General features: G+C 33.4%; 1 long non-coding RNA gene across 1 annotated transcript; it reads right to left on the minus strand.

Moving 5' to 3' along the window:
- Nucleotides 1-34,064: 34,064 nt before the first annotated feature.
- On the minus strand, nucleotides 34,065-79,244 carry LOC118198039 (uncharacterized). Its single transcript, XR_004759689.1, has 3 exons — nucleotides 78,929-79,244; nucleotides 41,325-41,413; nucleotides 34,065-34,361 (listed from the first exon to the last, which is right to left on the minus strand). It is a non-coding gene; the product is annotated as an uncharacterized LOC118198039 (long non-coding RNA).
- Between the last annotated feature and the right edge of the window lie 64,935 nt (nucleotides 79,245-144,179).

Genomic DNA, 144,179 nt, shown 5'->3' on the forward strand with positions numbered 1-144,179 from the left:
TCTAATTAAAACATTTAATAATTTTATAGAATTATACATTTTTTCACTTTTTATATATACAGAAGATATATAACTTTTCCATGTTAGTCTAAATGCATATCCACCTAATGTTCTATAAAATATTTCGCTATTCCACCTTTGCCATGTCTATTGATAATATCGGAAGTTTACCGATAATAAACTTTGAAAGAGACCTTTTGTGTGATTGTTAAAATCACACAAAAGATTCTCAGAAAGATTCCCTCTTCTCAGTTTTTTTTTACCTTAGTGTTTTCTCAATGGAATTCTTGTTAACTGTTTTTATCCCAAATGGGCAATTTGCATAGAAGGCCTATTAATTTCTTTCTGGCGTTCTGGCGTCGTCCACTATAAAACGGCGTTTCACTTTTCAAATTCTTGCCACCAAATATTAAAGCCCTGCGTCATATTTAAAAAAATTAAATAATGAACAATCTGCATGAATGTATGCAAGTTTCTCGCATTGTGGGAAAACAGCGGTACCTAGAAACATGAAATTTGGACTAACGTAGTCCTCCATAAGAATATAATATCTGGAAGCCCAAATTCGGAATGTGGAATTTGTTTATTATCTGCTTCATATTTTGTTAATTTTTAACGAATTTTTATTAACAAGCTCAGTGATTTCAAAGCGAGCGATGGCAATACTGTGCGGAAATAAAACCATTTCTATCTCCAGCACGCGAGACTGTGTATCGGAAATTATAGAAATTATAAAGATATGCTCTTTCTAAATATTTTGAGATATTGTTGGTTGGTGTCGTTTCTTTTGAGAATACAAATGGACCTACGCGTGGAAATCGTAGCTTTTACCATTTCCACAATCTTTTCACTATACAGCTCTCCCTGGAAAGGGAATTCTCCCAAGCTTTGCAGCGTTGCAATTATTGTCGGACAGACAAAGGTGTGTTCTGGAGAAATCTCCGTTTCGGGGCAGTTTGTATAAGTTCTATATTATCTGGTGCCATCTTCATTAATTTTCATTCCTCTAAAATGGCAGGTTTCCAATCTAATAACGGTCTTTATAATTTCTCTGTTTGCATCAATCTCAAATATGTGATGGTCTTTCTTAATCGATTTATCTTTGAGCCTATATCTGAGGATGGCATTAGCATCTTCGAGAGGGACGGGGTTTGAGGTTTTGAGATTTCTTGCCTCTTTAGCCAGTTTACAGGCTCCCTCTTTTCCATAGTTTTCAACATGTACAGATATCCATTGCATAGTGCACGCCTTTTCCAGCTGTTTGGTTATGTTTCTAAGTGTTCGTATACATCCTGGGTGAGTCTTGAATGCCCTTGCAGTATTGCCTCTAGGGCAGCTTTAGAGTCACAGTAAATTGTTTAAGTCGATGTAAATTCTCCGGGCCTCCTGGATTGCTCTTAATTCGTATGTGAAATTGTAAGAGACGTTTGTTTGCTCCATCTCTTTGCAGTACAGTTTCCCCATTTGGTAGAGTGATATGAATACCGGCTCCACCCTGTGGCATAATCTCATCTGATGAATCATCTGCGTAAATGTTTACCAAATCAGCTCCCAAAACGGCCCATTTGTTCGAGTACATTTTGCCTTGATAACAGCTTCAATTTCCATTTTTTTAGAGTGTTCCACAAGATCGAGATTTATTTTTATGTTACTGGGGACATAAGAGCGAAGTTTAGGCTCTTGAAGGGCAATGTAGGTGTCATTTCTGTGTTTTGTGATATTGCTGTTGAAGTGAGTTTTATGGTTTAAGTGCGAAGAACATGATATTTAATAAATAAAGATAACACATAAAACGTTAAAAAATTACCCTTTGGGGGCAATATAAAATCTGAAATCTTTCATATTTATCTGAAGTACTACTTTTATTATTGTTATTATTATTTGCTTTCTAACTCGAATTAAATAATATCAGTTAAGTTATTCAACTAAAATTTCGTTTTCAACAATGAATAATCTCTCTTAATTTAAGATAAAATATAATCGTGATAAAATATGATATTTCTAAATTCAGAGAAAAGTTTAGGTATTTTTTCTGGGATTAAAGAGGCACTTATGACTTGCCAAGCAAGCGGCTAGTTTAAAAACGAGTTCTAGAAAATCTCGTAATTGATACTTTTTTATCATTCTTGTTTTAAAAGATGGTAAAGCATTTGTTTTGTAACCTGCGAGAATTTCAAATCTTTATGATATAAGTCTTCTGATTTAGAGTTTAAAGTCTTATAAAAATATCTAATATAACGTTTTGCAGCATAATCAAGGAAATCAGCATGTGAAATTCCACATGCTACATATATAAATCTAAAAATGGTATGGCAAATTTTAATGCAAATAGCTTTTTAAATTCTAATCAATCGCTAAATTATGTTGTGTTTGAGACTAATAAAAGACAATGTATGATAAATGCAAAATTTGCTTATAAAGACGGGGGAAGAAATAGCATTTATAAAATGGCAGAAAACTTCTATAGTAATTTAATTTTCCAGCAAGTAATTCTTTGATGACGTGCACCTTACACACGCACACACACAAAAAAAAAAATAAATAAATAAAAGGGAGGACAGTTGTATATCTCCTTTTCTACTGGGCCGATTGACGAAATTTTATGTGTGCGTTTTCATAGCTCAAAAGCGCAACTTAGAATTATACATTAGATTTATATATAGCATTGTTCTAACATAGGTATTTTAACAAAATATCGAACTTTTTTCGAAATGGCATGATGATTTTTTCCATATTTCGATTCTACAATTCATATTTGCAAAGTGTGAAATTTTGTACAATTTGTACACGTGTTATGTAGGAAAATGTTTGAATTTTTCTCATTGAGAAATATAATAAGCGTAACTGTATTTATTTAGAAAAACTAGAATTATTCTAATATATTTTGTTTCTTTACCCTTTGGGTTAATAGTGTTATTTATTATTTTTTCACTAAATTATTAATCTGAAAAACCAGCGCTTCAGTGCTAATTTTTGATTGCTAAATTTAATCGAAACATTTGTGAAATAGGGAAATAATTTATATCTTCAAAATCAGGAGGGCTAGCGAAGCGAAATTTTGCTGTATCATTCTACTTTCAAAGTACTGGAAGGCGTAGAATATTCTACAAGCTTTTTCCATTGTTTCTTAGGGGGCTGGAGTACGTAATGTCTTTAAGTTACGGTAAAGGGTTAATATGAGTTTATACGAAAGGTCAACAGGTTTGGAAATTGGTACTAGCCACCGTGGTTATTAGTTTTTCTGGTTGCGATTGCGCAAAGGGTTTCTTTCTGATTGGGCGAAAAAGTGAAAACACCCTTAAGGGGGTGGGATTCTTGAAAATTGTGGTGTCTGGGATTTCCTTCGGTGATCATGTGAGAGCATATGGAGTGCCACGCACTTTTGAAGGAACAGCGGTGCAAAGCGTAGGCATGCAATTTTTGATGAAGCAGATTTTTTTGTACCCTTGGGGTGGTTGAAATGTCGAGACAAATTTATCTTTAGAAGAATACTGTGGAAAAGATATGAATGAAATTTTATTAGCTGGTTGAAGCTGTGTCTGAATGTATTAAGTGAGCGCCCGTGAAAATTAGTATCGGTTTGCTGTATGTGTAGACTGACCCCATGAGATATGGACATAAGTTACATTTACACCGAGTTCCATACCTGGAAGCATCCATCTGAAATGCGCTAATTCATGTGAAAAATCGTGGCTTGTTTATTTCCCAGCAGCAGTGGTGATTAAATATTCTTCTAGCTTTACCAGAGTGATAATAACCGTTGCTCACGCGCTTCACCCGAAGTTTCTTGAGCTATCCATGGACTAGACGGCTAAAATCCTGGAGTGTTCTACTTCCAGTTTGCAGTCAGACGTCAGATTCTCGCGGCAGATTTTTGTACAGTCGAGCTACCAGTCTCGTCTCAGTCCCCGACCCACTGGCATACCTGTTCCCTTCCTAGCGCTCAGTGTTGTCGGCCATTTGGTTCGCTGTTGATAAGTTTCTATTTTTATATATTTTTGTTTAGTATAGTATTTTCTTAATTTACATATAATCTGAGTAAATTTAAAAGGGCTTCAAATGAATGGGCAGTTAAAATTTTCTTCTCTGTCTTTTCCTGATGTCGGTATTAACGAAAATAATAAGCGGATAGCCTGTTATTGTAAATATCAGTGATGTATGAGGGGATAATTATTGCGATGAAGTGATAATGCTATATAAAAATGTAACGGACTGTTCTGTGTCAGGATAAAACAATAGGTATATTTGGGGGTACCCTTTACGTATGTAAAAATATGATTTTTTTTTTCAATATTACATTACTTTTACTCATTTTTGTTACTTATTAATTAACCAGAATTAAAACCCGAAATTGAATAAAAGAGATTAATTGGTTAAACGCTCTGCTTATTATTTGTATTTCTTAACATGATCCTTCTCCAAGGTACGACCCCGGAAATGATAACAGGAAGCACTAATCTCATTAACTAAGGTCTTGAATTTGAACTTTGTGAAATAAATCTGAATATGGATTATAAAATTAAATTAGAAATAGGAAAAATTGTTTCTTTAAGTTTAGGCAATTTTCAAACACTTTGTTTTGTAACACACAGTTTGTTTTGTAAGTGAACCAAATATAAATATTGTGTCTGAAAAAGGCACAATATTACACTTACCGAGAAATTTTAAAATTTTTCTTGGCGCACTTTTTTGAGTGTGCGTCACACTGAATATGAGTCTGCAATAACATTAGCGGATACGAAAAACATCTCACCTGAGATCGCGGAGAAATGAATCATTTCACACGAAATTAGTTAGTCGTGTAAAGTGTGAGAAAAAGTAAAACATTTTGTACAAAAGCGCCACACGAAAAAAACTGCAGCAATGCGAAAGATCAGTCTGTCGAACCACAATGAATGTAAAATTTCAATGAATCTCCAAAAAACGGCAAAAGCTCCTGTCAATGAATACGTTTTCCCTAAAATAACACGCAAAGGAAAAGATTCCACTGAGTCAACAGTTAGCAATGTTTTCACTAGTAATCAAAGGTTCCTTTCAAAAGTAAAATGCGAATTAATTTGTTTATGTAATTTTATTTAATATTTCATACGAAAATTTGGTTGCCGTCGATTGAAGATTCCATCATTTTTTTTTGGGGGGGGGGAACTCGCTTTCATATAAGAAAATTTGGAATTCAGATCCCGTTTCCGGAATGCTCGCATACTGAGGTACGTTCAGTCGTTTCCGCTTACACAACAAATTCCGAAAATTTGCGGGTCTGTTAAAAAACGATTTTTCATTGAATATGGCCTATATCAGTGGTCAATTTGGCGTGAACCAAAAAGACTATTTCCTCATCATATACAGTCATTACTGGTAGCTGGTGTTCATAAGTTTTTTTTTTTTTTTTTTTTTTTTTTTTTCGTGCTTCATAATGATACGTCTCTCGAATTTGACGAATAATGAAACCGGAAACAATTCTTCAAAAATTGTGATAAACTGCTGATGAATTCGGAATGCGGAATCCCATATAATGATTATATTATATGGATTATAAAAGCTTGCTGCTAAGATTTAATATTGATGAGTGCACATAAATCATAAGAATAAAGAACTAGAAGTGGATTGTAGGCAACCGTAACACATATGGGGATTGCCGAACGATTTATTTCCCGCTGCTGCGGGTTTGTTTATACATGGCTGAAAAAGAAAGATATATATTTACTGACAAGTTATTGCAAATGCATCATGAAAATGGCAGATATAGGTTAAACGTCACATTCTTCATTATTTATAGAGTTTTCCTAAAAGACGTCATAGTAACAATCTGAGTGCTTATTTCTGTAGTTCGTGTCCGTACAATTTCAAAAAGGCAATATCAAATAGTATAAAAGAGATTAAATTACTAATTCGAGAATTCCCAAATGACAGGAAAGCTGAATAATCACGAAAATACACTGACTATTTAAACCGAATAAATAAAATAATGTAAGGAAAATATCGATTCCGTATTCATAATCTTGCCTTGTAATGAAAAAAGAAATAAATAACTGATTGAATACATTATTTCCATCCGTTTACACGACTATTATAGAATATATCTATATAATGTATATATAGATATATATATTTTTTTTACATTCCATGCGTATGGTTTCGTAATAGATTGAATGCACACATGTCTCATAATAGGTTAATAAAACTTAGTTTTTCAAAATAAACACTTCTAAATTCTGGAATTTTCCACAGTGCAATGCAAAGCACATCTAAAGGAGAAGGAAACTCGGAAATATCACTGGTTTCAGGCTAAACTAACAACTCTCAACAACAACAACTAAAGAACTAAAAGCAGATGCTCTCTCTCCGGGTTTATATAGTTGTCAGCTGGCCGACGAGATATTTCTAGTACGTTCTGCTTCTCGAAATACTGGAAAGGAACATGAGAGCCGAATTACGGTTGCAACTATTACATTCATCAATTACATTTATACATTTACAGTACCTATTAAGGTGATACAGAGATCAGATTAAAATGTTGCAAAGTTCAGCCAAATTTGGCGATTGTTTCCAAATTTGGGGCAAAATAAGTCGCCAAAATCGTAGTCAACTTGGCGATATCTCGCCAAATTACCGAGATACTCATTTACTCAATGTTAAATGGACTTGCCTCTGTGTTCTTACTTCTCCAGGACAGCTTCTGCCTTCAGATTTTTCGCAATACATTACACAGAAAAATACCATTTTTTACATATAGTTGCACTAAAATCATCTATCTATGTGCAACATTCGTGGCAATGAATATACACGCACATGCAAACAAGTATGATTAGAAGTACATTATTATTAATAGTACACTGGTGAAATAAATTAAGATAATTTGCATATTTTATCGAATTGCGTGAAAAGAACTGAACTGAAGGAAAAACCACTGCTTCTAGATCAAAATGCAAATCTTGTACGGCAAATACGTAAGCGTACATCTGTGTGTAAGCGGAGCCAGAATTAAACGCGTGGCGAGTAAGACGAATTGCATTCGCTAGCACACCTCGGCGAATTTCTCGGTGTTATCTTCCAGCAGTAGGTTAAATTCACATCGGGAACAGTAAAAATGAGTAACCACGAACGTTTAGATGATGGAACGAGCTAGTGAGTTGAGGTGAGGCTACAGGCAGGCCAATCGCAGGTCCAGATATGCATATAGTTTAATTTAACGCCCAGCGTCGTGTGTACCCTATGGAAACAGTTCCAGGATATTGGATCTATCGAGAAAAAGCCTGGGCTAGGTCGTCCAAGAGCCATGACGGCCAGAGAAGGTCGCTATTTGTCCATTTTAGCGAGGCGTAACAGAGGGGCTACAGCTTCGCAGCTCTCTCGGGACCTGCATGCAGCCACAGGAACCCGTGTAACAAGGGTGACTGTTTCGAAGAGACTGAATGAGAGAGGGCTGTTTGCCAGAAGACCGGCTGTTTGCGTCCCGCTCACGTCTACGGACAGGACAGTACGATTAGCATGGTGCACGCAGAATAGTGATTGGAGTACGGAACAACGGGCGATCGTTCTGTTCACCGACGAGTCCCGTTTTAGCCTAAACACCGGTTTCCGCCGTACTTTCGAATGGAGAGAACCAGGGACCCGCTACTTACCCTCCAATGTTCGCGAAATCAACAATTATAGCGGTGGCGGTGTAATGGTCTGGGCAGGCATCATGTTGAATGGCCGCACACCTCTCTAAGTCTCTGACTGAGGCTCTGTGATTGGTATGAGGCTTAGGGATGAGGTCTTGGAGCCCTATGTTCGCCTTTTCCGGGCTGCAATGGGCCCCGAGTTCTTTTTACAGGAAGGTAACGCGAGGCCAATTAGAGCTCTTCTGGTTGACGAATTTCTGGAGAGTAAGAATATTCGCCGAATGGATTGGCCAGCCAGATCTCCAGACCGCAACCCTATAGAGCATGTCTGAGGCGCTCTGGGGAGGTTAATTGCAACTCGCAACTCCCTCCGAGAACTATCCAGGAACTGAAAACAGAGTTGCTAAATGAGTGGGACTAATTGCCACAGGCAGTGATTAACTGCCACAGGCCCTTATTTCCAGTGTGACACCACGCTCCGAGTCCTGTATGGCTGTCAGAAGGGACCATACCCCTATTAACCCATTTCTTTTGTGTCTTCTGCATGCCCTGTTTCAGACCTTCAGACTCATGAGTGTTACACACAAACATGTGCGTCTATTATAACTCTTGAATGTTTATTTTGTTTGTATTATATCAACCTATGTTCACATCAAATTTTATAAAAATCTGTTTGATAGTTCTGGAGATCGTAGATCAAATACGAAAATTCTCTTAATTTCTTACACCAGTGTATGTTAAAACTAATCACATAGATACAAATTGGCAGCTTACGAAAAAATGAAATTAAAAATAGAATCATAATAACGACTCGTATATCTTAGTGACAACTGATTTAATTTAATCAAAGCAGTGTATTCAGAGCAGAATACATAGCCTTTTATTCATTACAAACAGATCAATTCAAAGTTACCAATGAATGAACTTAAATAAAGCCTTGACACTTTCTTTCAGTTGTTTCTCCCGATTTCAGAATACCTCTCTATTCCAACTCGTTTTAGAGATTGGAGTACAATTAAATCTCGATTTCTCCTATTCGTCTCTTTCTTCTCGCACTCAGTAGTGATACCATATACTCAGATTCAAATTTGCATAAGTTTAGCTTTCACTTGCTTCGGTGCTACTATTATTCCCTAGGGAAGATGGAGTTGAATTAGAATGGCGAAACTTTAAACTAAAAGTTCAAATTTCTTATTAAAAATGATACTAATAAACCAAATGTTGTATTAATTTTATGGCGAATAATAAGTAAACTGAAAATTATTTCAATGAGCCGGAATTTATTAAATTGAATTTTCCTTTCTTTCTAAATTAATAATTGAAATATTTTCTAATGCTTATGCTCGAAAACTCAGTTATACAGAAACTGATTAAGAATTTCTATAAAGTCTTTTACGATTGTTTATATTAAAATATTTTTCATGAATTAGAAATTATTTAAGGGCTTGATATTATATCCAATTTCCCCTGTGGTAAAGAATTCTTACCAAATTCTGCAAACGCAATGATTTCAGTAATTTAGTGTTCTTAAATATATCTACAAACACTATTGAAATACGGTTTAGTTTTAAATTTACAAAACAGATATTCTGTTTAAGAACTAGTTCAAAATTAACCTGAAAATTCTTCTTTTGAATTCCAGAAAATTTAAACATTATACTATAAGGTATTTCTCCCGCCTTTTAACCATGCCTTCCTAGTGTAGTGGTCAGCACACTGGGCGCATATTCCAGAGGTTCGTGGTTCGATTCCCGGCGAGGGCGTTGCTCATTTTTCATTATTCCTGTTTCCCCCCCCCAAAAAAAAATTCCTATTGACTCTACAATCGCGCCCAAACTAAAAGGGTCGTGGCTGATGCTTCCAAATAAATACCTAATGACTCTACAATCCTGGCAGGATTTCGCAACTTTTCTCCTTCACCCCAGCAGCTCTTTAATAGGCGGTGTATATAATTTATTTTCTTCGTTTATTCCGGGTGCCTTCGTGGTGTAATTGGAAAGCACGACCGGCTGGAATCCCGGCCAGGGCATTGTTCAGGGTTTTATGTTATTAAACTTCTCTCTGTGGCTCTGCACAGTCCACGAACAAAAGGTATTTAATTTAAAGGCTTTAGTTATGTAACCCGGAGGTACTGGGAGGCTACATGGCTAATGTGCTTAAATGTTAATACACAAGTATTTGTAACCAAATAAATACATATTATAACGACATAAAAGCATTATAATGAGTATTTGAATTTTGAAATTGCACAGCTGCTCCTGCTGGACAAAGAATTTACAAATGTGTTTTATATATTGTTATTAAAATTTATTTAGCTTATTTCTTGTAAATATCAGCTACTTTCTTTTTGCCTTTAGTTTAATGTCCGATTAAGAATGTGGTTTTTTAGAGAACATTTAGTTGTCAAACGATTATATTTATTTGTATTTGTAAGCTTTCTGTTCCATATATTCATTTCTGTTCTTTCTTGTTGTTTACATGAATTAAATTTGTAAAGAACATGACTTGGGGCAGAATGAAAACGATATTCTGCAAATTTCGGTGTAAAGTACGTACGTAAGCTAATGCTTAACATTTTATTCACAAATGTAATTAGTAGAAAATATAAATATCTTGTTGTCATAGAGGTATTACGTATACTTCATATGCTTTAGAATGATAAGGTGTAGATAGGAGACATTACCACATTTACACGAAACAAGCACAGGTGTTAAGACTTGTGTTTACTGAACAGGAGAATCTCAAAGAAAGTATAACTGAAGGGGGAGTATATAAGGTACTTTCTCCCACCCTTCCGCATGCTTTCCTGGCGAAAATGGAAGCGAGGGCACTAAACATTTTTCAAGTCGCCTGCTTAAAAAACAACCTAGTGGCTCTACACTGTATCGAATGCATTTTCAGAGGTTGTAATATGTTTTTACCCACTATAATATAGATGCATGATATGTCATATTTTGAAATCCTTCATTCATCTCATTTATGTATTTTTATGGCAGAAAGCTTCGGTTTGCAAAGAGCTAAATATAACTGTTTTAAAAGTATGCATATTTATTTCACAATAATCGAGCGTAATGTTGAATTTTTATCATTTAATTTTTCATACCACAGTATGTGAGACCATCTTGCATGCAAACACCAGTCTTCCATCTAAACAGCCGAGGAAAATTCAGATTAATTTCATAATAATTCCAAGCCAGTAAATTAATTTAAAGCTACATCAATTCGGATAAGAAAAGGAACCTTCGGTATAAAATTTATTTAGATGCGCAAAATATAAGATCGCGATTCAATTATTCGTTTAACTTCGTAACTGAGTCGACCGTTGCGTTTCTTTAAATCGATTCCTTTCCAGTGCATTATAAGCACACCATAATTAAGCTACCACTTAACTTCGAAGTAGCCGTGTAATTTCAATTCCATCTTCTTTCTGCTTTAGAGTATCACTTTATTCTATCGCAAACGCTACACGTTTTATATAAATGTCTAAAGGAAATAATATTAAATCTTAATCTGAAGGCTTTAGTTTTGCATTTTATTCAATCTAAAGTTATTTAAGTTTTTAGATTCAATTTGCAAGAAGTTCACTAAGTTTTTATGCCAATTACATTTACTGTCTCAGAGGAAATAATTTTACTTCTAATATGTTTTCAACCTATTAGAAATAAATTTTCGACATTAGAGTTAGGCATTTTAAACTTATCTAAGATTTACGATAAACAGACTTTTGTTTTACATTTAATACTTTTACAACATTTGTCTGTCTCAACCTTAATTATATATACATATATATGTAAAATAAAAATATGTAAATCAAAACTATAATTTAAACTAACGGTAAAACATTAATTCTCCCCTTCTATTCTAAAAATCGCAATACCTTCTCTGGATTGCTCCATTTTAGATCATTCTATGACCTGCGCAGCTCTGATGACGTAATAATTGGGAACTGAAACTACCATTGTAAACCAAAACTTTTCTCTTCGAGTGCTTTCATCTTTCATCTTTCTTTTCAGCTTCTGTCTGTGCTGTGCTTGGACGTAATTTCGTTACGCTGCTTCCTATTGCAATAATATCAATGTAAATGTCCTTGAAACAGGTACGAATAGGGTGCCAATTTATCTGTGGCCACATAATGTCAATTGGAAATAAAAATGGAATTAAAATCGCCTCGACTGCCAAGTTTTATTTACGAAGTCAACATATTAGCTTACGACGTAATCAAAATACTTCCTCTTCAATATAGGATAACTACTCATCAACAGTGCTCCATCTTTTCCCAGATATATATATATATATATATATATATATACTTTCTGGCCCAATGTATCCTGACATCCAGTGGTACAGACTCGCAGAGTCCTGAGGGATATATTACTGTGATGTTCGTTTCCGTTTTTCATCGATGACAGCTTCCACATGTCTGAGGACAATTTCCACCAGTCTTTGATAGGTGACTATAGGAATTGATTTCCGGGCGTCCATCACAGTTGAAGTGAGTGTTGGCAGTGAGGATGGTGGATTTGGCTGACTATGTAATATGCGTTCTCATTCGTCTCGAAGTTGTTCTATGGGATTAAGAAATGGGATCTGATAATACCAGCCCAGTTTTGGAACGCCCATTTCGTTAAACTATATGTGCGCAAGTCTCGATACGTGAATGGGGCAGATATCCTGATAGAAGAGAAATGCGCCTTTCCCGAAATGTTGCCATAGATTTGGGAGAACAGTGTTTTCCAGAATTCCCACATTACATATCAGGGCTCCTATTTCCAACCACAGTAACTAAGGGACCCAGACCAAACCATGAAAAACGCCCCCTAATCATGATATACCAAATACCAAACTTTACCATCGGCCCAATGCAGTCACTTAAGAAGCTCTCGCTTGGCATCCGTAAACCCATCGTTTCCAGATTGTAAAGCGAAATTCATCAAACAACATTTTCTTCATTGTCCAGAGTCCAATGGCGGTATACCTTGTACCATTTTGATCAACGTTTCATATTCTGGAGAGTAATTTTCATCTGTTTTGACAAACCCAGATTCATCCATCGGACAGCCAGATTGTAAAGCGAGATTAATCACTCCAAAGAACATCTTTCCCCTTGTCCACAGTCCAATGACGGTGAACTTTGCACTATTGTGATGAACGCTTTGTATTCTGGGAAGTAATTTTCGGTTTGTGACCGGTTGCAAAATCATGGAATCACGTGTTTTTTAACTTTCGACAAACAGATCTGCTGCTAGCACTAACGCTTGATGAACTTTGAAACTCTTCAACGATTTCAAGCAACAAGGACTTGCGATTTTGTTCATTACCCTTCTCAAAGTTCTACGGCTGCGTTTTCTCTAAAAAACGATCAGTCAGAAAAGACTGATCTTTTTTTTAATCAGTTACACTGTATGGGCGCTTCCACTTCCCAATTACATCACTCAGAGTAGATTTTGTTTTCTATAGAATGTGCAAAATATCACGAACCCACAAAGGTGACATGCCACTGTACTGCCACAATCAAAGTCTAAGCTCCTTTAACTTGCTCATTATATCACAAACGCATAAATATGACCTGACAAACCACTACCAACACTTATAGCTTTCTGTTGCGCATCAAATTACATCACCTGTCAGATGTCACTTCTTTGGATGGTGTCCAGATTCTTTTGGCCAGATAGAGATTAGATTCTAGAATAGGATTCTACCTCCATACCGTAACATTTTTCTCCCGAGGTATCTAATTTTTAACTGTTTACTGCACTAGTGAAATTGATGGAAATTCCGTCACTTTGTTTTATGAAAGTGAGATGAAAGATGTTATATTAAAAAGTTTTATATGTACTAATAGATTATCATTGTTGTATATGTATAAAAGCTAAAATGCTATGTATTAAGCAAATGTTGTAGATAAATATATACATGAATTATAAATTATTAATAAAAATGTTAGTAAATATATATTGTTACGAATTTGGTATTTAAAAAGCTAATGTTAGTTCAATTATAAATTAAATGGTTTTATTTCTCGCGCAGTGCAGCGCGTGACGAATATTAAAAGAAAGCTAAGCCGGAAAAATTAAAAATACAAGAGCGCGTGCGTTAAATAAATAAATATCTCTTTTTGATTTCGAGAAAGTACTGGAAAATTCTAGCGCGTGATTTTAAAAGCTTATAAAAGGAGGAAAACATCTCAGTTTGTAGTAGTTGCTTAGTTTGTTGTTGTTTAGAAAACTACTGTTGTTGATTGTAGCGAATTCGCGGATTAGCGTTCTTTAGCTGTTTTGAATTACGTTCTATTGGACATTTGAGTAGTTAAAAGAAAACTACTGTGAGATATTGTAATACTGCATGATAATTTGAGAAAATTTAAGCATTTTTGTTGTGATAATAATAAATTTTTGTTCATCTTTCATCGGACTTGTGCATTCATTTCATAACGAACCCGTACGCACGCAACAATTTTTGGTGTCAGGAGTGGGGTTTGAATGCCAATAACAAGAGCGATGGAAGAACAATTGAGACAGCTCATTAGTGCTTTTGCTGCATTCCAAGAAAAGATGGAAGCTGGCCAAGCATCATTTAAGGAAGAAATGAAATTGGGCCAGGAATCCATTAAGGAAGAAATGAAATTGGGCCAGGAATCCGTTAAGGACGAAATGAAAGCCGTTCAAGCTGGTCAAGAAGAAATGAAAAGAGAAATTACTTGCATAATAGAAAATAAATTTGAAGCTATGGAAGGCAGAATTGACGCAGTTGAAAATAAAGTTGGACATATTGAAGAAAGAGTTTCTTCGGTGAAAGAAGAAATAGAAGAAAGAGTTTCTTCTGTAAAAGAACAAATTGATGAGAGAGTTTCTGCAGTTGCCAAAGAAATGGATACTTTAAAGAAATTCGTAGCGTCGGCAGAGAGCAGGAGTGATGATTTTAAATTCTTACCAATGCCTGCTCGTCCACCTCTGAAGCTATCCACATATGATGGGAAGACCTCCTGGCAGGTGTATAAGACACAATTTTCTATCGTGGCGGATGCGAATGGATGGGATTCCCAAGCTAAGGCCTGTCATCTCGCCGCTTCTCTAAGAGCCGACGCAGCGGATATCCTTCAGACTCTTCCCGAAAACAAAAGGTTAGATTTCGAAGCTCTGTCCGGCGCCTTGGAGTTGCGCTTTGGGGAGAAGTGTTTAAAAGACTACAGCAGGCTCCAATTAAAATCTCGTCAACAGAAGCCTACCGAAACACTTCAGGAGCTCGCCGCGGATGTTGAAAGGCTGTCCCATCTCGCCTTTTCGGAATGCCCGACAGAAACAAGGGAAATCCTGTCCTTGCAATACTTTATCGACGGCATCCGAGATACTGAAATACAGAAAGCTCTACGAATGGCGGATGTAAAAGATTTAAAAAGTGCTCTAGTGTACGCCATGAAATTTGAGGCAGCCCAGCAAGCCACTCGTCGAGACCGCTACCCAGTTAGAGCTGTGCGAGTCCATGAGCCAGTGGATCAACTGATGGCTCGTTTAGATGATTTAGCCAGACAAGTCGAAGATTTGATACGGAGTAGGAGCGAGAAGAAAGTGGCTCTAAGGTGTTGGAGATGTGGTAGTGAAGGTCACCTAAGACGGAATTGCAGAACACCCCAGGGTACGGAATATAAGGCAGATGATTTTACCAGACAAGTCAGTGGCTTGAGACGGAACAGAAGTGAAAAGAAACTAATTCTAAAGTGCTGGAACTGCGGAGTTGAAGGCCACATACGAAGAAAGTGCAGACCCCGAGGTACGGAAAATAAGACCATTTCCCAGCAACAACGCAGTAAACAAATTAGTGACCATATCGAGGAACGGAGGTTGCCAGATAGTGAAAAACCTTGTTTTAAAGCTCTTAAAATTTATACAGTGAGTGGCAACAATAACGGACTGTCCATCAATGGGAATATCGATGGAGTTCCTTGCAGTATGATCATTGACACAGGAGCTAATGTTACCATCATTAGGAAAGATTTAGCTGAACAGTTTAAAGATAAACTTATTTGGACGCCATCCTGTGTTACCCTTCAGACTGCGTCTGGTGACAAGATCGACATAACTGGGAAGTTAAACGTAAACATCACGTTTGGAAGTGCCGCCTACCATCACACGGCATATGTGGCGGATATTACAGATCCATGCATACTCGGATTGGACTTTTTAAGGAAATACAATTTTTCCTTAGACTTGAAAAACAACAAACTGCTTTCAGGATCTGAAGACATGACTATCCATCCTAAGAAGGGATCCTCACCTGGAAATGCCGACGCTTTGTCCGAAAGAACCAGCTCGAGAAACAGTCGAAATCATGCTAGGGTCGAAAAGAAACACCAGACTACCAGCTATTCTCCATCTCAGATGCTCTTCGGTCGAGACCTTCGTCTGCCTTGTGACCGCCTGTTTCATCGCCGTACGGATGCGCCTTCATCGCCTGAGGAACACATCCAAGATGTCAAGGCCCGTTTTGAAGTGATGCACCGTTCCGCACGAAAGCGAGTGAACTTGGCGACGGAGAAAGTGAAGACCAGATACAACACGAGAGCTGCTGGACATAGATCCAACGAAGGAGACAAGGTGTGGTTGTGGAACCCGATTCGACGAAAAGGAGTCAGGCCTGATTTACAGTCACCTTGGGATGGTTCGCACACAATCCTAAACAGGCTAAATGACGTCATGGTTCGGATCCGTGAGTCTTCGAACTCTTACGACAGGTTAGCTCATTACTATGGCCGTAGTACGTAATGTAAATAATTGTAAATAGTATCAGACCATGGTCCTTTTTCTTTATAAATCTGTATTTAGTATTTGATTTGTATTTAGTATTTGTTTTGTATTTAGTATTTGATAGCATTTGATTTGTTTTATGTATTGCATTTATTGTTCATGTTGTTTATTATAGTAATGTAATGCTTATTAATGCATTTATGCCACAGTTGTAAGTTTAGCTTCCTGTCCAGGGATTGTACTGCCCGGGACGTGCAGTCCTTGGGAAGGGGGCAGTGTTACGAATTTGGTATTTAAAAAGCTAATGTTAGTTCAATTATAAATTAAATGGTTTTATTTCTCGCGCAGTGCAGCGCGTGACGAATATTAAAAGAAAGCTAAGCCGGAAAAATTAAAAATACAAGAGCGCGTGCGTTAAATAAATAAATATCTCTTTTTGATTTCGAGAAAGTACTGGAAAATTCTAGCGCGTGATTTTAAAAGCTTATAAAAGGAGGAAAACATCTCAGTTTGTAGTAGTTGCTTAGTTTGTTGTTGTTTAGAAAACTACTGTTGTTGATTGTAGCGAATTCGCGGATTAGCGTTCTTTAGCTGTTTTGAATTACGTTCTATTGACATTTGAGTAGTTAAAAGAAAACTACTGTGAGATATTGTAATACTGCATGATAATTTGAGAAAATTTAAGCATTTTTGTTGTGATAATAATAAATTTTTGTTCATTTTTCATCGGACTTGTGCATTCATTTCATAACGAACCTGTACGCACGCAACAATATATATATATATATATATATATACATAATTATCCTTCATATATACATAAATCGTTCGTAGTTTTTGGTAGTCAGATTTAAAATGAATGAAATTGTGTAGCCTGTAAGACCCACAAATATTTCCTCAGTGATATATGAATAGATATTAGTTTCAGCAACTCAAAGACAGGATTTTAAAGTACTAAAACATAAATTTTTTGTAAGAAATATTTTTCAACTTAAAGAAAACAGCAGTTAAAAAAATAAAGAAACCGATGAACGACTTTAATTCTTTTCTGAAACAGCTACCACTGACACTTTAAAAAGATAGACTTGAAGTTAAAGTTTCTTGGGGTACGATTTCTTCTTTTTTTATTATTATTATTTGAAAGATTTCATCGGAAGAGGAAAAAATACTCCGTTTACTATTCTCATCACTTTCAAATCTTCGATCGTTACTGCGTTTCCGGCTATTTTCAAGTTTTCGCCACATTGTCCAAGGTTTCTTGCTATAACCATTACAACAGTATCCGGAGATTTAGACGAAGCCAATCGCTTTAAAGTCGAATGACGAAGGACATTACGCTTTCGTTGGGTTGTATTGTTTCAAAGAAAGAACTTTTCAGTTTTTTTTAGAAATAAATTTGATCTTAAGTATGGCCAAGATAAATATAGACATATTTTCTGAAATAGTTGGAAACAGGACTATGCAATTTTACATTTAATAAAATACACATGATTATACAATATACTATACGTGTAACTTACCAATATACGTGTTTAATACAAAATATCATACGTATATGATTGCATATTCACTAGATGAAAAATATATTACAATTTTGGAATTACTTGCATATATTTTCCAAAAGATGCAATATTATATAGTATCAACTCTCAATAAAATTTTCTTTTATTCAAAGTAATTTTATCCTCAAGGAGCATTAGCCCAGAAGGGATAGTCTCAAAACAGGATTTTGCATTTAATCACTATAAAGGTCTGAACCACTTTCAAATTGTTGCCACCAAATTTTATCGCCCTTTATTATATTTAAAGAAATTAAATAACAAATAATCTGCATGAATGTATGCATGCTTTTTGCATTGTGAAAAAACAGCGGTACCTAGAGCCATCAGATTTTGGATAGCGTAGTCCTCCACTCGAATATGCACACCTGGAATCCCGAATTTTGAATGACGTAATCCTCCTACAAATAAGGGCATGTGGAAACCCGAATTTTAAATTTGGAATTTGTTTTATTGTGTATTTCATATTTTGTAAAACATTAACGAATATTTGATTAACGAACTCGACGATTTCAAAGCGAACAATGGCAACACTAAACGGAAAAAATATTTTTATTTCCAGTCTGCGAGACTGTCTATTGGAATTTCGAAAGATATGATGTTTTTAAATGTTTTATAGTGTGTTTTAAATTTCTTAAAAGTTTAACGAATTTTGATTAAAAGCTCGAAGATTTCAAAGCTAGCAACACTGTACAGAAAAAGAAAAAAAAAAAAAAAATGTCTCCAGCGTGCGAGATTCTCTATCAAAAATTCTGAAGATAGGCTGTTTTTAGCATTATGTCAAATGCTCTAGAAACGTGTATGTGTATACAAATAAAAACAATGCCTCTTTGAGAATAATATATAAACTCAATGCTTTCGGATTTTTTCGGATTTTATGCTAATTAATTGATTAAAATTATACATTTATTATCCTGATTGATTGATCCATATTTGAAAAGAAAAATCTCCTATCTTAGAGGTTAAGACAATGTGTCTGGTACTTTTATGGTTTACACAGTAGCAATAAATAGCTGTATCGTTTGAAAAAATTACTGGCTATAATTTTTATGGCAATGATTAGCATTTTAATGTCTCCGAGAAGAGTTAATAATTGAATCAATACAGGCATAGCGGTATGCATTTTTTTAGCTGAAGCAAAGTTAGAAGTATAAGCGGTATAAATCACGGCAAAATTCTTAAGAAACTTCATATGTTTTGTAAAATGTTAAAAGTTACAATGTTAGCAACATCGGAACACTATATTTTCTACTGATACTACTAGTATTTCTCCTGTCAATACTTGAATTTTTAAAATGTCCTGGAAACGTTTTTCCCCATAGTAGTAAATTTGATATATATTATTTTATTGGACATGAAATAATTAAATTTAAGCAGTTCTTCTTCAAACTTACACGCAGTAAACTATCTATATCTCATCATGGCATTTTCCATCAAAACCGTTTTGAGACGTGCAACATATTATGACGGAAACATAAGTGCCTTTTTGCAGTTCCATATATTTAGATTTTGATTAATATCCGCTTTATGTTTACATAGCATCTACCTCATATGATTTAAATAAATGGACTTGAAGTATATTTGATTAATTTCATTTAATCCATACAATATTTAGGTTTTACTTCCTTCACCTATCAAGAAGTTAATTCCTATCGTTAATATAACACAGGTTTTAAGCATAATAGGGCTTTACCATTCCCTCTAGTTAATATTAATAAGAGTAAATATGAAGTTACATGATTGATGAAGCTAAACTGGAGTTATAATTAAGCACTTAAAATTCCAAAACTTAAAAATAGCATATATATTTTCTAGAGCCACGGAATTTGGGAAAAAAAAAAAGTTATGTGACGATCAAGCATCACTAAGACGTTTAGATAGACGAAATCTTATTTGTGATATCATATTCGCCTATACAGGTATGACCTCCAAATGTTTCAATATGTGAATATACATAAACTGCAAGGAAAAGGAGTTAATGACCAGAATTTAAATAAGCAACGTCGCAGAAGCTTGATTTTTCTATTAGATTGTTCTGATCAGCGATTTTAGGTTGAATTTCTATTTTCGATACAAATGGGTTTGTCTTTTGTACTTCTAATTTTTTTTTACTTTTGAACAAATTTGGATACATTGATTCGTATCAAACACTCCCAAGTATACTAAAGAAAATTCGTTAATTTATGAATCAAAATTTCGTACTGTAACGGAATTTGAAATTAGTTCCTGAAAAAATAGTTTAACAATGCATAGATATTAGGTTATTTTGATACGGCAGACGAGAAAAATCAGCAATGTCCTCGCCGGGACTCGAACCTCTTGAATAGCGCCGAGCGTGCAGACCATTACACCTCGAAGGCATGTTGAGAAGGCAAGAGTAATACCTTATAACATGTCTGTATAGAAGCAAAATGTTTTAGACAACATAATCTAATAATTATGACACGTTTTACCTTAGCATTTTTCTGCTCCTAATATTGATGGCCGTCTGAATAATTCAGAGAGTGTCGTGTAACGCTTGGGATCACAAACTAAATATGAAGGAATTCAATAATTTGGGAAGATAACTATTTCAAAAACTGTCATAAAAAAGAAATAGTGTTGCTAGTTGCTTTCATGTTCAAACCATTCTACCTGACAGAATTTATGCTATTTTTTTACCATAAATATTATACGCGATTGTTGAAAAAGTGGCTAAATATTAAATGATTTTGATACATTCAATATTTATTTTATAGGGCAGATTTATATGTTTGAAATACGGCAATTAATATTGCAGAACATTTTGCACAAAAAGTACTAAATGGTTTCATCTAAATTTAAGATTTATGCAGTATCAAGAACTTATTTTAATACTTGCTGATTAGCTTGTAAAATTTATTAATACACAATAATTACTTACATAAAGACTAAAAAAAAACAGTGATAATGTGTAACTTTATATGTAATTATCCAGTTCCCCGTGCGTGTTGTTGCTGTGTACGTGTAGCTAGCGAATGGAATATACGCATTTCGAATCCCGACAAGATAACTTTCTCATGTTTTTGATTCCAAAATTTCTAATGGTCATTCTAGTGGTATTTATGTTGTCTTCTCCGCGACGCTTTTGTCCGCGATGTTTTCGGTGGACACAATTAAGTTCAGAGATTAGCTCGAGAACATTCGACCGAGTCGGAAGCTGTTCTTAGTGATTTGCCATGAAGCTATCTTCACCGTCAGAGCCCAATATCCTGAAGGCTGTTTTGCTGGTTGTTTCAGCGCGTTTGTCGTAGTTTTTCGTTTCGTAGTTTTTCGAAGACTGTAAATACGTCTTTGGAAATGTCCTGTGTAATACTGATGAATGAATTGTGTTTTGATTCTTCATCAAGTATTGTCATCAATCACCCCGAATCCATGAACCCGTATAATGCAACAATATTATCATTAGTAAAGCGTCATTTCTGCTCTCAAAAAATTTTTAAAATAATTCACATAAACGAAAGCTAATGCACAGCATATTTTTAAATAAATTGAAAATAATCTTTAAATAATTAAGTTATTTCTTTTTTCTCTAGACTATTTTAGAATTTAAATTATAAATTTAAATCTTTTTAACTCCAATTTAAGAATTAATCCACTTAACACATGCTTTTATATTGTGTCACAAATTTGTCTTCCTCTAACTTCCGTATCTGAATAAATAAATATAACCCGCCCCTAGTGATATACTATAAAGGTTTCATTATACTACTAAGAGTTTGCACATTTTTAGACGATTTTTCAGTGTAATTACAGAAATATTTGACCTAAATGTTTTATGTTTTAAAAGTTCTATTTGATACCGCTACTTCTTCACTATCTTTATACACCATAATTTTCAAGACGATAAAACCTTTTATAGTAACGAAAGAGGTATTTTATCCCATTCCTCTTGAACAATTTTTCGAAATCTAAGGAGGTTACAGGTCAAAGTTTGGACAACCCGCTTTTTAAAAGTCCAAAAGCGCAAAAATACATTGGTGATAGATCGGGAGATTTAGTAGGGATACAAGTGAAGGGTTATGACCTTGATACTCGTTTCTTGTTCCATATTTTTCAATAAATTAACAGTAGATTTTTGACGCGTCGCTGCTTGCTTTGTCTTGATACAGTTCTACTGATTGATCACATTGAGTGTAAGGAGTAGGTACGTCATATTTGAAAACTGGAATAAAAAATATACGAAATATGTTTTTGATAATATGTGAAGCTGATCTTAACATTATTCTCTAAGCTCTTTATTTTTAATTTGACGTTACATGAAAAACCAGCAACATGCATAAATTCCTTAGAAAAACTTTCTTAGATTTCTTGAATTATGGTTTAAGAATTTTTTCTTCTCTTTTTTGGTAATAAATGGATTTTTTTTAATCAGTTATTTAGGTACAATCACCATTCGTCTATTGTTATAACATTTTTCAATTTTTATCCGGATAAATGTTTCTCATAAAGAATTCTGTACCGAGTTCTGCGTTCAGCGATGAGAAAGACAATGCACGTTGTGTTTTTTCATCTTTCTAAGATTCAAATCAGCATTAATTGATCACCTTGTTTACAGCTGACACTGAGCATTTTAATGATTTTGCGATTGTCTTTTAACTTAACGTATTTTCTTTAAATATTAAAGATCTTACTTTTGCAACATTCGAAATATTCATATTTGGAATTCATATTTGGAATACTTTTTCTCCCTGAAGCGAAACTCTGTCGTTTTCTTACTCTCGTTTTGAAAATTTTAAATCTTGTCGATTTAGATATCGAAAAATCATGGTTTTCACAGCATTTTGTAATAACTAGACACGAATAAGTTTCTTCGGAAAGAACACAAACTGTCTTCATCCATTGCTTCTTTAAGAGCGACATTTTGCATCAAAATAAAACTGTAAAGTAGCAGACGATAATTTATACTTTCAAAAATATCACTGCAGTTACAAAATTCCAAGCAGAAAACTTTTTTTTTTTTTTTTTTCAGCAAAGCAAAATCGTCTAAAAAGGGCCGGATATAGCCTCTGTAATATCGCACTAGTACCCATTGTAAACACTCTAAGTACCTATTGTAAATATTCAACTGATATTTGTACTCTTTATGAATTCCTAGGTTTTATTCAGTACAATATGTACATGTTTGGAATTTTTTCCTTTCCCGTGCAATAAATGGTTATTTTTTTTTAATTCGACTTTAAAAATTTAAACTGTAAACTTCATGGCATATAATTAAAACATTTTACGACATACTATTTATCTTGTAGGAAAAGAAGAGTTTCTTTAAGAGGGTTAGAAAGTACTTTGTTGTTATGGCTCTAAAACGGTTTCTGTTACTTATGTGCTAGAGAATTCAGGTTAAGAATGTTCTCAAATAGAAGAAAAACGACTTTATTTAAAGATATATATAAATCTTAGTTATTTTAACATTTTGCCAGCTAAGCTATAAAATGGATGAGTTAATTCAGAGTGCGAGAGTTAAATTTATGAACCAGAAGAATATTACTCTGTTATCACAAAGTGCAGTGCTATAAACGTTCCAGTTTCACATATTAATGAAATACTCTTTTTTGATGAGCCATTAAAATTATTTCAAGAATCTTTGATCATTTGTGTTTTGGAATTCCTGATTTCATTGGTTTAAATTAAAAAAAAAAAAAAAAAAAAAAAAAAAAAAAAAAAAAAAAACTTTCTTGTGCATAGCAGCACAAATGCATTTCTGTCTATAATTTTTATGGTAGATTTCATTCTTCAGCTCTTCTTGTATGCAGAAGAAAGTACAAAGGCAGTCGATCGTTTAATTAAGACTTTATTAGGCAATGGACAATTTGCAGAAAAGTACCGAAGTGTGATTTGATTGCATGCGTGTATTAGAAGAATTATTTCAATTCTTATATTTTGAAAAATTAAACAAATTTACTTATGTTATTTTCAATTATGATTAACTATTCTATACACTTTGTCATCGAATACCTCAAGCAGATATGAAGAAAACTGGTGAATAAAGAAATTAATTTTACACAGAAGTTTATTCAAGATAGAAATGAATGCTATTCATCAAATATTTGCAATAATTTGTAGAGACATTAGGATTCCTGTAATGAGAAAGACGTGAAAAATGAGCAGGGCCTTCGCCGGGGTTCGAACCTGAACCTCTCGATTACGCGCCGAGAGTGCTACCGTTACACCACGAAGGCATGCAGAAAGAGCGAATGGGGGTTATGGGACCCAGTGTCAAATCTTGGTGATGAAGAATCATCATCCACCACAATTTTATTTCGGGTGCGATTTTAGAGTCATTAGGTTAATTTGAAACAGGAGAGATGAAAATGAGCGATGCCCTCGCCGGGACTCGAACCTGGACTTATCGAATACGCGCCGAGGGTGCTACCTTTACACCACGAAGGTATGCAGAAAGAAGGTAGAAAAGACCTCATAAGTTATTAAATGTGTGTTTTTCTTTCTGCAAAGAAACCCATTAATAGAAATGAAGGTAAACGAGTGAAACGAACCAGGGAACTCAAACTCCTGGGCCTCGTTATATAAGGTATTTCTCCCGCTTTTCTAGCATGCCTTATTTTTATGGTAGATTTTTAGTGGTTATTCAGGCTGGGTCGGTATTCCAGAGGTCCGTGGTTCGATTCCCGTCGAAGGCGTTTGCTAATTTTCAATTCTCCTGCTTCCAAAAATACCTAATTTTTCTACAGTGGCGCCCGAACTAAAAGAATTGTGGATGATGACTCTCCAAACCCAGGATTTGGCGACTAGGTTCCTTAAAACCCTAGTCACCCTTTAAAAAGGGGGTATATAAGGTATTTCTCCCGCTTTCCTAGTGTGCCTTCGTGGTTCTGCACGCTGGGCCGGTATTCCAGAGGTCCGTGGTTCAATTCCCGGCGAAGGATTTTGCTAATTTTTCAATTCTCCTGCTTCCAAAAAGTACCTAATATATCTACCTTTATAGATGAAGACTTAATTTGGATACCGCACCTGCGAGAACAGAGGACGAAAGCTTTGCGCATACCAAATAACTTTAAAAACATGCAATGTTCTGATTGGGGCCTAAAGCCTCATATTTTCAAAATAATTTACAATACGGTAGTGGAGAAAATTATTATTTACGGAGCGGCAATCTAGGCCAACCCCATGAATACGCGTAAAATCTAGATCTTAAGTAGCACACAACGCCCGTTCACCTTAGCCATTACCAAAGTATATTGCACTATAGCGACTGCATCTGCCATGGTTCTAGCAGGCCTAGTACCTTTCCAAATTAAAGCACTCATGGAGTCAGCAATAACAACCGTTACAATGCTTAAAAGAAAGGAAACTTACAGAGATCTTCACCCTTAAACTAGACGATTATGAGCAATAGAGGTCGCTGCTTAATGTACATCCAGCGCAACATGGAGCAGGTATTCATGCCCACCCATAAATACTCAATTGCCAAAATATTTCTGAAAATGCAATTTGTATATATACAGACGGTTCCAAACCCGATGGAGGAGTTGGATGAAGTTCTGTAAGAGTTGAAGGACTGTTCGTATCTCCTGGATAAAGGCACGTGCTGGATACCAGGGGAATGAAGAAGCCGATGAACTCGCCAAAGAAGCAACAAGAAACATAAATGCTCAGCCTGTACCCATTCTGCTGTCTAGATCTCATCTCAAGAGACTGATCTGGGACAAGGCATTAAAACAGTGGCAAGAGGAATGGGATGCAGCTAATAAAGGTAGAAGAACTCATGTATTTTATCATAAAGTTTCCACTCATCGACTTATCTTGGCTTATCTTTGTAACGAGATTTGTAACAGGCAACGGCCCCTTTCCAGAGTATTTCTGTAAAAGAGGATTTTCTCATCTAACTTCTGTGTGTGCGGTGAGACTGGGACTCCAGACCATTACATAACAGCATGCCCACTCACAGAGACGTTACACATGCGGCTACCAGTTTATGATGCACCATTCATGTGCTTCTTCATTAACCCATTAACCGCCAAAACTACAAGGAATGTTTCTTTTATCGTGAAAATAATAACAAATATTAAATTAAGCATTTATAACATAAATTTACATTGAAAATAAAATAAAATGCTCTTACCTGTGGAAAACGCGAGTGTTGCGTTCGCGCAACGTCAGCGGAATAAGACTACGGATTGTACTCGTGTTCTTTTGAGTGGAGCGCAGGATTACGTTTTAGCTGTATAACGTTTCATAAATTTACAAATCACTTTACGTGTAATTAATTTAATATTAAAATATACATTGTATTTCTTTTACAAATACAGATTATTTCAATTGAAAGATTCAAGCCTGAAAAGCTTGATTACAATCATGATGAAAAGCTCTATAAACAGTCTGGCTATGGTCCTCTTTACAACAAAGTCATTTGTTATCAACGGACTTTACGCTAAAATGTCTACCATCTCCATGCAATGGTTTTTGAATGCTGAATGTACTAAGTCTTCCTGATGCTGATCTATTTCTGGCTGATTCTACACTCTCAATAGGAGTTTGCAAAAGGAATAAAGCATTCTCGCGTCGGAAATCTAAAAGAGACTTTATATTTCCAGCAGTAAAAAGTGGTGATATTTAGTAAGTTTAGATACGGTCTCACCTCATACAATTTATCAGTATTGTCAATTTGACTATTGTCAAATGCAAATTCTCCTTCATATTCCTGTACTGCAAACGTGATATCGATTCTCGTACAACAGGAGCAGAAATGTCCTTATCAAAAGACCAATACATTTTTTCTTGAGGTAAAGAATGATATCCTGTAAAAAATAATATTCCAATTAATCTTCTCATATAGGTTTCAGATGAAATAAATTCCGGCCTTTTTTTTTTTTTTTTTTTGCTGAGCGTATATATTTGTCTGTTCAACGAGAAGAGAGTAAATGTCTAAACCAAAACGAAAATGTGTGCACTAGTTTTACCTTGTATTTTGTCTTTTATAATTTCTCTTCTCTCGCTTTCTTCATGTTCTTCCTGAGACATAACTAACAGTTCCTTTTTTATCCACTTCAGATTTCATTCTTCTGCTTTTTAAACTTTTTAGTATGACTATAAGTATTACTTTTTAGTATGACTATAAGTATTACTTTTTAGTATGACTATAAGTATAACTTTTAGTATGACATTTAGAAGGCTGAAACTTACTTCTTACGTGGATTTCAACTTCCCCAGCAGTATCATTTGGTAAAATATCATTATCATTATTTAAAACATTGCCATTCCTTTCTCCTTCGTCACAAGCTTCTGCAATTTGTGGGGGAACAACAACAATATCAGTTTCATTCTGGTCATTATTAACATTATCATCATCTGTTTCTTCATCAAATAATCTTTGAAGGGCTTCTTCTAATGTAAGATACCTCGTTCTAGGCATTTTTAAACAACCAGAACATGAAACAGAACATCGAATAGAATGAGCGGAAAAGGAGATTGACTACTCATTTCCTGCTGACGTTGCGTCAACGCAACACCTATTTTCCCTTCCTCCCCAACACAAATCTAAACATCTGACTGATGTAGTGTTCTGATAAATGGTGACCTTGACTAAAAATAGATCATTCATAAAGACGGCGATTCTTTCCTTAAATATTTTCAGCAAAAATACCCGGTCGAAAATTTTGCTTAAATGTTACTTAAAGCATGAGATTAATTATTATAAACAAAATGATTGTTGAAGGCAAATATTTTTTACAGAAATAATCTTCATAATATTCCCTACACAAAATCATCTGCTGGTATAAAATATCTTAGGTAGTTATATTTATATACGCATTTATTTTGACCGTTGCGTCAACGCAACACCAGCGGCTAATGAGTTAAGCAGCCTGGTCTGCTCAGAAAACTATAACTCATAATGGAAAAACTGCAGGCTTTGGGACAGGACCTTTTTCATGTCACCTAGTGCGCTTCAGATTCCTGTCCAGTCTTCAGTACTTAATGCCTTATTCCTGAGTGATTGTATGCTACAAATCCTTTTGTGCGGCATGTTAGTGTGATATTTATTGTGTATATGATAGAGCCCAGTACATGAACATTCTACAGTAATTAACCTATACACAGCTACTATATATTTAAAATGCACCAGGATAATTTATGTGTGTTTATTTATTTATTTATGTATACATTTATGTACTATATATATGTTTTTTAACTTGTGTTAAAATTTTTTACCGGAACCACAGTATCACAACGACTTTTAAGCAAAAGCATGAAGAATTTTCTTTTTACCTTGTTCCTTTACCTTGTTTATATGTAAGTATCATTGTAGAACTGACCTGAAACCAAGAATAAAATGTTTAATTATCGATATGCAATGTTTATGTACGTGCAACAACGTACGCATGTGCAAAACAAATATTATTGTAATAACTTACAATAATATTTGTTTAAACCTAGGTGAACTTAAAATGAATCACGGGAATGTTTAATTATTAATATATAACATTTATGTAACAGCTGCAGTGTGTACATGAGTATACAATTATTGTAAAATGTTTAACTATCAGTTTAAAATGCTCAAATCTCAATATATAGCACCAAAAAAAGTTTCTATTAAGCTCCTGACCCCGCGCGCCACTGGGGCGCCAAAGAATTACCGCGTTGTACAGTTGGGGATTCCGGACGATACCCGAATAGTCCTAGTAAGCCGCCTCGGGTGTCCAAATCCGCTCTCACCTGTCACCTGCAACCGTGTGAGCATCTGGCACCAACTACCAACACCACAGAATAGCTGTAAATTTAACACTGTATTAAGTAGAATAGAAGAGAAACACGCCAATGTGGCAACTAAAATTGCTGTAACAACCTTGTATTTAGCGTACGTATGTTAAAGTACTCAATCGATTTCGAGGGCAGCTAAAGGTCCCTCCTCATCAGGAGAACGAAATCACTAGAAAGGGGAAGAAGAAAAAAATAAAAATAAAGCATTGGCAAAAGAGTCTCAGAAACACGTGGTCGTTATCAGCACACACGTGGTCGTAACCGGATTTTGAATCAGATTCATACTGGCCGCCTACTTTTACTGAGCTAGGCTATCTGATCAAACATGTAACACATAGACTAAAACGCAAACAAATCAAGGAAGTCAAAAAATAGGGAGCGAGGGGCAACTGCATCTTCACGCACCAAGACTGAACCTCGAACAAAAGTGTTAAGTGCCAAATTTTTATGTATGTTTATGTCTTTATGCACAATGACTACGCATGGTTATCTATATAAAGGTGGACGTGGCGCTATACCGATTAACCGTATTGGTAGAGGGGTGGTGCCTACGTCCTCCGCATGTTGCATGCAACCGTATTTACCTTTCTTAATTTATCCAACCACACCCTCAAAGTTTTCACATAATATTTTAATGCATGGATTCGTTAAAAGCTTTAAGAAACTGTATTTTAATAGTAGACTAGAAACACGCCACTTAACGAACAAGGCCACTAAACGAACTGAGAGAGTGAATGACGGTTTCCTTTGAGTTTTCAATAATTTACAGTAATTCGATTTGATCAAAAACATCAAAAAGATGAAAGTCAGTATATTATTATTATATCCAAATATTATATATGCGTTATCCAAATATTATATATGCGTTACATATAATCAAACCTTATGATGCAGTAGCATTTGGTCTCAGTTAACTATTCCTGCCGGGCTAATCGTATAGTGTAACAAACGCGGCCACTGTTCCTGAATATGTTGTAATATGCACAAATTATATTATCCGTAAGGGCTTACATTTGACTTCTTGAAGGAAATATCCGTTTTCCCGTCACAACCGACTCAAGGTTACCTCATTCTAAGACGTGACAACCTTTGTATTACCTGGTGAACATTTAGAAAAATGCGTCTATTACATTGCCATTTAGTGTTATTACACAATAGCCGCAGTAATAATAGGCGTCAGAGATACATATCGATTTTGTTACAGATTTAACATCGCAGGTTGTAACGACAACATTAGAATTTTTCGCTCGACGCGACTTTTGCTCAACTATATATTCGGACAGCTCTACCTACTTTTACAAATTTTAAAAATCCTCAAGTACAAATTTTAAAAAGCAAATATTTCAGTAATTTAACTCCATTTGTATGCTTAAAATTACGGCAAGGGATAAATGTATGAAAGCAGTTGAATGTTACGTCTTAATTCAGGTTGCAATATAATAAGATTAAATATTTTTTGTTCCTTCCTTTGAAGATTTTAATTTATAAATTCCATATTTTGTTGAAATGAAATACTTTTAGATTAAGCGTTGCTTTTATTTTACTTATTTTTTATATTTTTTAGTTATTTTTATATTTATTAGTTATTTTAGTTATGCATAAACGATTCAAAAATATGTCAATAATTAAAGTAAAACTTAAGTGGAAAATCATAGCCCCACATTTTTAAAAATTTTTAGCATTATAAGGATTTTTTTATTCCTAATTGGAAATTAATACACTTTAATAAATGATGTAACTCCCCCTCTCTCTATTCCTGTTCTAAAATAAAGTATAATTAAAAAAAAGTCTAGTTTAAATTTAGCACCTTACTTTATACGTTCATTCGAAGCGTATATTTCAAATAAATTCAGGGTAAATCTGAAAAAGTGGGCAAAACTTTAGGAGTGATAGAAGCTATATGAGCAATATTCGCCGTAGAATGTATATTCGAAACTCTAACGGCAAGCCGCTAAGTGGCATTGTAAATGTTATAACAAGGGTGGTCCTCGCACCCAACAGCATTTTCTACCCTGGATGTCTGAGAGGATGTCTGGTTATACGCATTACGAAATTTCTAGGGCGAATGGATTGGCCGAGGTGGTTCCATAGCTTGGCCACCAAGCTCCCTGGATCTCTCGTTTTTGGACTTTTTCGTATGGTGCCATATGAAAAGCCTAATCTACGAAATGAATACAGATCTAGGTCAAGGTCGTCATCGCTGCCGGGGATACTCAGAAAATGCTTGATATCTTCGCAAATGTGCGTCAATCCCCTATCGCGCAAGTGTGAAGGTTTTTTGAACAGCTGGCGGAAGGTCTTTCGAACAATTTCTTTGAGTATGTACATCAATTACATTCCTGTTAATAAAATGTTTTCTGAAGTATCTTCTCTCATTCTTGTATTAATACTTGAAATGTGACAGTGGAAAACTACTCTTTAACTCCCCCCCGCTTGAGTTCCAACCCTATATTCTATGACGAATTTTACTCGTATAGCTTGCCTTCTATCATCCTAAAATTTTGCCCATTTGTTCAGATTCACCATGTATATTGTTAGAGAGGTCACAATTTAGAAATGTTTAACTTTACAATTAATTACTACTCCTACAGAAATGTACAAGACTTCTTGCATCTTAAACAAACTTAAAATTTTCGTTTTAAAATGGTCTGCAATATTAACTTTAATAAAATGGATCAAAATTGATTTTTTATTACATTGACTTGAAAGTGAATATATATTGTAGGGAATTTTAACACTTATGTTTGACAATACATTTACGTATTAAGTATAATAATTTTTAAGAAACATGTTATTTCAAACTCTATAACACATGTTTAAATATAGCGCATAAGTATTGCATAACTTCTTAACAATAATTCTCCAACGAAATTTTTCTATTCAAATTGATCAATCTCAGTCGTGTAACATGAATCAATTCATATCACATCTAATACTATGATATTTAAGGAAACAAATCCCCATACTCTATTTCGAATAATTTAACAAAGTATAGAATAAAATTACTAAATTGTGTTAATTTATTGTCTTCCCTCAATTTCAATAGTTAATGAGTTAAATAGAAAAAACTATAATTATACCTCTGTAAGTATTGTTGCAGTATTTAGCGAATTTCATTGAAACATTTTACGACTATGAAAGTTATGGCATACTAAATTAAACAAATAAATAAAATTTTAAATGCGTTGCCTTACTCTTCTACTATGCATCACAATTTATTTCATAATATATAAGCTGAATAATTAAAATTTTAAACGTAAAATACAGCAAAATGTTCTTCGCATAAGATTTTAACATTCTGTATCAGATTCCATGGAAAATCAAGCAAATTAATCTTTTGTCTTTAATTTAGTCGCAAGATCATTTGTAAATGATCTTGCAACTAATAGCTATAGCTCTGCGAATTTTAATTAAAATGATAAATTCAGTTTTAGAATCAGCAGTTTTCCTATAGTTAGAGAACAACTCATCTGATTAGTTAAACTTCGTATATTTATTTGTTTTCTGCAATACTAAGACGTAATGCATTGGAAATGCATCAGCCTTGCGGCTTTAACTCAGCTGCTCTAGTGAAATAATGACTAGGCTAGTTCGCATAAAAGATGAAGCACAACGTACCGCCTACAATGCGAAAATCTTGAAACATCATTAGAAACATTAAAGGAAAACATGGGATATTAGATAGATTATTTCTTTTACAAGAGGTATATTTTATTACTGCTACAGAAACACAAAAAAAAAAATTACTTAGAAATATGTATAATCATTAAAGAAATTTTCGCGCATTATGCCGTTGAAAATTTATCAGTAAATATACAGGAAATGTAAAGTTTATAACTAAATTTTTACAAACACCAAAAATTCAAATTCATAATTAATAAATTTCAATAAATCCTTTAAATGTAGAATAAGAATCCAAAATGTGTTAAAAGAAAAATTAAAGTAAGCCATCGCAAGAAAAAACCAAAATTAAATAAAGAAAACAGAACAAGAAAGAGGAGGAATCAAGTTAACTCCAATATAAGGTCCTCAGGAGGAGGATACTTCTGAATCAGTTATAATTCCTATTCATCAGAAAATTCTTGCTTTCCTGTATCCAGAATTAGCTGATGAAACATTCCAATATATTTGTTTAATCTTAAGAATTCATTCGAAAACGCTGTTCGTCTCCAAAGCAAGGGACAATAAAGAAAAAAATACACAGTAATAACTGCTTTTATGACTATAATTAGTTCTGCTCATTAAAATATTCACCAAACTATAAAATAATACTTTGTTAAATTTCAATAAGTACTGAAGGACATGTTTGTTATTATTTTCTGCTCTTTTTATTTATGTACCCTAAGAAAAAAAAAAATCCTCAAGCAACCTCCTCAAAAGCTCCTTTTGGCTCCTGAGTGTTAATTCAATTTGATATATATTTATTAACAGCTCTTTTTTTAATAAACTTATTTGATTCCTTCTTCCAAAATTCGAAATTTAGGTACATTCCAAATAAAATTCACCCATTTTTGTTTTATGATTTATTTTTAAAATTTGTATTTTTAAATAATTTTTATAAATTTTTCGAAAACAAATTCGACGTATAATCTATAAAAGTTTTACCATCATCTTAAAGTAGATATAAATATAGTAAAGTATACCGGCAAAAATTGTAGTTTTTTATTCAACATTTCTTAGGATGTACGTGAATTTACATATTGGCCCGTTTAGAAATTTGGCATATTTGTTATAAGCGATAATAACGCCAAATGAGGTTTACGCACTTTTTTAAAAATTATTTTAAACAATGAATGGTGATTTTTTTTCCGCTCGCTTACAATGAAAAGGAGGAAAGGAAAATAGTGTGCTACAAATTAAGAAGTTCGCCAATTGGATTATTCTTGGCGCAAGCTGAAAAAAAATAGGCGAAGATAAATGTTTTAATTTCTCCATAAATTTCTCACCAAGTTCAGCAAAATTTAATATTTATACATACTTTGAGTCGTAGAATAGAAATATGAAAGATCATTGGCGTGTCATTTCAGAAGAAGTCTGCTTTTTGTCAAAATACCTATATTAGAACACTGCTGTATATAAATCTAATATATATTCTAAGTCACGCTTTCGAAACATCAAAAACGGAATTTGAATTTCGTCAATTGGCCCAGTAGAACGGGAGATATAGAGCTGCCGCATTTGGTTTCGCAATGTACATATTTATGTATGCATGTATGAAATGAAAAATAATATGTAAGCATGTATGAAATGAAAAATAATATGTAGGTAAACCAATATGTTGCACTTAAATGAAAGTTTTAGCTATGTATAATTAAAGAAAATAGTGACTAGAGGAAAAACGCGTTACTTCGAACTCACAGGTTTCTGCAAAAAGAAAAACTAAAAGAAAATACATTATATCTAAAATGACATCGCTTTTTCGAAGACTTGCTTAAAATATTTAATAAAGTCAATTTACATTTGCAAAATGATGAGATGAAATTAATTAAAAGGAGAAATGTCACAGATGCTTTTATGGATTCTTCTGTCAAAGACATCTAGGTAGAGGTGAAGAAGCAATTTTGCCGCTTTAATCTCCTGTTAGCTGCCTCTTCGGAACAGTATTTGTCGCTTTCAGCAACAGCAACAGACCAGAGAGGTTCAAAAGGTAAGACTAAGTAATACAAGCTCAGTCATCCAAGCCTAAATAGTGGTATTGCGGAATGCCTTCATGTCGTAATTACCTAAAAGGAAAAGATAAGATAAATAATTATCTAAAATGAAAATATAGAACATTAAGAGTTTTCTAGGGTAGCCAAAATGTACAACTGTGAGCACTAAAAAGCAGAAAGTTAACACTTCTATTCAGAGCTTTGGCATCAACTTATAAACACGGAGAGGGATCTCCAACCAATCTCCCTTATCTGGGAAAGTTACGCATTGGTATAAGAAGAAACGAGGCAACAGATCAAGCAGCCAAGGATGAAGCTATGAAAGAAGAAATTGCCTATCTTCTTCCGATGCCAAAGGTGATTGAGATTACGAAGTTTGCCTATTGTGTGTTTGAAGCTTAGTGGATAACCTTGGAGGAACCTGATACGGGAACACAGACTCACGATCACCTTTCGAAGGTACGCTTAGGAATTAAAGACAAAATCTTTACTAATCAAACTCACCACAAATGACAGAAATTTCCTTCATACTTTAAGTTTTTTTTTTTTTTTTCTAAAAAATGTGAGGAATGCTATGTGAGGATGCAGAGCTGACCCAGAAACAGGGAACACCAAGCACTATGCGGTCGATTGCTCTCTACGTTCATACTCAGGAAGTAACATCTTATGAAATTTGCATCAACTATTGCAATGACGGATATGTTTTACCCCTAAGGTGTACAATTCACCTGAAGGAGATCATAATGATGGCAAATGAGGAGCCAATCATTATAAAGACTCAAGTCTTCTGTATTCTGTACAACAGAAATGAAACTGTAAAATTGATCCGTTACGTCTATATATTGTATGTATTTTTCCACTATATATATTTTTTGTTCTAAATATGCGTGTTAAATTATGGGTCAATTGGGTCCACACTTTTAACCAGTTATCTAATCTTCTGATCAAGGATATCACTCAGTCTGGTGCTCCCTCAGCCTTAATGTCGCGTGATATTAGCGTAAGGACTGTGAATTTGTTTTCAGAAATGCCCTTCCGAACTATTCTATTACATGATATTAAACAATATATTTTTAGGCATCAAATACAATAATTTGCTTCATTATAATTTAATTAGAACTAAGGTTATTAGCAGTTTTGTATAAGAACATAAACCAGATTTTCCGAACGTTTTGTACCGGAAGTGGGCATTTAAAGGAAGTTATCTATTCAGGAACTTTATTTTACATGAAGATTTTTTAAATTATAAGTCTTCATACAAATTTTAGATATTTTGTAATGCATTTTATTAATCTCGTAACACTTTTCCCCCCAAATTTCACATTTAGTTCAGCAATAAACTGATGTTTACATTCTTATGTTTACAAAGTTGACTGCATTCTTATTTGAGTATTTTATGAATTTGCAACCTATTTTTTTATAATTTGCGTAAAATTAAATTCTGTTTCATCTGTTAAATATTTGCAATGGTCAAATGGAGGTCCAAATGTAGGAAAAAGCGGATTAAGATAAATTAGGATAAATGTTGTTGTTACATATGCATTTATTGTTCTATACAGTGTTATTCTATACAGTGTTAAACCTCTTATCTACAGTCACAATTATTAATATTGCTGAAGAATTCCCATGCTTTCATTCTAAATTAATTTTTGCTTTAGATGCTTTAATTTACTTCAGTCTTGTACCTATAGGGTAGACTGATAAAAAAGTTTTGTTTTTAACTTTTAGCCTATTACTTTGTTTCTTTTTGTATATATTATATTATATACTCTTGTATATAGTCTTCCTTTTCTAGGTATTGTTCAATCTGAGCTGCAGTTCTAGTACATTTTTGCCTATTTTTGGAAAGAACATTTTGTCTTATACTAGTTCCTTTTCGCCTATTAACTAGTGTCAGAATGCATGTATAGCAAACAGTGACCAATGTTATCAATTCATGATATTTAAAGCAATATTTATAAAGCAAAAACTTTAAAATACAATCAATAAGTACAGAAATCAAATAGCCAATAGCGAAATTATTCTTCAAGCCCATCAAATTTAATCTAATCTTCATTAACTTCAGTAATTTAAGAAATTTTCTTTTTTTCTGGAAAACAGTAAAAAATATATTTAACTTAACTAAAACTAACGGCACATCATTTGTCATACACACGTAGAAAGAAATGAAAAACATTCCCCCCCCCCATGATTAGAAGTATGACACACAATTTCGTTAATGAAGAAAGACTTTTAAGAAATTGCAGTTTTTTTTTAATGAAATGACTGTCATTAAATGATTCTTCTTTTACCGCTGAAGTTCTTATTTTTTATTTCACAAATTTAATTTAGTACGGAAATAACTTTGCAAGATTTATAATAGTAAACAAAGTTGTCAAATGGAGTTATTTGAATTGGCGGCAAAATGTTTCTGAAAAGAACATTCGATTACCTTCAGTTTTATGTCTTATTCTATACTCATGTCCATAAATTAAGGATAATACAAAATCAGGCAAAAGAAGAGTTAGAAGCAAAACAAATTTGACTTATTTATAAAGCTTATTTATTAAACAAAAGGTAAAGAGGAAAAAAAAAAAAAAAAAAAAAAAAAAAGATGCTATATGTTTGATATTATTCAAAAAGTTAGCGATTTTTTATCCCTGGAGCAAATTACAAAAAAAAACCTATTTACAAAAAACCAATATTACATGGTTGGTATGATTGTTAATACATTGCATGTCTCCCAGATGATGCAATACAGTCCGTACAACGCCTAGGCATGCTGAGTATCAAATTATCGATCTGATCTTGGGGGATATTACATCACTGACGCATCTGACAGATCTACGAGCATATAGACGAATCTGTCCTAAGCGTCTGTACACGGTCTGCCTTGAAAGTGTCGTACCAGTGGCTGAAGAGAGCTGACGAGACAGGTCTGAGGCTGTGTTCCGCCTGTTTCTTTTGGCAGTAACTGCCAAATACCGGTCCTCATTCGGCTTTGTAACTCTGGGGCGACCTGTGCTGTAACGTCGTCTCACATTACCATCATCTTGGAATAGTTGCCAAAGCCTTGAGATGACACTCTGGGCAATTCCAATTTCGTCTGATACTTCCAGTTGGGTACGCCCACATTCCAGACGGCCGATAATTCTAGCACGTTAAAAATCATCCAAATGCGTCCTTTGTGTCATAAATATTCAGTTATTGCACTGAAATGCTTATGAAGCGCATGCGAACAATTTTACTTCTTTGCCTGTATTCCTTATATATCACTCTCTTACACTCCTGTCATTGTGACGTACCATCGGTGTCATCTGGTTACTTCCTGAGATTTGCATATGATTCTTGAAGATGTGTGTAGTGATGTTACAGGTGATATATTTATTTTAGAGTACGATTTCTACGAATTATCCTACGAATTTATGGACATGAGTGTAAAAGCCACTGAAACATACCATGGGGTTTGTTGTTTCTTAATATTGTTGCGTGCGTACGGGTTCGTTATGAAATGAAAGCACAAGTCCGATGAAAAATGAACAAAAATTTATTATTATCACAACAAAAATGCTTAAATTTTCTCAAATTATCATGCAGTATTACAATATCTCATAGTAGTTATCTTTTAACTACTCAAATGTCCAATAGAACGTAATTCAAAACAGCTAAAGAACGCTAATCCGCGAATTCGCTACAAATCAACAACAGTAGTTTTCTAAACAACAACAAACTAAGCAACTACTACAAACTGAGATGTTTTCCTCCTTTTATAAGCTTTTAAAATCACGCGCTAGAATTTTCCAGTACTTTCTCGAAATCAAAAAGAGATATTTATTTATTTAACGCACGCGCTCTTGTATTTTTAATTTTTCCGGCTTAGCTTTCTTTTAATATTCGTCACGCGCTGCACTGCGCGAGAAATAAAACCATTTAATCTATAATTGAACTAACATTAGCTTTTTAAATACCAAATTCGTAACAATATTTTATTCACATCAGGAAGACGATAATTTTAGTATAATTGTTATATTTTAGGGTAACGTAGAAATATGTATTTAAAGCGCTAATTCAAAAGCTTTTAAATTTTATTATGTCGTCTTGTATGCTAAAACCACTACGCAGTGTTACGGCTGAAGAAAAAATTAAACAGTTATTTGAGTCAGTAAGGTTAATTTCAAATATATTAAAGAAAAAAACATTCTTTTATTCACAGGTAAGAAATTATTTTTTGCAAAAATCGCAAATGTTGTTTTCTTTGAACCAAGAAAGGCTTTACTAAATTTTTTGCATATACGTATGTGCACTGCGAAAAAAAGGGACAGTTCTATATCTTTCGTTTTACTGGGCCAATTGGCAAAATTCAATTTGCGCTTTTCCTGTTTCGAAAGCGCAAATTAGGATATATATTAAATTTAAATACAGCGTCGTTTCAACAGAAGTATTTTGACACAAAATCGGACGTTTTCCGAAATGATGTACCGTCTTTTTTGCATATTTCGATTCTGCGACTCAAATTACGCCAACATGCATTTGTAAAAATTGCAAGCGTGATTTTTAAAAAATTATCTCTCAAAATTTTAGCTCCTCAATGTTAAGTGAATTTGACATATATTTATTAATACCTCTTTTTTATTAAAGTTATTTGATTCTTCCCTTCACCTTTCGAAATTTAGGTTCATTCCAAATAAAATTCACCCATTTAAGGATTTAATTTTAAAATTTGTATTTTTAAATAATTTTTATAAATTTTTCGAAGCAAATTTTGACATGAATTTTAAAAAATGTTTCAATCATCTAATTGTGGCTGTATTTCTAAGGACACCTGCAAAAATTTAGAGTTTCTTTTATTTAAAATTTCTAAGATATACTTGCATTTACATATTGGCGCTTTTTGAAATTTGGCATATGTGTTGTAAGCGATAATAACGCCAAATGAGGTTTACGCACTTCGTTACATTTATTTCAAAGAACGAATGATGACCATTTTTCCGTTCGTGTACAATAAAAAAAAAAAAAAAAAAAAAAGGAAACGAAAAAAAATAGGTTGCTATAAATTAAGATGTTCTCCAATTTGTTATTCTTAGCGGAAACTGAAAAAATGCGCTACAATATAAATTTTTGAATTTCTAAGTAAATTTCTCACCGAAGTTTACAAAATTTAATATTTATTCATAATTTGGGTCGTAGAATAGAAATATGGAAAAAATTGCCATGTCATTTCAGAAAAAGTCATATTTTGTGTCAAAATAGCTATATTAGAAGAATGCTATATATAAATCTAATACATATCCTATGTCGCGCTCTCGAGACATAAAAAACGCAAGTTGAATTTCGTCAATCAGCCGAGTAGGACGGGAGATATAGTAACTGTCTTTTTTTTTCGCAGTATACATTTGTTATCAATTTACGTTTGTGGCTTGATAAGAAATATTTTTTCAAAATTTATAAAATATTTATCGTCTGAAAGTTTTCATTTATTTACCTTGTAGAGACATTAAATATTTTTTCTGAAGCAGGCAAGATGAAAAATTAGCAACGCCTTCGCCGAGAATCGAACCTCGCCTCTGGAATACCGGCCCAGCGTGCAGAACCACAACACCATGAAGGCACGCAAAAAAGGTGAGAGAAATACCTTACATACTCCCCTTTTAAAGGGAGACTGGGATTTTTAGGGAACCCAAATCCTGGGTGTGGAGAAATCATCGTCCACCACCGTTTTATTTCCTACGCCACTGTAGAGACATTAATTTAGTTGGAAAATCCCGAGAGATGAAAAATTAACAATCGCCTTGGCCGGGAATCGAACCACAGACCTCTGGAATCCCGGCCCATCGTGGACAACCACCACACCACGAAGGCACGCTAAGAAAGCGGGAGAAATACTTTAAATACTCCCCTTTTTAAAGGGCGCCTGAGGTTTTTAGGGAACACAGTCGCCAAATCCTGGGTGGGGAGAATCCTCATTCTACACCCTTTTAGTTCGAGCGCCACTGTAGAAAAATTAGGTATTTTTTTTTTTTTTTAAGCGGGCAAGATGAAAAATTAGCGACGCATTCGCCGTGAATGGAACCTCGGACCTCTGGAATACTGGCCCAGCCTGCAGAACCACTACATCACGAAGGCACGCAAAGAACGTGGAAGAAATAACGTATAATTTATTCTCAATAATTAAACATTCCATGCAGATTGAATTTTACGTACTGCTGTGAGCTGTGGGTTCTTGGCGATTTCTTCAACGGCATATTACATAAGTAGACAGAAACGTACAATTTATTGCAGTAAATAGCAGAGGACAGAAATATAAACAGCTGTGAATAGCTATAAGAGAACGTAGAAACAAGGAAAATTCTCAACGCGTGAGCAATATCACAGAATTCCGATGTTATTCGCAGAGCAAATAAAAGCCAGTTAGGAGTTCACGATTCACGGAGCTAACTCTTTCAACAGGACTAAATTGAAGCAATTGAATAACTCGCTGACTCTCACGCAGAGATTTGTCCCGCCTTCTTAGGAAAAATTTGTTCCAATGTCTTTCAAAATGAGTTTTCCTTTAACTTTCAGATAATGCCATTTTGGCGACAAACTGTCAAGTATAATCCTTTTGAGTCACAAATTATCGTTAAGTCCCATCAGGCAGTTCTTGCTAATAACATGGCTTTTAGCTGAAATCTTTTAACGAATTAAATGTTGCTCTATTCAAAATTTAAAAAATCCAAAATTTTACAGCAGAAATAAACACAATACATGGCTACAAGTACTATTACGTAATAATACACGTTTATATTATGGGATAAAATGCAACAAACTAACAAATACATGAGTATAACAATACACAAAAAATAAATTAATGTGGCGATAACACTATAATAATATATGAACGAAATTACAATAAAAAATAGAATAAAAAATTTACAAAAATATATGCACATATGACAATGCTCAATATTGTAGTAACATACAAAAAACTAATTACAATCATATTATACTAAAATATTTACAAGAATATAACAATACATAACGTTATAGTAACATAAAAAAAAATTATCATACTGTTACCTGCTTGTGGGCTCGTAAGAGATTGAATGCGCACAGCTCCGATGATAGATTGATAAGACTTATTTTATTAGATGTATCACTTCAGAGATCTGGAATTTCGATAAAGATTGTCACAACCAACTCTTCACAATGTCACAGAGTACAATCAGTAGTTAAATTTCAAACTACTACTATGAAAGTTAAACACAACGCAATGCAAAGCGCAGCGAAAGAGAAAGCTACCCGGAGATATCTCATTACTTCGAACTCAGGCTGAGCTAACAACAACAACAACTGACAGCAGATGCTGTCTCCTAACTTAATTCCGCTTGGCCAAATGTCCTTAGGTCGGAAGCCACCCCTCCAGGAGAGTTGTCTCCTAACTTATACAGTTTTCTCTCGGCCGCCGAGACATTTCTAGCACTTTCTGCTTCTCGAAATTACTGGAAAGCAACATGAAGTTTGGATTACGGTTACAGCTAATATAGCGATCAATTACATTTATTCACTTACATAACCTATTGCGTTGATACAAGGACCGAACCGAAATGTCACCAAATGCTCGCCAGATTTGGCTACTTTTGGCGATTTCTCGTCAAATTTGACGACGAAAATTAGCTGACAAAACCGCTGGCGATATCTCTTCAAATTACCTAAATATACAATACTCAATGTTAAATGACTCTTTACTTTTCCGGCATAGCTTTTGTCTCTAGATTTTTCATGCTACATTTCGCGGAAAAATTCAACAATTTCACATATAATTACGTTAAAATTATCTATCTATGTACAATATTTGTAACAATATAGACTCAACTATTTATATAAGTACATTTATGACTTATTACATAATTCAGGTAGATCCAGATATTTATGAACTGCATTTATGGCTTATTACCTCCTTCAAATACATTAACATATGTATCGTTTTTAATTTTCTAAGAAAAATTCATTCTTCAGTACAACTAAAAAGGCTAGTTTAGACAGAAAATAATATAAATTTATGTGAAAGGATATGATAAATTACAGTTTTGGCGTTAAACAAGTGCGACATCGATTTTATAGCACAAAGGAAAGTTCATTGTTCTCATTTAAAAAAAGAAATAATAAAAGATTAATAATGTTCAAAGCAGTCGTCGGAGTAAAACTATTCTAGACCTTATTTTGGGATTCAACGTTTTATTTTTTTGTCCTCGTGAAATTATTTCCTGCTGCTATTAGATAAAGCATATAAAGCCTTCGGTATGTTTCAATAATCGTTATTTTACAACTGCTGAATTATCAATCTATACCAATTAGCGTCGCGAAATATATTTTATTTTATACCACACTACATGATTCAAAGATATTATTAGAAATCATTGTGTAAATTATTCAGAACTGCATATATTGCTTTAAAACACTTAGTTAAAAATATACTGCTTTAACTTGAAAGATAAATTAAAGATTTTATGAAACGGCTACTGGAAACATTTCTAAGAATTGGTAATTTTATGGCTGCTTGAATGATAAATGAAAGTTCTTATGCTTGGAAACGTTTCAGTTGTTGCTAGTCCGAGTGAGTAATAAATGTTTTGGTAGCGTAAAAAATAGGTGAGAAAAAATATGGAACAGCTAATCTGCAGATATTTTCATTGTTAAGAACGCAATCATATCAACAGAACATTTGAGAATATATATATACATTGTAGCGTTGCGCGCCTCCCACTTGCACGCAACCAAGAGGTGACTGTGAAAAGTGGATAAAAGACAGAGTCTTGTTAAGGGTTTAAGTCCCTTTTTATTCAACGTAATAAATTACAAGTGCGTGCTCTTGACGCTCACAGACTGCGCCAACTCGGCGGTCAAATAAAAATAATAACCTGAAAAGTAACTAAAGACAAGACTCTAACTACGAGGCTCTCTAAAAGTAACTAACTCACCGCGTTTTACAATACCGCTGCTAATTCAGCAAACTTGAAGATCACTTGAACGATTAACACTACTTCCAGGCAAGCACACAGGCCGAAACGCGGGGTTCTTCAATTTCTGGCCAACTACCTCCGCGCTCGTGAAGTAAGAATATCACACCCTCGAACTCGTTTCCTTTCTATTTAAATCAGAATACTTCCGCTGATAATTTGAATCCTTGCGCGTTCTACTAAAATTTACATACTCTGGTATTGGCAGTTCCAGGGGAAAGTAAGGCTTGACAGGAAAGATAGTTTAAACTTAAAATAAATGTTAGTTAAAATAAATATAAACCCTACAACATATATGTTTTATGCGCTGGGTTTCTCATTATATAGCTCATTTTAAGCACACTTGTTGTATTTGAAAATAAAGTACACAAAGTTATTTTAAAATTGTGTTTTTCTAAATTTAGAGTTTAATTATTCAATACAGTGTTTAAAAAGCATTTTTACTAACAGACACTAGTTATTTGTGGCTAATGAATTATTTTTATGTGAAACAGAAAAATTAATTTAATTTCCAAAAACATAAATATTATTTTATTTACGACTTACGCTACAGTTATTTACAAAACATTATTGTCTGAAGAATTTCTTCTCCCCTTTCAATTTTATCTTAATGAAACAAAGCTATTTTCGAGATTACAGCACTTCCTTTACTTTGCACAAAAAAAGCAAAAATGTAAATATGTTTGAGTCAATGCTTCTAGCCTCCAAAAATTCCTATCGACATTTAAAATAACAACAAATTAGACATTTTTTTTAAGAAGTTGGCGTCAATTTGATTCACTTAGTTAGATCTTACGAATGTGTTCTGATATTCTGCTTTCACATTAGCAGCGCTAAATCAAATCTTTGTCGATAGCTTTTCTTTTCAAAAATGGCCTAAGAAAAAGTTACTTAAGAATTTTTAACCGTTATGTATTTTTGTGAAGAGATATTAAAGCCATTAGAGGTGATGAGGTAGAATTATAAAATATATATTAGATATTATAAAAATAATTTTAAGGCTCACACTATCAGCTCATATACAGAATATGATGATAATGGTAAGACAAACCCATTAATCAAGAGTTAAATCTGAAGCTCAATATTTGTCAGCCTAACAGAAGAACGTGAATACCTGCAGTGATATTTAGATGAAGAGACTCTAACGTATATTTTTTTTTAATAATCGAGAGTTAAACGTTCAGAAACTTCTTTGTCTGAAATAGATTACACTGATCCGTCCAAAACTACACATATTTAGACAGTATTGTAGCCTATTCTTTCGAGTTTTGCATTTTATCCTTTTTCTGTAGGTCTTTTTAAAAAGGTTTTGAAGTTCAAACAGTCTCCCGAAATTTAGAGAGAGAGCAAGAGAGAGCTTTACTGAAGTTTTCCATTGTGGCCATATTCAATTCGTTAATATTTTAATACAGCCGTAAGACTGTTGATACGATTAAAACGCCGATTGAAGTATCTGATAATCAGTCCTAGTTGTACAGAGCTATAGTGCGAAAAATATTTTTACTAAAATCTGATGTGTTTATAGAAAACGAACAAAACTGTCATCTGGCTTTTTAGTTATTATGAATACCCTCTGATAGGAGATTAAAGTCGGAAATTCTACTTCTATCACTGCATTTAACAAGGCAAAATATATAATAAAATATATAATTCGAACAAAAAGCGTATTTAATTGCATTTTTCTTACGTTTATAAACACCTATTCCACCACTACAAATTTCAGAGTGAATAATAGCCTAAAATCGGTTGTGGATTGCCATGTGAAAATTACAAGTAAAAAAAAAACGTATAAAGTACTGACATTTAATTATTAATTAATTAATTCCATCTAGAATTAATCATTAGTATTAATACATCTAAAATTATTAAGGGAAGAAAAGTATTAAAATATTCAAAATGGGCACTTATCTCTAGAGTTAAAGCAAACAGAAAATGTTCGAAAAATGGAGAAATTAACATTAAGAAATAACATTCCCCTACATAGTATTTTTAATTCAACAGTTGCTGAAATTTGTTAAAGTTTCTAAATTATTGAGCTTGGAAATTTATAAACATCTTATATTAGATAAGCCGAAGAGAAAATAAAAATGTGTGGGCCATGGATTCACTCAGGTGGAAACAGGGTCAGAAAGATTCTTCTTTTCAACCTTATTTCTCACAGCTTGAAACGTGCACGGTTTTTCCTTTTATTTGCTGCATTTTCTTTATCGCATTTGGTTGTTTGGCACTGATTGTGTCGCAGTTCATTATCACATTTTAGTTAAAGCGAAATTCTACTCCGAAGTGTGAATTCAGTTTAAAGTAATATGCATATGCATTACGTGTGAATTAATATTTAGGAAGTTTTAACAAGGATTTTACGCAAAACATTGTGTACAGTGAAAGTTTTGATTGATTTCGTGATTTATTTTGTTAACATTAGTGTTCAATGTTAGGAAAAGTTTGAGTTATAGTGTAAAATTATTGATCCAATTTTTTAAAATTTTTATTAACTCAAAATAGACGTTAATCACAAATTGTTGCCACCAAATATTATCGCTTTGTATTATGTGTAAAGACATTAAATAACGAAGAATCTTCATGAATGTGTAATGTGTATCTCGCATTGTGTAAAAACAACGATAACTATAGCCATCCAGTTTTGAATAACGTAATCTTCCACACTAGCATGGACACATGGGAAGCCTTAAATTTGAATTTAAAATACATTTTATTTTGTTTCACCTTTAGTAAAGCTTTAGCGAATTTTTTATTAACAAACTCAGTCATTTCAAAGCGAACAGTGGCAACACTGTATGAAGTAAAATATTTTTATCTCCAGCGCGTGAGACAATCTATCGGAAATTCTAAAGATATGCTATTTTTAAATATTTGGTGATTTTGCTTTTGAATCGAATTTTATCTCGCGTATACACCAAGAACTTGTCATTTAATATATAAAGTAAACACACAAGACTTTAATAATAAAAAGACAAAAAAAGTTTTTTAAAGGCATCTTAGTATAAAAACTTAATTTTGATACGGGGATCTAAGAAAAGACTGGAAAAACAAGAACTGTACGTCAACGCTTAACGCTGCATCGGGAACTCTAAACGCATACTGCTATGCTGCTGTTAAAAGTTTTGTAATTTTGTTGTTTAATTGTATACGGCGTAAGTACGAAGAAAATGATGCTTAATATAAAAGCTAAACAGTTAAAAAAAATGGGTTTGTAGGAGTTTGTGACAGCAGAATGGTAAACTGCAAGCTCAGCAAAAGCGTAAAAAAATTTAACAAAACATTTGGGCCGGTCGTTAAAATCTGAAACCTTTTCTCATGGAATTCGTACCGCAGCGAGTTTCACAGATTCCCTTTCCCGAGTCATTACAGGAGTGGTGGCTTACTAGTATATTACTCAGCTAATATAATAGTGGCTCACGAGTATATTACTTGAATATATACATATTAAGTTTCAGTATTAATATAAAATTAAGTATTTTGTTGGTAAACATTTAATTGTATTTTTTAAAATAAACCATTATTTTACTTTGATTGGTTAGAACAGTGTTTCGTAAAATTTCGAATTTTAGATTTTACGGTAACATTCATAAACATTTGATAATTTAAAGTGAAAACTTTACTTTTAAATGTCAGATTTAATTTTATTAAGTTATATTTACATACTACAATATTGAATTTACTTAAAGAGGTAACAATGATCAGATAAATACAATATCTGATCTACAATTATATTTTGTTAAGTACTAAAATGCTAAAATTCCTTAATTTTCAACAACATTGAGGTACAGTTATTACAATACAAGTGTACTGTTGTTAATTAAAGTTAAAATTTATATTAATATATTAAACACACTCTGAAAGGTCTAGAGGCGATTTGCTTCACGCAGATGAAGTCGAGAGGAGGAGTTCTAGATATGAAGCCTGAAAATACCGTAGATAAGATATTTAAATATGATTTTAAGCTAAGATCTGGAAGCTACTCTATTAAGGTGGAAACAGCGCCTGAAGTATTTGAATTAAATATGAGGCTCCGTTCTCGAAGAATTTCCCTAGCTTTATCAAGTTTCAGAAAGTATAAGTAAATTAAACATTTAACCTGGACATGCGATGGGGAATAGTACTGAATACGAAGTTATCAGAATCATTTGATTTCTCTTGAGATATACTGGTGAAGTTGATGGACAAAATGACTTTCGATAAGGAAATATATGCATATGTATTTAACATGATGATGAGAGATTGCATTTTAAGGAATATTAACTTTGGAATTAAATTATTGTCAAAGGAATTCTTCTGTTTCGGTATTTGAACCGATTATTATTTATTTCATCTTAGAACAGTAATCTAGAAAGTTTCTTACTTAAATGCCATTAAAAATCATCATTAACTTATTATTTCTTACTTACTAGAAAATATTTTATATATTATTTCTTACTTAAACGTCATAAAAATACATTGTAAACTTATTATTTCTTATTCTTACTTACTTACTTATTTCTTCCTTCCTTAATTAATTAATAATAATTAATTAATATTAATTTATTTCTTATTACTTTCTCTTACTTACTTATTTTCTATTACTTTCTCTTACTTACTTATTTCTTACTTTATTTTAATTTAGTACATTAATTTAGAAAGTACTGCATATATTATTTCTTATTTAATGTCATAAAAACAATCATAAACTTATTATTTCTAACTTACTCTAACTTACTATCACTTACTGGAAAGTAATGCAGTTGTTATTTCTTACTTAAACGTCATAACAAGCATTGTAATTTATTATTTCTTACTTACTCTTACTTACTTATTTCTTACCTAGAAAGAATTTCATATATTATTTCTTACTTAAGCGTCATTAATAACATTATAAACTTATTATTTCTTACTTACTGTTAATTACTAATTACTCATATTTACTTATTTCTTACTTTATTTTATTTCAGTGCAGTAATTTAGAAAGTATTGCATATATTATTTATAAATGAAATGTCATAAAAAAGCATCAGAAACTTATTATTTTTTACTTACTTACTGTCAGTTACTAGAAAGTGTTGCATATATTATTTCATACTTAAACGTAGTAAAAAAGCATTCTAAACTTATTACTTCTTACTTACTCTTACTTGTGAAAATTGTGAAAAGCGGAATGATGAAATTAGGATTAGTGTTACTAAATATAAGAAACATATCTAATGAAAGAACTTGAATAAAATTTAGTATGTCTTTGGAGCTGATCAATCACTGCTTGTACTATTGTCACAAAACCAAATTCCTCAAATTACTACCTGTAGAACTTAACCTGCATTTTAATTTGTTTTCACACGCCTATCATTATTTGATAAAAAAAATATCACTCAATGATAATGATGGTGACGTAAAGTTATTGAATGTTGTACAATGAAATCCATTTGAAATAATTGATGATTTTAATTTGTATTTCGCTCTTCGACACTTATCATTATTTAATGAAAAATTAAGCATTGCATCTTAATGATTATGATGCAAAATCAATAAATGCTGCATATTAAAAAGCTTATAAAATAATCGATGATTGAAATTGAAGTTTGGATTTATATTGGAAGAGGAAATGATTTCCTATCTTGCAGTTTTCTAAAGTTATAAGCAAGGTATAATTTTTAAGCATATTTGCCTCTTTGCCCCTACTAATGACATTATTATTTGATCATTAAGGTTTTCTTTCCAACAGTGTTGTCGTAGCAAACCCAAATATGTATATTTACTGGAATATTTATACATGCGGGAATAAATTTGCGAGCTTGTCTAAAACGCAATATTGTCCATTAGATATTGATATTTTGATGTTTGAAACTTTTATTTTATTAGAAATGTCACTAAAATATGTGTGATATATAAAAATGTTTTGTCTGATTTTATATTTTATTATATCTGGTTGTATTAATTAAAATAATCCATTTTTAAAGTATGAATAATTAATTCAAAAAATTCATTTAAGTTAAATCACCTGATATATTAAACAGAAAAATTTGGAACTTAATTATACAGATTCAGAGCACGAAGAGAACAATATTCATTTATTCGAGATTATTTTAAAAAAGTAGCACATAAACTGTGTTATCTGAGTTTTCAGTGGTACTGTGAACATCAAGACATCCATTTATCATCTACCATTTTAAGCAAACTTTTCTCATAGTAAACGCAACTCTCAAAGTAAGTTTTTAAAGTACGAACAATTAATTAAAATAAGTAATGAACTAAGAAAACTGAAGGTATAACGTCATTCAAGGCAAAATTTCAGTTCTTGTTATTAATGTTTTGAAAAACTCGTTAGAATGTAAAGATGCTAAAGAGATTTCCATCCGGATTTTGACCCCTTCCAGACATAATTTACATTATACCTTTGAAATTTCTTTGAACTCTTTCGTTAGCAGCTTTTCTTCTAAATCTAAAATAAATGAAACATAATTTACAAGAAACAAGGGAGTTTGAATTTTCTCTAAGGTTTTATGTTTTCTACAAACTTCAGTGAATTTAATCAATGCGGTTTTAGAATTAATTACAAAGAAGCATTTTGTAATTAGAAGATTTTCTAATCTGTGACGCAGCATAATATAATACATAGGTGTAAATGAAAAAATAAGAATTTATGGAACAAATTCAGAAGTAATTCGAATTAAATACATATAAAATCGCTTAATTAGGCGCTTATTTCGCACTTCTCGTAAGTATTACTTAATAATACAAAATTAGTATGCTTTCTAAAAATATTTTTGTAAATAACTGAGCAACTTGTACGGTCTCGTTATTTTTTCTTTAACCAGTTAATTAACGTTAAATTTCTTTCCTATCTAGCATTTCCATTTTCCTGACAGAATGAAAATTTCTAGCTCGCGTGATATTCAAATGGGGTATATGAGGTATACAGAAGAGAATATTTAAAGGAAGATTTTAGAGGGAAGAATTAGAGCGTGTTCTGGGCCACCTTTGTCAATTTCGGTTCTCTTGCGAGTAGTATTTTCTGGTGTTTCATTGTTCTCGCCAATAGGCTTGTCACGCGGACCTTGAGGTCAGAGCCAACTTGCGCGTTAATTGCAACTTGCGACTTGCTTTAATTTTGAAGCCGTTACGCTAACTTGCTATTCCTTAGTCAATTCATTATTCTTTATATAAATCATAATTTCTGTTTATATGTGCAAGCACGAATGATACCTTTTGTTAACTTTTCGTTAAATAAAGGATCCTTTACCCACATTTTTCCTGTGTCTATGACATATACAAGACGTAGTGAAAATTCACTTGTAGTTTCGTACAGTTTATGTTCCAAAAGAATACAAAATGTAAGCTTCTCTTGAAAAATTAAAAGCTAAACAGAATATTAACATTAACCTTTCAGAAACAATTAAAAGGTCTTTACAAGCATTTATACATATTCTAAGTAAACCTTAAATAAAGAGGATAAAATAAATTTATGAAAATAGGAGGTGCGAAATAGAAGTAGGTGTGCAAGAAGTAGGTTTGAATAGTGTGCAGGGATTGTATGTGTAAAAAAATGGCAGACATCATTCTTTGTGACATCATGAATATCTTGAACGGTTTTGCCGAAAAGGATATGATTACTTATACATCCGATTATTATGTTTTGGTGAATTATTCAGCAATTTTTTCACTACAGAAAATGCGTTTTCATATTAAAAAATATTACATCCTTATTATAAAAAAATTCTTAGACATAATTGATAAAATAATATTAATTGAAACATTTTGACTTTCGTGTCCTTGTAATTTTGAATCAAAGAACGGTTGTATAATCACCAAAGGGCATTGTGATATCAAAGCGTATTGTGTGTTATAACTTTCAAAGAGTATTGTATAATTATCAAAGTTTAAATTTATAACATATGACCATAAAAATCTTCAAACTAGTTAAAAGAACTGAAAAACAAAGATGCAAAAATTAAAGACATATTAAATTCTACACTGCCCTATAATAATAATATGGACCATATAATTTTGTGAATATAAAATAGTGGGAATTTTATTGTACTGTATTGAATTTGTGAATATTAAAAAAGTCCATGCGCACTCTCACATTTTTACAAGCATAATTAAAACCGCAGGAGAAGTGTTTCAGAACATCCTTATTTTCCTGAAGATCAGAAAAATATGATTTGTCTTGCAAAGTGCTTTTCCACGCAAACATCCCTGTGCTTCTTATAAAGTCTTTATGGTGTCTTTATTTTACTCATAAAGAGATTTTTTAGTTTATGTATGAAAACAGGTTACTAAAAGATTTTTTTCAGAAAAATCGGGGAAAAAAGTGCCATGGTTATATCCGCATATGCCATTTCATTAAATAATACATTTACCGATTTCTAATTTATTGACTGTTGCCTGACAAAAATATTGCTGTCATATTTTTTGGTAATAATACACAGTTGTATCTCTGCACATACAGGATGGTCCAAATGAAGAAACATATTTGTTAAAGGTATGCTTAGTATGCATATATCTCCTTGGATTATTTTATATTCTCTTTGATACAGAAAATTTACGGTGTTCAGTTTATGCAGTCTTGACGATATATTTTTCCCGATGGCTTTTCTTAACAGAATACATTTAATTCTAACTCAAGTAGTAAACAGCGAATCACTTTACTACTTTTTTCATGAACGTCTTTTGGGTAGGATTCCCTGAGTATTAAAGGCGCAGTTTAAAGCCTACGTATGCCAATGAGCTTTTTTACCCGGTAGGTTAAGATTTTTCTATACTTCCAATTCTTATAAGCTGCAGTTTCAGAATTAAAATTGTGTTCTTTCTTTTAGTCTTTTTTAAAACGTTTTCGTAGATAAAATAGCTGTTTAAGAAGATATGAGAATATATATTTAAAAAAAGGGGGCTTAGGTCCCTGCACATGACAAGAGAAAAATGCTTTCCTATCCTCTCTGAATTTATCATATTCTTTCACCTAGACAGCTGAATAAAAAAGGTTTCTTATCAGTCGAACAAAACGTTCGGTTTTATGATTGATTATCATGACCATATTTCTACTGTATTACAAATACCTCGCATTATTAACAGAACAAACATTCATATTCTTATTCCGTATTAATTACTTTAATTTGATCAGACTTTCCTAAAGATTATACTTCAGAAATTTGCTGGAAATTTAAAAATGATCATCATTGAACATTCACTGCTCTAACTTAAACAGCTACCAATTTTACGATGGTAAAAAATTAAACGATTTTGAAATTAATCTTGCGATAATCAAAAAATGATTAAAATTTATTTCTAAATGGTAACGTGTTATCTGTTCTGAGACTAGAAAGTGACTTTATGCTAGCCGTTAAACCGTGATAGCAGATACAAAAATCAGTTTTCTTTTATCTTAGGTACAATTTATAACATAATTTTCCATTTATTATATATTTATATGCATTATTATAATTTTCATCTTAAAGGTTTTTATTTGATAAAAATAAAATAAAATCTTGCCTTTAAAAAAGAACTTTCCACGGCCTCTTACACAAACTTGCTTATGGAAGTGTTAATTGATATTCATCACATTATTAAATTACTTAATTATGGCAAAGCACTCTAGATCTCTCTGCCTAAGAGGAGGGATGGCTTCGTGAACAACTTTCTAAGAGATACTGCCTCGTATATATATATTACAAATAGGGAAAAACAGGTAAACGCCTATGCAGCCATTCCATTCGCCGGGAATCGAACCCCAGACCGAATGACCAATGTCCAGCGACTTTTCCGCTCAGCCCCTAGTATGCCGTTTATTGTACTAATAACTCAAATATAGAAGTTTGAATTTAATGACATATAAATGTCACTGTATTCTTCTCTGCGCGTCATTTAAAGACGGAAACACAGCATAAATTGCCCTTTAATAAAATACAATGTATCCACAGAATAAAAATCTGAAATATAATTTTAATTCACATATTTAATTTAACACAAAAAATTTCAAATATAAGTAATAAAACCACACTATTTCTAAACAATTTAATTTTAAAACTGTAAATCTATAACTTCTTTTATGATTTAGTAAGAGTTATATAACTTTATTTACTATATAATTGAAACAAAATACCCACTTTATATTCCCTCCCAACTTTTAGGACTGTCAAATATAAAGACTGCTTCATATTTCCTGTGATATGTTAGGATATTTCAAATACCACAACAATACTGTCACGACATTTTAAAACTTTGGGATAAATTCAACTGATCTCTCAAAATGATTTTTCGCGTTAAATCTCAAAATGTTGTTATTCGATGCGAAGAATAATGTTCATACAGAGAAAACTGTTGAAAAATTTTTACGTTTGAAAACTGCAGATCAAACTACCAACATGTTGATCAAATACTTCTTGCTTCGGATATTTTGCGCAAATTATAAATTGAAGATTTAATTTGGGTCCATATGCATTTTGTGCCTGCAGCGTCGATGGAAAAGAACAAGTTGAAGATTTGCTTTCCCTTTGTTCCAGATTTGGCAGTCAAAGAAAAATCTTAAAACTAGCACTTAACTGGCCTCCAGAATTTCATCAGTTTATTTCTGAAGGAAGTGCCTTTGGCTCTTTTTGTAAATTAATTGTAAATCATTGTTATCCTTCATAATTTTGTAAAAAAAATTAGTTTACTGTTTATTTGTTAGTTTTGCATATCATACTTGCATCTGTAAGCCTCGTCTGACACTTCGTGGTATATGGGGACTTGTTTGCGTTTTTAGTTGTGGTACATTTGTGGTATATGGGGAGTATTTCTTACACACACACACATACACATATATATATATATATATATAAGTATATATATATGTAATATATATATATATGTATTTCTTACATATATATAATAATAATAATATATATATATAAGAAAAAATATGTAAAAGATTAAATTATCAGCGTAAACTTGCTCTACTGCACTGCGTCATTTCTAGATAAATCCATGTTATATGACCCTTACATAATTCTGGTAATGCAAATGTAACTGAAGCAGCGAAACGTAATTTTACAGCAGTATTAACTATCCAATCAAAATGCATTGAGAACCGAAACTAACTCAGTCTTAACCCTTTGACGCGCGATAGTCGCGCCTTGAAACCACCAATTTTCGATTTTTTTTCTCCTCTTCTTTCCGAAATTTTTGGGTGAAAATCAATTGATTACTGATCTTTTACCTCTAAATAACACAAAATGATTGCAGAATCATACATGTTTTAGGTCTTAGTACTTCAAATCGGATGCTTTTTAAAATTCGTTTTCAATGAGACAAAATAACTTCCTTTTATTATTATAAACAACTTTAAATTTCAAAAGTTATTCATCGCACATCATGATTTCTATCATAAACAATAAAAAATAGCAATAATTAAACTCCATATATAAAAAAAATATCTCTATATGTATGACTGTATTACTAGAGCCTTGTGTCACAATACTCACAATGCTCTAGAGGTTCGGTGGTCGCACCTTGAAACCACTGCTCTTCACAATGGCGTTTGCTTGCTTCTCAAATAGGAATGTTTATCTTTACCCGGATATAGATAAGCGGTTTTGAAGCCACAGAGTCATTTTATTACTAAACAATATATGCACTTGCCCAGTAAAAAATCTTTTTTTCCAGAGACTTTTCTGTGACCTCAACAAACTTGCTTCCCAAACTAGTATTGTGATTTTATAAATTATTTCCTGTGGTTTAAATTTAATGTAAATACACTTTGCTATAATTAAAAATAGAAATGGCGTAAAGTTTTATTTAAATTAAAAATATTTTTTGAATATTTTGGGACGAAATACGAATAAAATAAGTATGAATGGGAAACGAACGATCCGTACGAAAGTTAAAAAGACCAAGGTCTCCCCCTATTAACATAATAAAAAACACAAATTTCATGTGTCAAATGAAAAGAAACTAAATAACGCTGGACATATACCAGTGAAATTTAGATCCAATTGAGTGTACATTTTGTAGCTCAAGAAAGAAACCTCACAGAAGAAGATACATGTGCGAAACGTGCAGTGTGGGTCTATGCATGTACCAAAAAAAAAAAACTTGCTTTGAACGGTGTCACAAAAAATATTTGTTCTTTGAAATAAAAAAAAAAAATAAATAAATAAATAAAAATAAAAAAAAAATAAAAAAAAAAAACACTGAATCTTTATTTTACTCTTATTTTACTGAGTTTTTTAATCCATGCACCCAAACGTCCTTATTATGTAGGTACTTATATTTTCACTGCTATAGAAAAATTACATTTCTTCTGACGATAATGTAAAAAATATATATATTATGCAATACCTACATGCATTTTTTTAAAAATTCATAAATTTCTTCATTTACTGGAAACGCGCACGGAGAAAGGTAAGTTTTTTTTTCCTACTGCCTAGGTAAGTTTCAAAGTCCTAGACGCGTGGTGGTTTCACAGCGCGAGCACCACCCACAGAACAATATGCAAAAGTAGATTTTTTTAAAATTCATATATTATTTGGCTTCTTTCTTAACTTGTCATTCCAAAATGCATTTGACGCATTATAGTGTGAGGTTTATATTATTTTTGGCTAATAGTTATTTGAATTTGTTAGCCTTTTCTGTCATTTCTGTTTCCTGTTACGTTTCGTAGCCAGGGTGTGAATGAGTTATGGCGAACGAAAGTGAATCTAAACTGAAGCAGCGAAAGGTTAATCAGAGCATGTTTCTCTCTTGAGTGCGCACGTTGTTATTTCTACCATCTCTTTTTGAACGCTGAATCTCGGCTTTTCATTCTTACCGCCGAAGTTTAAAATCACGCTAAGTTAAATTTAGTCTTGAACTAATAGCTTATATTTAAATTTAGTGTAGTTGACCATTATCTTTAGTTTTATAACCACAAATGTATGGCAAATTTGTAAGCACCAAGCCTGTGCCGTCTCTGAATAATTAATTTCGGTCTCTTACACCCTTCCCCATGTTGTATTCATATTTTAGTCTTAGCGATAAGTTGCTAATAGACTTTCAAGTAGGTTCACTAGCAGTTTAAGCTAGCCGAGGAAACTAGACATTGCAATGGCCTTTCAGGCTGTGCTTCTTTAATTCTATTCCATTCGATAAACAAAAATTCGATTCTAATAAACGAAAATTGTTTTTAATGTGACTAGGTATTTATATTGCTGTGGATTCTTTCTAGTAATATCAAATCAGGTCTCTGACATTAGAGAAAGACATGAAATTCATCGTGGAAAGGATCGTCAAGTTTGGCGCCTGTCGTTGGTAAGAGCCTGTGGCACCATACAGGTGCCAGCATGGCTGTGCTCATTTCCAGCCCCCCTAGTTTTAAATAAGAACACCCCGAGGGTTTTACAACCTCTATCACAAAACTGTCGAGGCAACTTTCGGCTCGCCGCATATTTAGAGGACCCCCATGCAGCACAGAGTGTATACGTTTGCAAACATCCATGCCTTCTCCGTTATTCGAATATGGACCCTTCGGTACTGCAGTCAGCGTCGGTTAACACTATTCCGGTAAAGCGGCCTACATATTTACTTAGTACATAATAAATTTAGTTGAAAAGGTTTACACCTCTATCCTGCATTTAGCGTGTGTCTAAATGGTAAAGACAGGTTTGTAATTCTTTTCTTATACTTTTACGTCTACAATAATTCATGATCAAAAAAACTTCCTTTTCCGAATCATATCAGACAATTAATCAGACAAATATCAGACAAATTAATGTCCAGTAAACATTAATACTTTATAAAATATTTCTCATATTGTTATAATATCTATAGTTTAATTTGATAATTCCTAAGCTATCGGTAATTCACGCTGAATTATTTATGCGATCAATTACTAAAGACTAGATTCCATACTCATAAACAAGGCCTTTATAGCAGTTTCACCATAAGAGAGTGTTACTATACTAAATTAAAGTGGGTATTTAGCGCCCATCGTTAAATTTAATCAGTACACCAGTCAAAGCTTGATGGTAACTAGAAACCACGTAACAGTTTATTTCAGTGCTTAGCATTGCATTTAATAGGTACTGCAATTAAATATTCCAAGATAACATTCAAAAGCGCAACAATGTATAACACTTGCTTTATTAGTTTTAGGTTTGTAATGTGGAAATATCCCTTGGTGATGAAGATTGGATTATCTACAGATATTTGATAAATTTATAAATTAACTTATTACGTGTAATGTAGCTGAATTATTTGATAACACCAATAACTAACGAATTAACTTTTCAGTATAAATCTTACGCAATACAGCATTATTCTTGTATGAATTATTTGATGAATTTCATGTAATACTGAATAAGCATTTCTTAGAACTCTATGGTAGTAATTGATCTCATGAAGTAATTAATTATTCAAATTCTAAAGAAATGTGCACAAGACGGCAGTTAAAAATTTAGCACTTTTTATAAATTTTGTTTTGAAAATACTCAGTTTGAAAATATTATGTTAAATGCCATTTGCAATTAAAAAACTAGGTAAATAAAATGTAGCTGATTATGATTTGTCGAACATTCTTTGTGCTATTCTGTTAATGTTTTAATCATTGTCGTTAATGGTTATATAAAAAGTAGTCTATTATGCTGAAGAACTAATTTGTTACGTTTCGAATGTATCAATACCTCTGATTTCAATTTTATTTTTAGATGCTAGCACACGCATTGTCATTATTCCATTTAGACTAATTTTCCATTTAATCCCAAGTGGGAATTTAGAGTGAGATTTTAGGATTAATGATAATATGATTCAATAGTCCTGTTAACGTATTTGAATAGGGAAAATGTAGTAGTATCACCAGTCATAACAAGAAAGGATTGTATTCGTTTTAAGCATAAGCTAAAGAAAACAAAGAGAAGCTTGCCATCAAATGAAGAGAAGAATACCAACAACTATTAAGGTAACATATTGTAAGAATTGAAAATGTTGCAAAACTCAATGTACCAGTGAAAAAGAAGGAAAATTATACATTATACCTTTATAGAGGAGGATCTTGAAGTAATTCATGAAGTCCATATTGCAATAGGATTTAAAGGACAACACAGAATTCCATACTAGATTCCATACTCATAAACAAGGCCTTTATAAAGAGTTATAAGGTTACCTTCTCTTTATGAGTCAAAAGTTCTCCACCTTTACATTACGCCTTCGTAATGTTACGGGAAGCATGTTCGGCTAGCAATCGGAAGGTCTGGAGTTCAAACCCCGGCTGGTGTCATAGCAACATTTTCCACATGTTTTCGGCTTAAATAAGTATAATGACATAAAATGCGCTAATAGCTTAAAGTGCTTCTTATAGTACAAAAATTATTCATTGAAACTGTAGTCTTGAGTACAGCTCAATATGTAATTTTTGTTGCATCTTAAGTCTGCAATCGTTGGACTCGAACAACTGGTCAAATTAACATAATCAAAAAAGCAATTACTTGTTCCAGCTATACTTAATTTTTCTGTAATAATAATTTTAAAATAATGCTAGCGTATCTTCAACCGCGATTTCAGAGCACAGAAGATTTCCTCTTGTGGTCTTATCAGGAAAGGATAAAAGTCATTCGAAGCTATTAAGGTATAAAATTTCTGTTGCCTGCTCATCTTTCGCCGAGTACTGAGAGCGGATGGAACAAAGTATGTTAATAAAGAATTAATGTTTATTATTATTATCAATTTTATTATTTAAAACTATTTTAATATATATGAATTTGTGAATTTAACAGATGTGGGAGGTTAAGTGATGTCTGCGGATGTTGGTATTTGCGGGTACGCCGATGGAAATTAAAACAGTTATGCCAGGAAGGCGGCATATAACAAATGTCAAATTTGCATGAAATATACTAAATACTGGGATATGGAAATGCTTACCTTTCCGGTGCATTCGCACAAAGCTGGTATGAGTAAAACCATCTACACTGAGTATAAATGTAAAGATCTCACCCCTGGTTTATGATTTGGAAATCACTTTCGAAATGTGATTATTTGCCTCGTGTAAAGGAACTCCTCCCAGCACTCGTCAAGACTCTATCACGGCAGAGTCGCGGCTTACCGCAATTTAGATTTAGCATTCCGCTACATTGTTACTCATACTGGTCGGGATCCCATTACTATCAGGCGAGTATGGAATCGATGTATCTAGGAGCGCAATCCTGAACATCATGAAGGATCTCAGTTAATGCGGATTTTAATGCCGGAGAGGACAGGTATGCTGATCCCACAACGCCTTGGCCGGAGTTCAGGTCGACAAGTGCCCACACAAAAAATACAACGACTTCTGCAGCACCGCAGACTGTTATCAAGGCGAGCATTTTTGCTTGTTTTCTTCCCGTTTCAGCAGAGATAGACAAGACAAACAACGACACTCTGCACAGGAATGGCACTACGTAAGGCTTTTCAGCTGAATCCCGGTTCTTCGTACATCATGACGGGTGTGTTCCATAAGTGGAGGCATCGAGAAGAACGAATGTTGCCGGCTTGCTTTCATCCTCGTCATCCAGGCAGAGCACCTAACTTGCTGGTATGGAGTGACATCCTGGTCACGCCGTGTTCGCATAGCCGGTAATGTGACCAGCTGCCTTCATATTTTTGAGTTGCCAAGGCTCGTGGCTGTGCCCTATTTTTAAGCCTGCATGACACCATTTTTCAACAAGATAATGCAAGACTGCATGCTGGTGGTGCTATACTGAGCTTCCATGATGCAAAGAGTGCTTTTACTGTTGCCCTGGCCAACACGTTCTACAGATCTTTATCCATCAATTTATCTGGTCATGGATTTACCGACAGATTGTCACGCTTCTGATCGGCCGCCACTACGATTGACGTATAATGGCATCGAAGTGAAGTTTCATGGAATGAAGTACTTGTATCTGTTGAATACCAAGCTGTACCAAGCTGTACCAAGCTTGTACCAAGCTGAATTCGACTGGATGCCCAACCGTATTTTAGCTAGTGTTGCTCTCAGAAATCTGAATTTTGCACGTTGTATAGCCAAAACCACTTGTAAATGTAATCACGTGTTTCATCCATTATACTACATATGTAAAATAAATAAGATTTTTCTTTTTTCTTTTTTTCTTAATTTAACAATTATAATGGCCAGTATTATATTATAGTAGTAAAATGTGGTCAGTATATTTTGCATTTCTCAGGATAGAAGGGAGAGTAACTCTCGTTAGACATATTGGTATTATAATAAAATTTGATTGTCTAGACAAATGTCTTAACTAAAGTGCGTATGAATTCAATGATTGCGTTTTTCTTGAGCCCCTTGATTTAAATTTTCCTTGGTTGTATTATCAGTTTACTCTTGTAGATGTTATTATGTTAATAAATACAACATAAACTGTAGAATAATAACTTTCAATTTTGATTCCACTTCTTACTGTTCATTCGAAGTTTTATAGGAGTTATAACTTTGGCAGCTCTCTCGGTGGCCTTAGCTATGCTCTGAAATTTAGAGTCCAACCACTAGTAAGTCATTAAATGGGACTCCCAGACCATATGATATCATTATATAGTTAGCCATTAGCTATGTCATGGTTATTTGGCTAGCAGTAACTAAGTTAAACCGTTAGACCTCATAATATTATTATACATTTAGCATTTAGTTGTGCCATTATTATTTAGACAGGAAATACGACAAAGCATCTAACTGACCAAACTACTATTAAAAGCGTTACAGCTGAGCTACAAAATACAGTTTAAATGGTGAAAATGCATTTAATTTTTTTTTTTTTATTTCCCATATGCTTTTCATTTTATAAAATACTTTTTTATGTTTTTTCATTGAAGAAGAATAACTCATATTAGATCTTGCTAAATTACTATTTCTTTCAAATTAAATATTGATTTTTTTTTCCGAATTAAAGCTTAAAGTCCATGAGCAATTCTGCCTCATAATTTTACTGTCAGCTAAGTTTTAGTTTATATGAATGATATCTATATGGGACATTGCTATTTTGCGCTAAAAATAAATGAATACTATTAAAGCAAACTATTTTATTTCACTTTAATAAACTCAATAAATAGACAAATAATTGCATAATGAAGTCAGTGCAACCACATTTAGCAAAAATAGTTTTTTTATTACTTTAATCTTGTAGATCCTTGAATTACGATGATAACATGAAATCCGATGTTTTCAATTTTAAATGAGGTTTCTATGGGGTTTAGCAGAATACTACTTGAAATAACAGAAATAAGTAATAAACATATTATTCAAGTATAATATTTGCTTTTGTTTCACATTTTGGTTCAAAAATGTGTCAAAATTTCAATATTATTAGATATGCATCCAAAAAAATTTACCAATATTTTACTTTTATTTTTTTTATTCACATTTATTATTGTATAAGGAGCTGAATGAACTAAAATCTAAGTGCCAAAGTAAAACGCCAACTAATTACGCGTTTGAATACAAGCAATACCTATTTTTCGTAACATCTTTCTCTTTTATTTTAGAGAATCGTCATAAAAAATTTTAAATATCTACATAAACTACTAGACACTAAAACTAAACTAGGTGGTTACTAGACACTAAAATCGATTAAATAATGATTGAACTTTTACGTTCCTTTCTCAGCCCCTGTTATGTAAAGTCTCTTAATTTGTATATAATTCATAGAATATAAAAACAAAATATTTGCATTTTCCCCTTTCTGCATTAAATTAATGCTTCCTCTAGCTTTGAGATTGGAAATTACTTAAAACTGAAATATAGTTCACATTAAGTTTTCTATGTCATATTAATATCATTACCAAAACTGCAAACCTCTATTATCCTATTTAAAAAAACCACAGCTTTCTTCTATTTTATTCATTTTCCCTTTATAGATAGTGAAACTGTCCTCTCTTTTGTAATTTATTAAACCATTAAAGGGAACTAACGAGCCGCCAAGAAGCGTTCGTTAGTTCTCGTAGCGATGATTAATGTACCTTCATATAAGTGAAGTTCAAATACTGGGCCCCAGATTTCCTGCTCTGAATGCTTTTCAGTTTAGGCATACACAGCACAACAAACCTAAAATTTATGCAGGTTTGTGAGGTTAATCATAATGTCAAAATTCTCCTGCCAATCTGTTAAGCTGCTTTTGTATGGGTATGCATAATGCTGACTTCCTCAATATTTTCCCCGTCAAGTAATAATGACTGGTAATTCACAGAATGATTTCTCATTCTTTAAATTAATGCTATTTTCATTTTATACTTTAATCATGAATCTTTCGTTTTAAATATCCCCTTCTCCGTATATTATAAACATAATTATTAATCAAATGCATTACTACAAATCAACTGTGGATCAAAAGTTCTTTGTATAATATTCTCGCTGTTGTAGCCTAAGAAAATAATACCTTGTTCGTGAAGATGATTGTGGTATATATCTGAATTGAGTTTATATTTATTAATTATGGTTATAGGGATGAGTAAATAAAGTAAATATAATAAATAAATAAATATTCTGTCACTTATCTAAGAGGAAATTTCTCACTAAAGATATTACTAAAATAAATTCGCATTTAATAAAACAGACTAACATGCAGCTTATGGTTTAGTAAAATCACTTTTATTTTATACGCAGTGACTGAAAAGCGTGTTGGGACATCAGAAACTCTCAAGCATTCGCAGATAGAAATTCAGTTTATTATTCCAATACTAGTCTTTTGGACAAATATCATGCAGAATCTACCGGATACGTTAGAAAAACGTATACACACTTTGAACTGTCATAAAACATATTTTCTTACCTACAAGTTTAATTTCTGGGAAAAGTAAGGCTATAGTAACATTTTAAAAATAAGTATCCTTTCTGATCCAACTCAATGTTCTAAAGGACCCATTAGCCGCTGGTGTTGTATTGACGCAACGGTCAAAATAAATGCGTATATAAATGTAACTACCTAAGATATTTTATACCAGCAGATGATTTTGTGTAGGGAATATTATGAAGATTATTTCTGTAAAAAATATTTGCCTTCAACAATCATTTTGTTTATAATAATTAATCTCATACTTTAAGCAAAATTTAAGGAAAATTTTGGACTGGGTATTTTTGCTGAAAATATTTAACGAAAGAATCGCCGTCTTTATGAGTGACTTTATGAGTGTCTTTATGAGTGACTTTGTTGTAAAGAGTATCATAGTCGGACTGTTTATAAATGCAAAGTATGTAACGTAGCTTTACATCATGATTGTAATCAAGCTTTTCATGCTTGAATCTTTCAATTGAAATAATCTGTATTTGTATCATGATTGTAGTCAAGGTCACCGTTTATCGGAACATGACATCAGTCAGATGTTTATATTTGTGTTGAGTAAAAAGGGGAAACAGGTGTTGCGTTGACGTAACGTCAGCAGGAAACGGGTAGTCAATCTCCTTCTTCACTCATTCCTTTTGATGTTCTGGTTCATGTTCTGGTTGTTTAAAAATGCCTTGAACAAGGTATCTTGCTTTACAAGAAGCCCTTCAAAGATTATTTGATGAAGAAACAGATGATGATAATGTTAATAATGACCAGAATGAAATTGATATTGTTGTTGTTCCCCCAGAAATTGCAGAAATTAGTGACGAAGAAGAAAGGAATGGCAATGTTTTAAATAATGATAATGATATTTTACCAAATGATGCTGCTGGGAAAGTTGAAATTCACGTAAGAAGTAAGTCTCAACCTTCTAAAAGCAGTTATAGTCATACTAAAAAGTTTAAAAAGCAGAAGATTGAAAACTTGAAGTGGATAAAAAATGAACTGTTAGTTATGTCTCAGGAAGAACATGAAGAAAGAGATAGAAGATAAATTATAAAAGACAAAATACGAGGTAGAACTAGAGCACATATTTTCGATTTTCGTTTTGGTTTAGACATTTACTCTCTTCTCGTTGAACAGACAAATATATATGCTCAGCAAAAAAAAAAAAAAAAAAAAAAGAGCCCAGAATTTATTGTATCTGAAACCTATATGAGAAGATTTATTCTAATATTATTGCTTACAGGATATTAGTCATAAGGACATTTCTGTATTTCTGTTCCTGTTGTACGAGAATCGATATCACGTTTGCAGTACAGGAATATGAAGCAGAATTTGCATTTGACAATTGTTAAATTGACAATACTGATAAATTACATGAGGTGAGACCGTATCTAAACTTACTAAATATCACCACTTTTTACTACTGGAAATATAAAGTCTCTTAGATTTCAGACGCGAGAATGCAATATTCCTTTTGCAAACTCCTATTGAGAGTGTAGAATTAGCCAGAAATAGATCAGCAACACGAAGACCTAGTAAATTCTGCATTAAAAAACCACTGCATGGAGATGGTAGACATTTATCGTAAAGTCCGTTGATAACAAAGGACTTTGTTGTAAAGAGTATCATAGTCGGACTGTTTATAAATGCAAAGTATGTAACGTAGCTTTACATCATGATTGTAATCAAGCTTTTCATGCTTGAATCTTTCAATTGAAATAATCTGTATTTGTAAAAGAAATACAGTGTATATTTTAATATTAAATTAATTACAAGTAAAGTGATTTGTTGATTTATACAGCTAAAAAGTAATATTGCGCTCCACTCAAAAGAAACATCAAAATGAGTACAATCCTACTCACTAAACATCCGTAGTCTTATTCCGCTGACGTTGAGCGAACGCAACACTCGCGTTTTCCACAGGTAAGAGCATTTTTTTTTAAATTTTCAATGTACATTTATATTATAAATGCTTAATTTAATATGTGTTATTATTTTCATGAGAAAATAAACATTCCTTGTAGTTTTGGCGGTTAATGGGTTAATGTTCAAAATAGTGACTTTCAGCATAGATACATTTCCTAGTACGAATCACAAATGCTTCAGTACTTCACACGGAAGTGTCCAAGCACTTATCGCTTAAATCTCATCTCAAAGTGAGCCCAGACTACGTAGTTTACGAAGGCAAATCTTATCTTTTACTGTGCCCATAAGAAAAATCGAATGGCGTAAGGTCTGGGCAGCATGCAGGAAATTCAATTGGTCTCCTTGTATTCTACACGCTGACCTGGTACATTTCGATCCAAGTATGATCACAGACAGTATAATAGTACGGAGGGGCACTATTTCGTTGGTAATATAAACCTCTATTTACCGTACATTGCATGAAAGGCAGGAAAATTTTAATCAACACGAATTGTTAGGTACTTTCCTCCAGTTACAGTACCTTCAGATCGGAATTCCCTAGGATACACACTACACATTTACAGCAGGCAAATTCACAGCCTTTCTAATAGTAATGTGGAGATTATTTTCAATATAGTACACATGCCTATTGACACTGTCAATAGGTATGACGTTAGGTCAATAGATATAAATTACACCTATTTACAGTTTCCTTAAGTTTAAATGGTGCTTCATCCGACCAAACTTTGTTACCCATAAATCCCGGTCATGTAATCATCTCCTGAATCCTCCATTCACAATTTTTTTAATGGCGGGCACTTGCTTATGAGGGCATCATCCTAAGGCTAAATCGATGGTCTCTTTATTATGAAGGCACTTAATAGGTGAGTGCCACCATTGCCTCCTATGAAGGAATAAACAATTTTACGTCCATGCCTTCTCCGGATTCGAGCCTGGACTCTTCGATATCGCAGTCAAGCTTCCCTAACCACTATAGCGTCTGGGCGACTCCATGCCTGGCGATCTGGATTTTCGTCGCTTAGCTGTTGCACCAGCCTTGGAATGTACTCACGCAACTTGCCTATCTTCAGAGTACTTCTAGCACTTAACTATTCTAATGTGACCCTTGGCTTCAAGAAATTTTGTCAACACTGACACAGTTTTAGCGTCGCAACTGAGAATTTTGTATTTGTAGCCGTGGGAGGTCGTCCTGATCAGCCTTTATGCATGCATACCGTTCTATGAACTTCTAATTTTCCTGGCAGACCTGTAATTTGTAACCTTGAAGGTGGATCAGTTCCATACTTACATTTCCACTGTCTCTAAACCGCAGCAACTTTTTCAAATTTTTAGTACCACTTAATAACATTCTTCCGCCTTTCAAGCTGAAATGTATGTCCACCATGTCTTGGTGCTAACTAGGCTGCACAGCCAGATGTTGAGGAAACATAACATCACTTTTTCTGAGAATTTTAACATTGTAGGTAGGAAAATAAATTTTCTGTGACAGTTCATAATGTTTATACATTTTTCTGACTCACGCTTTAGTATGATGAAGATAATTAAGTAAAATTATTAATTCAATGAGGCATTTTAAATCTTAACTTTAAATAAGAATACAAAAATTAAAAAGGTATTGAGGCATTGCCAATAACAAAAAGGGTTTCAAGATTATTATGACAGATTATTCATTTTAAATATCTGAAAGAAAAATTTTAAACCTGACAAAGATAAATTCCTGGATCGAAAAACATTTGTAATTTATTTTTATGTGAGGAAAGTTGTAATAATTTACTAAAACTGCGGAAAATCACCCAGAAAAAGATGTAATCTGTTGAATGCGAACAAATTTACGATTCCTAATATACTTTCGAAATATTATTAATTAATTATGATTGATAATAAACCAATAATATGGCACAAGCGTTTCACCAGGAAAGGTGTATCATTAAAAATACTATTTATAACTCTGCAACTGTGCAGTGAAATTAGTAAATCTGCTTGTAAAAAACTTTTAAGAAAATATAATTCATGGCTTAATAATTAGAAGACAGACTTTTCTTTGTAAATCATGACTACATTTCGCTAAGACCTGTATTGAAAGGCCTTAAGTTTTCTGGAATTTTATAGTATTTGAAAGCAAATTCATTATTTTGGGGACTAATGGAAAACAAATGGTATGGCAGAAACTTAATAATGATCTTCAAATGAAGAATATTATTCTTTTCAGTCAATTATGGTTGAGGTATCCAGTTGGTCTGGGGCTGTACGAGTGCATGGAAATTTAAACTGTATGAATGGAAAAATGGGTAATTACATGCATTTAATTATTTTAAGTAAATCTGAAATAAAGGGTTCAAACCATGGGCATATTGCCAAATTAAAATTTTCCCAGAACAATTGTCCCAAGTATTATACTCAAAATTTGCAAGCAATGTAATGAAATTCTTCAGACAATGAAATGACAACAAAATTCTTCAGTATTCATAATGTTTAATCCATTCATTCTTAGAGTATTATCATCGTTATTTATCTTATGGTAATATTATTAAACCCTAATCCTGATCTTTTTTTCGATATCTTCTGAGAACCAGGCACCCCGTTGTGTTACATAGGCAGAGAGAGAGAGAAAGGAAAAAAAAATATGATAAAAGTATGCTGATTGCTGGAGAATATGTCAATTGCTGGAGAACAACTATTGTGCCTTCTATCCTTAAATTCTTCAATAAAAAAATGAAACCTAACAACACACTCGCGTTTTGAGCTAACATTGGTACCACCAACATATACTAAAATACAAACTAGCATATCACAAATGTAGAATTTGACTTGATTCACAGCATGAGAGCACGAAGTAATATTTAAATGGTTTATTTAATAGAAAGAAATAAAAGTATATAAAGAAAAGTATATAAAGATGAAGTTAACGGTATGCAGGATTAACATAATGATGCACCAACAGTCCTTTTATAAACTCTTGAAGACGTGTGAGCCGTCTGCTCACGTCTGCCCTCCACTCTCGACCAGGTCTCAGCGCTGTCTGGGATGATTCTTACTGCGCTGGGTGATGCTATACTGATGACGTCATAACGGGCAATTCTCATTCAGCATTGGACGGTATGATTTCCCACACAAATAATATTAATATAGTTGAGAAAATATGAAAGGAAAAAACTGATTTTTATTTGTCTCTTCGTATTCGATTATTCAACAGTAAGATATTTTTATGGACTGGAAAATATGTATTTTAAAACATTTAATTTTATTTTAGTTTTTCAGTAGCATAATTAAAAAGGTTGTCATATTAAAGTCATGAAAATTTGCCATGACATAAAAAATTGTTACAGAATTAAATATACAATATTAAATTTTAAAACTTATTATCCTTATTAAAAATGTACAGACCTGTCCTCTTAAATAATATAAAGTTCATTTCTAAACAGCACCCAAGAAACTAATAATTCTCCATTTAAAAAGATAGCAAGTGAGGAATTACTGTAACCTTTACATCACTTGGAAAAAGTATTTTATCTATTTCATACCTGACGCTAGTAAAATTTCCATTGTTATTCACTCTAAAAGTGCCCATTAGAAATAAACAGTGTAGTTAAGAAATAATTACAGTTTACAGTGGTGCATTATATTAAGTGTGCTCTGAAGCTTAAAATTACCAAAACCCTAATCAATGATACCTCCGGCACTTCAATAATGTAAATATTTTGCAAGGATTATGTTAATTTTATTAGCAGTTAAATTCTGAGTTAAACTTCCTTTCCTATTGCGCCTTAATTACAACTTACCACTTCCCGCCAGGACTTAGTTTTAGAATCACGTTTGCTAATGAGAAAGAGCGGTATTTAGCCGCGAAGTTCTATTGTCTTAGTGAGAGAAATACCAGATATTCTGGCTAGCAAGCGTCCGCCTTTTTAGTCTGCTCTCTCTTAAGCTATTGCTACGCTCGGCCGTACTTTAGGCCCTTGATAGCTTCGCAGTCAATTAGGTGTCGGCTTTAAAGTACAACTCCAAGACAGAGTTCTATTAAACCTTATTTGAATAATAAAGAGTCTTTTAACCATTTCCAAGTTTATTTACTGTCTCACGAACTCAAGCGATTATTCGCTTACTAGTTCTTAAGATTCTTCACATCCAACTGTAACTTAGAATTACACAGTGGTGAATCCTACAATTTCATTCAATTGAGCACACAATCTACATTTCAACTACTAAGTCATTACAATAATGAAAACTCACATTCCGTTATAACACATACAAAGTTCACTCAAAATTCCACATGTCAACTGCGGAGAACAGCTGTTGTTCTTTTACTAACAGGATACTGGATAATTCCTACAATGTTTTTAACAAATAACAGAGCCATTCGATATTTAAACTTAAACTAATTTGAATTCTGGTGGCCGCCGAAGGAAGAAAAATAATATATAGAAAAGAAATAATAATAAAAAAAATATGAGCTAATTAAAAGGACTCTTTGTATATATTTCATTCATTAGATTCATATTTCCTATACATAGTTCAGAATAGCAAGTATACTGGTTTTTAATTTTTAATCATATTCTTAGTTATTACAACTTATTTTGTGGAAAGGCAGACAATTCTTTAGTTTTCTAACTTCATTTAATAACTAGAACGTCATATTTATTGAGGAAAATTGTTTCCTTGGATCCCGAAAATTCAGGGAAACACTAGAAAAAATCAGAAGAATCAGATTTCCAATGAAGTCCCTATAAAAATACATTTCTAATTGCCAAGCGAATAACACCATCGATTATTAGTAACTTAAGCCGAGTTCTAATCACAGCCAGAAGCCTACCTGCATGAGCATTTTCAATCTCTGTGAATCTTGAATACAAGCGGCGAGTTTATTCAATAACGGCAGGAAAGTAAAATAATCAGTTAATTATGTTTTTAGCATTACTGGATAGGTTTTGCTATTAATGGATGCAAACTGATCAAAGAATAAAAGAAACAGTCAGATCTATTACCTGCTTTACAAGACATGCATTTCATGCGCAAGTGAAATGAAGCTTCCCTTATATTTATTTTTACCAAGATTTAACATAATACTTCTGTGTGGGAAAAACTTCCCTGGAACATGGAAAAAAGGTAACATATATTCTGATTAGGACGTAAATGGAAAGATAAAATTTCAAGTTGACATAGTAAATTGATAGACTGCAAACTTGTTCTGAATTACAAACTATGTAAGACATTCAGAAATATCATATAGAGTTTCGTATTCTTTGAAAACATAAAATAACGAGCTCTGGAAAAACTGTAGAAGAATTATCTTAGGTCTTAGTATTACAGAAAAAGTCAGAAGAATGGTGTAAATGACCCTTTATTCAATCACATATTTTCCCTTTATTCCTTTATTCAATTATGAATGAAGGAATTTATTTAATCACGATTCATAAGCCTAATATGTAAGCCCAAGTGGGGACGACTGTGCCCCACTTGGGCTTACATAAGCCAACTTAAACAATCCAACCTATCCTTAACTTAAACAATTAATGCTCAACTTAAAATAAAATGTAGTTAAACTGGCCTAACGGTTCCCAGGATAATTTAAAAGCGCGGAAAGGCTCTGACTCATATAAACCGGCGGAAACAAGATTAATGGCTAGAATTAATCAACGCCACAGAAATCATTCGCTAGTAAGTCAGAGTAAAAATGTGGCCTTCAAGCAGGCATAACACGCTCTAAAAGCACCTTCCGAAACCTTCGTTTAAATAGCACTAATTTCTGCCTTAATTTGAATAAACGCGCGGTAACTGATAGCCATTCTGGCAAGAAAGCGTGGATGAAAAGTAAAGTTGCTTTAACTAAAAATTAATTGTTAGTCAAAATAAACGAATGTCCACAATCTTAGTTGCAGTTTCTACCGTATTTAGCATGTAAAATATTCAAAACTTTAAGAATATTATGAAAAGATTTAATTCTACATCCAGCGCCAGATTTATTAAAGCTGAAGATAATTAATTGCATTGAAAAGAGTAAGGCAGACTATCAGTCTAGTGCATAAATTGTGAAAGTTAGGAAAACTTTATTAATGAGGAAGCAAAATATTCTTTCCAAAATGTCACTTTATTAAAGTAACCCTTTAGATGAAAACCGTTATCCAAATATTGAATTTCTTTTCACGCTTGTCTTTAAATGGGTCCAATACATTACTCAATACTTTCTTATGTTCCAAAATAATACAGAGCAACAGAATATCGAAAGTAGTATCTGGCTTTTTTTAAAGTGAACAAATTTTAATTGAACAGTACCAACTGTAAGTAAAATTAGGCTGGAGCACTTTTTGATAGAAAGAGAAGCTATATAATTAGATATAAAGTAGGGTCATAGGGAGAAATCTGTGCGATTTGTAGAGACATTAGGTTATTTCGAAACAGGAGAGCTGGAAAATGAGCAACGCCTTCGCCGGGACTCGAAACACTCGCCTCTCGAATACGCGCTGAGCATGCTGATCACTACACTACGAATGCATGCAAAGAAGGCGGGAGAAATACCCCATATACTCCGCCTTTTAAAGGGCGACTGGTGTTCAGGGGACCCAGTCGCCAAATCCTGGAGGTGGAGAATCATCATCCACCACCCTTTTAGTTCGGACGCCACTGTAGAGACATTATGGAATTTCGAAAGCAGCAGAGATGAAAAATAATCAGTGGCTTCACCGGGAATCGAACCATGGGCCTCTCGAATACGCAACGGGAGGGATACCGCTACACTACGAAGGCATGCTAAGAAGGCGGGGGAAATACCCCATAGCTTCACTTCAGTTAATATCAAGATACGCGAAATACATAAGTAATATTTTCGAATTCACAAAGGGCGGAATCAGATATACAGTTAGCAAAAACATCAGACATAATTCAACAATTCTCACTGAATCTATCTCCGCTTGTATTTCTTTAAGAATACAAACGATGAGTCAGTTACATAATAACTCCAACTAGATTGAACTGACTCAAATGGCTCGTCGCTTTGAATAATCTATGTTGCTGTATCAGCGCTGTTGCAGATCCTCTCAATTTATATTTTATGAATGTTTTCCTTGTAAGTAGTCGATTTCTGTATGTTCGCATAGTCGAAGGCAGTAATGCTGTGTAGAACGCCGATAGTTCCAATCGGGCTTCAATTCCAAGTGAAAGAACTGGCTGCATGTGCCTTATCGTAGTTTCCCCCCCCCCTTATCAAGTGTAGCATTTTTACGAGTCCTGTACACAATGGCCTTCTTCCTCTTCGGCAGACATCCCAAGTGTGCTTTGCTATATACAACTAAACCAAACCAAACCCTGCATTATGGCACCCTGATCATGATGGATATGATCATTTATTAGCCAAAACTTAACTGAATATTATCTTTATGAAACGTAAGAATATTTCATTCAACGTTTCTAAATGTGTCGTAATAACATAACTCTTATGATTTCGATAACAAAACCAATCGTAGACTGCCTGTGGCTGTCCTGTGAGATCTGTATATTCTCCGAATGCTTTTGATTTTTTTTTAATTGGATTAATCACTTAGACTGTTCAAACTTAGTAGTATTTCCTATATTGTTATAAAGCAGTAAAATTGTTTTTTGAGACTTGTTTCGTGACAATGACTCCAGAATGATATGAGGAATGACGAGTTGTATCCCAGGCGATTGAAAACGCAAATGCACGTGTTTGCGGCATATTCAGTACTTGGCTAATTGCATGAACTCGGGCATGTCATTCGTATTTGACATGAAAAATGTAGTTTCAATTTAATACACTATATTCTATTTCCGTTCACAATAAGCGAAAAAAAAAACCTGAAAACGTTCAGATTTTAACCGCCCACCAAAAAGGCTCTGTTAAGATATAATGTGGTTTAACCTCCTTTCGTAGTATAAAACTCCTAAGTGAACTGAGATTTTCCTTAAATATTTGGTCTGAGTGAATTACTTATTTTGTTGGAAGTTAAGAAGAAATAGAGTAGCATGCGATTTAAGGAATTAAGTAATTAAAATAACTATCCCAGATTACTTATATCATACACAATATTAAAATTATTCAACGTGGATTATTTATACGAGCATATTTTATTTTCTTCCTTTGAACGATACAAGATCAGGGGTTCTCAATGTGGGGGGTTATAGTTCTGTGAGACAATGGAGTAGCCTTTTATTTACCTGGTAAGTAAATTAGTTTTAGTTTATAAAAATGAAAAATTACTTTTGTTAAAGTTTTGTATTAATAAATATTTCCTATACTTTTTTTTTTAAATTTGTAAACACGTTATAAGCTATTTCCTCCCTCCTTTCTGCAAACCTGCGTGGTGTAACGGTAGCACACTTGGCGGATGTTCGAGAGGTCCAGGTTCGAGTCCCGGGGAGGGGACTGCTCATTTTTCACGTCTCCAGCATAACCTAACATAACCTAATGTCTAACCTAATGTCTAATAACGTTAAAAATAATGTTTATCTAAATAAATGTATGCATGTATTATTTGAATTTGAGAAAGGAGGGGGGAATGACCTAGGATTAGGGAAAGGAATATTTGGGGTAAACAGTTTATGAATCACTGTACTAGATCCACCATTAAGTATTAAAAATTATTTTCTCAACTTGACACTCCATTAACTCCATCTGAAAAATAACAAAAATTAGCTCAGACAAAACATCAAATACGCCATCGTCTAGAGAGAAAGATTCTCTTTCGAATAACACAAAACATTATGCTAATACATTTTATTTTTACCGCGTAATTTTAAACAAAACATAAACGGCCATTACTTATGTTTCAACCCAGTATTACATGCATTATTTTTACTCACTAATATCTTAACAGGAAAATAATTTTAGTCTGAGTACAACACATCAGATAAGATGTCATACAGACTTGCTGCTTCTACTTACGTACATTTAGCCGAAAAACGCTTGTCATAGAGTTAAGAACGGCTGTCCATTAAATTTCTTTTAAAGCAATATGTTGCAAAGAAATACAGTTCTTTCCATAGCTTAATCCCGAAACAACAGAGAACGTCAAGTAGAATCTGTGTGAAAGAGATAAACAAGAGGCTGTCGGATAAATATTGACTTTGAAGAATGACCTTGTCAGAGTCATATAACGGATGATTAAATTACTTGAAGGAAAGCAGTATAATAATAATAATACTGTTATATACCTCAACTAAAACTAAGAGAAACAACAAGCTGTCTATAAGTGACAAGCCATCAACAGTCAAGAGCCGTATTATGGTGGATTTACATTACATCAAATTATAAATGACTAAATATGACACGAAGAATTGCTTTTAATGCGATTAAAATGATGATAATTCTGTATGTGATCTTTTATTTACTTAAGAACGATATTTATCTCCCTTCCCCCATCAAAAATAGTGAAAATTCTGAGGAAGATGTTTTTTTTTTTCCTACGAAATAACTAACCTGCTGAAAAAAATAATATATTCCCTAGAGCAAAATTTCAACTATACAAGGTTTTGTTGGCTTATTCTTCGAAAGCGAAAATATAAAAAGAACGCTCAGTATGTCTCTTATGTAAATCAGATGCATATGTAAAGAAAATATGTAAGGAAATGTTGTCCCGAAGTTTTCATTAGTTCTTCATTGCCTTGTATATCAGTCATACATATTGTACTGTTGGTTTAGCTTCTTTTGCATGCGAAATGTCAAAAGTTTATGCAAAAATTCGAAAAAATAGTTTGTTTACTTCTAAATCTATGAATATTTTAATAAAATTGCAGTTTCTGTCTTGCTCGATGCACTCGATTGCTTTCACTGTTCATGGGCTAACAGTTTAATAATGATATGCATGAAAATTTTGCATATGAAGCTAGTGATAATACTGTTTAAAATACTGGCATATTTTTTCGCAGAAGAAATGTAAAATTTTCTCTTCTTTGCAATTTTTAATTCAAATCCTGGAATAAAATTAAGAGAGAATACCTAAATATATGTAATTGAATCGTATCTTCTTAATGACGTATACGCTGAAACTTTTCATTCGAATAAAACTTTACATTTTCAAGTAAAGCTAATAAACATTGTAAAATCGCGTTTCGGCTCAACCACAGGACTTCAGAAATTTTAAATTCAACTTTATCATTTTTCAAATTTATCATAATAAAATCATTGCATTGGGGCTAATTAAACTTATCTGCATGTAATCCTGCACTTTCGCACTATTATTGAAGCCTGTTCATTTCTCCTATCACCTGACATGATAAAATATTTGTTGAATATATGGTAATAGCTATCATATCTAAAATTATATCTTTTATAAATTATTTTAAATTGTATGTTCGTTTCCCAATAGATATAAATAATAATCTTAATTTAAGAAAAATATCATTTAAATAAAATATTTACATAATTATTATTAGCCCGGTATTTCACAGGTAATTGAAAGCACTTAAATAAAACATGATGCTTGTTCTTGTTCATATCATACCATGAGAACAAAGGATTTTGTTGCTTTCCAAGAAGACCTTGTTCGTTTCACATCGGACATCATTAAATGAATTAAAAAATCTGACGAATATCTTTCAGCTTTTTGGAAATCTCGAATCTAGAATCTTTGGAAATTCTTTTGTTGGTGGATGAAGTTACAATTTTCTTTTTGGTCCACAAAATTGAAGTAGTACATAGGAGTAGCGAAAAAGCATAAAAATGTATAAACAAGTTAAAATAGTATAAGCAAGTTAAAAAAGTATAAACAAGTTAAAATAGTATAAAGAAGTTAAAAAAGTATACAAAAATAATTTGTGAAACAGATAAGAAAAGGAGAATAAGGATGAACTGTTCTAGACTGAGAACCTTAACCTAAACCTAAACCTAAAATCAACTTATAAACCGTACCACCAATACTGTCAAACCGGTAAAACTAAGAAACAATCAAAGAACCAAATAAGCTAATTAACCAAATTCAAATACTGGGCAGTTCGCCCTTAACTCTTCCCCCGAGGGCTAATATTCTTCGTGTCATATTTAGATTCTCTGGCCTTCGCAGTAGGGTCACCTTGACTCTTTTTCTAAATAAATTCAACATAGTACTTATAATGAAATCTTAATATTTTGTTTTAACAATTTTGTGAATCGATATTTTCCATCTTTCTAAAACACTGAATCCCTTATTTATTTAAATGAATCAATTTTACGTAACTTTTAACATAAACTCACAATTGTGAAACACATTCTTGCTTATTACATAATCTTTCTAACTAAATTACATAAGTTATCACAAATATACAATTCAACTCACTTACAATTTTAGAAATTTACTACATAATCAATCTACTTTAAAATATTCATATCCAATTAGATTATTTACAATTTTTGTAAATCCTAACCTGGATTTGTCTTTCGTAAATAAGTAATTCATATTTTCTTTTGAAAAATTTAAAAAAAAATATTCTTCTATGATAGAGATTGTCTGTATACATTCACACAAATAGTTATAAAGTCCTCTTTTGTGGTTCACAACCACATTTACATTTTACTTTCTATGTGTGAAATCTCTTTAAATATTCTGGACTTTGTCCATGACCTCGAAGTGCTTAATTTGTTCTTTTATCATTAGATAATCTTTTTGTGTTAACTTTAGGAAAAGTCCGAAATAATTTTCTTCCAGTGTTATCATTATCCCATCGGAATTGGCATTTTTACGTATTCCATTGAGATGGTCGAAAAATATCTCTATTATCGCTCTTAGTTGCTTCCTTTGAGGTGTTTTCTGCAGCTTTATTTCCCAACACTCCTGTGTAATCCTTAACCCAATTAATTTTCAAGTTGTACTTTTCTAGACATTCTACAGTTTTATTTCTTACTTCAATTACTTTTTAACAAGACATATTCTAGAATTTATTGCTTTCAACACACTTTGAGAATCGGTGTAAATTGATACAAAACGATTTGCCAAATCATTTCTTTTATCCATGTATCAGCTCATTCTAAAGCTTTCTTAAAGGCTGATAATTAAGCCTGAAAAATCGTACTTCTGTCATTAAGTCTGTATCTCTTATCTTCACATTTTTGTTCACAATATTAAGCCACATAGGCAGCTCCTGCGTTTTCGTCCATCACCGAGCCATCAGTAAAGATTGGAAAAATTGAGAATTCGTATGAGGGAAAAGGATTGTGAAGTTATATGAGTAATGAGGTGAAAAGCATAGCTTGGAAAGAAATAACAATCTTAAAAGGAGGAAAATGTTATTTCGTAGTATAAGTGCAATACAACTGCAGTCCCTGTAACATTGGTCACGGCGAAAATTTTCATTATAATTATCTTCAAATACGTAATCAGTATGTTCAAAATTTCATTGGAATCGGTTTATCATTTTGGAGAAGGTGTAGAGACATTAGGTATATTTTTGAAGCAGGAAAGATGAAAAATTTGAAACGCCTTCGCCAGGAATCGAAACACGGATCTCTGGGATGCGCGCCCATTGTGCAGACCATCACACCACTAAAGTATGCCAAGAAAGCGGGAGAAATACCTTATATACTCGTTTTAAAGGGCGATTGGGATTTTTTAGGGGACTCAGTCGCCGAATCCTGAGTGAGAAGAATCATCATCCAACATCCTTTTAATTCGACCGCCACTGTAGAGACATTAGGTATTTTTTCGAAGTAGGGAAGATGAGTAATTTGCAACGACTTCGCCGGGAATTGAACCACGGACCTCTGGAATACGCGACCAGCGTGAAGACTACCACACCACGAAGGCCAAGAAGGCGGAAGAAATAGCTTATAAAGGATCCAACTTTTTCTAAGCATCTAATCATCTTTTCTATTTAAGAATAGTAAAGAATTCTCTCATTTCCATAATAGGAAGTATCTAAGTATTTTAATTTCTGTCCTTGCAATATCTTGCATTACTTACGAAAAAAAATTCAAAGCCAGCATTATTTCAATCCCGTGCGTCATGTGGCAGAGGGTAAAAATTCAAGTAGACGTTTGGCTCAAGGTTGTTTGTGCAAATTGAACCTAGTGCTATTTCAAGTTATCTAGCCTTAAGTGCTGGCTGAGATTTAACCAAGTGTGACCTCTATTCTTTTTTGTTTTGAATAAGAGGGTTTTTTACACCCTTCGCAAGTTTGAGTAGTTATTTTAGACTTCGTTTAACTTTTACTAAAACCTTACTTGAACGATTGCAAAATATGCCAACCTTTACAGCTTTGCAGGGATTTTGCCTGTAACTAAGTGTAACTTGTGGCAAATCTTTGAATAGAAAAGAAAGCGACTTCGCTATGTCTAAAATGAAATAGAACTTAGGAAAGGAGTAAAAGACCCTTTCATTCAGAATTCAAAATAATTAAATAGAAGGCACTTGTTGTGCTTACAAACCAGCTAGCTAACATTTATGGCGTAACTCAAAAGGATAGAAATTCATATTGAAACTAAGTTGTAACTTAGTCAAAGACTACATAGAAATAAGTAACGCGCAAGTTAGCTCAAGTATATACCGACGTGATAAGCATTATTGAAAAAAAATAAAAAAATGCAGCACTCCGACTGCTATCGAAGAATTGCGACTAGTAATGTGGCCTTCAGTAGGCGGGACAGGCTCTGATAAAAAAAAAAAAAAAAAAAAAAAATCTAAAAACCTTCCTTTAATTACTATTACTTTCTACTTCATGTCGTGTTGTGGTGATGATCCCTATTTAATTGAATACTTACAAGTATCAAATAGAAAGTACATGTGTCCAATATTTGCTGGCCTGAAAAAACTATCTATAGTACATTGCGTTGAAAGAGTAATAAAATGCTTCACTTACCCATAAAACATGGCAAAAGGACTTCAGAGAAAAACGTGTTTGCTCAACCTCACTTTATAGAATTAAGAATTATCTGGATTAAATATATCAATTTGATAATATAGCACACAAAAACATAAGAAAGTAAGAATATAAGAACGGAAGGACACGAGAACAGCGCCTAGAGAAGATCGAAAGCAAATTTTATATCTTATTTCATCGTTCACTTTTCGTACTGGACATACTTACGTACCGGACATATTATTTAAACAGCTTGCAGATGTTGTTTTATACCCGTTTATATTATTCTTGTTTTACACACATTCGTCTGGTCAGCACAAGGTAAAATCCACGAGGAGACGAGAGAATGACAATAGCAGCAATTTCTTAATGCGAAACAAACATTAACAATTTATTTCAATACGGGTTGAATTTCAATCCAGCTATAGAGTAATTATGCTAATTTTCAACATGATCTTTCAGGATAAATTTGTGCAATTCTCAGGCTGTTCCGCTCCTTCTTTTCTATCCCAAAAGGCGATATCACTCCATGAGTGTGAGACCTGCAAGGTCCGCAGCCCCGCATACTCGTTAGTCAGAAAAGAGGGAATAAAACCTGTTTGGCGGGTATTTATATGCACGTGTAGTTCTGCGATTGCGATTAATGTTGCGATAGTGTCCATACTGATGAACGTCATGGTGTGAGAAATTTCCATTCTCACACTTCATTTGGATACGCGCGAATAAAAATTAGCATTTTGGCTGGAAAACGGAAAGGGAGAATGATAATAAAGCTACTTAACATAAATTAATGGGTGAGATAAAAATAAATAAATCCTTACGCCACGATGCCATATAAAATTTTCCAAATAGACATATTTATTATAACAGTATATTACAACCATGAAATTTTGTTTCACAATTTATTCACTTTGTTGTATGTAGTGTTGAATTTTTATGGTATATCCATCAAGGGGAGTAGGATCCCCTATATCGACAATGTTAAACTGGCCATTTCAATGTACCTTTTCTCAAAAATCTGCTGTAAATACTCGTTTGAAATCTTTTGTGTAATTAATATGCACCTATCTAATTACACTGAAATGAGCTTTTGAAACATTTTGTAGAATAATCTATTAGTCATAGTAATATTTAACACGTTTCTCCCAAAACAAATTTGTACATTTTTTCCTTAGTTTATTACAAAAACCTCATTTCAGTAAATATTAGGAAACATAATAAATAAGCCATAAAAATTGAAATACCCTGGAAAAGGTACATCAAGTAGAAAAAAATCACATTTGGAGGAAAAACACGTTTTTTTTGTGTTAAAAATCCTCATTTATCAAAGCATTCGATGATAAATTAAAACCAATTTTTTTACAATTCTAATTTTCATACAAATTAACATATGGTATTTTTGTAAAACTTTAAGTGTAGAGAATATGAAAATGAAAAAATCCCAAATGACCATTTTTGAAATTTTTGGCTTTAATGCATGTCAAGCTACAAGTCGAATAATTTTCATTTTTACATCATCGAATGGATAAAAGTTAAATAGCTTTAATATAAAGACTCTTCGCAATATCTAGCTTAATTCGCCTAACTTTAGCAATTAAAATATGCGTTATTCAAAATGGTAGACGCTTTAACGGAGATATTTAATCTTTGATTTTATCAGACCATTTGTCAAATATATCTTTAAAGGACTTGAATAAAGATATCACAAGCGATAAATCAGAAACTATGTAAACCGATGTAGTACTAGTATTGAATAGAAAGAATAGTTTAAATATGTTCAGTTGTGTCAATAATTTCCTTCTTTTGTTATTTTAAAAACGTATTTTTTATCTAAAATGTGAAGCATATGTGACTAAGAAAAACTTTGTGCACTCATATAACGAAGTATACTAGAGCATTTAATAAAATTTCCTAGGAAAAAAACAGAAGTGATACTGTAAAAAGTGCATTTAGTTCTCATAAACGTTTTCTTCATAATTTTAATTTAATACTCTTGCTAGTAACCCTACAATTTAAATTTGCCACGTAGGATAAAGATGATCATGATAACTATTTTTTGTTGTTATTTTGTTTTTCATGCATTTAATTAAACTCTTTCCACTTAAAGTGATTTTCATATATTCTATTTCTTAATGATTTGGTTTGGTTTGGTTCGATTACGGAAAAGAACTCGAGGACTATCTGGCTAAGGCTGACAGATGCATTCGTTGAAGGCTTTCTATGGGAAACTGGCTCTTATAGACGTTACACTTGGGGGGAAACCACGGAAACACTCACGCAGTTAGCCCGTTCGCCGGATCGGAATCTTGCACCGAACTGCCAGTGTTCAACGGCTTTACCTCTCGGCCGCTGCTGCGTGCATTTCTCCATGAACTTAAGCGTCTTTATTAAGGACGTAGGAGCAGTCACATAAGTATTATACAACATAAAAATATATTTGAGATTAGCCAGCTACTGATGTGAACTAATATTGTGATGACAAACAAAATTATTTTTATTTTTTAATGCATTTATTTAAACTCTTCCCGCTGAAAATAATTTTCATGTATTTTGTTTCTCAATGAGCTTCAACATCTTTATTAATGACTTGGAATCCGACATATAAGTATTGTTCATTATAAGCATTGTAGATCATAAAAATATATTTGATATTAGAAGCCAACTAATAATGTAAAATAAAATCAGAATTTTTTACCAAATAGTATTGTTTCCCCATTTACCAAACAGCAGATTGCAGTATTTCTAATATATCAGAATCTGAATTTGAAGAATTTTAAAAATACAGTAACTGGGCGCTTTTCTAATTTAAAAAAAAATACAGTGTAAAATAGAAGGGAGAAATACCGGTTCTTCCTTGGGCTTCGATATAAAGTGTCAAGGTTATGATGTCATCATGTAATTTTCTTGCTGTATAAGTTATATGCACATTTTTTTTTTTTTTTTTTTTTTTTAATATATGTTGAAAATCACGTACCTAATATCGTTTTATCCTTCTTGCTTTAAAAGAAGGTGAAGTAATTGTTAGTGTCTCTCTTCTAAATTCGAATTATATTTTTTTAAATTAATGTTGAAACTATTTTTTGCGCATATCTTTATTTAATGAACAAACTATAACTCTCACGATTTTACTGTTATCACTTTCCTTTAGAGCGGAAAAGAAACTTTTAAATTAAGTTTATATGAGATAATAGCTCCTTTTTATTAATCCCTGAATTGTTTTCGACCATATGATATGCCATAACTGCTGAAAATAAAAAAGAAATTTTGAATTTTTGAAAAACGATTATTTTCCAGTTGACTAATTTGGTTAATATCATGCCAGTAAGACTAAAACTACAAAAAATATTTTTTTTGATTAAGTCAATTTTTATAAAGTAAGCTTTACGAACAATAAAACGTTTGTGCCTGTATTGGAAAATCTATCAATCAGATGGCATTGTCAAAAGTCTAAAAAATTACCTTTAAAAATGTATTAAAAGCGGCTCACGCTTCTGTTATTCGTGTCATAAAATTGTAGGCGAACTTTGTAAAGAGAATATGTAACTTCTGGTTTTAATAATATCATGTGGATGAAAACGTGAATAAAGCGGGTGCAGCCCGGGTAAAATCGCTGAATATTGGTAGTTCGGTCCAACTTTCGAATCCCGGCGAACGGGCTGGGTGCATGTGAGTTTTCGTGATTTTCCGCATGTGTAACCTGTATGCAGTATCTTGTGGATGCATACGTGAAAAAAGCGGGCGCAGCCCGGATAAAATCGCTGAATACTGGTAGTCCGGCCCAACTTTCGAATCCCGGCGAATGTGCTGGCTGCATGGTTTTTTTTTTTTTTCGTAATTTCCCGCATGTGTATGCAGTAGCTTGTGGATGCATACGTGAATACAGCGGGTGCAGCTCGGATAAAATCGCTGAACACTGGTAGTTCCATCCAACTTTCGAATTCCAGCGAACGAAAACTGGCGCAGCCCTCTCAGCTCGCAAGCTTAAATTAAATTCTGTAATTATTATTTCATAAATAATTATTAATTATTTAAAATTATTATTCTCCTTTTGGTTCATTGATTATTTTATGGGTTCTAAACTTTATTTTGTGAAAAACTTTAATTTGATTTTTATTTATAACAAATAAATAAAAATCAAATTAAATTACAAAACAATTGTAATTTCTATTGAAGATAATCTGTTTCTTTGAAAAAAAAATCAAGTATCTCTTGATATGTGTATACACCTTTTTTGAGAGACTGAACATTTCAAGCGATTGAAATACATTTATACGTTGCTGATTAAAAAAGTCATAATTTATGAGGAAGAGATATATCGGATACTCTGCTAAAAGCGTATTAAAAATATGAATATTCAGCGTAAAAGTCAAAAACTATGAAGTGGAATTTATCATTTCCAGTGTCACGTAATATTGTACTTTGCAACAAGAACACAGAAACCTTTCGTGAGATGTAACTGCTGTATATTTAATTTCTGCTGACCTATCTGCACATAGTAAAATATTCTGCTGAATAATTTCTGCTGACTGATCTGAACATAGTAAAAAATTCTTTTACTATGTTCAGTAATCTCAATAATTTTCTTCTTTTATTATTTTTAAAACGTATTTTTTTTATGTAAAATCTGAAGCATATGTGACTGAGAAATTCTTTCTGTCTGAAATATATCTTTCTTTATCTTATCTGTAATGAGATATTCTTTCTGTCTGAAAATTTCTGAACATGAAAAATTAACAAGGATATTACACATATATGTAAAAAAAATGGGGCAATTTTATATCTCCCGTTCTACTGGACCGATTGATGAGATTTATATATAGCATTGTTCTAACATAGGTATTTTGACACAAAATCGAACTTTTTCTGAAATAACATACCATTTTTTTTCATAGTTCGATTCTACGACTCAAATTATGCCTAGATATTAAATTTTGTAAAATTTGTTTTGAAATTTAAGGAGAAATTCAAAAATTTATCTTGGCGCAATTTTTTTCAGTTTGCGTCATGAATACTTTACTTGGCAAACTTTTTAATATGTGGCAACCAATTTTCCTTTCCCTTCCATTATAAGGAAAACAAGGCACTTCGTTCCTACCACATTATTAAGGGACTTAAATTAAAGAAAGCTCCAGGAAAGGACAAGATCACGAACCAGATGCTGAAAAACATGCCTTTTAAGACCGTATGCAAATTAACAGGCATTCTCAATGCATGTTTGTATCAAAATTATTTCCCGCTTTTCTGGAAGCAAGCAAGCATCCTGATGATTCCTAAGCCAGGGAAAACACAGGATTACCCGGAAAACTTTAGACCCATCAGCCTGCTGTCCTCCATAAGCTAGATTCTGGAACGCATTATTTATCTCAGAATGCAAGAAAACTTGGACTTTCTCGTTGATCACCAGCACGGTTTCCGGAAAGGACTTTCGACCACAACGCAGTTAGTCAGGCTCACGGAGTTCATCGGCGCGGCTATGCACAACAGAATGAGTGTTGCTATCCTGATGCTAGACGTGGCAAAGGCTTTTGACCGCGTCTGGCATCCAGGGCTAATCTATAAGCTAATTCATCTCGGTTTCCCCAGAAATCTGATACTCATTATCAAGTCCTTCCTTGAAAATAGAACTTGCACCGTTGGCGTTGGAAATGCAACTTCATGTGTCAAAAATATTTACGCAGGTATTCCTCAAGGGTCAATTTTAGGCCCGCTTTTTTACATCATCTATACAAACGATTTCCCTTGCTTTTCCGAGGATACAAATGTTCTCGCAGCCAGTTACGCTGATGATACAGCGATAGCCACCAAGTCTCTAAACCCAGAGTATGCCTTGTCAAGAATTCAGACGAACATCCCTGCTATTGAGGGGTGGTGCAGTCGCTGGAAAACGTGCATTCAGCCAGAAAAGTCCAAGATTCTACTCATTCGAAATCGCAGACAGAGGAAACGGGTCAGAACTGAGGTTAAACTTTTTGGCAAAATCATCCCTACAGTTGATAAAGCTAATTACCTGGGAGTTACCCTTAACAAGAACTACAATTGGAAGGATCATATGCTTAGAGTAAGCGGAAAAGCACACAGGATCATTTTCAGGCTTTTTCCTCTCCTAAAGAATGAAAACCTCACCCTCAGACTGAAAAAGAGGATTTATGAAACTGTCATCCGACCCATTCTCACGTATGCTTCCCCAGCCTGGGCAAACTACAAAGCAAACGAAATTAGCAAACTCCAAGTGCTTCAAAATAAGGTGCTAAGAATCATCACAAAAGCTCCTTACTATGTTCGGAATAGGACTCTCCACTCCGACTTGAAAATAGATACTATTCAGGACTACCTCAGCAGAATAAACAACAACTTTTTTAATAATATTATCAATGTGAATCCCGCTAATTTCACGGCCATTCTTATCTACGAAATCCTGGCTGAAGACAAAAACCTCCGCCCATTTGCCGCCCACCTCTTGAGTTCAGAATTCTAAGTTCCAGTTTTCTGGTTTTCAAGCAGCATCAATCGGGGTCAGTTTCTGGGAGGGTGACCTCCCACGTGACTGGCTCCGACAAATGAACAGTTAGTATTCGGGCTATCCTACACAGGTCATCCGAAGTTTCTTTCTCCGGCCCCTGCTTGGCGGATTCCATCCAAGATGTAGCAATACAGGAGCAAAGTGCTTCTTTTTCTCTTTTTCTCTCTCCAGCACACTTCTACCTCCACGAGAGAAAATTTCTTTCAGGTTTCTACTCTGTCAGGCCCCACATGGGATCACATCAGGAACTGGCAAGAGTAGGACTTTAATTTCCTGCTGAAAGCCAGTATAACCGCAAAGTTCCAAAGTTCGTTCCTACCTTTTTTCGTTGTGCATGAACGGAAGAAAGGTCACATCCCTTCTACTTCCAAATAGTTTTAGCAAAGTGTCTAGACCTCATTTGATGTTTTATCGCTTTCAACAAACATGCCAAATTCAAAACGCGCCAATAAATAAATTCACGTATATTTTCGGAAATTTTCAATTGAATATTGTAAATTTTTGCAGGTATGCTTAGAAATGCGTCTACTTTAAGATAATGGTAAAAATTGTAAAGGCTATATTTCAATCTTTTTTCAAAAAAAATTATAAAAATTATTTAAAAATGCAAATTTTAAAAATAAATAATAAAAATTACCTGTTTTTTATTTGGAATGATTCTGAATTTCGAAGGGTGAAAGGAAGATTCAAGTAAGTTTAGTAAAAAAGAGAGATTGATAAATATATACCAAACTCAATTAACACTGAGAAGCTGAAATTCTGAGAGCTAATTTTTTAGAAACTACTCGTGAGATTTTTACAAAACTTAGTAGTTTGGCGTAATTTGAGTCTTAAAATGGAAATATGGAAAAACATAGGTGTGTTATTTTAGGAAAAGTCCGATTTTGTTTCAAAATACCTATATTAGAACAGTGCTATCTATAAATGTAGTACATATCCTAAGTCGCGCTTTCGAGAGATGAAACACACAAGTTGAATTTTGTTAATCGGCCCAGTAGAACGAGAGATATAGAACTGTCCTCTCCTTTCTTTTCTTTTTTTCTCAGTGTACCTTAATATAAAAATTTTGCATCATAAATTCGCTATATTTTTATGGTAATATTTCTCTACATACATATTTGTATGTGTAAGCGAAAATTCCTATTTACAAACCTTTGATTTATGTGTCCATGTTAGAAGCTTTCAAATTCTCAGAGCAATTTTAAGTAGTTGTATTAATTTTAGAAATATTGTTCTAAACTATTAGCGTGTTCCTAAAAATTGTTCTCCTGTTTAACTTTCCTACACATACTAAATGTCTGACAGTCTTTTCCTAAAACATAGTGAATTATTCTCAATGCTTTCAAGTTTGTTTCTATGGATTCTCTTTATTAGAAATTAGTCTTTATAATAAATCGAGTTGTTTTGCCCCCAAAATATTCCGTAATAATTAATGAATATGTTTAATTGCAAGCTTAGGTTTGTCATCAGTATTCCAAATGAAATTGTACGGGATTATTTTTCTATTCTCGAGGATGAATCAGTGCATGTTAACAAGCGGAGGATCTAATGAAAATATGTGTGCTTCAACTACTGGTAGAATTGAATAAACCCGACTAGCAGCACTTCAATTGTTATATTTAATACTTAGTACAAGTGCTGCTATGTTAGTCGTTGAAAGGTGTTTGTCAATGAATTATTCGAATAATAATATTATGTCTATGTATGATATAAGTAAATAAATATAGCATGATGTCGAATTATTCAAAATGTATATAATTAGAAAAAATATTCTAATATTTACTTAAACACACGGCCTCTCTCGGCCTCTTTAAGTCTCTCGGCCGGCAGAAAACTGTATAAGACCAGCAGTTTCTGAGAGTAGTAGTTTAGTTTAGTGTGAGTTTAGAGTACTGAGATATCTCCGTGTTAGATTCTTTCTTTAGATGCAGTTTGCATTGCGTTGTGTTTAACGTTCTTAGCAGTCTGAAGTGTAACTACTGATTGTAGTGATACTGTGAAGAGATTTACGAATACTTTTGTGGAAATTTCCAAAATTGTAATAAGTTTCGTTTGGTAAAATAAATTTTATGAAGTATGAAGATATTTGCGGAAGGTTTCAGAACTGTAATCAGTTTCTTTTGGTAAAATAAACTTCATCGATCATGAAGCTATCATCCATTCCGTGTCCATCTATTACGAATCCGTATCGCTTAGGGATTTCGTTGCCAACTATTAGCTTTATGTTAACATATTTTCAGCGGTATTCATGTTACATTTTCATGCATTTCATTGAAGTAATCTGTTCAAATTCATAAACAGTTTTTTTTTAATCTGAAATGTTATTTTTCATTGAAATGCAGGAATTGCAACTGTATTTGGCAGAAAAAAATAGGGATTCTAAGGCCGAACTAAAATCAAACTAAATGCCTTTAATCGAACTAAAAAGTGAAGTCAAAAGCAAGAAAATGTAATATCTAAAAAAATATTGCCTTCGTGGTTTTTAATTTCAAGTTTAAAGGTACTAATTTTAGAAAAGGGCTTACCTTGTTAGTTTTTATGTTTATCCAAATCAATTTTACCGGTATAAAGAACTTATGTCATTCATGCATACATACATACATAAGGAGAATTACTACAAATATTCATAGAATTTGATTTCAAAACAGTGTGCTTTTAACTGTACTAGCCGCTTGAGTGGCCAGTGTTCGGTCTTCAAGCATCTGTATTTTTGTTTTTTTGTCTAGCAAGCAGCTAAATTGTCATGATATTACACGTTTATCTAAGCATTCACTATCATTACTATCTAAGCATGAATATTAATTTATAATTTCCAAAAAAAAATGAAATCCTTTCTTTTTTGATTTAATAACTCAACTCTGTTTAGGAAAGAACATAGTAAAATATTTCTGTACCAATTACCTACCATATGACGTCAAAAACATTTATGAATTGACAGAGCAAAAGCGAAAATACTCCTTTAGTTCATGATATATCCAATTAATAATAAGTTATTAATTGAATATATCATGAACTAAAGGCTTTTTTATTTAAATTAATCATATATATTATTAAAAAATCTGATGCGTACACGACATGACTTCCTTACGTGGCCTGTTACATTATACACGCTTTTTGCTGTATTTCATTTAAACTCATTTCCTTCAATTTCATTACAAATAAGATTTCTCATTCAATTAAATTTCTCACTTTGCGGCAAAGCAAAAATGCATAAAAAGTCAAAACATCTTCATTAAAAATTGTAAAATACAACAAAACATAAAACACAAAATACAGTTAAAAAAATTACAATTTAAATTAGAGTTTTTACCCAAAACGCAGATTTTGCACAAAACTGAAAATTTAGTTTTGATCCCACTCGACAAAAAGGCATTGAAGGTGCAGAAACTGACATAATTCGTTATTCTACTGAGTTTCAAATGTAAACAAATGGCGGTTTGTTAGACTTAATTTTTAATCGTTATCCACTTAAATTTTTAATCGTTGATAAATCTATAACTATTGCATGCAAATTAACTAAAGCTATAAATGTCCTTTACCGGAACATAAAAACACATAATTCATTCACTTTTAGATCAAAAAATGCATAGTTTACCAACATATAAGAATAAAAGTACTAAGCTTCCCTGAGCCAGGTATTAGAAAGGGAATATATATATATTCTACGGCTACTCGTTCTTGAACTATGCGAGATACATACAAACCTATGTACGTACAAACGTCAAGGAAAAACAATTCCTCTGAATCCAACTTAAATCCATTTCACAATGTTTTTTAGTATGGTTCAAAGGGTTTCGAGAGCGGCTGAAATGGATATTTTCGTTGAAATATGACACCCGATATTTTTCGGGAATACAATACTTTCTTTACTTCGTACAAGGAAGTAAAAAGCAACAACAGTATTATTTAAACAGCTTTTATTGCTTTCAAATTTTGTTTTATTTCTATTTATAATCTATAATGGTAAATCAAATCAAATTATATTTAAAAACAGTCTCTTTGAGAGACGTGCTAAACTCTAAACCTTTTAGACTTTATTCTTTTTCCTTTCTTTTTACAGTTTCCGTTGGAAGGGGGGTACGTAGTCTGAGGAATTTTTAGAATTCAAATTCAAGAAGATTTAAGAATTGTTCCATGATCAGTTCTTGTATAAAAGCAAGAAGCAGCTTTAAATTTTCCCATTTATTTTCATACCACATTTCCCAGTTATAACCGAAATTTAGTTCACAGTTACTGATTTTATGCTTACTTACTTTACTTCGATCTAAGAAAAACATAAATCGGCCTCTCCTGCGTCGAACAATTGTGTTATTGGAAATGTCGTTTAGATCGGTTTCTGAGACTATTTTGGAAAAGCCCTTCCTGTGACGCAGTGTAAGTAGTTCTTTTTTCTTCTTTAGCAGCTGTGCTGACATTACAGATTATCACGTCAGAGTGAATAATTGAACTTAGTGCAACAGAAGTTGCTGTAATGACATAAAAAAGTATACCACCTAGCACCAAAAAAATGCTTCCACCATGTTTCTCTGCAAGAATTCCTAGTGCTGGTAGACGTCCGAGAGAACTGGCTTAGAGCCAATGTTAATGATTATCGAAAATAACGATCTACCTTCATTTGATACCTCTCATTTATATTCTATAACCAAATATATATATAATTCACATACATAGTTGCCGTTAAAATCTTTTGCTATGTTGTTTTATTCTAATTTATTTTTTAATACTTCATAAACGCGATGTTACTTTATTATAAATCACATAAACATATTTTAGCTACTCTATATTTTGTGCGGTTTTAATTAGCGTGACTCAGTATGTTGCTGAATGTATTCCTATTTCCAGAAAATTCGCGAAACCTGCTTAGAGGATTATAAGGAATTTCTCCCGCCTTCCTAGCGTGCCTTCGTGGTGTAGTGGTTCTGCACGCTGGGCTGGTATTCCAAAGGTCCGTGGTTCGATTCCAGTCGAAGGCAATTGCTTATTTTTCATCTTGCCTGATTCCAAAACATACCTAATGTCTCTACAGTGCCGCCCGAACTAAAAGGATGTTGGATGAGGATTCTCCACATCCAGGATTTGGCGCTTGGGTCCCCTAAAAACCCCGGTCGCCCTTTAAATTAGGCAGTATATAAGGTATTTCTCCCGCCTTCCTAGCGTGCTTTCGTGTTGTAGCGGCACTGCACGCTGGGCCGGTATTCCAGAGGTCCGTGGTTTGATTCCCGGTGAGGGCAACTGCTTATTTTTCCTCTTGCTTGCATCCAAAAAAATACCTAATATCTCTATAGGGTAGGTTTGTTAGAAATATGGAAACTTAATACATGGTCACCTTTGAAATAACATCTTTTAGACATACATATTTGTATCAATGTATGTTACGTTCCTGGAGGTGGAAGTAATTTTAGAATGTATAGTTTGAGTTAAGGTATGTATCGCGTGATTTTGGATAGCAGGTATTGTTTGATCACGCTGTCTCCTTGACTGGTATATTGGTTAGGAATGCTGGCTACTGTATTATTGGTCTCGGTTTACAGTTACGAAGAGGGCCCAGGTTTTTGTTAATGTCTGTTTATCATGCGGGTACTTAAAATACTGGCGAGTTGAAAGACCTTTCGAGTGGTTTGATGGTAGAGTACCTTTTCAACATATTTTTTAAGGTTTTCTATTTTTAATCAGATATTTATTGAAAATATATTTCCTGCTATTTTTTAGAAATAAATTTTCCGAGGTTGCCAATCAAATTTCTTATCAAAAATACCCTGAATTCTGAACTAATAATAATAATAATAAATTTTAAGTGTTTCATCGACCCGTTCTATTTGATGGCATAAATTGACATTCACTTCATTTAAATTTTTGCTTGATTTTTGCTGTTTAAAATCAGGATCGTTACAATTATCGAAATATTTTGAAAATGCCAAAACTCGTTTAAATTGTTTCAGAAATGTCAAAAACTTACATCTGTAAAATTATCTTTCAGTTTTTCAGGTTTTTTACTACCTGAAATTCTGCAATAAACATTTCAAACGTTAGATATATGTGTAAAATATTCACCACTAGATTAAAAACAACAGAAAAAATCTCGAATATAATTTTGAAACTCCTTTGTGATAAATTTTGCGGGCCACCCAACCGGTTAGCGACCCTGACTGATGTACTGAAGGGACCGGTCTCGAATCCCGGAGAAGGCATGGATGTTTGTAAATGTGTAGAGTATGTGCGTCATGGGAACAGTCTAAATATGCTGGGAAAAATCCTTTTGAGCGGTTGGTGCTAGGGGAAGAGGGGTGAGACACACTTGGGCCCATCCTCCCGGGCTGCTGTCTATCAGAATTGAGGGGGGTGGCGATTGAGCAAAGTCGTACTCTTACTTGTATGGTCCTCAAAGCTCTTCCTACGACAGGCGCAGTCTTGCAATCCTTGCCACGATGAATTTCGTAAGCTTGTTCTGATGTTACTGTCAGAATAGTGGGAGAAGTCATAAATACAGCAATTTGAGTAACATCATCAGTAATGCATATGCGTGAGAAGTTTCAAGAAAATTGGGTGTTTCGAAGGAGGTCAAAAATTAATTCCAAAATGTGATCCAAATAAGAAAACAAGAAAATAACTCAGTAAATAATACCATGTATTAACGGAGGTTTCCATTTACACATTGCTATCCTTAAAGCATAATGACTAGAGGGGATATATTAGCATTTGAGCTGTACTGCTCCATATATATCGAAGTTGAGCAACTTCGTCCTAATAAATAAATTTAGTCCTAATAAATAAATAACAATAAACTATTCCGAATTAGTTGTGGCTGCACTGGAAATTTAGAGGGAGTTTAATAACTAGTAAGGGTATCTCTGTGAAGTGTTAAGACAGCAGTATAATTAATTGCATCAAGGATTAAGAAACAAGTATAGGAGTCAGAGAACTCAGTACGTTTCTCTCTAATATTATCAGGAAAATTGGGCATTTCTGCAGTTGGAGTATTTGCAGAAACGAGTTCAAAAGAGGTCGCGGAATACAAAGAGAATCCTATAACGTAGAGCGCAAATATCTGAAGAAGATCGTCGTCTCGTTAGGGTGCACTAGCTGACTCTTTTGCATGATCGACAGTATTAGTACTTAATAGCACATTGACAGAAACACATTTGATAATGTCTTAGTATATCGCTTCTCGTTACGCTTTCTATTCCGGTAGATTTGACTACTTCGCAAGTTATGGGTGTTTAAAACGTTTACTGCCAGAATAAAATGGATCATCGAACCCCATGCGAATCAGACTCATTGTTCTAATATCTTCTCTAATCAATTACGTTTTATTAAGGGAAAATGATGAGCTCATATTTCCCGGCCTCCGATGTGGATAAGACTCATCAAGGAGATTATGCTACTACCCGGAACGTTGCTCCAACAAAATACATACTATTTGTATATGATGCAGGGAAATTTGCAGCAGATCATTTCACACATTCAAATAGCCATTAAATGTGCTCGGTATGTAAAAGACATTCTGCAACCTTTCGCTGCTTTTTGTAATTATATAGTAGGACAAGGACGATTCTCATTCTGAAGCAACAGTACAAGTTTGCTTCATTTTTGACAATCTCCATCTTCTTACTTCGCTGTCTAGTTTACCTGTTTTAACCTCCATCGAAAATATATGCAGTAGGTCAAACGATGACTGGTGTACAATGTCAGTTCTCCAGTAACTCTTGGGGACATTACGCGAGTTGATGTAACATGCTAATTATTTACCAACACACCGCATACCCGTCATCAGTAAACAACACACCTCCCATCAGTGGTCAAGTGGTTATGACAGATGAATCCTGCTAGTTCAACCCGAGTTCGAACCTAACCAAACGGGCTGCTGGCTGATTGGGTTTCTTAACCACTCCCATGGGAAAAGAGAATACTACCTAGGTTCTCTTACAGAAGCATCGTCGAAGGCACCTCTTCCATTAGGTAGGGAACTCTTGTGTATGTTGTCCTACTTAATTAACCTAATCTAACCTAACCACAAGATTCAATTAAACTTTCTAATACAATGCTGCTGAGAGTAGAGCTACAATATAAGCCAAACATGGGCACGAACCGTTCTAACTCTATCGATGTGCATAATGTAAGTAACACAAAGCAGTGGTGTATTAATTTATTTTGTATTACTTATAAAACATATCATAAAACAATTATAGTAACATATTATCTATGCATTCTATTTTTTAAGATCAGTAGTGTACGACTATGTGAAAATATTCAATCAAGTATAGCAAAAATTATGCAGGACGTTAAATAGAAAGTAAAGAATTTATTAAATTATATCCTAAAATAAACATATTTTCAGTATAAAAAATTCTTATGGTAGGATGGGAATAGATCCTATCCTAATTACATAAATAATTTTTCCACGGTCTTGAATGTGAGACACTCATGAGCCATTTCGCCATGTAAGATAATGAATCTAAATTATTCATGTTCAATCAAAATTATTCATTTAAATATCTTGGTGAGAATCATTATAATATAGAATTAATCTCAATATAACTGTATGTATTATGAGATAAAAGCATTTATATTTTTTGATGAAAAACGTGAAGAAGTTTCGTGTACTGTTATTCATTAAGAGCTTAACTTGTAAGGATTATGTTAATTTTGTTAAAATTTAAATTTTGAGTTAAACTTCCTTTTCTATCGATTCTGAATTTCAACTTACCACTTCCGGCCAGAACGTAATTTTAGAATCACGTCTGAATGCTAATCAGGAAGAGCGGTATAAAACCGCGAAGTTCTACAATCTTAGTGAGAGAGATATCAGATATTCTGGCTGCACGCTTCCGCCTTTTTAGGCTACTTTCTCGTAAGCTATTATTACGCTCGGCCGTACTTTAGGCCCTTGATAGATTCGCAGTCTATTAACGTGTCATTGACACGTCATTTCAGAAAAAGTCCGATTTTGTGTCAAAATACCTATATTAGAACAATGTTATATATGAATCTAATACATATCTTAAGTCATGCTTTCGAGGCAAGAACAAGACAAGTTGAATTTCGTCAATCAGCTCAGTAGAACTGGAGATGTAGAATGACCTCTTTTTCTTAGTCTAAAGAAGCGTTGTCCCTGAGGGACTATTGTTTTCTTTTTGCGATTTTGCATCGAATCACTCTGGGTATCCGTTTCACTTTTCAGACTGTTGCCACCAAGTATCATCGAAGTGCATTATATTTGAAGAAATTAGATAATGAAGAATCTGCATAAACGCATGTATGGTTCACTAACCTGATGATCAGTTTATTATAAAATATTTGTTTCTCATATTTTGATAAAACAACGGTACCTAGAGCAATCAAATTTTGAAAGATGTAATCCTCCTACGAATATGAACATGTGGAAGATGAAATTTGAAATTTGGAATTTGTTTTATTTTCGATTTCATACTTTGTAAAACTTTAATGAATTTCTGATTAACAAATTCAACGATTTCAAAGCGAGCAATGGCAACGTTGTACAGAAAAAACATTTTTGTCTTCAGCGCGTGAGACCGTGTATAGGAAATTCTATAGATATGCTCATTTTAAAATTATTTTATTTTGCTATATTGCTCTTAAACTGAATTTTATGTTTTAAGTGATAAGAACATGATATTTAATACGTAAAGGTAACACACAAAAATGTAAAAAAACGCCCCTTTGAACGTAATGTGAAATCTAAAAAAATTTCAGATTTTCGTAACCGCCCCCGCAGTTTACCTGCTTTGTTGGCAAAGCTAGTATTAAATAACGTACAAAAGATAACAACGTAAATGGAACATTAGCAGTAGAAATACTACCATCTATCTGAAACAACAAAAGACGCATTTGCCTGGTTCTCAAAAACCCAATACTTGCAGTGTCGAGTTAGTTAGCCTAATCCATTTATAAAGCATTAGCTTTTAGCAGTAAGAGTTATAATGCTTTCATGACCGCTTTACTTTTAGAAATATTCACTTTAAATTTTGATATCCTGTAAGTTAGAAAAAAAGATCCTTCTTTCGTCAATAATTATTATTCTTAATAAGATACTGATATGCGGTTCAAAAATTTTAAGAGGTTTTTATTTTTAAAAATTTCCTTTTAAAAGAACGTTATGAAATATTCATAAAATTTTAATAAAATTGAAATTTCAAATTCAGAATCGAAATGTGAGAAACTACACATCAGTTTATTATAAAATATTTGTAAAAAATTAAAATTTTTAATATAAAAAAAAAAATATTTGTCGACTTTCAAGCCTGACGGTGCCACGATAAAAAACCTTGAACAACACCATAATTTGTTAAATTTGAAAATACCACGTTACTAATTGATATTCATAATCCCACCACTGGATGAAAATTTATGTTCATTAAACTACGAATAAACAAACAAAACAGAATATTTATAGAATAAACAATTCTATAAATCAATTCAATATTCAATTTGAATAAACAAAACAGAATATTTATAGAATTCTCAACTTATTATTTTTAAGTTAAACGTTTACAACTGGGTGCCCCTTGTTTTGTTGGCGATTCTTTTTTGACGCCAAGATCGGCGTCAAGAACGCACAATTTCAAGATGGCTGCTACACAAAACCAGAACTCAAAGATTTGCAAATACTCCGTATCTAGGTACACGCGCAAATGTGTGGAAAACATTTGCAAATACTCCTTATCCAGGTCTGCTCCTAATAAGCAAAATATTATATGCAAAATAATTACTTGTAAAATATTGACTGCTATAAGTGTATGTGTATTAATTTGTATGGCATATTCTATAAATATATATATAGTGCATTATTTTTGAAGGTTTTTATGTATGAATAATTTAATATTATTTAATCATATAACTTAATTGATACTTAGTATTTTGCATTTTAACTTTTGCATTTTAACTGTATACGCACCAGCATTATGTTTTAATAATACTGTTTGATTATATACTGTATCATGCATATGTAGGATATTGTACGTTTTATTTATATAGTACGATATCGTAAGTAGTGTAATGTATGACCTGTAGTAAGTCACTAGTCTCTGGATAAGGGTGGACGTGGTGCTATTACCAATTAACCATAACGGTAAAGGGATGGTGCCCACGTCCTCCGTCACTAAACTTAACTAAATTATCCAGGTACACGTCGATCTATTTTTGCTTAAAAAATCGTAGAATTGCGCAAACTCGGCATTGCGCACTGCCTTGACTTTGTCCATGTACTATTTTCACTTGAATGTTGTACTTAAATTTCACTTAAATGTCCATGTACTATTCCACGATCTATTTTCACTTAAAATAATCAGGATAGTGATGACGTCATATAAGGTTAAAACAAATATACGGTAACCCTAAGGCGATAGCATTTGAAGCTGAAGCCAAGTTAAACCTATCATGGTAACCAGAAATGGGGTTTCATCACCAAAACTGAACGAAATTTGTCGCCAATCGAAGAGTCACGCAATTCAACATAGATCCGTTTTTAGTAGTTAACATAAATAAACACTGAATTATTAATTCATTAACTTTTAATCCACTTTAAGATCTTTTTGGAAGAAAAAGGTCCTTTATTCTGACCGTACGTATAGAGGTCATGCAAAAAATTGTCCAAATGGATATTTCTGTTGAAACGGTTAAAATGGATATTTCTGTTCGAATATGATACGCAAAGTTTTTCGCGACTATAATACTTTGCTTCGTATAAACAACAACAAAAACAACAAAAAAGACAATAACTTACATTTCTTAACCATATCTGGGTTAGCAGTGATCTAAATCTATCGGTTGTGTTTAAACTTGTTTTTTTCATTTTACTTTATTTTCAAGAAAGAATCAAGTTTTTAAGATATAAACAATGTTTAAAAGTAAATACTTTTAAACACATTTACACTTTATTTTTCATAACAGAAAGTTGTAAGAAATACATAAGAAAGCTTATGTTAAAAATTTTAATGTAGTTCTTAAATGATTATCTTGCGTATGGATGAAACACTTACCTGTCAATTATCTTACACAAAGGTCTGAATCTGAAACTTACATTTAGACGTATTTCAATTAACTGTCACTCAAATACAAAATCTGATGTGTGCACTATATGATTTCCTTGTACGGCATATTAAATTATACACATTTTTACTGCATTTGATATAAACGTTTTTCCTCGAATTTCGTTAGAGACATATTTCTCATTCAATTAATTCAGTTCTCACTTTGCGGCAAAGGGAAAAAAAACATAAAAACTCAAAACATCTTCATTAAAAACTGAAAAATATAGAAAAGCATAAAACACCAAATACAGTTAAAACAGTTAAAAAAATTTTCTTTTTAGAATTAAAATTAGAGTTTCTGCACAAAAACAAGCAACTCAGCTAGCGGGCAAAAAGGCAGATTTTACGGTGCATAAAACTGAAAGTTTATTTTGGTCTGACTCGTCAAAAAGACACTGAAGGCGCAGAAACTAACTTAATTCACTATTCTGTGAAGTTTGAAATGTAAACAAATATGGCTGCTCTGTTAGGCTTAGTCACACTTAAACACTTTATTGTCGTTATTTCTTCAACTATTGCATGCAGATTAACTAAAGGCATAAAAACCTTAACCATAGCATAAGAACAATATAATTCAATCGCTTTTGAAGAAAAAAAAAAAAAAAAGCACAGTTTACCAACAGATAAGAATAAAAACAAATTGAGAGCTCACTGAGCCGAGTAACAGAGTTTTTACATATATATATATATATATATATATATATATATATATACTTTTGGCTGCTGCTTATTTGAACCAAAATGGAGGTGCACAATTACATGTTATAGCAGCCCATATACAAAATTTCAACGTTCGTAGGCTACTCATTTTTGAGTTATGCGAGATACATACATACGTACGTACAGAAGTCTCGAAAGCATCTTTTCTAAATCCATTTTATAATCCGTTTTATGAAAAAGAGTCCTTTTTCTGTCCTTATTTAGAGATGTCACGTAAAAGCATCGTTAAATTTCATTCGATAGAAGTCAAAATGGATATATTCTTTTGAATATGAAACGCGAAATTTTTCGTTATTACTATACTTCGTTTACTTCGCACAAGGAAGTGGGAATACGAGTTCCAGTTACCTTAGATAAAATAGTTTATGCAGATTAAAGCGGAAAATATTGGATCTAGCAAATCATCTTTCATAGATAAACTTTTGTTTTCTAAATTTGAAGGACACTCTTAAAAAACTCCTAGTCCGAAAACTATGTAAGAACAAATATAGTCTTCTAAGCCATTTCTCCCCACCTCAAATTAAACAGTTTTAATAAAGGAATCAGTATCTGATTTTTTTCTTAAGTTGAGGACATAATTACGCGTACAAAACGTCTTATTCTTAGTTCCTCATTTTCCTGCCGGAAGCATTATATGTGATAGATTATAAATATGTAATTACGAAAAGGCGTCTATTGAAAGAAATTCCATTATATTCTCAATGTAGAAGAAAAAGGAAACCATTACTCCCACACATCTTTTTTTTTCTCGCAAAAAATGTCACTTCCGTTGAATACCAATCAAATTCTATCTACAAAATTTTTTTGACTTCGCCTTTTTTCTCCTTTCCTTCTGCACTTAGGAGATGTCTCTATACTTTAGTCCATTAACACATTGTAAAATGATAATGGATTTTTTTTTAATGCTTGACAGTAAATCTCTTACTACGGCGATGTTCCATTTCACAGATGAATAAAAACCCTCAAAACCTTCTGCCTTCTGGGAATAAATAGGAAAAAAAGTCTATTCTTCTCTCATGAATTTGAACTGAATGTTCTGGTATAGCTCATTTTTTTTTTTTTTTTTTTTTTTTTTTTTTTTGCTTTGAACATCAATTTGTTTTAGTTTTGAAATCTATTCATGTATGTTTTGAGATCATTTAAATTCATATATTCTCATTTTATTCGAATGGTTCATTCATATTGGAAGATTTTTGCATAAAGTATGTTTTTTTTTTCTTTCATCCTATTTGTGCGTTTTATTCTATCATAAGAATTTTAAGTAATTAGAAAGCGTAAAAAAATCAAAACTTTTCTCAACACGAATGCTTGTATAGCTTTAATGATTTAAAAGTAAAAACATATGCTTAAATGACTTTAAGTATAAAACGTGTTAATTCCTTCATCACTGTGCCACACGTATTCAATAATTCATAACAGGTATTTCAATATTTTTTCGTCAAGAGTATGCATATCTTATTTATGATGTGGCCATGTATAAACGATTTTAGACGTCTAAAAGATTTTAGACGTCTGTTGTTGTTAATGCCGACTTGTCTGACCTATACTCAACCAAATCTGTAATGTTGTTGCTAATGCTCACTTGCCTCTTTCCCCACCACCAACCTCTCGAGAAGAATTTTAGCTTGCCACATATATAGAGTGCCCCCATGCGGCACGAACATTATACGTTTACAAACATTCAGGCCTTCTCCGAGATTCTAACCCAGGACCTTCAGCACAGCAGTCGGCGACGCTGACCACCATACCGGTTGGGCGGCGATTTAAGTACTGCATATAATGGCTATTCTCATGGTAGTAACGAAATGTGATGTTTCCTTTCCTTTTTGGGCCCACCAGCGGCCGAGCGGTAACGTCGCTGAACACTGGTAGTTCGGTCGGAGGTTCGAATCCCGCGAATGGGCTGGCTGCATGGGTGTTTTCGTGGTTTTTCCCATGTGTAACGTGTATACGAGCCAGTTTCCCTTAAAAAGTCCTCCACGAAGGCATCCCTCCCTAAAGGCTGATAGCCATCGAGTGCTTTGCCGTAATCTTGTAAACCACACCAAGTTAAACCTTTCCATTTTGATATGGTTATTGTTAAGTCATTATGAAATGTACAACTCTAGTTCTGAATTATAGTGTTGTTTTGAATTAATTATATATTTTAGGGAAACACTTTAAAAGTAATTGAAAGAAAAAAAAAAAAAAAAGCGGAGAATGCACAAGGGCCAAAATCACGAATGACAAAATTAAGAGATGAAAAAAAAAAAAAAAAAAAAAAAAAAAACTGAAAAGTCCAAAGGAGCGTTGTTTTAACGTTTTGTGTGTTACCTTTACTTATTAAATATCTTGTCTGCACTTAAACCATAAAATTCAGTTCAATAGCAATGTCGCAAAATAATTTTAAAATGAGCCTATCTTTAGAATTTCCGATACACAGTTCCGCGCGCTGAAGATAAAATGTTTTTAACCCTCCCCCCCCCGTAGAGTGTTGCCATTGCTTGCTTTGAAATCCTTGAGTTTGTTACTCAAAAATTCATTAAAGTTTTACAAAATATGAAGCAGATAAAATAACAAATTCCAAATTTCAAATTTGATTTTCCATGCCTATATTCGTAGGAGAATTGCGTTATTCTAACTTCAATGGCTCTATTTACCGTTGTTTTATCATAATGCGAGAAATATACATAAATTTATGCAGATTTTTCATTATTTAATTTCTTCAAATAAAATGCAGCGCTCTAACATTTGGTGGTAACAGTTTGAAAAGTGAAACCGGCATTTATAGTGATTCAACGCAAAATCGCAAAACGAAAAAAATAGTCCTTCAGGGACAAAGCCCCTTTGGGCTAATAAAATAAATAAAAATAAAAAATAATAACTAAATAAATAAAAAAATAAGTTTGAAAGCTTTCAAATTTTATATTGCGCCCGAAGGGACGTTTTCTCATGGGGGATTCAAAGAAGGATTTGAAAAGCGATACAGACATTAAGAGTCATTCGACGCAACATACCATTAGACACTGTAACGTCTTTGAGTTGCTACGCTACGAAATGCTCATTTTTAACTCAATGAGATTTTGGGTGATTTTTTTTGTTACAATGTTTTAATATTTTGAAAGAAGGGAAATTGTGTATCAGTGTCTTAATTTTTAATATTTTGAGGTAAACGTGCAGCATATGGGTGGCCCGCTGCGTGTTGACATGTGCCATATGTCACAGCGGGACACCCACACGTTGATGATGGTGAAGAATCATCATCCACCATCTTTCATTAGAAGTCATTAGGTTTATTTGAAGCAGGAGACATGACAAATGAGCAATGCCCTCGCTGAGACTCGAATCTGGAACTCTCGAATACGCGCCCAGTGTGCTACCGTTAACCACGAAGGCATGCAGAAAGGAGGGAGAAAATATCTTATAAATGTACAAAGGAAAAAAGAAGCAATGTGTGTTTAATTTTAATATTGTGCAGAATAAAAGTGTTCTTTCTACGTATATAAAGACTATTCCCTCCAACCAAATAAACCTAGACCTTTATTTGCTCTAGTATGTAATTATACTTGAACGTATGGTTATGCGTAAAGAATGAATACATATCCCGTTATTTTCAGTTCCCCTAAGACTATACGACACCAATTATATTTTCCACTTAAAAAATTTTCATTTATACTTCCCACCCGTTATTTTGAAATTTTCTTTATCGTTTCTCATTTTGTAGTTCTCTGGATGTAACGTCTAGTGTATTTATTATACATGCTTCTTAAGTTAACTCGCTTATTTAACTTACTAAGTATTATAGCATGAAGAATGGAGTTAAATTTTCTTACTTCAGAGGGCTTTATTATGCAAATAACTTTTAGAACGTCTGGGGTTGAACCTTATCGCATTTCCTTTCTTTTCAGCTTACGATCTTAGATGAAGTGTCCCACTGAAGTCCTTAACTCGAAAGATGTTTTTTTAGTCCTTAACTCGAAAGCTGTTTATTTACACGTTTACTCCTTTAAGAATTTCTTCTTATAAATGTTGCATATTCTATTTTCATGGATAAAAAATATACAAAATAAGCCAAATGCATTTCAAATTAAAAGCACCCATACGTACATGCATATACACTTTATTCTTCGTTTGCTTGGTATTATTTTACTATTGCTAAGATTAATTCTTCGAAGAGCTTAATGACTAAAATTGCTAGGATTTGTTCTCCAGAGTTTTATTTTCCTGATACAAGCGCAAGCTTTGTGTTTCAAGAAATTCTTAAAAAGTTTACATAGCTACTACTATGAGGGAACTGTGTATACACAGTAAAGATTAGCCAATCTAAATAGATTCATATTTATGTCAAACGTCTGGAAAAAAAGTATAAACATCATGCAGCAAGTCTGTCCTGTTTTTAAAATGATTATTTTTGTCGGGAATTCCAAATCAAGGAATGTAGCTCTAAACCTATTCATCACAATCTGTTAAACAGTTTGTGAAGAATAAAAGGGTCTTTTACACTCTTTCTCTGTTTGTGTTCGTATATATGCCTGTGCGAGAATTCGCAAAGTTTAAAACTTAAGTAGGTTTAGTCACCATTTTATGATAGCGAAACATACTAGATCTCACAAAACAATTTTTAATTTTTACTGCCCACTTATAACTGTATTTCCATATAAACACTTTTACAATTATAGTGGTGTAACGGTAGCACACTGGGCTCGTAATCGAGAAGTCCAGGTTCGAGTCCCGGTGAGGACTGCTGATTTATCACGTCTCCAGTATCAAAATAACCTAATGACTCTACACTGGCGCACGAACAAAAAGGTGGTGGATGATGATTCTTCACCACTAGGATTTGGCAAATGGGTCTCCTCGTCCTCAGTTGCCCTTTAAATGAAGGAATATAAAAGGTATTTTCTCTCTCCTTTCTGCATGCCTTCGTGGTGTAACGGTAGCACACTCGACACGTATTCGAGAGGTCCAGGTTCGAGTCCTGGGGAAGACATTGCTCATTTTTCACGTCTCCTCATCAAAATGACCTAATAACTCTACAAGGTCAACAATTTGCATCATACTGTAAATCACTAAGCTGTTGGCCGCTTTTACCTAATTTTCATCCGTTTAAATTTAATCAATCTTAGTTTTTCGAATTTACATCCAGTTTGTTCTTAACATTTCGTATTCTACTTCATTTGTTTCTGATATTAGAATTCCAAATTTTGATAAAGATAGTACTTATGTAAAATGGCATTTTGTTAAATGCTATGCTTTAACTGGGAATGTTTCGCCTTCTTTTTCATTCTTATCTTTGTGGCGTTTTCTTAAACTAACAAGAAATTACTTTGTATTCACCACGTAAATTGTGATTTAAAAAAGAAGTGGCATGCACTCGTTTTATATTCTTCCTCTCTTGCGATTAAAATTCACCCTTTCCTTGCCTGCGTTTAATTAACTAAGTTTTTTTCACTCCCACCTAGTTTAATGGCATCTTCATCGTTTAAGAGGAGTACAGTAAGTATCTTCTTTCTGCGTTAGAAATTCATTGATCCACTTTAGTAACACAAGGGATAGAATTCACTAGTAATTCCACCCCTACTTTATATATGCAGTAAAAGGTGGAAAAAGAAAAGGAAAAGAAACCAGACTGAGTGTTTACAGATTCCTCCGGAAAGAAGAATGAAAAATATCTTTTTGAAAATAACTTATGGTAAAATGAACTCTCAAGTATTTTGAAAAAAAAAAAAAATAAATAAATAAACACTGTCGCTACCATACATTTATTATTCACTAATGTTATTCTGGACCTTTCGCATATCCATCGTTCCGAAGCATCGGCGTTCATTGTTGAACAACGTGAATTTATTTTTTCGACAGAAGTCATATTTTTTCTTTTTACCTTTTTCAAGCAACATTCACGTTTTCTATACATGGCTTTTATTATTAATTTATTAAGTTGACACTTTTCGGTGCTGTATTTCGTTTACTGGTGGTATAACATTTAAAGTCTTTTGTTTAAGCAACAAATAAACCTTCCTTGACAGCATGTTTACTGATAAAAATTGTACCTGTTACTTCCTTTCTCGGGTAGTAGTAAGGGAGAGGAAATAAATTCTTTAGTATTTTTTTTGCCTTCATTTCTGTTCATTTTTGGTGAAGAAACAATTATATGATTTTTCTTAATTGTAAATGTCACTTTATGACTATACAAATTGTAGAAACAAACATCAAAAGGGCAAAGTTTATGCTCATCATCCGGGAAAACTATGAGCCATTTGAGCGACAGTTACTCTGCAATAGGTAGCCAACAGCCTTCACTAGTAATCTAGGCAGATAAACTTCAGTTTACAAAGTCTCACTTTCTTTGTTAATATACTCTAAGTCAAGAGACCAATTAGAACTGAGCCAATTATTCCTATATCTAAAATACAAACAGAAACATAAAACCCTTTTATTAAGAACTAAATAGTTAAATAGAAGACACTCCTGATCCTTACAAAACCAGCCATCATTTATGGCGCAAAATTACTAAGTCTTCAGTCAGCCAAAGGCTTCACAGAACTATTTAATGCCCTAGCTGGCCCAAATCTACACCGACGTGACAGCGCTATTGACAGAATATTGGCAGAATTAAGCAACGCCGTAGACAGAATGCTATTGTTAGAATTTCAACTAGTAACATGGCGAAACACGTCTGGATAAGCAGTCTAAAACTTCCCTTTAAACACTTTCTTTTTCTACTTCATTTAAATACGCGCGAGCTAAAATTTGCATTCCGGAAGGAAAACGGAAAGAGAGAAAAGATAGTATAGACTTTGAACATAAAACAACTGGTTAGTTTAAAGTGTGTTATTTAACGCATTGTCGCGCGCACGGGCAAGAATTGGTGAATATAAGTTACTTTATTAGCTAAACAAAACCTGAATAAATTAAGTAAACTAGAGTAGAATAACATTGCGCAAAATACATGTGGATTGATTTATCGGCATTTAAAACCCAAGCGGAGAAAGATGAGGATAAAAAAAGGGCAAACTCGAAAGTGGCTCGCGAATGTAAAACTGGAGCTGTAAAGTATGAGGTAGTAGATATAAAATTCTTTGTGCGGAGATTTTGATGCCTGCATTATTTAGTAAAAGTAATCACAAAGGACAATAATCATGCTTTTAACGTGGCCAATATGCCAATATGCATAGAAAAGAAATGATTTTCTCGCAAGTCTGTAGGATCTGTAGGCAACTTTGCAGATTTATTCTATATATTTTAATAGTGGTTCCCACGGTTTAAGAATTACTGTGTGAAGAGAAAAATTAAGTGAAAATCACTCATTCAGTGGAATATTTTATTAAATAATTTAATGATTGCATGAGAAAAGATCTAGCTCTTCATAAAATATTCAATGTCGATAAGTCGGATAACTTTTGGTGATTCCCTTCGTAAACAATACAACTGCCATCAGCATAAAGGAATTCCATGTTCTCTATAAGAGAGTAACTTTTGTGTACTGAGCAAATGTAAGTGTACGATACATGTCTCTTACATAGAACACTAAAACCTTAAAATAAAATATTTGTTCATTATTGTTCTGAGTCATCTATTTCGATGGGAAATGAAATTTGTATAAAATAAGTTCATAAGGAAATTGTTCCACAAATAAGTGACTGGTTAGACAAAAGATATCTGCCATAAATAGAAGGTGTTTTAATTTACGATTTGGCCTGCGATTAGATTGAGATAACCTTTTGGTGACAAAGATATAGCTATAAAATTTTTCCATTCAATGCAACTGCACTAATCAAGCCAATGCATCAGTTCAAAATATCAGCTAAAATTCACGAACTTGAGAAGTAACTTGAAGAAAATGAAACGCAGCACGTTTTTAAGAGGAATTTACAGTTTTAGGCGCTATAAACCAATTGCTAGGTCAGGCAGGCAGCTACAGTGGTTACTGACGCTAGCTGAAGTAATGATAGGCCTGGACTCAAAACCTGGAGTTTGCATGGATGCTTTTTAGCTTATATTGCCTGTGCTCCAAAAAGGCACTTAAAATGTACGGTGAACCAAAATTACTCTCGAGATTGACTGTAAGGAGACTCTCAAAACAGTTTCTCCCTCAAAACTGAGACAGAAACTTTATAGTTAACAAAACCCATTGATACGTAAACTTTATAGTTAACAAAACCCATTGATACGTAAACTTTATAGTTAACAAAACCCATTGATACGTAAACTTTATAGTTAACAAAACCCATTGATACGTAAACTTTATAGTTAACAAAACCCATTGATACGTAAACTTTATAGTTAACAAAACCCATTGATACGTAAACTTTATAGTTAACAAAACCCATTGATACGTAAACTTTATAGTTAACAAAACCCATTGATACGTAACATAGACTTAACCTGAATGCCCAGGCGCATCCTTTGTCGGAACGTAACTGTTAAGCCACAGTATAATTTGAGATTACGCACTCAGAGCTGTGAAATATTGTTTCCTGATATCCACATCCAAAATATTTATTGCAGCGGATTTTTTTTTGACATTGTTTCAAGTATTCACAATCTTGAAAGTATAAATCAGGTATACATTTATGAAACTCTATGCCAAAAATAATTTACGCTATTAAGTCTATTAAAATTAAGATATAGCAAAAAGTTATCAATAATAGTATGATAAACGAGTAAGAAAAATAAACTAAAGCTGAAATTTAACCAAGAAAAAAGGGTGATCCACAACGAAGTACTGGAATGTGCACATTAGGCGTTATCCTATGTGGATTACCAAAATGAACGTGAATTTTAATATCATATACTTAATAACATGCATCAAATCTGCCTAAAGAATTGTAGCATGACACTGAAAAAATCTTACATATGTATATACATACATATGTATGAATGCTTGCATGTATATCTGTGTGTGCCTGATTATGTATGCATATATAAGAGATTTTCCAAAAAGCAAAACTGCAAAGGTTTTAGCAAGTTAATAAAATGTTAGTTAAAATTTACATATTTAGGATTCGCAGAATATAAGGTTACTGTTTTATTATCTGGACTTCATATTTTCCTGTTCATATATGTGTGTTCGTTAAAATATTTGAAATTTCGGCTTTTACACAATTTGAGATGTTTTGAATGTAACTGAAATTTAATTAGCACGGATAATCTGAAGTTTAGTGTATATATAGTTAAAATATAAATACCTAGGTACGCAACTATATGTACATTTATATTTACAGAGAGAGTATAATATTTAGAGTTTACGTAAAGGAAAACTTAAAAAAAAATTCTGTTACAGCCCATAAATTTATAACAAATTAATACAAAACGACCTTAGAATTTTCTAACAGTTCATTCATAGCATCTCTAACTTAAAACGTCTAGTTTTATAAATTTCTAAAATGTGAGTTTAGGAAGACTTTTGTAACTGCAATGCTCCATCTGCGAAAGAAAACTTTCAAACTGATACCACCTCTTTTATAGGTCTGGCTTAAGTTGGGAAAAGAGCTAAGTTGTTGAAGTTTTATGGTTAAAAAATTTGTAGTAGCACTTACCTCAATATAAAGTACCTCAATATTCCTCAAAGTACCTCAATATGCTCCTCAAAGTACATCAATATGCTCTGTTTACACTTACAAGAAACTTGCATATGTTCAATAACTTAACACCCATACAGTTTTAACATACAATTTTCGACTTGGATGAACTTCTGGGCAAACGGGTTGATTGCATGGGTATCCATGAAGTCTTTCACGAAGACATCTCTTCAAATAGGCAAGTAGCCCTCCCGTGTTCTCTCATACCGAAAACGATCTAAAACCACATGGGATATTGGCTTACGAGTGCATAGTCATCACGTATTATCAGCACACTGTTGTCCTCTTCGTCTGCAATATATATGTTAGGCTTGCATAAGTATAAATTTGGAATAAACACTACAAATAATTTATGTTACGGTAGCCGATGTTTCCGCAAAACTGTACTGTAGTTGGCCTGATGAAAGTTTCTTGGTATTGTAACTTGCATTTTCACATCTAGCACAAGCTTGATGATACCTAAAACTCTTGATTGGAATATAGCCGGAGAGAAATGGCACTGAGTACAAAAAGCGAAGCAGCTTAAAGCGAGCTTCTTGTAACATACACTGGTGGGCAAAAATTAAGGACGAGACGGTTTTTTCAATATAAATTTGTACAAAAGCTTTCCAAATCAACACATTTAATACCGTAAGATCCCCAATACGTAAGGACATGAGTAATGTAAGCAATACTTACTAAAAGAGAAATCAGAGTGATAAAAGGAAGCTTTATTGAAAAAGTAGCATGGAGCGCAATGTGACTGAAGGCCGAAACATCCCTGTGATGGGTGTCCAGCAAGAAACATCCGGTCTATAATAGGGGATATGATCTTCCCTGACTGCTAGGCAGGTTTCACAGCGTCTGCCCATGCTGAGAATGAGGGTGTCAATGAGTTGTTGAGGCATTGCTGCCCATTCGTCGTGCAGCGCCAATCGAAGCTCCGGAATCGTTACTGGTGGTAAGGTACGAGCTGTCAAGCGTCTGCCTATAAAATCCCATACATGCTCGATGGGATTGAGATCCGGAGATCGTGCCGGCCAATCCATACTTTCAATATCCTCACTCTCTAAGAGCTGTTCGGCAGCTACTGTGCAACGACATGGTGCATTGTCGTCCATGAAAAGGAACTGCGGACCCATAGCGCCTCTAAAAAGACGCACATATGGAAGAAGAATCTCGTTACAATAACAGGTCCCTTTGACTGGGCGTCGAAGATGTGAAGGTCTGTACGACTACCAAGCATGATGCCTCCCCAAACGAGAACACCGCCACCTCCATACCTGTCCCTCTCAATGATGTTCGAGGCATGATTGCGGCTTCCCCGCTCTCTCCAGATGAGTATGCGATGAGAATCGCTACTCAGACTGAATATGCTCTCATCTGTAAAGAGTTCTCGTCCCCATTCATTGTCTCTCCAATTCCAGTGTTCCCGGCACCACAGAGAACGCCTTCTCCGATGGGCAGGCGTTAGAGGTACACACCGTACAGGGCGTCGTGCAAACAAACCACCACCGTGCAGTCTTATGGCCACGGTAAAACGCGATATCGGTCGTCCAGTCGCCTGTGTCGTGTGTCTAGCGATTTCTCCCGCTGTCTGCCGCCTGTTTCTTCTGGCCTGTAAGGCAATATACCGGTCATCTGCGGGTGTGGTTCCTCGTGGACGACCACTACTAAACCCCCGGATAGCTGTTCCTGTAGTTTGAAATTGTCTCCAAAGTCGTGAAACGATGCTGTGAGCAATTCCGAACTCTGCAGCCCCACTTGTCACACTGCGGCCTTCCTCCAACTTCCCAATGATTTGATCTCGGGTAAAAGCATCCAGATGTCGTCTAACAGATTGATTATTCGCCATTTCTCGCTGAGGCAGCAACTCGGTGTGATTTTCACTGCTATACGGCGTGCAATCTCTTTGCCAGAAATACTGATCTTACACCTACAACATGCTTTATACTACTCAGACACTCCCCCATTACGTCTACCTGCATATCTGCGCATGTGCTACCGTACATCACCTTACTTAATCTCCTGATTGGTCTTTCTGTCCGCTCTGCATCTTCGTTCAGCTGATATGCTAATTTTTCGACTTCGTCCTTAATTTTTGCACACCAGTGTATTACCTCCATATAGACGAATAAGACTGCAGATGGTAGGTAACGATTTTGAAAACCTACCTGATTGCTCGGAGCATTTTGATTTCCATGTTATAAACCCAAATTACTGACACTAAGCCAAACATGAGATTAAAACTGTGTCTGTTTGTAAGGATCTTAAGTTTTACTAATGTTTATTTTATTTTAAATCTTTACTATCACTTCTTATTTTCTACTTCCGGCCAGAATTATGAGCGTTAACGTATTTATGCAAAGTTTGTCTGGCGAACGCCAAGTACTTAAGTTGTGGCTTTTTGCCAAGCGAGAGAGAGGAAGCAGTTAGTCGAAGCAGGCCGCTTACCTTAGAAGTTTTACTCAGTTGCTGGTTGACTTCCAGGCCAGAGGTTTAATCCTCTTGATAACTTTAAACGTATTGTAGTGTTCACAGTTCTCTGTACTACATACGGCTTCCTTTTAATATAAGGTCAATCTTCCACGTTTATTATTTTAAAGTTAAATTAGAGTTTAGTTTTGTTTTTATATTTTTACGTTTAGACCACAAGTAGTGTGTCTTTGTATTCCGAAGTACGGAAGTTATTGTAAATAGAGAAAAATAAAGGGTTTTGTATACCCTTCTTGTGTATCCTGTCTACTTCCCACAGTTATTGAACATAGCTTTAGTAAGCTCTCTGTTCCGAGTCAGGTCCTTGCATGTTCCCGAAGAAAGTAAGACGGAACATTGTACCTGATAGTGGCGCCCAACGAAGAAGAATAACCATGGCCGAGTTTCAAGAAGAACCTGTGCTGTCTGCAGAAGCGGCTCAGAATCCAGAAATGCCAGCTGCCGCCCTGGAAGGATTTGGTTACATCGTCCAGACCATGCGCACTTCGATGGAACCAGAAGCAACATTTAATGGAAACTCACCGGTAAGCAGTTTTTTGGAAAAATTGGATGACCACTTCATGCTCTACCCCGCGCACGAATTTCAAAATGTTACCTTAGCTACCAGTGCTTTGAGGGGCCAAGCGCTTAATTGGTTCAAATGTATAGGCAGAAGTCTCTTGGGTCAAGCAGGAAGTCCCACCTATACTTACGAGAATTTCAAGACTGCCCTACTAAAAGCATTCCCTGTTGTAAGGGATCGTGCGAAATTAGAAACGGAACTTTTCAGTATATATCAGCAAAGAATTGAAAATCTCTCAAGCTTTATTTTAAGAAAAATTCACGTCTTCAAACTCTTGTATGGAAACCGTCCGGATCCTGAGATAATTCAAGTGATTTTGGCGAGGTTACTGCCCCAAGTGCAAGACTTTATTGAATTAAGAAATCCGACTACACTGGAAAAGTTATTTGAGCTAGCAATCCAGTTTGAAAGTAGAAGAACGGCGGACATTGAAAGAAGACGCCAATATCAACAGCGAAACCAATTTGGTGCGCCAAGACTACAGCAAACTCAAGCACACGGCTACGGAAGCAAAGCGAATCAGTGGGCAAGGAAACCCGAGCATTCAAAAACAGCCGGCGAACGTCGACAGTTCAATAGCAATCCAGGGAAAAAGTCTCAAGGCCAGTGGAAAAAGAAGGAAAGCACGGAAATGAAAAATAATTTTAACTAAAACGGATTTCTGCTGACGGGAGGGTACGGAAATCCGAAGGCCAAGAAAACCCTTCTTCCTTCAAGTTAAATACAGTAATGGTGAAAAATTTGAATCTTCCGAAGATTGAAGTGTTGGTGAATAATATCCCAGCCACCGCACTCCTGGATACAGGCGCGCAGTGTTCCTGTGTGGCAGAAGATTTTTTTAGGAAGTATTTTCGGAAATACCGCATATATAATTCGGATAATACGACAGTGTTAGCGGCGCAAGGAGAAAAATGTAAGTGTATAGGTAAATTACCGCTGTATGTCCGTATCAAGGACGAACAAGTAAAGGTTATGTTTTTCATAGTAAAGGATCTGCAAGCACATATTATTTTAGGAATAGATTTTCTTTCAGAGGCACAAGCAACGCTGGATTTTAATGAAGCGTCCCTTAAGCTGACGATGAAACCAGTTCGTGGAGAAAAGGCTGAACCGCCGATGTTAAATCTTGACCACCTGCCTAATGACGAGCAACGAAGAATCCGACAAGTGGTAAATGAATTTGCTTCGTTATTTAGTGATATTCCAGGATTTACTCAGGTTACTAACCATAGTATTGACACCGGAGATTCAATGCCAGTTCGCCACAAAGCATACCGGTATGATAAGAATAAGGAAAAAATTATAGAATGGCATATCACCGATATGCTACCTAAAAAGATCATAACGCCCATCTCAAGTAGTTAAGCTAGCCCGGTGGTTTTATGTAAGAAAAATAATGACTATCCTTTGACACATCCAAAAAGGTGGAGATTCGCAAATGACTACCGTAAATTAAACTCCATAACTAAATATCCGGTATATCCGTTACCTATTATTGAAGAAATTCTAAGGAACATAACATCCACCAAATATATGACGACTTTAGACTTAACGAGTGGTTATTTTCAAATAGGGGTTAGGCCTGAGGACGTGCCTAAGACTGCTTTTATAACCAAGTCTGGCACTTATGCATTTTTGCGTATGCCGTTTGGCCTTTCAGGGGCACCGGCAACATTTCAGCGATGTATGGACATTGTGTTAAGGCCTGTTCTTGGAAAGTCCACATTTATCTATTTAGACGATATCATTATTACTAGTGATAATCTCGACCAACATGTACAGGATTTAAGACAGGTGTTTTCTTATTAAATGAAGCCGGTCTAAAAGTTAATGTCGAAAAGTGCAAATTTGCAGCCCCTGAATTAAAATATTTAGGTTACAAAATATCTCAGAAAGGAATCGAGACAGACGAATCAAAAATAATCGCTGTACAAAAGTATCCGACTCCGAACACGGCAAAGAAGCTCGCTTCTTTTCTAGGACTTTGTTCATATTATAGGTCCTTTATAAAAGATTTTGCAGCTATTGCTGAGCCATTGTTAAAATTAAAAAGGAAAAAGGCAAGATTCTCGTGGACGGCCGAAGCTAATAGTGCTTTCGAAAAATTAAAACAAGCATTAACGCAAGCCCCTGTGTTGAAATTTCCTGAAAAGGATGAGAATTTAGAAATTTCAGCGGATGCTTCGGATTATGCGGTAGGAGCGGTACTTTCGCAAAATCAACAGCCCGTGGCATTTTTTAGCCGAACTTTAAATCAAACACAAAGAAACTATTCCGCGACCGAGAGAGAGGCACTTGCAATTCTGTTAGCAGTGCAAAAGTTCCGAGTCTATTTTGGAAAGGCGCCAATAACAGTGTACTCTGATCATGCGGTGGTAACTAGATTGTACTCAGGGAAAAACTTATCCCCAAGGTTAATAAGATGGGCACTCAAGCTACAAGAATATAATCTGGCAAGAAAGACGGAACATTGTACCTGATATGTTCACTTGATTGCTTGCTTTACCTTCTTTTTAAATGATCTTCATTCTATCACCGGATAACTTTCATCTGATATTTCTTTATAGGTCTGTATGGATGACGAATCATTAGACAATATTTCCAATCTATCGTTTTTCGTCTGAAAGAAAGAATATTATTAAGAACAGTATTGCAGGCCATCATCGTGCAATTATCCGTAAGCAGTAACCTGACCTGCGTCAAGTTGTTGCTTCAAAGTCAGATTTTAATTACATTGCACTAGTAAGAAAATTTCATGTTCCCGACGAAAATAGGTAATGGCTTTTGGATGTGGTAATAATCATATGACAGCTTTGATCTCTTTGATGATTAATATATTCACTACTAAGAAATTGATTACAAATATTTTAGGTATCTCACTTTACAGGATTCAATTTTTAGCGACTTCTACTTTTCTCTGAAACACACTAGTGAAACATAATGGACATCTGAATGTGTCATTCTGCCTTATATGCTTGCAATTATTTTTTTACTTCCATGTAACTGTCCATTAGCAGAAGCATAAACAATTTACCCTCAGTCTATCGATTTTAATTATAATATTAATTTATTTTTAATTAATTGCTATTTTCTAAGTGTTCTTTAATTTCGATCGTATGTGCAAAATGTTAGTCTCAAAACATAAATGAAAAATAATCTAGCCTTTATTCAAAGAATTTTAGCACATTATTTTCTACGCTGTTTTGCCATTTAAAATCATATTAAATATTACGCGTCAAAATTAATTATATTGTTTGAATATAAAATTTATGATTAGCTTTAATTTTTATATTTGACGTTATTGTGAGGCTTCTTGTATTCATAAATGTTTTCATAAATTGTATTCATAAATTGAATTTTTTTTCTTTATGTCTGAAAGTAGTAATTATATTGTGAATCTGAAATATTATTTTTTGTTCATATTTATTCTACTAGAATGCAGTGCAACCTTAGATCAAGGAAGCCTCAAACCAAGAACAAATCGGTTCACAAAACATTTTCTGGGAGGACAGTATAGTCTTGGGTTAGAAAAGTGACTGGTGATATCGCACATCGGCAGCAAATGTTTCTTAAAAGTGTTTTGAGATAATCCATGACTCGGATTTAACATTCAAAGACTTCTGTAAACACTACTTTAATATTCCCCGCTAATTAATTAAATTAATTAATTAATTTTCCGCTAATCTCATTTAAAACGCCTGGCTGAAAGTTAGTGACAAAGCCTGAAAATTGACCTACAGGAGTTTAACGCTGTGTAATGTTGCAGGGAAGACGCCCGGTGGCGCACTAGCTAGCACGTCGCACAGCAGCACCACATGTCCGAGGTTCGATCCCCGGGGTAAGCAGGGTTGACACGGCGTTTCATTCCTTGAGTGGGTCAATAAAATGAGTTCCAAGTTCGTTTGGAGACTAAATACCGAGGGTCCTACGACAAGCTGACCACATGTCCAGGCAAGATGCACAAGCACCCCGGAGCGTGTGGTCTAGAATCTGATATCAGGGCACTGCCGGCCATGGTTCTCTACGGGATGTTTGTGCCACAGAGTTTAGTTTCAGTTTTTAATGTTGCAAGGAGAGACTGAGACGGAAGATTTCTTGGCGTAGTGATTAAATATGATAATGTGTCTTTAAGCAGAACGAATGAAAATTTAGAGAACTACTGGAGAACTACATAAATGATCTCCGCAGTGTTAGTACTGGAGCAACTTCAGAAGAAGCAACAGGAGACAGTCATACAGGAAATATCTCCAGGACAAGAGGAAGGAAAGGAATATGATCCTAGTTAATCTACCTGTGACATTTCTGGACAATAATGTTCTAAAAGAAGTAATAGCGCCCTGATAAAGTAGTAAAACACAGAGCAACAACATTTCCGTCGGTAACACCAAGTTTAACTTTAGAAACATTTTAAAACCTAGACATGTACAAATCATACTAGACACATCGTTAGTGAGACAGTGTGTCTCACACAAACCCTAATGGTGCAAAGAGACAAAGAATGAAAGAAGCAAAAGCTACAGAAGGACAATTATCTCTTATACAGAAGAGTTCAAACTCCTTCCATCCATCAATCCATCCAAACCATAAAAACAATAACATTTTGTTTATCATCAACCACTAATACTATCAATTCTTTTCCGTATAGCTGAAATAAAATTAAACACAGTTTTATTCTATTTGATCTGTTAGCATAATATTTACTTATTTATCATTGTTTATATTTTTACTGGATTTAGCGTTTTCATTGTTTTTTTTGGGGGGGAGGGGTTCAAATTACGCACAAAGTATTTTTGTAAAAAATTAAATAAGCAGTTATTTTTCTCTCAGGAATGAATTAATGCGTTTTATATTAACGCCCATGAGGAAAGTATTTTGGGCTTTACGAACATTCCGGATAACAAATAGCCCTCAGAGAAAAATTATATTCAAGAACCGAGGCTTAACTGTAATTCCTAAAATAATGAGTAATATACATTATTCAGCTCCAGTAGCCGTTGAAGTTCTCAAAACTGAAATCCACACAAACAGTTTATTTCTTTTGGTTACAAATTCTTTGACCGCAGTTTAAGTGGACCTATAAGCGATAAATGGCTAGGTACGATGAACATGCAGTTAAGTACTTCACCAGCCAAAATAAATCTGGGATTATGAATGGACATTCGGTGACACCGGCAGCGGTGGCAGAGCTTGCGATGTCTGTTGCACCAGACAACAGCAGCACCTCAGCACCAGAATGGTACCGTAGGCCCCAGAAGGCATTGCCACACTGGATAGTTAGTATTGTGTAAAGGGCCTATATCTACTTACTCAAGGTAAATAAAGGTGGTCCTTGCACGTAAAACTAACCCAACCTATGTAAACAGCACTTATACCTAACCTATAATGCACTTATACCTAACCTAACCTATGTACAGGTAAAGTTGTAAGAACATTTTACGATGTTACTGGTTTTTTTGAACGTTCTGAGTGAAAGGTTCGACAACAACGAAAATATATCCATTAAAAAAGATCAAAATAATGCATAGAATATAACTCCTACATACCAGCAAAGTTCCGATATCTCTCCGGAAAGTGAACTGCAAAATAGGAGCAGACTCGAGATACGTTGTGCATTTTTTTAAACATGAGAAAAATCAGTGCTATATTAATTTAGGATGCCTTATACAATTTCCTCGCATAAAATTGACTGAGTAAAGCACAATAAATAAATGGGTTGGTTTTACGAAAGGATTTTACATTAAAATTAAGTTCTTAAGAATGTAGACTACTAATTCAGTTCCTTAACTATTTAAGCCCTCCACTATATTTTGGATTAAAATGTTAAATGCTCAAGGTCGCATGCTTATTTTTTTCGATTCTCTACCACTGTTTGAATTATTGTAATAAAGAATGCAATCAACAACTAAAGGCCGAAGATAAGCAATCAAAAATGTCCAATTATAACACTTAGCTTAAAGGAATTCTGACTGAATCTATGTCGTTTCTATTTTCAACAATCAGTGCCGAAAACTAATTCCTTAAAAATGTTACGCAGTATATGTTTAATTAGTAACGAATAAATTCACTCTTGTTTTCAGTTGTTTCACTCATAAGATTTTCTGCATGATTAAGATTCTATTACAGAAACAAACTTTTGCACTGATGCATAAATTCGATGCACTAAATTAGGTACATAGATTTTTCTATAGAAATGCATCAGTACAAAAGTTTGTTTCTGTAATAGATTCTTAATCGTCACTTAAATTTTAACTAACCTTTGAATGAAAATTTTGCCATTAAATTCTTTGGCCGAAGCTTAAAGCTTAATCTTGCTAATACTCAGTCTTATATTTGTGACTGTAAATTCATATTTGTAATGTACGAGTGTAAGGTTATTGCAAGTTAATTTTATCTACAAGATTTCAGAGTTTTTTTTTAATATTAATGAAATATCGTTGAAGTGAAATTTAAACGAAGCAAGCTAAGAATAATTTTAACATTTCCTTTCGCCGTTTATTCAGATTATAGATATGGGAAATGAATAATAAAACTTATTCTTCATGCAATAACATTAGAATTGTATAACATTTAATTTCGCATCTTTGGCAATGTTGCGAGAAGAAAATATTCGAGCCTGTTTACCCTTATTTTAACAAAACTTGGCTACCTCGGGTTTAATTAATTTAGTCTTTGCCTTCAGTGCGTTCAAAATTTATCTTAAAAGTCATTTGATATGTTGTTTTCGCTTTCTAAATTATAACTTTGAAAATTAAAATTTCCATTTTATACTAAGCTGTAAATAAATGTGCCACTTATTTTAATGAAATTCGTACTAAAATGAAGTGATTTAAATGACTTTTTTTCTTAATTGATATTACGATGGTACAAATACTTGTGGAACAGAGTTAAGTAAAATTATATGCATAGAACTTAGTATATCTGTAGAGAAATGAATTTTACAATTTAAAGATATCACTATCAAAATATGCTTTAAAAATACTAAACTTTGTATTAATTTATGAAGGTAACAATGGTATTTTCTTATTTGTATAACATTAGAATGATTCAACAATGTTTACACAAGCCAGAGAATATGGATATGCTATATTTTACTGACATCTAAATTATAGATGAGTAACGTTTCTATTACAATTTCTAAATTCATTTGAGAAATGAATTCTGAAATAAATACGAATGAAAAATAAGAAATCGAAATAAATGTGAAGCAAATAATACATCACCGAAATAAAATTTTCAGTCTTAAATGTAGAGTGTGTTCCTAATTATAATTGATTTACATTAATTCTGAGGATATACGATACTACGTAAAATCGCACTTTTAAGCGTTACGACTGGAAATTTAAAAATAAAAAAGACTGTTAATGATGCATTGTAAGATTGTGTTTAAAAATTCATTTCTTATACTAAAAAGCATAACATTATAGGTAATTAATTATTATAAGAAAGAGTGTACTGCATTAAAAATAATGGAGAATCCTCTGAAAGATAATTATGGAGCTTGGAATTCGTATAAAGTGTAAAGAATCTGAGTACAGCTATTTCATGACTACTGTTTTAGACTTATTAATTAAACGAAATCTGTGTTAATGTTAAAGATAGTACATGCCTGGTTGTTTTGAAGAGTAATGAAATTACTATTACCAATTTTTTAAAGTAAATAAAAAAAGAACATTTTTTTTTTCACACCAAGTGACCAGCTCAAATAAAAAAAAAATAAAAAAAAAAAAAAACTAAATAAAGCTTGCATTAAAAGCATTATCTCAAAATTGGCTTTAATAAATTTTCTCTCGCGTTTTTGTTTTACGAAATCTAATAATTAAGTGTACGTATTTGTATGATGTCATTAAAATTGATTAAGGAATCATTCAGGATTACGTCTATAATTAGTGGCAACTAATTTTCCTAAAGCTCAAAATAATAAACGTCTAATGTAGATAAAAACCAAATATCTGGCGCAATAGATAAGGAAGATAAATGAGAAACATGTCAGACCAAAATATAAAATTAAGAAAGCAGTAACCTTGTATTTAGTGTAGATTTTAGTCAATCGATATCTAGGGGTGAATCGATATGTGATGAAGATCAATGTAATAGATATTCATCAGAGTCAAAGAAATTTGCAACAAAGTAAAATCAATGGTCGTATTCATACCCAAAAGGAGTAAAGCGAACAGAAAGATAGAGCCATCTGTCGGCAGAAATCGTAACAAAAATTTAAAAGGTGACTTAAGAGGATTTCAACACATTAGGTAGGATTATATTGAAATTAAAATCAATAGCTAAAAAAGATAAATCATTTTGAATGTGAAACGCTTCAAGAAAATCCAATTCGCCAATGGAAGAAGCTTTTTGGAAGACTTGTTGAATTCGTCTTTTCGGATAAAAATTGTTAATTTCGCTATACGCAATGCTCTGAAGTTTCATATCATAATAAACAGATTGACCTACATTGCGTTTTTCTATTTACATTGACAATAAAATTAACACTTTTCTGCACTATATGAAAATGCCATTTTGAATGACAGCTTCTCAATAAATGCGAACTTCAATTCTATCCATATTTTGCTCCAATTCCCTCAGAGTCGTTAATTTATTTTTCCAATCAAAAAACGTATCACCTTGTGGGGTGTCGCACTTCGAATATCTCGAATGCTAACCGAACAGGTTTCCCAAATGCACAACGAAGATAAGCGACAAGGAAGGAGGTCCTTACAGGCCCTGAAAGGATTGTGGAATAGATGTTCCTTAAATCATATATAATTTTTTAATAAATGAAGAATTAGAAAATCTTATGTAATTTAGTTAACCTATTGATTTAATGGTTCACACTTTAAACAATTAGTTTCCGTTAAAATGATTTATCTTTAATTAAAATTACAATAATAATCACTTCTGATTTCTTTTAATTTCTTTGATATGAAGCCTGCAGAAATTTAAAGTAGCCAAATTTTTAGAAAATCATGCAAAGCGTACATATAAAAATGTGTTGCACAGAAGCTAATGTAGGGTCATCCATGCAGATTTTGACTTCCTAAACGGAAATATATGAAAAAAGAAAATATGTATTTTTTTATTAATTGTACGATAATCGAGCTGGTTTAAACATAAATATATTCGGAATCTCACGAACTGACTTTCCTAAATCGTAGATTTCATTTTCTACTCATTCTAGGAATTTATTCAGTACTTCAACACATAGACAGCCAGGCATCTTCTCCAAAAGCAGTTAAGTGCTTCACAATCTTTGTTCCATCTATTTCTGACTCTCCTGGGGAAAACGTCGCTCATGTTTTTCACCTTCTCTAGGCCTTTTTGGTACTCATTAAGGAACAGGTAAAAGTAGGAAAGGAAACCTCCTGTTGTGGACCAGTATGTTACAAAGTATCAATGTATCAAAGTATTTGAAACATAATGCGTATTTAGTCTAATCCTTTGAGTTATCATTCCACTGCGGAAACGTGAAAAATTCAGGTCTCTACAGAATAGCAGCGAATATTGATCTTCACTTCTACTGATAAACATTGCTATTAACAAACCTAAAAGCAGCATTTTCCAAGAACAAATGCTATAATTAAGAACAAAAATATGTATGACGTCGCGGGCAGAAACCAGGTCGCATTAAACACTACCACCATAGAGTAGGCAGCAACACTAAATACTGTCGCCATAGAATTAGTGGTAATATAAAAATTACTGCTAAAAATCTCTTCAGTGGAAAGTTACTTAAGCTACACTTTAATCAAATTATTAAAATGCGTATTAAACAGTCATCGATTAAGTGATTGTTTTCTAAGCTTGGATTTAAATAAAGTGTAAACTTACGGTTGTAAGATGAATAATAATGCATGGATAGGAACGTCAGGAGCGGCAACAATGAATAAAGCTTATAAACTCTATAAAGCTGTGAAATGAAATGAAATGAATGCTCCTTACTTTCATCACATTTTACTTGAATATTTTACCATCATCACAATAAATGGATTCTTTCTTTCAACTATACATATGCTATTACGAGAAGATAAAGACACGGTTGGTTTGGCAGTCTAAAGTTTAAGTTCCTGAAACAGAAATAGCGAGTTGTTAGAAATGCAAAAATGTTTATGATAAGGCTAAGCTCAAGCCCACTTAGAGCAGTATGAGTGCCAACGATGGTTCTAATGCATGCTATTACACCGACTGGATTAGACTTGATCATACGATCAAAAATTATATATCAGTAGAATGATTGATATCATTACAGGTCACTACAAAAATCAAATTATTATCACAGCCTTAAATGCGCGAAGATTGTAGGGACTTTTTTGTATGCCATTATTCGAATGCATTATGTATTTAAAGAACAGATTAGCTGTGCAGCATTATTGCTCATTTCTCGAACTCAGCCTACGACCAGAGATGTAGAAATCGTCTGCAGAGATCTCCCGGCATTTTCCAGTAAAACTATGCGAGTGCATGTAGCTCTGACTGTGGCTAATGTCTTTGCTCCATGGTGCTGAGATGCTCATTATCATCCATCATACTTTCCAGACAGACCAATCCCACATTTTGATTTGAATCGTATATCGAAGAAACTATTTCATAGACCTGTTTTCCGAACTGTTCAGATATTCTTCAAGCAAATTACCGCTCCACTGTAGCCGTCATCAGTAAACACGTTGCAAACGGGTGCACTGAGTCTTCCACTCGCTTGCAACTAGTTGTGCACAACACGAATGACAGCATCGAAGTAGAGGGTTAAATTTTCATACAAATACAAATCTGGCGATTTCTTGCCATATTTGGGCTGAAACGTTAGTAGCCCAAATCATTTTGTACTTGAAGCTCTCTCATAGGATAAATTTACCCCTGTAACCCTATTTTTCTGACGATGATTCGCAATCTGAGGTTTCTCATGCTACACGAGATACTACAGTTTACATATAATTTCACTAAAATTATTTAAATGTATAGAAAATGCTTAACAACAGGTCATACACACGTGAATAACATGATATATATTATATGTAATGTAATATGTTACTTGTGATATGTGTTAGCTTTGTTCTAAGGAAAGCTTCAAATTCTGAATTTTATATTTGAGTATTGAAATTGCTGCATTTCAAGTCAAAATCTAATCAAAGGGTTTCTTGGCTGCGTCTTAATGTGCCAATACCTTAACTATTCAACTCATCTATCAAAGCTCTGACTATTCAGTTATCCATCACTATGACGTACTAGCATAGGAAGTTACGAAATATCGATTTTTTAAGGAAAGGCGTTTTAGTGCAAAGGAACTGTATTTTATTTTTAGCCAAAATGTTTCTTTTAAGTTCAGAATATACACTGATAGCAGCCTTAATGTACGAAAATAATTTCTTTTCTGCGCTTCTTTTTAATCTAATTCACGAAATAAGCAACACACACATCGCTATACCTCAGTATTTTCACATAGGCCCTTTATAAGAAATCAGGCATTGTTTTCCTGTATGCATTGCCACATTTAATTATAAATTTGCAAATTTACCGAAGCAAATTTTAATTATCAAACCTTTAACTCGCTCTTATCTTATTTTAGTTTCTGAATAATTCAAAAACATACTACTTCAAGTATGATATTCATAAAAGTACACTTCTGAACTTGCATGGAAGGAAAATAATGATTTTTTCCCTTAAAATGGTCATTTATATTGCTATAGGTTTTCTCTAAATATTATGACATCCTCTTTTTTTAATTAATTTTTATATCTTATTATCTAACTGAATATAATTAATTCAGATAAAATGCCGTGTTTGTATTGTATAGTTCTTGCTCCAATTTATGTCTTCAAGTTAAACGTGTTCTGTCACTTTATATTTCTTCCATTTTTTATTTTATAAAAAAATTCAATAACTCAAATCTAATTGAAAATATAAATAATTTGAGAATTTAATAATATATATGACAATCTGCGATGGAATGCTTTGAAACTGTCGTATATCAAAATATAGCGGTATAATCAAAAATTCGTTAGTTTTACAAAGTATGAAATAGATAATAAAACAAATTCCAAATTCCGAATTTAGGCTTCCAGCTGCGCATATTCGAGTAGAGGATTACGTTATTCAGAATTTGATGTCTCTAGGTACATTGTTTTCTCACAATGCTAGAAACATACATACATTCATGCAGAATCTTCATTATTTAATATCTGTAAATATAGTGCAGGGCTCTTAAATTTGGTGGCAACAATTTGAAATGTGAAACTTCGTTTATGTTGAACCAACGCAAAATACCAAAACGAAATTAATAAACCATCTGAGTAATTTTTTTTATAATAATTTTAATTATACTGAAATTTGCAAATATTTAAGGTTAGATAGCACTTCTATGACACGAAATGTAAATTTTATGTACATCTATTTATAATATATTACTTTAACTTGTGAGAACTTCAAGTGAAATTTGATAGATTCTTCGTTATTCCGTTTAAATTTATTATTTAACTCTATATTCTGATTGCTAGTTTCTAAACTTTTATGGAAAATAAGGTTTTTGTTGTATTATGCAATTGGTAAACTGCTACCGCAAATTAAATTAAGCGGTTTTTATGGAAGAATTTTACATTCTTAGCCGCATTTAATTAAGCAAACCTTACGATAACATATCTGTGTTCATTTAGTATATAAACTAACTAAGACTCTAAGATAATAAAACTTTGTATATAATCTCTAACATTTAACCTTAAGTAACATTTCACGTATTTGAAATATAATGCAGTAATTTTGCAATTATTTTTGTTTTTACAAAGCTGAAAGTTTAAATGCTTTTTTTTATTTTACATGTACCAGAAATAGCAATATTTAAATTTTCCTATTTGCCTTCCTATATGAAAAAATATTACTTTCTAGTAATGTTTTAAACCTAGATTAAGCGCGTGATTACAGGGGTTCACAGTGATATATGTCACAAGTAGGCAACACAATGTGTTGATTTTCGGAGTCGCGCCTTCAGTAGCTGAGCGTTAATTCGGTGTTCGTTTTGGCGCATTAGCACAAAAGTTTGCTTTATTCTAGATGTAATAGGCGGGTGGCACCTGTCATCCAATAATTGGACAATACAAAGGTACACGCCTAGCTAAGGGTTAAGAAAAGTCATGCATTCTGAAAATACGAGCATATTTTTACTTATGTTTTTATAAAAAATTAAATAATAATTAATATAAAATAACATTTTCAATAAAAATAAGAAATTAACTATTTATTTACATTATTAAAAATTCTTGTCGGACTTGTTGATGCTATTCCGAAATTCGGTTCATGCGTGGAAACTTTGCTTCTTTTCCATTAACAAGATGCAAATAAAGATTCATAAAATGCATTAAAATGAACAACGGAAACGCAAACAGTTTTCAGTGATTGAATTCATTACTTTTAGAAATTAATGACGTAACAGAGCTTGTAGTAAATTTTTGTTAAATCTGAATTTCTGTTGGGAACATTCTACAAACAATTGATTTCTAGTGTTTCATATTATTTAATAATTTACTTAAGTCTTTACGTAGTAGATAACATGTTGACCAAGTATCAAATGATTAAATGTATAGACTTCTGTGAAGTGTGGTTCCTTCCAGAATCAGTAGCCAGAGTAGCCGCCCATTGTTGGAGATCACCGCTGCCACACGCCTCGGCATTGTTTCAAAAAGACTTTGGATGCGTTCTTGGGGTACAGCAGACCAAACAGCTTCCACAGGCGACAGGTGACGGAGGACGGGGACGCCTGTCATCTAACAGAGGTAAACAGGCATATGTCCCACGCCCTCCCCTATCCAGACGCAACAACTCCCTGGGGCCCCATAAGGGCGCACCGGGAGTTTATTGATACTTCACAAAAGGTGTACATGGCCGTACATGAGCTATTTCTTTTCAGAATGACATTGGTTTACATGTTGGTTAGTTTACATTAGTTACATTGTTGATATGGCATAAACATAAAACTTACATGATATATGATATCTGACACATAACATTACCCTAAATTTGAGCATAAGACTTGCTGCTTTACATAATACATAAATTACTACTTACTCATAAATTGCTGCCTACTGATAACATATAAATTCTACTTATTCGTAAATTATCGCATACACATAAGTTACTGCTTGCACTTGAATTACTGCTTACACATAAATTACTGCTTACACAAGAATTACTGCTTGCACATGAAATACTGCTTACACATTAATATGATGCTGAATTACATATGTATGCTACATTACACATTAATGTGATACATAATTACACATTATTATGATATAAATACTGCTGACATATTAATATGATACACAATTGCATAATACATTGTACATATGGCAGCATTCAGATCGCAGATCACAGTTTACACATACTATTTGGTTATTCAGTGCAGAGTATGAAACAGCATGCTGTTTCAGTCAAGGATTATATTACATAGTTGCATTGTGCATAGTTGCGTTATACCGTTGCATTACATACATATTCTGTTGCATTGTACATAAATTACTACGTACTCATGAATTGTTGCCTGCTGATGATACATAGGTCCCTGCTTACACATAAGTTACTGCTTACACACTAGTATGATACATAAATACTCATAAATTACTCCTTACACATAAGTTGCTGCTTACATATGAAATACTGCTTGCACATTAGTATGATACATAGATACTCATTAGTTAATGCTTACACATAAGTTACTGCTTGCACCTAAGTTACTGCGCGCATATATTCATGCTTACACATGATGGACCACATGTTTTCTATTGGCTAAAGATGCGGAGAGCGAGACGGCCAGAGAAGCAATTCAATCTGGCAATTGACGAAGAACCCTTGGACAATGCGTGCCACGTATTGTCGCGCATTATTCTATTGAAATATGGCTGTGGGCAAGCCCTGAAGGTAAGGAAGGACAAGTGGCTCCAACACCTCGGAGATGTAGCGCTGGCTGTCTAAAGTACCGGTAATGCGTACTAGAGGAGAGCCAGAGTGATATTCAATACCACCCCATATACCACAATACCCGGTGCAGGACCAGTGTGCCGGTGCACAACGCAGCTGTTCAGCATCCTCTCTCCACAGTGTCTCCAGACTCGAATCAGACCATCGTAATGTTGCAGACAGAAGCGTGACTCGTCAGTAAAGACAATTTCATTCCATTATACCGTCCACATTCTTCTTTCATTGCACCATCGGCGGCGGAGACGTCTGTGGTTCTGCGTCAAGGGTAGACGAAGCAATGGACGTCTTGCGGATAGACCACTCTGCAGTAAACGGCTTCGAATGGTACGCGGCGACACTGGATGATGCATTACAGATTGAATGTGCTGTGCTATGGTCCGTGATGTGAGTGAGCGATCCGTCACTGCCATGCGCACAATGTTCCTGTCATCATGTGAAGTGGTGCACTGAGGTGGATGCGATCGAACACGTCGGTCCGTCGTACCCTCCTGCATCCAAATGTCGCATATCCGCATTACAGTTGTTTGGTTTCGTCCAATCCGACTACCGATTTCCCTGAAAGATAATCCACACTCTCGGTAGGCCACTATCTTTCCTCTGTCGAACTCGGATACTTGATCAAACGATGATCGCTGTTTACTACGAGGCATAATTGATCGTTTCTTTGAAAAAAAAAAAAAAAAAAAAAAAAAAAACAAGAAAAGCACAATTGCCGAACTTGAAATCGTCGAAAACTCCAAGCCTTAAATAGCGCTTTGAAGTAGCGCCACAGGCGCGCGTGATGTGCTTCTATGCTGAAATTCTAATCATTTGCATATCTCACCTCCGCTAATGCATGTTGTAAATTTCATGTTATTTGCATGCTTCCTTCAGGGTGTTGTATTTACGGTGGCCAGCAGTGTATATAATGTTTATTCTTTTATGTGATTACGGCAAATCCTCGAGGGTGTCTGCATAAGCGAAGGGAGTCCTTCGTCGAGGACACTCTAAGGGAAATTGGCTCGTATACACGTTACACATGGGAAAAACCACGAAAACGCTCATGCAGCCAGCACGTTCGCAGGATTTGAAATTCGAACCGAACTACCAGTGATACTTTAATCACATTATAAGAGCTGAATTTTAGTTCCAAAAACTAATGATATAAAATGCACAAGAAATACATTATTCTCAAAATCTCCAATAATGTTATTCATTAACTAGACGATTTTTACAAATTTTAAATTGGAAATTTCCAGTATATTTTTCTTTGTGTAATGAGAAATATATTATATCATTTATCATGCAGTGCCGGGACAGTTTAAAATAGTATTTGCATTCTACGCTTATATGCAGGTAGTCGATGGATTTAGAAAAGATTTACAAAGTCAAAATACAAGTCCCTTTGCTGCTTTTCGAAAATATCATAAAACGTAATATTCCTGCATTTTTTCCTAAGCAGTACTATGTTATTTTATTCTCCTGTAGCAAATTATACTTTAGACGTACGGAATTAAAATTTTTTGAGCGCAAAGTAAATTATTCAATTACTGACTCTTCTTTGAATTTGAAGAGTCTGGTCCCTTCGTTTATACAAAACACTTAGCAAATATGTTGTAATAAAGAAGCACCTTCGGCCTTGAATATTTTTCCTACTCACTGTTATTTCAGAAAGTTCTGTAATTGTAAATATTAATAACGCTTAGGCAACTTTCTTCCTGTTTAGGTCCACCAGCGGCCAAGCAGTAAAATTGCTGAACTCTCGTAGTTTGGCCCGGAGTTCGAATGTCTGCAAACGGGCTGGTTGTATAAATATTTTCTCGGTTTTTTACCATGTATATGAGTTAGTTTTTCTTAGAACGTTCTGCATCCCTTAGGCAGACAGCCCTCCAGTGCTTTCTCATAATCAAATAAACCAAACCAAATCAAACCTCTTCCTGTTTAGATAGGGCGTCTTTTGTTATCCTGTCAATAAAACACAAATTACTAACTTTAACACAAAAATACTTTTCAAATTAAGCGTTTAGCATAGAATTCGCGATGTAATACAAAAGACACAAAACATGAAAACCCAAAAGAGTTACAAACACTTCTGTTATTACTGCATGCTCAATACAAACATTTTATGTAATACAAACATCTCAATACAAACCTCATAACAAAAAACTTTTCATGTCAGTGGAAAGATACGTTTAGGTAAGGGGACAGAGAAACGATTTTTTTCTCCTCGACCTTGCCTTGGCTTCTAATTGCTTCCAGGAAACAGAGTCGGACTGTCTTTAAACAATTCAGGCTATCTTGCATTTCCGAGGATTCGCATTTTCACTTAGAAAATTAATAACTTTTATTTTCAAAGATTCATCCAAATAATACTTCAGTTGTTTAAAATTTATTTTCGCTAGATATGCAATGCGATCAAAACTGAAACTGCAGAAATTCTAGTGGAAATGTGTTTGCGGAAACCAACATGTAGCATCTTTGGATGGAGTCCTGCTACTATTTCTCATTTTCAGTTCAGGAACGTACCATCTAGTTTGCATTGGATAATGATGATAAGAGTTATCTTTTATTTACTCCATGGAGAAAATATATATAATACTAATTAATTTCTGGTACATTTTATCAATTTGTTTCTAAAATATGCATCTAATTTAAATGACTTTTAATACTATTTTTAGCCAAACGTGTGCGCTAGCCCAGAAGTGCTATTAATTTCGATTTGGCATTTTGCATAGAAAACTTTAAATGTCCGTTTCACTTTTCAAATTATTGCTACTAAATATTATCGCTCTGTGTTATATTCAAAGGAATTAATAATGAAGAATCTGCATAAATGTATGTATATTTCTCGCACTGTTATAAAACAACGTACCTAGAACCATCAAATTTTGAATAACTTAATACTTCACCGAATTTGGGAATCTGGAAGCCCTAATTTGTTTTTAATTATATATTCATATTTTATAAGGCATTTATGAGTTTTTTATTAACAAACTCAAGCGAATAATTTATTTAAAAGCCTGGATTTAAAAGCGAACAATAATAACTCTAAAAATGCCGGGGAAAAACCTTTTTATCTCTAGCACGCGGTACTGTGTATCCGAAATACTAAATATATGCTTATTTTTAAAATTATCTTGCGATGTTGCTTTTGAATTGAATTTTATGGTTTAAGTTCGAAGAACATGATATTTAATAAATAAAGGTAACACACAAAACGTTAACAGATCGTCATCTTGGTGCGTAATGTGAAATCTAAAAGCTTCAGATTTTACACAAAGATACTTTTTTATAGTGTGTTGTTTTTACATTAATTTATGAGCGAAATATAGTATTTTTCTTGGTAGGCATAATTTAATTCGGAATATGTAAATACAGGATTGCATAATTTTGAAATAAATGTTGCGCCACCGTGATGAAATTAATGTAGTTCGTGGTACATGCAAAAATATGGGTCAGTCCATAAGTTCGTGCGCATTAAGAGTATGCGTGGGAATTCACTATGACGCATTTACTAAAACAATACAATTTTGAACCTGTTGAAACTTGTCATCGTTTGACTAACATATTATTCAGTTCATCACCAACTTTTGTAAATATCGAACATATTTTAGTGCCCATAGAAGATGAATATAGATAATCAGTGCAACCGTGCTGTGCTACACTTTTTATTTTCGTGTGGTGAATCTGCCAGGTTTGCAGCGATAAAAAAAGCGTACATGATGAACACACTATTAGTTTAAGGACTGCCCAGAAATGGTTTAAAAAATTTGAAGTTGGAAAAAGCAGCATTGATGATGAACCCCGTTTCAGGACGTTTTGAATTGTTAGAACCAAATCAAACGATTCATTCAGAAGTTTATAGTGAACAACTTTGACGTCTAAACTCAGAATTGATCAAAAAACGCCCACGATGGGTGAATATCAAGAAAGTGTTGTTTCATCATGATAACGCTAGACCGCATACGGCTCGGACAACGCTGCAAAAAATTAGGAAATTTAATTGGAAGCTTTCGTCACATCCTGCTTACTCACCAGATATTGACCCAAGTGATTTTCTCTTATTTCGTGCCTTACAAGATTTTTTACTGGGGAAAAATTAATTCTAAACAGGATGTACACAACGAACCTTCAAGATTTTTTGCATCAAAACCAGAATCATTCTAACATTACAGAACATTCTAAAATTTTTGTGTATAAACATATATAAAAACTGACAGGGAAAAGCTATCCAAATTTCCAAATTTGCTGCTACTACACATTTTTATTCTAATTTACAAAATTACATTGAATTTTGGGAGAATAAGTTCCATAATCATAACTCAAATATAATCACAATTTTAAACAGAAAATTATGAGTTAAATTTTTCATATCTGCATGGAACACCAAAGACCGAGTTCTCCTTAAACTTCAGAAAACTACATCAGCAACACTGAGAAACTAAACTGAAGTATCATAACAAAAAGAAATCATGCTATCGAAGAATATTCAAATAAAATCGAAAGCTTTCAGGAATTTGTTTGAAAGTTTCCCTACTAAAAATTGGGTTACTGAATTGCAAATGAAGGGGATTCATTATGCTAAAATATTCTTTTCTCGCTTCATGTTAACTACGAAGACCAGTTCAAGGAATTAAATCTTTCAAATATTATCTCCGAATTTCTAGAAATTAAGACATAATGGGAATTTCAAGGACTTACGAAAAAGATATCAAAGGTCACGATTGTTTTGTTCAGCTAGTTAGAAGAAATTTCGAAATTTTCTGTCATTGCATCAGCCAGCAGAAAACAAATTATGCATGCAGAGGTTGTTTCCACAATTTGGAACGATTTCGGTAAGAAATTTTAAAAGAAAAAAAATGGTTTGGAATAGCTATTTCTGGCAACAATTCATAATTGGCAATGAGAAAATATCATAGGCTTCTTTTAAATTTATTCGTCTTTCAAAATGTCGTATAAAAACAAGGTGTAGATTCAAGAAATGTTTTCGCTCTTTCCGAAGATGGATATGCCTATTCCATAATTCAGAAACGTTGCGAAATGCATACCATGAAAATTTCTAAGTGAAAAATAAGCAAAACTATTAGTCAGAAAGGCAAAAAAAAGTGAATCAGTACTTTTACATGGAAATACGACTCCAAATGAATACTCTAAAAAGTACGTACTGCTTCTAATGTTTCTAAGTCTTCGGTAACAAGAGAAAATCCGCCGATGCAGAAATTAATTGCAAAGTCATTAAATACAGCAGCAGCAATGGATAAAATAATAAACTAAGATTTAGAACTCAAAATCTGAAAAACATAACGTTTACCAGCTTCTACCGAGGCATTTGGCTGAAGGAGAACAATTTGCAGAATCATGTATGGAAACTATTTAGCAGGATATAAATAGAAATACATTATAATCCTTGATGAAGCATGGCTTTACCTAAATGACTGCAACAAAAATTGTCGGTTTATTATCGAAAACGAAGAGAAAACATGTGCAAAATTGGTTCCATCAATTCAAAAGAAAGATACTATGAAGATTTATGATCGCTACATGTTTTTCTTACAATGGAAAATTAAAAATAAGAAAAGTGGGTGAAAATGTTAAAAATAACACAACACGCTATAAATAGTTTTCCATTCGATATTTACAGAACAATTCCCCTTTTTTTATCGCAATGATTTTCAAAAACTAAAACTTCATCCAGACAAAATAGCAAACCATACTTCGAAACCATTCCATGGAAAAATGAAAACTGACACAGATATTGCATATATAGTTTTTCAACGAATTCCAAAAACGTCCCTTGAGGTTTCACCTATGGACTATTGTGACTTTGGTCTCTTGAAAAAATCCCATATAAACTCAAACCCACTATGATTATGAACAAATTTGACTTATTTGTAAAGCTTATTTATTAAACAAAAGGTAAAGAGCAAAAACAGATGCTATATGTTTGATATTATTAAAAAAATTAGCGATTTTTTCTCCCTGGAGCAAATTAAAAAAAAAAAAAAAAAAAAAAAAAAAAACTATTTACAAAAAAACTAATATTACATGGTTGGTATTATTGTTAATACATTGTATATCTCCCAGCGATGCAATACAATCCGTACAACGCCTAGGCATACTGAGTATCAAATTATCGATCTGATCTTGGGGGATATTACACCACTCAAAAAGCAATGCTCTCCGAAGTTCCGATATACATGTAGGAGGAGGTTGACGGGCTGCAACTCGTCGGCCAAGCATGTCCCACACGTGCTTTACTGGATTCAAGTCCGGTGAGAATGCTGGCCAGTCCATACGGGTGATATCCTCCGATTGAAGGCATTCGCTTACGATGTTTGCGCGGTGAGGACGGGCGTTGTCATCAATAAACACAAATTGTGCGCCCATGGCGCCCCGAAATAAACGTATATTTTGTTCCAGAATGACGTCCCGATAGGTTTGGCTTGTCATGGTTTCAATTTGAACATGCAGGTCAGTTCTGGAACCCAGAATAATTCCACACCAAACGAGCACTCCTGCACCACCCTAACGGTGTCGTTCAATGATGTTTTCTTGGTGGTAACGGGTACCTGGAGCTCTCCATATGAATGACCGGCGAGAATCAGACTGCAAGCTAAACCTAGACTTTTAATTAGACTTAAATTAGACTTAAATTTTACAGAAATCCCTTTTGTCATTTGAAACGGGATTCAGATTTATAATGTAGAAAAAAAAGTTATCTGATCGAACATTGAAAGCATACTCTTTGCATTATAAGTATTACTTAAACGGTACCGAAATCGTTGTAAAATGTGCATGTTGGCTGTTGAAGGATAATTTGGACATCAAGAAAATCATCTTGAATCTCAAGTGTGGACAATGATTCGTGGGGACATGCGCCTTGCGCAACCCGCGTGATACTAAATTTAAATATCGTTTCTGCCAAATAAGAGCCTTTATTTATAACTACCAAAATAGGTTGTAACACATTAAAGTTTCTTTACAATGAATAGGAAAAGTACCAGAGACTAATAATTGAAACGTTAAGAAAATGCGCATCTGGGTAAGAAGAGGAACAAATGTAAAAAAAAAAAAAAAAAAAAAAATCCTGCAATTTATACTGCAAGTTTATTGGCATTAACTTATGCACGGACTGGATAGCTCATTACAGGTTTTAATGAAAAAAAATTGTAATCTGTGAATGTGGAATGGTCTAAGAGAGGCGTTGTTGCCTCAAACTTTTATTCGTTTCCATGAGAAAAGGCAATAATTGTTTCGCAGTCTACAGAACTAATTGCCATAATCATAAAAAAATTAGAATTATTACTATCTGAATTCTTTACAAGAGATATCTACATTCTATATGAAAGTGGCAAGCGTAAAGAATGCTAAAACATAGACAACCTCCTTTCATATTAACACTAAATATGTAAGCCAAGTACTACCGAATTAAATAACATCTTGCCAAGTTTCAAAGTTTCCATTTGTTCATATTTTTACTTTTTTAAAGTTATCCAGGCATTTTTCGAAATTTTTCCTAATAGTTTATAAAATAATACATTTTTACAAGGCTGGCAAACTGTCAGCAGCAGCGATCGACTAAAGGAAGCTAACTTCAGACAAGAAACAATATGAAAAGAAATAATAAACTTTTCCTTTCTCTCTATATCTTAGTTAATGGAACTGTAGAGTCCAATAGAGTGAAAGGAATCATATTTTCCGTTAGTCATATTTCATACTTTAAAAGAAATACTTCACCTTTGGGGAAATATATTTTATTCTGCAAAGCCTTTCACTCTTATGGTCCTAGAAAATGTACAGTTGAATTCTGATCATTTTATTATATGCAATATGTTTCGGAGAAATCCTACAATAAGGAAACCTGATCGTGGTAATAACTTCGAGGTAAGTATAATGTTTTTCTGACTGTAATTTATGTGACAATCATTTATCATAATAGCAATGTAAGAATGGAATGTAAGAATGATAATTTTAGTGGACCGAATTCAAGAGCATGTAAAACAGAAGAAATTCAATACATGAAAAAATATATGAAAATTTGATAAAAAATGAAACAAAACTATTGTAAATTAGAGGAATAAGTTCCAAAGCAAGAAGATTTTTGAAATTAAAAAAATACATTCACTTATATAGTAGCAGAGCCAAAGTGTGTAAAATAATAAATTTGGGAAAACTACAAAATCAAATTGATTAAATTCTGGAAGAATAATTAGAAAAAAAAAACCCTTCTGCTTTAACATTAAAAAATGTAGTGTTAAAAATTAATTTGAAAAGGAAAAAACGTCGAATTGCCTGGATTAGGAATCCAAAAAAATTATCAATTTAAGTTCAAGTGAAGTATTTATTCGCTTCACTTCAACGAATTGAATAAATTAAAGAAGAAAGTGTTTAGTTCAACGATTGGAAAAAAAGTGCAGTGTTTAAAAACCATAATAGTTAAAATAGCTTAAAAAATGAAATGCGGAGTGAAAAAAGATTTTTGTAAAATTAGAGAAATTAAATGTTTTTGTAAAAGAATAAAATTAGAAAAAAATTGTGAATAAAAAATAAATACATTAGGTATAAGTGTAGGGTCTAGTAAAATGCAAGTAAAATTGTGAGCAATCTTATAGGATACAAGACAGTAATATACAAAGGCAAAATAAAAGATAATATTCACTTCACTTCCTCCCTGTGATTAAAAGTATACAACCAGGTGGCATATACTTGTCTAAAAGAAAACATTTAGTGATATATGCATGAAACGTACACTGCGCAAAAAAAAGGGAGAGAGGGGACACCTACTATATCTCCCGTTCTACTGGGCCGATTAACGAAATTCAAATTGCGTTTTTCTTGTCTCGAAAGCGCGACTTATGATACATATTAGATTTATATGTAGTATTCTTCTATTATAAATATTTTGGCACAATATCGAACTTTTTCCGAAATGACATGCCAATGTTTTTCCATATTTCGATTCTACGACTCAAATTACACCTAAATATTAAATTCTGAAATTTTCTGTGATAAATTTATGTTGGTACAATTTTTGTTTCAGTTTGAGCTAACTTTAATTCACATGACGAACTTCTTAATTCATCACAACGCGTTTTCCTTTCCTTTCCTTTTTTTTTTTTTTTTTTTTTTTTTTTTTATTATTATTCTACACGAGCGGAGAAAGCGTCATCGTTCATATTTTCAAATAATTTTAACAAAGTGCGTAAACCATGTTTGTAGTTATTATCACTTATAACGAATATGCCAAATTTCAAAACGCGTCAATATATAAATTCATGTATATGTTAGGAAATTTTGAACAAAAAACTCTAATCTTTGCAGGTGTGCCTGGAAATACACTGCTGGCCACCCAAATTGCAACACCAAGAACGGCAAGAGATATCACAACAAAATTTTAGTAGATAACATGTTGACCATCTATCAAGTTATTAAATTTACAGACTTCTGTGAAGTGTGGTTCCTTCCAGAATCAGTAGCCACTAGCCGCGGTTGTTGGAGATTACCACTGCCATACTCCTCAGCATTGATTCAAAGAGACTTTGGATGTGTTCTTAGGCTACATCAGACCAAGCAGCTTCCACACGTTGCCGAAGTTGATCTGGTGTGGTAGTTTGGGATGTAATCTGGGTCAATCGTTCAGCAACCATGGACGATATGTTTTCTATCAGCGAACGATCCGGAGAGCGAGCCAGCCAGGGAAGCAATTCAATCTGGCTATTCACGAAGAACCCTTAGACAATGCGTGCCACGTGTGATCGCGCATTATCCTGTTGAAATATGGTTGTGGGCAAGCCCTGAAGGCTCCAACACCTCGGAGATGTAGCGCTGGCTGTTTAAAGCAGTGCTCCGCAACCGGTGTGCCATGAGTAGGATATAAGTGTGCCGCAATCAAATACATGTATTTGACATTTTGCAATTTTTTATCATGTATTTAATACACAACGACAATTTTCCCCTTAATAATGTCTATTTTAAATGTTTTTATATATTTCACTGTTGTGTGGTTGTGTGTGTGAGTGTAAATGTGTCAGCATTTGAATTTTTTCGGCACTTCCGTGATAACTCGGAACTCAAAAATATATAACTTTTTTTTTAACATAAATTTAAACGAAATATATTGGTTGACACGACTTTAAAATTATACTTCTCCGAAGTTCCATTAGATGTTTTCTGGATTTACGTTAAAAAAGAATATCCTCATATTTCTGAAAAAGCAATTTTAACATTACTTCCATTTTCTACGACATATTTATGTGAGCAAAGTTTTTAAACTCTATTATTAATTAAAAATGATAAGCGGTCATTCTTAAAAAATCTTGACCAAGAACTTCGTGTTGCATTGTCAGATATTGAGCCGAATACAAAACTTTTGTGTTCATTGAAGCAAGCGCAGGTATCACATTGATAATTATTACGATCGCATATAAATAAATATGTTATGGTCTTATAATTGTATATTTTTCAAATTAAAAACAAAAATTTATTGTAAATTTTGTGTATAAATCAATACATATATACATTAGCTTTTGGTGTGCCACGAAATTCCAGAAAGATTTTTTGTGCGTCGCAGGTGAGAAAAGGTTGCGGAGCACTGCTTTAAAGTACCGGCAATGCGTATTAGAGGAGTGCGAGAGTAATATCCAATACCGCCCTATACCATAATATCCGGTGCAGGACCAATGTAGTGATACATAACGCAGCTGTTCAGTATCCTCTCTCCGCGGTGTCTCCAGATTCGAATCCGACCATCGTGGTAGGATTGGATTGCTAGAACGCCCCAACCCGCCTGATCACAAAGTGATCTTATGGTCCAAAAAGGGGCGTCCCATTCACACCACAAGCGAAGACCGACCATCATGGTGTTGCAGACAGAAGCGTGACTCGTCAGTAAAGACAATTTCATTCCATTCTGCCTTCCACATCCTTCTTTCGTCGCACCATTGGCGGCGGAGACGTCTGTGGTTCTGCATCAAGGGTAGACGAAGCAATGGACGTCTTGCGGACAGACCATTCTGCTGTAAACGGTGTCGAATGGTACGCGCAAACACTGGATGATGCGTTACAGACTGAACGTGCTGTGCTATGGTTCGTGATATGACTGAGCGATCCGTCACTGCCACGCGCACAATGTTCCTGTCATCACGAGAAGTGGTGCACTGAGGTTGATGGGATCGAACACGTTGGTCCGTCCTACTCTCCTGCATCCAACGGTCACTTATCCGCATTACAGTGTCTTGGTTTCGTCCAACACGACTACCGATTTCCCTGAAAGATAATTCACACTCTCGGTAGGTCACTATCCTTCTTCTGTCGAACTCGGATACTTTATCAAACGACGATCGGTGTTTACTACGAGGCATAATTGATCGCTTTTTTTTTAAAAAAAAACTACAAGAAAAACACAATTGCCTAACTTGAAATCGTCGGAAACTCCAAGCCTTAAATAGTGCATTGAAGTGGCGCCACAGGCGCGCGTGATTTGCGTCTGCGCTGAAATTCTAATCATTTTGCATATCTCACCTCCGCTAATGCATGTTGTAAATTTCATGTTATTTGCATGCTTCCTTCAGGGTGTTGCATTTACGGCGGCCAGCAGTGTACATATACTATAAGATGATGTTAACAAACATATAGGTTACAATACAAAATGCTTTCGAAAAATTTATAAATAATATTTAAAAATGGGAATTTTAAAAATAAATCATAAAAATGTGCGAATTATATTTAAGCCAGAATTTGACATTCTGTAAGAAGGAATCAAGTAAGTTTAATAAAAAAAGAGATATTAATAAATATACATCAATTTCAGTTAACAGTGCGAGCTAAATTTTGGCAGCTAACTTTTTAAAAACCAATCTGCGATTTTTACAAAACTTAGTAGTTTGGCATAATTTGAGTCGTAGAATCGAAATATGGAAAAACGTTGGCATGTCATTTCAGAAAAGTCCGATTTTGTGTCAAAATACCTGTATTAGAACAATGCTATGTATAAACGTAATACATATCCTAAGTCGTGCTTTGGAGAACTGAAAAACGAATAGGAATACTATTTGATAAATACTATAAAATTTCTTATTCATATGTTATTAACAATGTGCACAAAGGACGCGGTGAATTAATATTTGCTAAGATGTGGAAGAAAATAAAGTTGAAGCGCCATCATTCGAATTAAGTGGGTGATCTAAGAATGATTGTTAGACGTGAGACAAATTATTCTGACAATATATTAAATTTGGCAAATTATTCTGACAATATATTCTGACAATATAAAAATTATCTCGAATATCTGGCATAAGTGTATTAAGCTTTATTAAACCGATCTGTTTCTGCACAATTGTATCAGAACCATCGCATGAATAATATCTCTTGAACACGTCTCAGTTTAACACGTAAATCAAATAATTTTTCCAACTACGATATTTTTGCAATGTGTCAGTTTAGGTAAATACAGGAAATTTAAGTTCTTATGATGAAAACTGCAAAGAAATTTATAACTAGCAAAATCTTGCTCGTCTTCCTATATTTTTTTTTAAATGCACTGGGTTTGTGATGTGGAGATTTGTCTCTGAATCAGTTGCTAGAATTACTTATTTTAAACCACTTTCATCAGATGAAAAGAAAGACCAGTGCGTCGAATTTAGAGTTGCATAAAATTCTCTGCGTAAAAATTTCTGATTTTAGCATTTGTCGAGATTAGAATCCGAACTCTATGCTTTTTACTATTGCTTCTCCAGAATAAATGATACATTTGCTACGTTTTATAAATTTGCATTGAAAAATGTAATGTAACTCTCTTTTGCAGTGCTTATATTATAGTAACCAATAATATCAGTTATTTATTTATGGGATAACGTTTACTGTGCTGGTATAGAATGTTATTTTCTATTAAATCTGCTATTGAAAATATACCGCACACTGATATTTGTTTTTTAAATGATGCATTAAAAGTAGTGATTGAGAGTCGGTACGTAAATTTCAGTTTCATACATATTTACTAAAAGGTGTCATGACAGCTTATATTTCGTTATGTGAAATTATATCTTGTAGTATTCTAGCTAAGCGACTATTTGCTAAGTTCGGTTATGTAAGTAACAACTAAGAAGAAAGGATAATACCATTTTACTGTAACTTAAATATATTCACAGATGGCCCACTTGGTACAGGAAGCTAACACTTGAGGCTTGAACTTAAAAATTAAAAAGTAATCTTAAGTATAATAATCAGTCTAAGCTGCACAGAGTTGTTGGAGAAGTTGAAACTGCTATATACCATTTTACTGTAACTTAAATATATTCACAGATGGCCCACTTGGGAGTACAGGAAGCTAACACTTGAGGCTTGAACTTAAAAATTAAAAAGTAATCTTAAGTAGAATAATCAGTCTAAGCTGCACAGAGTTGTTGGAGAAGTTGAAACTGCTATTGGGGCTGCACAGAATTGTTTACCGAGTAGTTTGCTTCTAACTAAAATCACCGGCGTATACAAACAGGCACGCAATAAGCACGACCGTAAAATAGTTAACTTTAATAGCAACTACGAACATGGCTGTAAGGCAGAACACGCTGTAACTGAAGTAGCTCAGCCCCCATCTCAAATAGGAGCTCATACACTATTTTGCATAAAGCGCAAAACTGTAAACGCATTCTAGCAGAAACGTGTATGCAGGATAATGAGGAAGTAAAGACGATGAAAAATGAGGAAGTTAAATCTAAAAATTAACTGTTAGAAAAATAAAGTAAGACCTTACAGAATATATTTTTAAAACTGAAATCTTACTTCAAAGATCATTCGTTCAAAAACTAGTTCGTCTTGCAGTCTTATAGGAGTTATAAAGCATATGCTTCACTGCCAATTATGTGCACAATATACTGCTTTACAAACTAGTCATCAATCTTTTCGTGTGACTAATATCTTAATTTAGACTAACTTTACAAGAATGCGTATTTCGTAAACCCATGAGCGTCCGAGCAGTAAAATCGCTGAGCACTGGTAGTTCCAAATTGGTTTCGAATCCAGGCGATAGAGTGGGCAGCACAGGTTTTGTGCTTTCCCCCCATGTGTAGCATATATACGAGCCAAATTCTCTTAGAAAGTCCTCCACAAAGGCATCGCTTCCCTTATGCAGATAGCCTTACTGTGCTCTGCCAAGCCAAACCAAACGTATTTTACATCTTTAATTCAAATAAACTGATATCCCACAAAATGAGTGATTTCCAGCTTCATTTTACATCATTAAATTAAACTAATATTTAAACAATAAATATTAAATATTTAACCAAGAAATATTTAATCTCGAGTGTCCTATATATACTTAATGTGTCGTTGCAAGTATCCTTATGTTTCAATACTTTCAAATAATATCAGAGACATTTCATATTCAACTCAGAAATGTATATGTAGATAGATGATAGAATTCGCTCGTTAAGAAACCGGAATCGAATTCAGCCTTCAGTTTTAACTGTATCACTCTTGACGTAAAATCGCTAGTATACTATTTTTATGATAAAAGCTTAAAGGTTCTAGATTTTCTCAGAACTCAAGACATATACTTCGTAATAAATCAGAAGAAACTGATAATTCTATATGTGTGAAATGCGAAATAATACACTTTCAGACCATATATTTTCAACTATTTGTCTCTTACGGGACATTAATGTGTAAAAAATACAATACTTTCTGTGACAAATGTTATCTTTCTATATTTTTACCGTAACGATAGAACTTTTATGGTATTACAAACAATGCAGTATTTTCACTTTTGTTTCAATATTATAATCTCGTCTTACTTCTATGGAGCGTAATAAATAAAACACTGAGAGATTAAAAAAGATTTAAAAAAAATAATAAAGCTGATGTTTATTTAACCGAACACCATTTTAAATATATTCTTCCTCCCTTTCGAAACAATTGAATTATATAAAGAATTTATTTTTATACATTGCCAGAAAGAAATAAAAATAATGTTATGGCCCGTCATTTGTCCAGATTTCATTCTCTTCTTTAAATAAATTATCGAATGGCTGGTAAATTTTTAAATACTTAAGAGTTTGATTTTTTAACGTAATACTTTAGCTTCGATTAAAACTAGGATTTTTGATATCATTGTGAAAATAAAAAAGATGATACAATGTATTTTAATGTAATGACAATATTACTGCTCTGTCATTATACAGGGGGAGGAGGAAAAGTGTTTTTCGTTATTGAAAAAGACATGTTTGGAAGATTAAATTTGGAGTAAGTGAAAGGAATTGAAATAAATTACTTCTGCTTCTTTTATGGCTGTTTTAACACAATTATCCATTCTATTTCAATGCATTTCCACGTGAAAATAGATTTAAGTAGATTTTGCATAAGTTTTAATCGATTTCATCGAACAGATTCAGAAAGTAATTAAAATTTTTATTTTCCGATCATAAGCATAATGTTGAATATATTTGAAATAATCGCAGTAAATACAAGCATTTTAGTATTGTTTAACTTTTGGTTTGGTTTGGTTTATGTGATTATGGCAAAGCCTTGAGGGCTACCTGCCTAAGGCAAGGGATGCCTTCGTGGAGGACTTTCTAAGGGAAACTGGCTCGTATACACGTTAAAAGTTGGGAAAACCACGAAAGCATCCATGCAGCCCATCCGTTAGGCGATATTCGAACCTCGGACCCAAATACCAGTGTTCAACGGCTTTACTGCTCGGCCGCTGGTTGGCCTATAGTTAAACTATTTATTTAATTAGTACAAGGACATCCTCTAATTATTTCACCATAATTTAAAATACCTTACAATTAATAGCTGAAATAAATTAGTCATAAAAACACGTAATCATAAAAACATAAAAAATAAAATTAAAGAAAAAATAAAATCTAATAGATTTTACATTTTAACTGTCTCCCAAATGGGTTTTTTAAGGCTTTTTTTACTCTCTTGAGCTCGTTGTCTACCAGTCTGCAAATGAAGTTAAACCCACTAACCCATTTATTTTGTCTTTTTAGCTTTATTATTAAGTATAGCCTTCTTCGCCATGCACATTTCGACAGCAAAATCGCAAAAATTTTTATAGCAGCATTGTTTAGATTGCCCGATGCTATATTAAGTGTCGACATATATATAGTATATATTTGTCTTTCCTCTGTTCATCACATTGTTACGAATTTTTATATATGTGACTATATATTTGTGTAACTTTAGTGAAATTATATGTGAATTTGTAGTATTTTTTGTACTATGTAACATGAATGTCCTTGAAAGCGATGAAGCTTTGATGGAAAAACGAGAATACACGGCGAGATTTGATTTGGCGAGATATTACCGACTAGCGATGGGTTTGGATAACTGTTTCGCCAAAAATTGGCGAGAAATTATAAAAACTTGCTAAAGTGAGCGATTATTTGGTGACGTTTTAGTCCAGGCCCTCTAATACTGAAATTGATCTCTTTATGCAACTTTAACTGTACCCAGCCTCATTTGTCGTCAGCAATTCGAGAAGTGGAAGGAACTAGAGATTGCTCGGCGGTCGGAAGAAAACTGTATAAGACAGAAGAAAGTATTACCTCTCGGTTTTTCTCAATTGTTTGGTTTAATGTCGAATAATAAGTACTGAGAGATCTTTATGTAAGCTAGCTCTTTAGCTTCGCTTTGAACTGCGTTGCGTTTAACTTTCTTAGTAGTTTAAAATGCAATCATGAATTATGTTCTGTGATACCGAGAGCTGTACAGTGCTCACTTTTAAATCGCGGGGTTTGTTAATGAAAAATTCGTTAATGTTTTACAAAATCTGAGATTTCTAATAAAACAAATTCAAAATTCGGCCATACAGGTGTCCAAATTTGGGTGGAGGATTGCGTTATTCAAAATTTGTGGGCTCTAGGTACCATCGTTTTTTCACAATGCGAGAAATATACATAATCTATGCAGACTCTTCATTATCTAATTCTTTAAATATAATACACAGAAATAATATTTTGGTAACAATGTAAAAAGTGTTTCGCTGTTTATAGTGAAACGACATAAAATGCAGTTTTGAGACTAATAGCCCTCCTGGTTTTTTTGGGTTAAAAAGGTTGCCAACAGCAGTTATGTGTTTAAAATTCTGATATTAATGACAAATTTTCAACATAGAATGTCACAGGCAATCGCGTGCTTCCTTCACCGTCAGAACATGACCTTGATTTTTATCTCCAACAAGCGAGACTGTTTTAACTCAGAAAAATGAGTGCGAAAATAACGTTTTCAGATTTTTTAATTAATATCTCGCCTGCTCATAGTAGAACGAAGATGAGAATGGTCAAATGGCTTCCCTCGAACTTTTAGAATCCGAGGGTACCTCTCTCTAAACTCCCCGCCGTTCTAGGGGGAGATGATGTCACAAATAAACAAACAGACAGACGTCCACAGATTTTAATAGTATAACTTTCTAACTACACATAACTGCTAAAAGGAAATATATTATTTAAAATTAATTTCCGTTTCAAGAATCAAGTAAATAGTTCCTCAAATTTTAGTTCGTATTTTATAAGTTATTCAGCTTTAAAATTTATATTTCCTTAAATATTAAAATACATTTTAACTATTTCATACACATTTTGTCTATTTTATGTAATGAATCTTCTAAAAATAAGGAATATATATTCAAAAGTATCATTTTTCTACAGACTACGCACATATCTGACATAACGACTCGAGAACCATCAATGAAACTAAATTATAGAGTCATCCACATTTTATTGCTGCGAGTCACTGGCAGGCTAAAATTCATTGTTTTTAAATGGAAATACGAATCTGGTATTTCCATAGAATGGTTAGAAAAAATTGAATAATGATTTGAGAGAGTATTAAGAAGGAAATGTTCAGAACATCTGGTTCCCCTATTTTCCATTTATATCGGATTTCTTAATTCACGTTACGCATGCAAATGAAATGAATAACACTCTCATTATATTAAAAAAAAACTCTGATTGCTGCGCTAACTAAAACATATTAGGGTATTCGATGCATAAAAGATTAATTTAAAGAGGAGAAATATTAATTACTTTGAACAATTACAATGCAGATCGTACAAGTTCAGTCACTGATTTGGAATTAATATCTACCCTATGCGATCAAGCACAAAACTTAACGATCCTATTTCCGGTTTAAAGTTTTTTTTACAAAACTCGGAATTAGATCTGTAACAAATTAAGCTACCAGTTTACGTTTATATACCATTGGATATTATACTTTTGAAAGCACTTTTAAGTACCAACATAATCATGTAGGCTTTTAGTTAGTTGAGAGAAATTTGCATTTGTTGTTTGGTACATTAAATTTCCAGATTTCGTTTCCTAACTGAGTAGTTTTTGCAAAAATATTTAATAAGCAGAAAAACAGAAATGAAAGAATAATTTAAATGCGTTCAGTGTTCCAGAAGTAATAAAAATGAGTGGCTTAAAATCTTAAGATTTAGAAAAGTACACATTTTTACTTCCTTGTACGAAGTAAAAAGGAAGCATTGTAATCGCGAAAAATTTCGGATACAAGATTTCAACGACAAATACACATTTTGATCGCTATCGACTACAATGTAATAATGTTTTTGCGTGATATCGTAAGGATAGTAAGTAAGTTTTTGAGTGTACGTAAGGACAAACTAAACGACTCTTTTTTTTTTCCCAAACGAATAATAAAACTGATAT

The sequence above is a fragment of the Stegodyphus dumicola genome, chromosome 2 (assembly GCF_044657685.1).
Source record: "Stegodyphus dumicola isolate Sdum_Otavi_A_Nest chromosome 2, ASM4465768v1".
Lineage (NCBI taxonomy): Eukaryota > Metazoa > Arthropoda > Arachnida > Araneae > Eresidae > Stegodyphus > Stegodyphus dumicola.